Source organism: Schistocerca gregaria, chromosome 6 (assembly GCF_023897955.1).
Source record: "Schistocerca gregaria isolate iqSchGreg1 chromosome 6, iqSchGreg1.2, whole genome shotgun sequence".
Taxonomy (NCBI): domain Eukaryota; kingdom Metazoa; phylum Arthropoda; class Insecta; order Orthoptera; family Acrididae; genus Schistocerca; species Schistocerca gregaria.
Genome location: NC_064925.1, coordinates 263,420,842 through 263,565,020, shown reverse-complemented (window position 1 = coordinate 263,565,020; position 144,179 = coordinate 263,420,842). Strand labels below are relative to the sequence as shown.

At 40.4% G+C, this 144,179-nt stretch overlaps 1 protein-coding gene across 12 annotated transcripts; it reads left to right on the top strand.

The window, feature by feature from the left end:
• Positions 1-52,078: 52,078 nt before the first annotated feature.
• LOC126278038 (histone acetyltransferase KAT6A-like) lies at positions 52,079-117,274 on the top strand. 12 transcript variants are annotated; one of them, XM_049977783.1, is made up of 9 exons: positions 52,079-52,519; positions 53,054-53,091; positions 56,344-56,832; positions 57,458-58,020; positions 66,239-66,802; positions 88,027-88,320; positions 90,161-90,418; positions 99,633-100,288; positions 114,275-117,274. In XM_049977783.1, the coding sequence occupies exons 2-9, from the start codon at positions 53,064-53,066 to the stop codon at positions 114,600-114,602; spliced, it is 3,180 nt and encodes a 1,059-aa protein (XP_049833740.1). In that variant the 5' UTR covers positions 52,079-52,519; positions 53,054-53,063; the 3' UTR covers positions 114,603-117,274. The 12 variants fall into 12 exon arrangements, with proteins under 12 accessions (XP_049833740.1, XP_049833750.1, XP_049833742.1 ...); XM_049977793.1 differs by having other exon boundaries at positions 52,124-52,360; positions 66,257-66,802; positions 88,117-88,320; XM_049977785.1 differs by having other exon boundaries at positions 52,124-52,360; positions 66,257-66,802.
• Positions 117,275-144,179: the final 26,905 nt, after the last annotated feature.

Sequence of the window (144,179 nt, the reverse complement as noted above, 5' to 3'; positions counted from 1 at the left end):
CAGATGGGTATTGTCTTGCAAACGTCCCCATCTGTTGACTCAGGCGTCGAGACGTGGCTGCACGATCCGTTGCAGCCATGTGGATAAGATGCCTGTCATCTCGACTGCTAGTGATACGAGGCCGTTGGGATCCAGCGCGGCGTTCGGTATTACCTCCCTGAACCCACCGATTCCATATTCTGCTAACAGTCATTGGATCTCGACAACCGCGAGCAGCAATGTCGCGATACGATAAACCGCAATCGCGATAGGCTACAATCCGACCTTTATCAAAGTTGGAAACGTGATGGTATGAATTTCTCCTCTTTACACAAGGCATCACAACAACATTTCACCGGGTAACGCCGGTCAACTGCTGTTTGTGTATGAGAAATCGGTTGGAAACTTTCCTCATGTCAGCACGTTGTATGTGTAGCCGCTGGCGCCAACCTCGTGTGAATGCTCTGAAAAGCTAATCATTTGCATATCACAGCATCTTCTTCCAGTTGGTTAAATTTCGTGTCTGTAGCACGGCATCTTCGTGGTGTAGCAATTTTAATGGCCAGTAGTGTACATTTATGCGTAAAATTTGTATTTAAATTCATTGATACATATTTTATTGATTTGTTGATTTTCATATTCGTTTCACTACCATCTGTTAATGGCTGCCTGTGCTGGCTTACAAGTTCTCTTTCTGAAATTACTGATGATTGATTCCATGTATGTACGTACCTTGGGGCACTTTTCAACTGCTGACTGTTTTACGGCGGAAAGTCAGCCCCGGCACTCCAATCGTGAACGACAGGGAATAGAAGGGTGTGGGAAGAAGTCAGCCAATAGCACACAGACCGACCCCTCTTCCTGGATGACAACGTGACAGGAGCGAACCCTATGTCAAGAGGACATAAGCGCCGCGCCCGATTGGTGGCGACCCATTTCGATAATAGTAGCTTCTACGTTATGCACTTCGATAACTGCATCAACGATAGCCACTTCGTTCGGATTCTCTATGTAGTACAGGCTTGTATTTGCCTATTCTGAAGAAGACTGATTATTTTGTATGTCTCCCTCTGCTTACGACACATCTTTCAAAGGTTAATATTGTACCTTGACTTATTGTAATAAATCTCACTAATACGAGTTGTTTGATAGTTTGTCTAGCGACCCGAGTATGCAGGATTCCTAGACACAGCAACATTGATGCCGAGGATGGACGAATAACATTGGCGACGAGGCAAACCATGTCCCACAGATTTTATGTTGTGGACTTTTGTTATGTTTTCCTGGCGCCTTAATTCTATCTTGTCCTTTCTTTGGAGGGGTGTGTTTACATTTTTTAACACTGTCTTTTATAGTGTTTTTTCTATTCAGTGTTTTCAGGTGGGCGTTGCAGAAATTTTCTTTGCTTGTTTGCTTATTTTTATTGATTACATTGTCTGTTTATTGCATTTGCCTATTCTAAAATGGGCAAGCCACCTCTCCCACATTCTGCTCCGGCGCCTCAGCTGCTAGCAATAGATGCAACGCAGCTAACACAAATGTTTCAGTTTCAGATGCAGCATATTGCAACCTTTCTCAGTACGGTACAGCAACTACTTGCAAACCAAGCAACGAACACTGCACAACATGCAGCAACTGTAGCTCCGAGTGTCATAACGCCTTTTCGCCAGTTTAACTAAAAAGAAGAGGAATGACTCTAGTGGTTGCAACCGTATGAAACCCATATCATTGCTCATAAAGTGTCAGGTATTGCGAAACTACATTACGTTTTGTCAATGGTAGGAAGTGCAGTTTCTTTGTCTCATTCAGAAATTGTTCCCTAACGCCACTCTGAGTGAACTTTGCTATAAACAGGTTGTAGATTCTCCAACTAACTATTATAAGTGAATGTGGTAGCAGCTAGGTACCAATTCTTTTGTTCCAAGAGACGGTCAGAACAAACTTACCGCGAGTGGGTAACAGATTTGTAGGGTATGGCGAGGAAATGCAAATCCAAATTGCGTGATGTGATCATATACAATGATGTCAAACTTAGAGAACAGATTTTGTAGCAGTCAGATCCATCATTTCATCACTTAGTGTAAATTGTTGATCAGTATGGTTCAGGCGCCATAGAGGCCGATAAATTTGAACACCCATCAGTTTGTCAGGTTGAGCCGTCTCTTGCTGATGACTGGCCCAATAGTCAGCAACAGCACGCGCGTGCCAAGGCCCGTAAACAGTTCTCTAAACCTTTGCATAAGGGTTAGTTTTCACTAAAGTGAGGTGTCGCAGGATGTGGGTACTGCGATGTTTGCGTACGTCTGTTTAAGGTTTACCATTAGTACGCGCTCATCTGGAGATAGATTGGGTCGAAGTAGAACGAAGGGTAGCGGTTTGAAGGGCAGAGGAAAAAAAGTACCAAGGCAAGAGCCAAGGGTAAAAAATACACTCCTGGAAATTGAAATAAGAACACCGTGAATTCATTGTCCCAGGAAGGGGAAACTTTATTGACACATTCCTGGGGTCAGATACATCACATGATCACACTGACAGAACCACAGGCACATAGACACAGGCAACAGAGCATGCACAATGTCGGCACTAGTACAGTGTATACCCACCTTTCGCAGCAATGCAGGCTGCTATTCTCCCATGGAGACGATCGTAGAGATGCTGGATGTAGTCCTGTGGAACGGCTTGCCATGCCATTTCCACCTGGCGCCTCAGTTGGACCAGCGTTCATGCTGGACGTGCAGACCGCGTGAGATGACGCTTCATCCAGTCCCAAACATGCTCAATGGGGGACAGATCCGGAGATCTTGCTGGCCAGGGTAGTTGACTTACACCTTCTAGAGCACGTTGGGTGGCACGGGATACATGCGGACGTGCATTGTCCTGTTGGAACAGCAAGTTCCCTTGCCGGTCTAGGAATGGTAGAACGATGGGTTCGATGACGGTTTGGATGTACCGTGCACTATTCAGTGTCCCCTCGACGATCACCAGAGGTGTACGGCCAGTGTAGGAGATCGCTCCCCACACCATGATGCCGGGTGTTGGCCCTGTGTGCCTCGGTCGTATGCAGTCCTGATTGTGGCGCTCACCTGCACGGCGCCAAACACGCATACGACCATCATTGGCACCAAGGCAGAAGCGACTCTCATCGCTGAAGACGACACGTCTCCATTCGTCCCTCCATTCACGCCTGTCGCGACACCACTGGAGGCGGGCTGCACGATGTTGGGGCGTGAGCGGAAGACGGCCTAACGGTGTGCGGGACCGTAGCCCAGCTTCATGGAGACGGTTGCGAATGGTCCTCGCCGATACCCCAGGAGCAACAGTGTCCCTAATTTGCTGGGAAGTGGCGGTGCGGTCCCCTACGGCACTGCGTAGGATCCTACGGTCTTCGCGTGCATCCGTGCGTCGCTGCGGTCCGGTCCCAGGGCGACGGGCACGTGCACCTTCCGCCGACCACTGGCGACAACATCGATGTACTGTGGAGACTTCACGCCCCACGTGTTGAGCAATTCGGCGGTACGTCCACCCGGCCTCCCGCATGCCCACTATACACCCTCGCTCAAAGTCCGTCAACTGCACATACGGTTCACGTCCACGCTGTCGCGGCATGCTACCAGTGTTAAAGACTGCGATGGAGCTCCGTATGCCACGGCAAACTGGCTGACACTGACGGCGGCGGTGCACAAATGCTGCGCAGCTAGCGCCATTCGACGGCCAACACCGCGGTTCCTGGTGTGTCCGCTGTGCCGTGCGTGTGATCAGTGCTTGCACAGCCCTCTCGCAGTGTCCGGAGCAAGTATGGTGGGTCTGACACATCGGTGTCAATGTGTTCTTATTTCCATTTCCAGGAGTGTATCTGCGATAGTTATGTCGGGTGGTAAGAGCAGTAGCGGATGTCTTGCTGCCTGCGATAGGTCTTGCAAGGGTAGGCTTCGTTAGTAGTGGGTATCATGCATGTCGACACCTTTGACGTTGTGCGGTGCTGTTGCTCGGCGGCTGCCGCTGGGTGCCGGTGTTGAGCTCTCGATCAGTTTCAGCAACCTGCAAAAGTTAGGTTTATCACCGTTTTTTTGTCTGATAAGTCATATATCGGATTCAAAGTGTAGGGTGATGTTGGCGAATTGTTTGTGCGTCAGTGGGCGAGCTCGTCGGGGTCCCTGCTGTGGCCTGTTGGTCGGCTCTAATAGCAGCTGGTAATTTGCAGGCGCTTGCCCACGTTTGTCGCTTGTTGGTGTATGTTAGTTTACCTTGGGTGGCTATGCCCTAGCCAGGAGTGTCTCTGGTCGCTTGTTCTTCCACCTATGGTTGTGATCGTAGTTTCCAAGAGTGAGGATGATTGGTCGAGTGTCTCGAGATCCTGTCTGAACATTCATGGTGGTGTCTGTTTGTACTATATAGTGTCTCCCTACCACTTTCGCGCAACGACGCTCTGAGCGTGTTTTTTAGGGAATTAACTAGTTTGAACCTGGGACCTGTTGCTGGTAAGGAGATGCCAGACCACACATGACATGTAGAATTTAGAAGAGTTCAGTGAGACTAGCGATGATATAACCAAATACTAAATGATCTCAGCGTCAGCTCCACTGAACTCCCTGTAAAACAATCTTAATACTAACTAAATTTAGTGGAAAGGGTTCAAGGCTTTCCTATTTTTAGTTAGCTGGTAAAATAACGTCGAAAAAGCAGTTAAGTTTACCATTGGATATTTTATTCTACTCCCAAAACATTGTTTATAAATTGCACTATTGATGAAAGGAGATGTTTTAATACAGGATGGTAAAAACCAACTGCGTTCAACAAAAATGTGAACGAATATTCCCTAAATGGGTTTCCAAGTTCTACAATCGATCGAAGGATGACCTATGCCATATCACATCTATAATCTAGGTTCAATTTAAGTTTCACAAAAGAGAAAACTATCAAAATGGTCTACAGTGACCCTCAATTATCTTTAATTACTTATCTAACTTGTCGTAAATTACAGTGGCTGATGTGGCTTCTCAATAACTATATAAAAGAAAAATCATCGCGTTTCAGATCTGTTCTTCAAGTGGCAAATGTGAACACCATGAGTTTTAATTAACAATCGACACTAGTATTACGCAAAAAAAGGGGTGTAACAGATGAGAATTCTGCAGTTCTGAGTGAAGCCTTATGCGCTCAAAAATGCGGCATCGCTTGCGTTCATTACCTTCTCGGTGTTTAGGCAGCGACAGGGCGGCGGCGGGCAGCACAGCTCTGCTCACATCGCCATCTCGGAAGCAACTTTCTTAACTTCTCCTTACTACAATTTACCGAAGTAGATTTAATAAAGCTATCTGGCTGTGTTTTCATCTGATCAATCAGGGTCTCAATGTTAACCTTAAGCTCCGCCTACAAAGATTCTGTCTATCCAATGAGAAACGTTATACTTTTCGTGGTGGGGCAATGTTTTTAAAGTTTGCAACGTAACAGAGACGCTAAAAAGTCTCACGCTGAAACCTGCAGCTAGTGTGGTCCTTTTAGCGTTATCGTAAGATCTATACTTTTCTTCTGGAGGGCTCTAGCTTTTAACATGGGCTGGGGGGTGGTCCTTGACGTAACAGAGAGCGAAAAAGCCTCACCCTAAAACGTGCGGGTGGTAGACTTAGCGGTAGGATGCCGACATGGGTGTCCAATCCGTCTGTTAACGTAGGGCCTTCTAGCTTAACACGGTTCTGCTCTCGGCTTCTGTCCTCGTTTCTCCCCTCGGAACTGCGTCTGCCTCACGGTGGAAAGGTACGACATGCATTTAGGCATTCTTGTGTTATTCTGTGGCATTCCATTTGATCACTCGTTACTTGTATTACTTTGGTTAATTTAATGTCATGATTTATTCGGAGCTATGTGACATACTGGTAGATTTGCTTATTATGTCAGTGTTTTCATGGAAGGTGTTGGATTTACCTGACACCTTACACCTGTATAGTCGTGTGGCGTGTTTTTTGAATACTTCCTGGAGTGTTTCAAGTCGGTATTGTTGGTGAAGGTCCACGGTGCCTGTGTAGCGTGGAGCGGTGCTAATGATTCGTAGCACATTGTTCTGCATGATCAGGTGGCGCAGTCGTGTAGGAGCTGCATATCCCCAGATGGGAGCTGCGCACGTCATCAGAGGTCTAATCACTGTCATGTATACGGACCTCGACATCCTCCTATTCAGTGTGCTTTCCCTGTTGAGCATTGGGTAGAGCTGATTGAGCCTCACGTGCGCTCTGTTGGCAACGTACTCGATGTGGTCCCACCATGTAAGTTTCCGGTCCAGCCAGACTCCTAGGTATCTGACTTTCTTTCGGAAACGTATTGGACGTATTGTGATTGGCAATACGGCATAATGACCATCCAGTCTTCCACAGCGATGTGACCCCTCTACGACATTTCTAATAGATCGAATCGCTACCTCAACCCTTCGCCGAGGTGTGTTAAGCCTCGTTCATATCGGGGCAAATGGAAGTGAAAACAAGGGAATGAGGATTCCCAGATAATTCGCCAGTGTCCACTACCATCTGCTTGTACCCGTGAACGAATTTACCTGTAAAACAACGAGCTTAAGTCTGCCACAGTGAATAAAGGTGGTCTGACTAAAAATAAACTTTACATAGTGGCGTTTTGAAAGTCGCACAGACACTTGCACGAATTTATCTTTTGTAATGAATAGCTTCTCAACAAGAGAAGTAGCATTGCCGGCCGCTGTGTCCGAGCAGTTCTAGGCGCTTCAGTCTGGAACCACGCGACCGCTACGGTCGCAGGTTCGAATCCTGCCTCAGGCATGGATGTGTGTGATGCCCCTAGGTTAGTTAGGTTTAAGTAGTTCTAAGTTCTAGGGGACTGATGACATCAGATGTTAAGTCCCATAGTGCTCAGAGCCATTTGAACCATTTAGAAGTAGTATGTGAAAAATTTATGTTCTGCTTTGTCAGAACAGTTGATACTACTGCATATTCGAGGTACTTATGTTCATGTTGGGGCTGCTGATGAGACACCACAGCCGAACTATGTTTGATATTAATAGCATGGTACGTAAGCACTCAGTACTTCCTTTTCCTTTGCAATTTACTGAGCTTGTAACGTCCCCTTAGCAAATTATGCATTACTGGGCTGGTAAACTTCTACGTTATTTGATACAGAGACAGCTGAGTAAAACTGAACGTACTCAGACATTTCTCTCCTTACTTATTCTGATCATCAGTAAACTGACACCCAATATTTTTCGCGCAACGCAATCTGACTTTCAATAATCCCTACAAAAGAATGGCCTTGACTAATAATAACCTATTCCTTTCATGAATCACTTACCTCACAAAAATCTTCGTTACTCGAACTACTGCAATACAGCGAGCGCCAAACTGCCTGCTAAATAAAAGATTCTAACTACTGAAGGCACTAACTGCTGATAGGCATAGTTAGCAAATGAAAGATTTTGACGGAGAGCAAACAATGTATTTACTTTAATAGTATTCAAATGTCATAATATATCTATCAATCAATTCATGACATCCATCTTTACAAAATTCCTTTTTCTGGCGGACATACGTCCAGGACGTCCGCATATAGCAACCTCTCAAAACTCCGCCATCTCTCTTCCCACATCCACCACTGCTGGCGGCTCACCTCCAACTGCGCAACGCTACACGCTGTTCACATCCAACTGCCCAACACTACAATAGCGACTATTCCAACAATGCCAACCAGCCTGAGACAACGCACAGCACAGTCAGTGATTTTCATACAGCGCGCTACGTGGTGTTACCAATATAAAACCTAAACAGCCCACTTACAAGTTTTAAATACTGAGAAGTCACAATTACGTCCTCTTCAGCAAAGCTCGTGATTGCAACTTAACCACAAACATGATTCGTGTTGTCTTGTTGTTGGTCGTAATGCAGGTCACATCCCATGTCGTACCGCATATTACATCGCCCCAGTGGGAGCGCAAGTGCCACACCGATAAGCTTCGCATTGTGCGACTTTTACGTCACTATTCCATGACAAAAGTCAGGGGATAGCGATATGCACATATACAGATGGCGGTAGAATCGCGGACACAAGGTGTAAAACGGCAGTGCATTGGCGGAGCCGTCATTTGTACTCAGGAGGTTCATGTGAAAAGGTGTTCGACGTGATTATAGCCGCACGACGGGAATTAAAAGACTTTGCACGGGGAATGGTAGTTAGAGCTAGGTGAATGACACATTCCATTTCGGAAATCGTTAGGGAACTCACTATTCGGAGATCCACAATGTCAAGAGCGTGCCGAGAATACTAAATCTGAGTCATTACATCTCACCACGGACAACCCGTCTCGAAAGCAGAGTGGTGATGGCACCGTAGCTCAGCGTGTTCGGTCAGAGGGTTAGCTGCCCTCTGTAATAATAATAATAAAAAAACTGAACGATGAACGACGAACTTAAACGGGTGTCTTACGACGTCCGCCCCGAGCAGATGCAACGAACGAAAGTGAACAAAATGAGTTTTAAAAAGAAGTGGTCAGCGTAACTGATTTCCGTCCTACGGGCCCGGGTTCGATTCCTGGCTGGGTCGGAGATTTTCTCTGCTCAGGGACTGGGTGTTGTGTTGTCTTCATCATCATTTCATCCCCATCCGGCGCGCAGGTCGCCCGATGTGGCGTCGAATGATATGAGACCTGCGCCAAGGCGGCCGGACCTGCCCCGCGAGGGGCCTCCCGGCCAATGACGACAAACGCTCATTTCCATTTTACCACGGACAACGCAGCGGCCGAAGGCCTTCGCTTAACGACCGAGAGCAGCGTCGTTTCCGTCGAGTTGTCAGTGCTGACAGACAGGCAGCACTGCGCAAAATAACCGCAGAAATGAATGGGGGACGTACGACGAACGGATCGGTTAGGACACTGTGGCGTAATGTGGCACTAATGGGCTATGGTGCCAGAAGACTGACGTGTGACCTTTGCTAACAGAACGTGCCTGCAGTACCTCTCCTGGGCCCGTGATCATATCGGTTGGACCCCGGAGAAGTGGAAAACCGAGGCATGGTCAGATGAGTCCCGATTTCAGTTGGTAACAGCTAATGGTAGGGTTCTAGTGTGGCACTTGGAACAGTATTTGTTTATGGTTAATTGAATTTTTCTATAATTTTGTTGCTTTAAAAATTTTCGCAGATTGGTACTAAATTTTCTGTATATGTCAAGTGTGTTAAACTGGAGGTTGAAGATCTTTGTATTGTATGTCAATAACGTAAGTAAAATCCTATGTAAATTGTTTATTATGTTAAATAATTTTCTGATGACCCTTCTTAAGTGAAGTTATTGGTGTGTATAAATTGTTCGTGTTAACGTAAATGTGACAATTTAAGAAATGTTCATACTTAGCAACAATATAAGAAATGGATGTTATGTAAAAGCCAGTCTACTTTTTTTTACGAAAGTGGCTCTGGAGACTGGAAAATGTGGCAAGGACGAATTGGCGCGTTACCTAGAGCAAGCGCGGGAACTGAGATACACAGTCTGTAGGCAGCAGTGATTGAGGCAACACCTCTGTGGAGCAGAAGAAGCTTTGCCTGCAAATTCGCACAAAATACCTCCGATGGAGACTGCAAACGGCTTACGGCAGAGCTGCCAGTTGTTGGGCCACTATATGTAAAATCAAACGGCGCCAAGAAGAGAAATTGTGCCCATACAGCAAGAGACGTGCAGGCCGTACTGTGGGTAGAGTAGCCGCCATAATTTTTCGCCACGCCCAAGCCTACAGCTACCAGATAAGATTTTTATAGTAACTTTACTTCTGTACAGGCGTGAACCATTAATTTAAACTGTGTTTTAATAACCGTTCTTGAACTTTAAAGAAAGTGATTCCCCCTGTTATTTCATCCTAATCATACACCTATATAGGGTTCCTTTCTGGTATTTGATGAATCAGAGTATTCTATTTTACAGGCTTATGAAGTGCCAAGTTAGTACAAAGAAGCACAATTTAAATTGTTTTTGTGTTTTCTTAACAATTGCAGAGTGTTATAGTAAAAGTTTCCTTACATAAAATTCAATTAAAGTGTAGCCAAGTTATTACTAAAATTTGGTAAATGACTATACGGAGTTAGTTCAATGAATAACAGCTTTTGAAAGTAAATTCCAGTAAATAAGAGGTTCTTTGAGTGAAATGATTAGTATAAGAAGTGTGTGCTTTAGTGTCTAAGTATTTTAGTATTTAAGTTTGTATATTATACAAAATGTTTTTGTATATGTCCCCCCTGGTCAAATTTTTTTTAGCTTCCCTGAAGTTATCTACTGAGCTTTTTCTCTTTTCAAAACGGAATGTACAAGAGTGTAGTAGTCAAAAAGAAACTTCAGTGCCTTCACTAACATTGTTTACGTGGAATAATATTAATTCGAAGAACCAAATTAAACATTAGGAAGAAACTAGGCAAAAACTCGTACTTCTGATTTTCCAATAATTCACTGTTTCATTGCCTGGATAGGCTGGCGACCATTAGTACATGTTTTAAACCACTAAATGAACTTGGAACTGAGTTGTCCTAGCTTCATTATAATATTATTCATATTGAGTTTCCAGTTAACCGCTGAGTAAAATCTTAGGAAAAGAATTGAGTAGTCTGGTTTACTTATCCATTAAATACATCACACGGTCAAATCCTGTAAAAAGAGTGACTCTATTGATTATCTTTTCCCATTAACAGGGCTGTCCTCCCACCGTGCACTTTATTTTGAAACTATACTAAAATTTAGTAAAAGGGTTATACGTGGCTTTTCCAGTAACAGGACTATTTGTTCTGTTGGGATATAGTATATGTGACAACATAGAGAAAGGTTTTTCTGTTAGATAGGTTGAAGCATACTGAAATTCAGTAGTAGTGGGAGGGTTATACACTGTCATGTGGTCCAGCTGAATCTCTTGGAGACCGGTCCAGGGCTTCGTGTTCCCAAAAAACGATGGAATTTTTTGGATGACAGTGCGCCATGTCAGCGGGTCACAATTGTTTGATTCGTTTGAAGGACATTAAGGACAGTTCGAGCGAATGATTTGGCCTCTCAGATCGCCCGACAAGATTCCCATGGAATACTTATGGGAAATAATCGAGAGGTCAGTTCATGCACAAAATTCTGCACTGGCAACACTATCGCAGTTATTGACGGTTATAGAGGCAGCATGGCTCAGTATTTCTGCAGGTGTTGAGGGTTCACAGTGAAAGATATGAAGATGTTGCATGCTCACGTGACATAAAGTTGTTGGCACCTGATGCAGTTTGAAAAAGCCATCTTTGTGGTTCTCCATTTGGGCAGCTGGTGGAATCATACAGTATCCAGATCTCTACGGCATTCGGATGTGACTATGGTCCGATGTTTAACTGCCTGAAAATGTGAGGACAGGCAAACCCGTACTCTAGATTCTGGTCGACCCATCAAAAGTGAGGATGTGCACCAAGGAAATTGTAAACCCTTCATATCTGCAGCTGCCATCCGAGAACAAGTAATGGACTCCCTGCAACATTCTGTCATCCTGCACAACTGGACGGAGACTAGCAGTAGCTGGGCTAGTGAATTATTTTATTTCTTTATTTATTTATTTATTTATTTATTTATTTATTTAAACTGATCAGATTAGGGCCATCAGGTCCTCTCTTACATCGGACTAGTGTTCCACACATGCAGCATTTCACACATCAGAGTTACATCATGATCATAGTTTAAATGAGAAAATTAGATTACTCTAGTGACAATATGAATAAAGAGTAGTGACTAAGAGCTAATACAGTAAATGCGGCAGTATTTTTACAGCGGGTGCTGTACATACAGATTATGATAAAAGCAATAATAATAACAGTAAAAAAATGTAATGATAAACATGACTAAGACCTAATAAATTAAATGCTGGCAGTATTTTTACAGCAAGTGCTACACATAGAGATTGTGTTAAAAGCAATAGTAAGCAATAATAATAACAGTAAAAAAGTCTAATAATAATGACAAACATGAGAAGGATTGGCAATAGTAATGAAGGTTTGTGCAGATGTACATAATATCTTGGTTTGTAAAGTAGATGTTTACTAGTTCAGCGTGTTTTGGGAGTGTAGATTTAAGGAGGGGGAAAGAGGGAAGTAATGAGGTGAATTGCATTCATGTACAGAGGAAGGCATTACTGTTGCTTAAGTAGATACGTCATTAACTGTTTTTTGAAGCTGGACATGCTTGTAATTTCTCCAACATAACGAGGGAGGTTATTCCAGGGTCGGATTCCCGCTACTGTAAAGGACTTGGAGAAGGTGACTGAGCAATGCAGTGGAACGGAGAGGATTATGATCTCATGTGTAAGCTAGCATTAACACCACAACACAAATGCTGCATATGGAGTGATGTCATGAGTGGGAAGCATGGACTGCTGATAAATGGCATCACATGGGTTTACCAATGAATCATGGTTCTGTAGTACCACGAATGACGATCGTTGACAAGTAACTGGGTGATCTGGGCAGAGACCCAATTCTTCCAACGTCTGGAGAGGTACAGCTGTCACTGCTGGTAATGACTGAGAGAACTCAGATGAACACAGATACATCACGGATATCCTGCTTGCTCATGTGTTTCCTCTCATGAAACAGCATGTAGTGCCATTTTCCAACAGGACAATGCTAGTCCACACATGGCATATGTCTCTATGAGCTGTCTGTGTGATGTTGAGACAGTCCCATAGCCAGAAAGTTCACACATCTGCCCCCAACAGAACATATGTCAGACATCAACTCCACACCAATATCAATATCCAAGATATCAAGGACCACTTACAACAGTTGTGGGTCAACTTATCACAGAAGAGGATACAACTGCTTTATGACACCTTTCCCAGGTTGTGTTAGGAGGTTGTTTGTAATTGAAATTTATAAAATCAATGTTTTTCATAATTATGAATATTTCAGAAATTATTTCAGGTACAGAACTGTAACATGCACAGTCGTTAGCTTTTCTTATTCCGAAAGAGTACATAAAATTTCAATGCAATTGGTGTATGGGAATAATTTTATCAATTCACAGGTTGGTGTACGATTTTTACAATCTGCAAAGCGTACACGCGCATGACTATACAGGATGTATCAAAAAGAATCATCCATTTCAAAAAAAATTAATATAATTACGTTAGTTGAGATAAGTGCGTGAACAACATACTGTTGGAAAGAGCAAACTCTCGATTTTTATATGGTTCCCGCTAGGTAGCAGCAGTGTGCGGCTATTTCAGTTCTATAGTCCATGCCACGTTGGAAGGTGGCCCAGTTTTCAGCCGTTCTGCGCATCCTCCTCCACTAGCCACTCGCAACCAATAATATTAATTCTCTTTCGGAGCGGCTAGCAGCGAGTTGCAGCTAGACAGCGATAATCTTGCTCCTACATGCTGTACTGTTGCCGTACTTCGCAACAACCGAATTATTCATTCAACTGTCAGTTTTGGATTTTTGTTTTCTTCTTGTAGCGGTATAGTTGTGAATGTGAATCTGTAAATGCTTAAGTACGATTAAAAAAAGCCAGGTGATGGCAATAAATGTAAAGTACTTCTCAGGAAGGCGAGTGGGATTATTTACTGCTTTTAAAGCATTTTCAAATGTGAATTTGAAAGCAGCTCTCCTACTGTTGACATTTGAAGACACAAGAATGGACTCCAGAATCATATGATGTCGGTGAGAGAACTGTAAACGAAAGTGTCAGAGGTGTAGGAATGTCAGAAGTGTAGGAACAGTACAAAAAGTTGGTTTCGTGTCGCCTGGAAAGCATCAAAATCGCAAGGAATCTGTAACACAAATGGATGGTTTTAACAACGATGTTTTAAAGTGTTCCATGTGAATGATGGATGCCCAATATCACAAATACGTGTTACAGTTATGCAGATGAATATTAGCTTCAGTTGTAAGCGTCATTGTAAAGAATTTTAAAAGACGTTGCTTCCTGATATGTTAAGGAGAGAGTTTTAGTTCAAAGAAGTAACATAGGTGCAGTACGAACTACATCCCATGTAAAGATTCACGATACATGAGAAGGAGGTAGTCCAACAGCGTATTGTCTTGATGAAGCATGGGTCAGTTAGAATCATTCCAGGGAGATCTACTGGAAAATGAGTGATGGTACTGGCAGTTTTAAAGTTTTCGTAGAAATAGGTTCTCGCATAATTATTCTGCATGCTGGTCCTTCTTCTGGTTTTGTTTCTGAGAGTAAACGTGTATTTACGTATAAGAAAAACAGCAGTCACTACCATTCGGAAATGAATACTATCAGTTTCGTACTTGATTCACAATTCTTGTTCAAATGGTTCAAGTGGCTCTGAGCACTATGGGACTTAACTTAGAAGGTCATCAGTCCCCTAGAACTTAGAACTACTTAAACCTAACTAACCTAAGGACATCACACACATCCATGCCCGAGGCAGGATTCGAACCTGCGACCATCGCAGTCGCGCGGTACCGACTGAAGCGCCTAGAACCGCTTGGCCACCAAGGCCGCCCACAATTCTTGTCATACCTTGCCTTGAAGTCGGTCATTGCCAGAAAACACCAAGTATGAACACCAGAAAAGCGGATATTGTTCCCTAGCTTAAAAATAAAAATATTAAGCACAGTATAAACCAGACCCAGGCTGATCTCCTGCATTTCGTTAATTTACTCAAGTCATGTGACAGAACTTACAAACTTGACTTTCTTGCTTGTGATGGGAGTGACACAGTTTTGCGTTTACCAACATGTCACTGTCAGTTTAGCCCTATTGAATTAATTTGGGCAAAGGGTAAGGCTATGTGAGAGAAAAAACAACATTCAACAAAACATTCACTGAAGCGCTTGTGCTTGGGGCAACAGGCAACATCGCACCTGTAGCGTGGGCACAGTCTGTGCGGCATGCTGAAAAGCTTCAGAAAGAATAATTTGGCAGGGAAGTGATGATGGATATAATCCTTGAACCTATCACCGTAAATTTACAATCAGCTTGTTTGGAAACATATTCAAATAGAAGTAATGGCGGTATTGCGTTGTAGCTTTTGGAACAAAGCACACGTAATAATACACTCCTGGAAATTGAAATACGAACACCGTGAATTCATTGTCCCAGGAAGGGGAAACTTTATTGACACATTCCTGGGGTCAGATGCATCACATGATCACACTGACAGAACCACAGGCACATAGACACAGGCAACAGAGCATGCACAATGTCGGCACTAGTACAGTGTATATCCACCTTTCGCAGCAATGCAGGCTGCTGTTCTCCCATGGAGACGATTGTAGAGATGCTGGATGTAGTCCTGTGGAACGGCTTACCATGCCATTTCCACCTGGCGCCACAGTTGGACCAGCGTTCGTGCTGGACGTGCAGACCGCGTGAGACGACGCTTCATCCAGTCCCAAACATGCTCAATGGGGGACAGATCCGGAGATCTCGCTGGCCAGGGTAGTTGACTTACACCTTCTAGAGCACGTTGGGTGGCACGGGATACATGCGGACGTGCATTGTCCTGTTGGAACAGCAAGTTCCCTTGCCGGTCTAGGAATGGTAGAACGATGGGTTCGATGACGGTTTGGATGTATCGTGCACTATTCAGTGTCCCCTCGACGATCACCAGAGGTGTACGGCCAGTGTAGGAGATCGCTCCCCACACCATGATGCCGGGTGTTGGCCCTGTGTGCCTCGGTCGTATGCAGTCCTGATTGTGGCGCTCACCTGCACGGCGCCAAACACGCATACGACCATCATTGGCACCAAGGCAGAAGCGACTCTCATCGCTGAAGACGACACGTCTCCATTCGTCCCTCCATTCACGCCTGTCGCGACACCACTGGAGGCGGGCTGCACCATGTTGGGGCGTGAGCGGAAGACGGCCTAACGGTGTGCGGGACCGTAGCCCAGCTTCATGGAGACGGTTGCGAATGGTCGTCGCCGATACCCCAGGAGCAACAGTGTCCCTAATTTGCTGGGAAGTGGCGGTGCGGTCCCCTACGGCACTGCGTAGGATCCTACGGTCTTGGCGTGCATCCGTGCGTCGCTGCGGTCCGGTCCCAGGTCGACGGGCACGTGCATCTTCCGCCGACCACTGGCGACAACATCGATGTGCTGTAGAGACCTCACGCCCCACGTGTTGAGCAATTCGGCGGTACGTCCACCCGGCCTCCCGCATGCCCACTATACGCCCTCGCTCAAAGTTCGTCAACTGCACATACGGTTCACGTCCACGCTGTCGCGGCATGCTACCAGTGTTAAAGACTGCGATGGAGCTCCGTATGCCACGGCAAACTGGCTGACACTGACGGCGGCGGTGCACAAATGCTGCGCAGCTAGCGCCATTCGACGGCCAACACCGCGGTTCCTGGTGTGTCCGCTGTGCCGTGCGTGTGATCATTGCTTGTACAGCCCTCTCGCAGTGTCCGGAGCAAGTATGGTGCGTCTCACACACCGGTGTCAATGTGTTCTTTTTTCCATTTCCAGGAGTGCATTTCTTAGTTTTAAAGACGTAGTTTAAAAAATGTTTTTGTCAAGATATCTGTTGCATACATAATAATGAAAACTTCCTAGCCTTTTCGAATAGGATTTTGTATCCTTTGAATTATGCAGACTATAATGTTCAACACATTGCCCAAGGGGAAGCTAAGCTTCTCCCTCCATGTTGTATGATCTAATAACATGCGAGAATCGAGGTGAATAAATTCGTCAGACGTCCGATATTACCACATGTAAAGTTCCGTGTCAGCTGTTCTCGCCTCCCACCTTCACGCAGAGTAAATCTGTGGTGGCAGTGGATGCATCGTCGTCAAGACGTGCTTTAATATTTCTCTCAAGACGACTGATCGAAATTGGTTTTAATATTTACTATTCTCTTCATAGATTTGAACATATAACATGATGTACCATAGGCAAATGAGCCTGATTGTTTTCCGCAGTAACGGAGCTCGGCAATGTGGACTCTGTTTGCCCGCTCTCTGCTGCGCATGTGCAGTTCTCATCCCTTCACTGCTCCACGTGTGGAAGAGCCGCCTTACGTGACACGAGCTATAGTGAAAATGGTGTCAGAAAAACAGAAAGAATTTTGTGTTTTACGTTTTGCAGGGCGCATCAGTTATAACTGTTCAACATGATTTTCATACTAGGCATGGTGTGGATCAGCCTACAGCACAGAGCATTAGACAATGGCATGAACAACTTCGAGAAACAGGTTGTTTGTGTAAAGCCAAATCGCTGCCATCTCACAGTGTCTGACACAGATGTCGAACACATCTGCCATAGTTTCACAAGGCCTGCTCTGAAATCAGATGTGCCATTAGTGGCAGATTCTTTTTGACCCACCCTGTGTATTGTTCATGAAAGAATAAACCTGATGTAAGCAAACACAAATGCAAAAATTGGTCAGCAGCCTAGCACATCTACACTTGTGTTGTTACGCTCTTGTAAGTAGGTCCTTTTTATGTATCAAGTATCTTGTTACCACACCCGCCAGGTTAGCAGGAGGTGCTAACAAACTGCTCCTTGGACCTGAGTAGGCGCGCTAGTCCCGGATCGAATCCACCCGGCGGATTAACGACGAGGGTCAGTGTGCCAGCCGGCCTGGATGTGGTTTTTAGGCGGTTTTCCACATCCCATAGGTGAATACTGAGCTGGTCCCCTGGTCCCACCTCAGTTACACAACTCTCAGACGTTTGGAATACGTTCGCACTATTTCATGGATGCAGACAGCTGGGGTACTTTAATTCCGTCCCATGGGGTATGGGGTGGCGTCAGGAAGGTCATCCGGCCACCGTCTCACACTAATATTGCCAAATCCATAGTAACAGGACCGACCCTGCATTGATAGTGAGACAAAGGCCCCAGGAAATTATTATGAACTTTCTTGTTACCATGTTACTGTAAATGAAACTAATATATTCTAATGCAGTAACAACCATCCATGCATTTTTTTATCATCCTTTAGCTATGTTGTTTTTATTTCAAAAACCGCCTACAGTTGCTGTCTCTGTAGTGTTTTGCTCTGATTGACGTGCTGTTAATACCTATTGTGGAAATGGTTAACGTTGCTTTCTGCTCCGTACTGAAACACGCGCGTGGAACCTCATTAAAAAGTGGCAAGAAACAAATAGTTCTCCAAGTTTTTCGTAATTTCACAGAAAAAATCGGCTTTAATTTTCTGAGGACTCTAGTTAATAAATCGAAGTACCTTTGTAAACAGGAGGCATAGCTGAATGGGGTAACTTGAGACACACTCAAATCTCGCATTGGTTCTTTTTTCCCCTCAATTTGGAATACCTACAGTTTTAAAAATAAAGTTCATGAAATATATTTGTGATAATTAACAAGTATTTAATCGTCATATTTATAAAAAATGCATGTATTAATGTTTCTAGTTAATATTGCAGAAAAATTCCAGTTGTCATTGCAAACATAAATTCTTGATCATCAAAGATTGCTTAAGGTAATTTTCCAGTGAATGCCTGGAAAAACAGTAAGAATTTTCATAAAGTTTATGAGGGTCTAACTACATAATGTGAACTCTGAATACGAAGAAATTTTAGGACAATGAAAGTGTTTTAAGGATGCAGATTTTGGTGTAAGAATAATCAGAACAGCTTTGATATAAATTTTATTATATAAACATTTATGTCAGTCAGTAATTTAAAATTTTTCCTTCTAGCCAAGTTTAAAGTCTACAGACTTATTAACTACTTTTCTTAGATGCTTAAAAATTTGTGCACACATTTATGACATTATGCACTTTATCTAAAAAGTGGACTACAATCAAATGATTTCAGTCAATAGTTTTTATGCTTTAAATACATAAATTAGACAATCAAAATGAAGGTAATTTTTTATAATTAATAAGGGATTTTTTTTCCCTCCTGGTGATAGTGAGCTAGTGTCTGTAGTCTACTGTTCTCCAAATGGTAGCCTCAAACATCATAAAAAATTTCAGACCTCTAGCTTAAGTAGCTTTTTTTGCATAAAATAAACATGTCAGAAAATTTTATTCGTGATAAACTCAGTTTAAAGGTACATCCCATATGTTAATCACCTCTGTTATTCTTAAAACCCTCCAGTTGAATAATATTCTTGGTTTGTGTGTTCCTCATCGTCTTTCTTCCTTTATTGCTCCTCTTTGCTATTCTGGCCTCTTTAGTTGTCTCAAGAACCCATTTTTCGCCTTTGGCCACTCTCAAGGAATCAATTGCCATCAGTGCTTGTCTCATATTGAAACCAGGAGTTAGTCCCAACAAGTCTAAAACATCACACCTTATAACTGCCCCATCCTTAAAGCAAATAACTGCATCTAATACACCTAATCTCATCTATTGAAACCAAGAAACACAGTTTTAGGTAGATGTTCCCATTTCACATGGTTGAAGCATTCATTAACATTTTGTGTCTTTCCATGTAAGCACCATGACAACAGTTTAGTATCACTTAGGTCCCTGCATATGGGCTTAATTCATCTACATCTACATTTATACTCCGCAAGCCACCCAACGGTGTGTGGCGGAGGGCACTTTACCTCAAATGGCAGGGAATGATGGTGTGCCTAAGTCTCGCCATTTGCTATTGCTTTTTTTGTATCCACACCATGTGTGCTGTCGCAAAGAGCATGCTGTGGATGGTCATCTGTAGAAGCTTTGTGCAAGAAGGTAGCCCATACTGCTTTCTTCATGACCTAAATATTGTCTCGATTCCTTCTTATGGCTAAACCATAATAGAGCAGCAGTTTTTCCACCTCTTCCTAAGTAAGACGACTCAGACCACCAATTGGCTTGCCATCACTGAGCTTTTTCCCCTTCGTATCTTTTATTAACTTACGTAAACGTGTGCCCATCCTCTTTTGGACATGACGAACACATTCTAACTATTCAATTTTTACATTTCTTCCATAAGGTAAATTTTCCAACACATTTCCAAACCCTTTGGAGTCTCCATCTTCAAGATACTTCACATACCGTACACCACAATTCTCTCCTGACCTTTGAAATATTCTGAGAACCCCCTCTGATTCCATTCCACCAAGTGCTGTATCCAGAAAAATTCTGAACACAAACATGATCCTGGTTATTTCCTTTGTGACCAAAGCAGTATTTGTCATGCATTCCGTTTCAATCACTTTTCCATTTTCTAGGGATGTTGCGGTGACAACACCAGTCAGTGATAGGTGACCACGCTTCTGCCATGCTCCATCAAAGGCTGCAGCTATATCAGTGTCACCTTCATTGCATAGCTCAGTTTTATCTACTGCTTTTTTTCATTGACACAGCACTAACTTGACCAAGACTTTAAGGAAGTAACTGTGTGTACTTTTCAGAACTTGTAGGTGGGGGCAAATTCATGATAGCACAAAATGTTTGAGCTGCCTTCCTGCCCTTCCCAATACAACTCATTCCATATGCAAGTCTGATATTTGTGTTATAAACTCTTCCTTTACACAATCCAGAAGAATACCTAGTTTTAGGTACCCTACAGAAATCACAAAACACTTGTAACTTACTAGCCACACCTTTCCTGCCTTCAGAATCTTCGACGATTTTAATACTACCTTTTCCACAAAGTGCACACACAGCAGCATATTTTAGAAGCGAACATAAAGCACTCAATTCAGCAATTATGGAAACACATTCTGTTACAGTGTTTTGATCATATTTTATAGAAATCTCATTCTGGGTACTTAAATATTTTAGCTTATATCTTGAGGCACTTGGCGGAGTCAACATAACACCCAGTTGGTTTGTGGGTGTAATTACACAGTTTCTACTTTCCAACGAAGTAAACCGATTACCATAAAACTTACGTTTTCCCGTTCCAAAATCCTCTTTCGGAGGCATAAATAGTTCCGAGAATGACACAGCACCAACAACACAAAAATGCACGGAAGTTTGAACACAAACAACTCTCGAAAACCGTAAGTATACAAAGGAATACAGAGGAGCATCGGAAAGCGTGTGTGCCAACAGGGCCGCCAACTCAAAAAACATTAAGCAGTGTATCTTTTCGAAGTGGCAAAATAATAATGACGCCGTTTGACACCCGACCGCAGCGGAAACACGGTCGTTGCCGCATACCGACATATATTTAAATTTGTTTTCAAAGATGTCCCCCATGTCTGAATGGATTCATTTAACTACCAGTTTGCCGGCCGCGGTGGTCTCTCGGTTCTAGGCGCGCAGTCCGGAACAGTGCGACTGCTACGGTCGCAGGTTTGAATCCTGCCTCGGGCATGGATGTGTGTGATGTCCTTAGGTTAGTTAGGTTTGAGTAGTTCTAAGTTCTAGGGGACTAATGACCACAGCAGTTGAGTCCCATAGTGCTCAGAGCCATTTGAACCATCTGAACTACCAGTTTGTTCACAAAATTCTAAATATTAATTTAAGACGGAAAAAATTCGAAATTTTAAGCTGATTCACTAGCAAGTGACCTTAAATTAAGAAAACATGACAACCTAAATTCTTAGGACAAAAATAAAAATTCAAGTACTCTTTATTTGGATTATGTCCATTGTTTTGTATCACATATGTGCTCTCGCAAGAGCCGGGAGTGATAAGCGTCGCAGAAACACGGAAAACAATAATTTTCGCGTCACTGAGCACACCATGCAAACGCTGCATTTTTACAGCTGTCACCGTACCACTGCAATATGAACCCAACAGAACTGATCTGCAACCAAGATGAAGGATTTGTCGCGAGAATAACAAGACATTTAAGGTGCCAGATGTACTGGAACTAATGCACGAAGCTTTGTCAAAGGTCACTGCCGAAAGTTGGCGGGATACAGCACAAAGGAGGAGAAAATTGGGTGCTTGAATAGCTTCGGGAATTGTCGATCAGCATGACAGGTGACAGTTCTACTACCGAAATGTTTTTCTCGGGTTTGGATATCGAAGGAGTTCAGAATTCCAGACGACTGACTGTAATACCCCCAGCGGCTTCAATATTTAACAATATGATGAAATTCCTGCAATACGCTTTTTAGCCACACATAGCTCGCGAGGAAAAACTACCCTGTGTTTAAGTTCGGAATTTTATTACTCTTGATCTTCAAAAATTCAAATGGCTCTGAGAACTATGGGACTTAACATCTATGGTCATCAGTCCCCTACAACTTAGAACTACTTAAACCTAACTAACCTAAGGACATCACACAACACCCAGCCATCACGAGGCAGAGAAAATCCCTGACCCTGCCGGGACTCGAACCCGGGAACCCGGGTGTGGGAAGCGAGAACGCTACCGCACGACCACGAGACGTGGGCACTCTTGTTCTTAATTACAGTACTATGTTAACTAAGAACGAGAGCATGTCACACTTTCCGCCCGTTCCCCCAAGAAGCGCGCTGAATTGCTGGAATTTTGCCGAATATTATCTCATTCTGTTTAAAAATTAAATGGCTTTCGAAGCTACATTGTTTCTATACTCGCCTCTTTTTACGCCTTAAATGCAACTGCTCACATCACTGCAGATTAGCTGAACAAGCTGGCTGGCATGTGCTGTCCAAGTAAACGTGCTGGTAAAGCTGCTATCCTGTATTATTTATTATGTCATGTAATGCACAGCATAAAAAGTGCCCCTGTTGTACTTGACAGTACTCGAGACAGCTTGGCTTCCGCGAAACGAAATCCAATGAAATTCTACCAAACGCGGAAGAATACGTGGTGTAATGTTGACATCAGGTTTATTTCTTACGATGTACATTGTACAGGGGCGTAACAGGCGAGCACAGGCACGACAGATGGCATCTTCTCAAGGTGCGACCTTGTTCTATAGGGCAGCCGTCTTCAAAGTGGGGGATGAGTACCACAGCGGCGCGCCGGCGTTCATTGAAGTATTTATATTTCCTATTATGCAAGAAAAAGACTTATGGTGAACAAATATTGCTAGCGTCAGATTCTCATTTCCATGAACCAAGTTAGGAAGCTCCTCCACTGATAGTTTGTTGTTGTTTTTTCACAAGAACTTCTGAGGTTATTCTGCGCAACGGATTAATCTGAGATGTACCCTTTACTCTGTGGCTCCTGCAAGATGCAATTTCCACCCACACTACTACAGAAGTCAGACAGACGCTCCTAACCTTATAAAGAGAAATGCCTGAAAAACTTTCAGCAATAAATATCTTCTGGAGTCGTCCGCAGTAAGGAAATGACACAAAAATTCACAAAATTTCTAATGTAACTAGTGGGATATTTGGGTACTGGAATAGTGCATTATGATAAATCACAATGACACTTTTAGTTATGAATTGAACAAGTTATATCCTGGTTCTTTTCGGAATGTGAAGTTACTTTTCATGGACAGGATTCGCTAATGAAATTTTTACACTAAGTTTAGGATGTTTGTTCAAAAAATGGTTCAAATGGCTCTGAGCACTATGGGACTTAACTTCTGAGGCCATCAGTCCGCTAGAACTTTTTTTTAAAAATAAATAAATTCTTTATTTCATAACATAATAATTATACAAAATGACCCACCACCTTAATGATTAGTGGGTCCTATGTTTCTAGTTTTATATTTGCAGCTTCTACATTCTACTAGACTACAGACAGGCTGTATTTATTACTAGGCAGACTACTTCTGATTTAATTAATGTTAGTATTATTTCTAGCTTCTATGAAAGGTTAGTATTAGCTGCCTGCAGCGTTACAGTTGTGCCAGTGTCAATAATATAAACCTACTTTGGTGCCTTGCTCATAGAGCTAACCCCTATGAGCATGCCCCTGGCACAGTGCAGGCAAAAAGTTATTTATCGCCGCAGGTTCCTAACTTACTATCCTATTCTAGTTGACTAAAATCTACTTCCTCTTCTACGTGATAATCGGCGCGTTGTCTCAGTTCAGGATCACCCCAGTCCCCCTGGTCCTGCATGTGGCGGATTCCAACTGTAAAGTCGACCTACCCACGAACAGGCGGTACGGGATTGGGGCAGTGGTCGCATTCGGTGATTTTGTTTATCTAGTCAAAAAGGTTTTTAATACTTTTTGTGATACCTCGTTGGCTAGCGTGTTCAGTCTCTGAAAAGTCTCCTCTTGTCTTAAAATGTCATAGGTGTTTGTACTTGGTAATTGTAGTTTCAATGTCTCGGCTACATCATCGAAAAGGGGGCACTCGTAAACAACATGGTCAGGAGTACCCTCCGGTGCGCCACAGTCGCACGCAGGCGTCGCCCTTTTCCCAAAACGACATATATAAGTCGGATAGGGGCCGTGACCTGTGAGAAAGTGGAACAATCCCCGAGTTGGCTCAAAGTATTTCATTTTTAGTCTTTCCTTAACATCTGGTAGGAGCTGAAAGGTTCTTCTACCAGTTTCATCTGACTCCCATATCTCGTGCCATAGATCTTCACCCCTTCACCTTATCTCCCCTTTTTCCCTGACTGGTGCCACCATAATTTCCTCTACTTTGGTGTTGTTACCTCTTTTGGCCCAGTACCATGTCTCCTGTTCCCTTATCTTATACCAGGGCACCTCCAGGAGATGTTCTATATGCTCCCACGGACCTTAGTACCATGTTCCTTTGTACTCTTCTCACCGTCACGGCAGGCACCACCCTCGTGAGCCTGTGTGCCCAGACTCCCGAGCTGTAACCCACTATTTATGTCAGTATACTGTTATGATAGAGCTTAATTAGATGAGGCGGAAGGTGGAATCTCTTGTGTCCTAAGGAAATCAGGTTATTTAGTAGTTGTAATGCTTTCTGGGTTACGGTTTCAATGTGCCTTGCAAAGTTTCACCTTTCATCGATGATGATCCCCAAGTAACGCGTTTCTCGTCTCCAAAGAACCGGCGTACCGTCAATTCTCACGGTCGGGTTTCTCATTAACAGTCCTTTGAGTAGTACGTAAGTCGACTTGGTTGGTGAGATAGTCATCTTGGTGTTGCGGCACCATAATTGTAGTTTGTCAATAGGTCTCTCTATTTTCGGTTCTATGTCTTCGCGACTTCGGCCGCCGACCAGCAGGAGGAGGTCATCAACGTAGGCTATCACCTCTAGCACCTCATCGCTCTGTTGCAGGCTGTCCAGAAGAGGCGCCATGTGGATGTCCCAAGAAAGGGGACCCAACACGGAGCCTTGGGGGCATCCCTTGGTGATAGTTTTCCGGACTTTCCCGCTAGGGGATGATAGCCATACCTCCCGATCTTCACAATAGCTCCTCAAACAGCCATATAGTAGCCCTGGGCACTCTTTCTCCCGAAGACAGGAGAAGAGCGAAGGCCACCACAGGTTGTCAAAGGCGCCACTGATATCCACCACAATGCCAACAACATACTTACACGGGGATGAGCCGCAGACCTCAGCCACCAGCGCGATTGCATCAGATGCCGATCGCCCCGGCCTGAAACCGAATTGCCTGCCGCTCACCCCCTGCAGCACGCGGTGAGCAATCTGTCAGCTAATAACTTTTCGAGAAGTTTGCCAAAGCCATCCAGCAGGCACATGGGCCTGTAGGATTTGGCCTCGGCAGGGTCCTTCTCAGGGCCTTTCTTAATGATTACCACGTTTGCAGTTTTCCATATTTTTGGAAATTTGCCCTGCCTGAGGCATTCGTTAAAGAGTTGTGTGACTGGCGCAACTTGCTGTGGAGCTAAGAATTGCACCACCTCCGCCACAATGCCGTCTGGCCCGGGGGCTTTTCCTTTCTTTAGGGACTTGATAAGAGCAGCAACCTCCTCCTCAGAGAAGGGGAGGACCGCTTCGTCATTTACATACCTAGCAAGGTCTTTATTCCTTAATCGACGCTGCTCTTCGGTGTCGCCATTCCTGTCATCGTCAGGCAACAGGGACCGGAGGAGGACCTCGGCAGTTTCCTGCCAAGATTCTATCATCCCATTCCCCTGCCTGAGCGTTGATATCATCGTTGGGGATCGGATCTTTTCCCTCACCAATCTGTATGACACACCCCAATGGTCAAGCACCAGCTGATTGGTTACAAAATTTTCCCAACTTTTTATTCTGGTCTTCTGTAGCTCTTTTCGAAAGTTATCTTTTGCCTCCCGGTATAACTGCAGCCATCTTTGCTTTTCCCACCAGACGACACTGCGCTGGTAGTGCTTTCTCAGTCTCCTGACACACTGACGCAGATCTTGTAGCTCGGCTGACCATGGTGCCGGTGTGGCCACCATGGCCATCCTCCTGGTTGGTACAGCCGCGTTAATCGCCCTTGTTATTGCGCGTACCAGCCCCTCGGCTCTGTCGTCCACGTTAAAGTCCTGTCGTGTGTCCCCTTCTGGTAATGGAGGAATGTCGCACTCTCTGGCTAGGCGTTCCCAGTCTGTCTTCCTAAAATTTCTTTGCACCTCCCACCCCATGGCCCAGCGGCACTCTCTATCTCCCACTATGAACGTAATTAAATTGTGATCACTAGTGGTGTCACTGTCTACCACTCTCCATTCTTGGAGCACATTTACTGCGTTTGGCGTGACCAATGTCACGTCAATGTTGGTGCCCTGTCCCCCTCCAGCCATGTAGGTGGGGGGATTGCCTGGTCTGTTTGCCACCACTAGTTGGAGAGCCATAATCATTTCCTCTTCTTTAGCACCGTTTTCATCTCTTGTGCCACTGTACCATAGGGGGGATTTGGCGTTTATGTCAGCAGTTATAATGATTTTGCATCCCTGTAACGCCGTGGCCACACTCACTAGATGATCTATGTGCTGTTCAATTCTGTCTCCATACTGGAAGTACATGTTAATGATGATTACAATTCCAGCAGGAGATTGTATCTCCACGACATTGCAGTGACTATTGGAGTACTGTGACAGAGGTGTTGTACTCAGTGCAGTGTTCGTCACCAAGATGGCTGCTTTGGGGGTGTCCCCACTGCTAACGGTTTGCCATGTTGCTGCAGTGAACGCAACTTTTCCAGCCAGAGAGTAAAGCTCCTGTAAACAGAGTATGTCCAGTCCCTTTTCCACCACTTCCTTACGGAGCTCCTGCATTACTGGTCGACTGTTATGAGTATTGAGTTGTCCTATTTTTATTTTGGTCGTCATGGAAAGTAAGTATGCATGCGGTCATGTGGCCAGGTTTTGTTCCAGTCATATGCTAGTCGTCCGTTTGCTATCACTGATTGATGGTAGATTTCCACTAGAACTTAGAACTACTTAAACCTAAATAACCTAAGGACATCACACACATCCATGCCCGAGGCAGGATTCGAACCTGCGACCGTAGCGTTCGCGCGGTTCCAGACTGTAGGCCTAGAACCGCTCGGCCACTCTAGCCGGCTAAAATGCTTGTTGCCTTGGCAGAATGGCTGACAGGCGCCCCTACTCAACTTGAATAATTATCCTTAGAGAATGTCACTAGGTACGGTCGAGGCTGTCGCATGTGAAATGCAGTGAAGTGTACTGTTGTGGAGGAAATACGGGTCTCGCAATAGCTGTAGCGCACAATACCGTAAGCTGTGATGACTGCTGTCTGTGCCACTCGCTGCTGCCAAATAAGATAACTCTCGTTCTATCTGGATTGACCTTCGCCAATCAAACTCTCCCTATGCCTTGATGAAGTCAAGGATTCCTATTCGCCCCTAGTCTAACTATTGGCATGGTACACCGGTCCGATAACCAGTCCACCATGGTGCTACTCAGTATTCGCTCGCAAGCGTTTAACTATAATTCTGTCCGTTCACACCGCATAATAAGTGTGTCGACCAACACAGTGCACAACGCTTAATCGCAAGGACTCAATATACAGTCGCCCTTTGATTCGATCTCAACAGAGGTGCTCTCCCAGTGAAGTACTGAGGAGAGACTTGTTCCTCGCTCTTTCGAGTACACGTATGAGCGTGCACGCTCTCTTTACGTGTTGTCGCTCCAAGAGCGACAATGGAAGGCCTCTCTCCACGCCAGACGTGAAGAGGTATATCTTTCGGTCTCTTCCAATATTTTTTCAGCTCAAGGCGTCAGAAATATCGTCTGCCAATCAGTATTGCTCTTCTAAAACGGGAGAATGACGTTTCGTTTAAGGTGACCAATCCGGAAACTTGTAGCTTTGGCATTTGGCGTTTGCTGTCTCCCTGTGAAAATCTCTGAAACTGTGTGCTACGTGTAAAGAATGCGTAGGCTGGCCGCTCCCACACAATGTAGTGGAATTTGCTTTTAAGCCGAACACAGGGTTGTTCCCCCTTTTCACTAGGATCCACGCTGTCCGTTACGGGTGGTCGGTCACCAGCCGACATGCACTGGGTCGACCTCTGAAGGGCCTGGCATCCCGTTGTGCGGCCTCTCTCCCGAACTAAAAGCCTCTGTGACTGTCGTGTCTGGAATGTATGTGTGTACGCCAGCCTCAAGTATTTCAACCATGGTGCGCTCACTTGTCAATCAGTTACATGAATTTATACAACATTGACTTTACCTTATCGAGTTTGGGTTCGAATGAAGCGTCTTGATGTGTTTGTGAGGCCGGAATATGTAAGCAATGAAGGTCAGGAGACCACGATGTCTTATAAACTGACCAGTAGATACTGCCAGCAGGAAAGTTGAGAAATTGTCACAGATCACCCTCAGGGTTAGCTGCTTACAAAGCATTCAACAACCACTAATGACAATAAGCCTCTTGACAACACTTTCCCCTGCCGCTATGGCCGAGCGGTTGCGGGCGCATCTGTCCGAAACCGCGCTGCTGCTACGGTCGCAGGTTCAAATCCTGCCTCGGGCATGGATGTATGTGATGTTCTTAGATTAGTTAGGTTTAAGTACTTCTAAGTCTAGGAGACTGATGATCTTAGATGTTAAGTCCCATAGTGCTTAGAGCCATTTGAACCATTTTGAACAACCCTTTCACAGCTCATTGCAGTAATAGATTGTTAATACTAGCCGTTGTGACTGTCCTCTCGATTTCGGCGTTTTCCGAATTTGTCAGAAGGTAGCAAGTTAGTTAGAAGTTCAATTCTGGTGCGTGTTCAGAGGTAGTAATAACCGAATTTATATAAAATGGTAGAAGTTGCGCTATTCCCATGGATAAGTGGCGAATACGCACTGGTAACAGGAGATCCCATGGTAGTGATCTACCCAGTGTCTATTGTTCTTCCATAGTGTGCAGTTCTAAGCGAAAAGATTCGAATTTAATCGAAGCACTTCTTCCTCGCGCGTCTTCCAGTGTACTTATCAGCAATGTTACTTCCAGACGCAAAAACCGAAGCACGTAAATATCAAGCTGATTATCTGCCATTAGGCTTTACCAGCATGAAGTACGACCACAATGCCAACGATAGTTTAAAGAGCATAAAACTAAAGAGACATCTGCAGGCAAAGCATCCAGACCGTATGAGTAAATCCGTCGACTGTCCGGGGACTGGGTGTTTGTGTTGTTCTCATCATTTCATCATCATTCGTGACAGTGGCTAGATTGGGCTGTGTAAACAATTGGACTGTGAAAAAATTGGGACTTTGTACGGGCGCCGATGACAGCGCAGTTGAGCGCCCCACAAATCGGACATCATCACCATCAAATCCGTCGAATAGTTTTACGCTAGGCGTGCACTGGGAATTTTCTTTCGCGCGATTTGTTAGTCGCAAGAAACACGATGGCTGGAATACGAGCGCGCGCCTGAGAGATCAAACACTAGCGGCGATTTAAAAGATAACCGGCCCTACATCACGTGCAACGGGACAGTCGCATATGTTGAATGAATCACACGCACTGGCATGGGCCCTTGCGCATTAGCTACGCTGTTTGTCAGTCGTTCTCACATTGTGCTGCAGACAGACACGTTCTGTGCGCCAGCAGCATGTCTGACAACGAGAGTTGCTCTATTGATAACATTGGGTAAGTTGTGCTGCCATCACAAAGACTAATTCAGAAGGAGAAAAGAGGCCAGCTCTCTACAATAGGAAATTAAAAGACCATCGCAACGTGGAAGAGAAACTATATGGAGAAATGTACTGCAGTATCATCCGGAACTGAACTGAATTGTCAGGACCAGGAAAGAATAGTGAAGGCATTTCATAGTTCACTAATCTTATTCAGTCATGTAGACATTTCCATCATCACAATTTAGATTTTGTCATATTTCCAAAATACTGATTATTGTGGAGTCCCAAGCTGTTAGCGAAATAACCCCTTGTCTGCGTACCACACGCATCAGTTCTTACTACTACAAGTTCACAGAACTATAGAAGGCGTTTGTGTGGCTCGTACTCGATTCGTACGCAGCCATTTCTTCTTATGGAATTATGTAGAATACAACATGCTTTTATGACTACATCTGAAAAATTGCCATCTACATCGACAGGTCGATGGAACATTCTCCATTTATTAGTCAAAATCGCGAAAGTACATTCCACCATTCTACGATCACGACGGAGTCTACAGCTAAAAACGCGCTGTTTCATATGACTAGATAGTGCAAATGCTTCATCTCCTATAAAATTAAAAGACGGAAGTTATTCTTCCTCGTCGTGAGGTAATTTTTGAGGATTTTGAATGTTTTAACTGATTAGCTTCAATCTTTGATAGATGCTGGATGTATTGAATACATTACAACCCCACTGCCGTTGTATGAGCCCACGCCTCTCACAGTGAAACATTAGTCAGCGTCCACTACATTAAAAAAAAAAAATCTTGTAACAATAGAGCTCTGAGCCACTGCTAGCATGTTTCTTAAGTCTTACGTGTTTTCTGTACACAGCACCAAGGGAAGTTGGAAAGTCATTTCTGTCTAAAGGCTATTCGGCTATAATAATCCACTCATCTTGAGTTTTTTCTGCCATATGAAGAGGCTGTATGCATTCCCACAACTGCTTGCACATATCCGGCATAATTTCTCTGACGGTAGTGGCTCCTGGCAGATGTTCGTAGTGTAATAAGGGACAGCTACACTGAAGAGGCAATGAAACTGCTACACCTGCCTAAAATCGTGTAGGGCCCCAGCAAGCACCCAGAAGTGCAGCAACACGACGTGGTATGGATTTGACTAATGTCTGAAGTAGTGCTGAAGCGAACTGACGCCATGAATCCTGGAGGGCTGTCCATAAATCCAAAAGAAAACGCGTGGTGGAGATCTCTTCTGAACAGCACGTTGCAAGGCATCCCAGATATCCTCAATAATGTTCATGACAGGGGATTTTGGTGCCAAGCGGAAGTATTTAAACTCAGAAGATTGTTCCTAGAGCCACTCTGTAGCAATTCTGGACGTGTGGGGTGTCCCACTGCCCTGCTGGAATTGCCCAAGTCCGTCTCGGAATGCCAATGGACATGAATGGATGCAGGTGAACAGACACAATGCTAACTTACTTGTCACCTGTCAGTCGTATCTAGACCTATCATCAGTCGCATATCACTCCCACTGCTGACGCCCCACACCATTACAGAGTCTCCACCAGCTGGAACAGTCCCCTGCTGACATAGAGGGTCCATGGATTCATCAGGTGGGTCTCCACACCTGTTCATGACCAGCCGCTCGATACAATTTGCAACGAGACTTCTCCGACCAGGCAACATGTTTACAGCCATCAACAGTCCAATATCGGTGTTGTCGGGCCCGGGCGAGGTGTAATGCTTTGTGTCGTGCAGTCATCAAGGGTACACGAGCGGCATTCGGCTCCGAAAGTCCATATCGATGATGTTTCGTTGAATGGTTGACACGCTGACACTTGCTGATGGCCCACCACTGAAATCTGCAGCAATTTGCGTAAGGGTTGCACTTCTATCACTCGTCGTTGGTTCCGTTCTTGCAGGATCTTTTTCCGGCCGCAGCGTTGTCGGAGATCTGATGTTTCACCGGATTCCTGAATTTACGGTACACTCGTGAAATCGTCGTACGGGAAAACGGGAAAATCCTCACTTCATCGCTACCTCGGAGACGCTATGTCCCATCGCTCGTGCGCCGACCATAACACCACGTTCAAACTCACTGAAATCTTGATAACTCGCCCATGTAGCAGCAGTAATCGATCTAACAACTGCGCCAGACGCTTGTCTTTCAGTATATAGTCGTTGCCGACCGCAGCGCCTGTTCTGCCTGTTTAAGTATCTCTGTATTTGAATATGCATGCCTATACCAGTTTCTTCGGCGCTTCGGTGTATTTCGAGTTGCAATTTGCCTAGAAAAAACACTATGTGTTCATAGGAATATTATACTGCCGAGGCTTCAAGAAATCGATGCAATGTTATTTCTGCTCCCTCAGAAGGCAGACAGACTGACCACCAGCAACATCGAAATTCTGGCAAATAGCAGAGGAAACAAGGCAAGATATTCGTCCCCCTTTTTGTATTGACAAAACAACTACGGTACACCTCTGACCACAAAAGTAACACACACTACTAAACACAGAAGCCAGGAATGATACTTCAAATGAGGAGTCTCTGTTAACATATTAAAAGAGAAAAAAAACGAAGAAATTAACAATGACAAAAATTTTGCTTTGATGCTTTTCCCCATGAAGGAGCGCCGCATACTAGCAGCTTCCACCAGTTTTTCCAGTTTCCAGCATCTGGACATGAATTATGCACCACTCAGGCATCTTATTCTCCAGCTACTTCATTCGTTCGGACGTATTCGTCTAATGTCCTAAATGTAACGGATAATCCGCAAACTGTGTTCCTCTGCCCCCATCCTAACATCCTCAACAAGGAGTCACAAACTTCTAGGCGCAACTTGATTTTACAGTTTTCACAGAAAAAAAGTTCGCCAATTTAGACTTGTAGTGGTTTTCTTGATGAGCAATAAAGACTGATAGATTAAATGATGTGGGTTTACCTCAAAGTCACTGATAAGCGCTCCTCACGTGCTACAAACTTCCGCCTTGTCGTGTCTTGTTTCGTTATTTTTGGTCCTATTGTTTGAAGTAGTGTGTCAAAATTATTCTTACTCATTCGATAATATTGAAAGAATTTATTAGGATGATTTTGTAATTCTTCATATAATTTGTTAAGGAGGCCCTTCACCAGTCTTTGACTTACCACTGGATGCACCCGGTAACGATATTTGCGCTGTTTTCTCTTTCTCTCGCTCTTCTCCGTTGTAAAAGCGCCGCCAAACTAGCTGTTTTCGATTAAATCCATGGCGTTACTGAAAGTAGTTGCGATTTTCTGTCGCTATGTTAGTACCATAATATATTGTCACTACAGCTGTTGCGCAGATCCACCGACTGAAAAATCACCTGTGCGCATCTGCCTTTAGCGTCATGAGCGCCATCTAAAGGAAACGTTACATTCCTTAAAAAACAGGTGTCATTTCCTGAGAAAGCCCTATGAGAATTCAAGATATATCCTACTTAATTCCAAAACACAGATCACCACGCATTATTGGCGAGAAATTACTTCTTCCAGCAACCGTCAAAATGCACGGAGAAAGGTTTGGTGGGAGTCTGAAGTCGATACCACTCGTAGATAATAGCGTGGTCGTAGTATTGATGCGAACAGACTCTCAGGCGAAAAATTAATTGCTACCACATCTTCATGACAGCCCAAAATTCGCCCTGCAACTTGATGACTACTGATATTGGAAATCTTTCCTAGCTACTTGTTTTTGTACGCTACTGTTACGAAAATGAAATGCGTGAGGACTTCCTATTTTGGAAGGCTCAGGAAGTGAGGACTACAGGATAAAATATGTTCTCTATTTGTAATTCCTTTTTTGTTGGCAACAATCTGTCACGGAGAAACTGTATTGGTGCATGTACCAATGCAGCAGCAGCATTGGCTTATAAAGTAGTAGAATCGAAATTCAATGAAGTGCTGTAAATTTTGTGGAAGCACGAGCTTTAAACGGTAGGCTATTTTCCGTTCTTTGCGAGATTGGTTCTACTCATGACTCGCACCCGGAGATACCTTGGATGTCTCGTGGTAAAGTCCTTCGTCGCGGTGTGGATCTGAAGGATGTACTTCGTCTTTTCCTATTGAACAGCACTCCTAAACTCGCGACTTTGTTTCTGGATGAAAAATGTCTTCTAATTTATTGCGCTATTTGGCCGACGTTTTTGAGAAAATGAACGATCTTAACGTATCATTTCAAAACCAAAATAGTAATATCATCGTTCTAAGGGGGGAAGTGCTTGCGTGTAAGAGAATGCTTGAACGAAAAAAAAAAAAAAAAAAAAAAAAAAAACAGATCGAGAAAGGTAACTGCGAGATGTTACTTTATCTGAACGATGTCGTGAAGGAACATAAGTTGGATGTGGGCAAAATTAGTAGCTTGAGCGTAGTAGATTTCGAAAACCTTCGTCAACAATTCGAGGATAAATTTTCAGACCCTTCATTTCATTATGACTCCATCTACAAGCCATTCAATACTATCTTAACAGACCACTAATCACACACTTGTCAACAGTAGAACACGAAGAACTAAGAGGACTCTCAAGTGACAGAGCAATTCGAAATTAATTTAAATTGAAGTGTCTTGAAAATTTCCGGGTGCAGATTCGGAATGATTGACCCGATTTAGCAAGACGGGCAGTGGACGTCTTATTACCATTCGCATCAAAATACTAGTGTGAGTCTACGTTTTTGGCAATGGCGTTAATTGAGACAAAATCTCATTCTCGACAGCAGCTCGAAGGGGATCTTTGAGAAGCTGCTTCAGAGATGCAACCACAAATGGATCTACTTTCCTCAGAAATTTATGCGGATACATGAGACTAAATGTGCAACAGAAAATTTCCGAATGTTGAAGCGCAACCAATTTTACTTTTGTTTATTTCTTTTTCAGATAATCAGTTTATATGTGACAGTTTTTATATTGGAATTTAAGTGTTGACTGTTGTTCTATTGTTGTACTACGTGATATTGCAAGTATTAAAACACTTCGTAGAAATTGACGGAAAGTCTTCGAGTAAAAGGGAAGTGATTTCTCGCGTTCCCCAAGGTAGTGTTACAAGCATTCTGTTAATCCTTGTCTGTATAAACGATTTAGAAGACAATCTGAGCAGCCGTCTCAGATTGTTTGCAGATGGTTCTGTCGTTTATCGTGTAGTAAAGTCACCGGAAGATCAAAACCAATTGCAAAATGACTTAGATAAGGTACTGTATGGTGCGAAAATTGGCAGGAGACACTGAAATATGAAAGGTGTGAGGTTATTCGCATGAGTTACACGATACACGATAAATCAGTCGAATCTAAATGCCGTAAATTCAACTAAGTACCTAGGGCTAACACTCAGTACAATTTAAATTGGAAATCACACATAGAAAATGGTGTGGGGAAGGGGACTCAAAGGGTGCGTTTTATTGGCAGAACACTTAGAAAAAGCAACGGATCTACTAAAGAGACTTCCTACACTACGCTTATCCGTCCCTCTTTGGAGCACTGCTGCGTGGTATGGGATCCTTACCAGATAGGATTAACGGAGTACATCGAGAAAGTTCAAAGAAGGGCAGCACCTTTCGTATTATCGAGAAATCCCGTAGGCGGAGAGAGTGTCACGGACTTGATACGGGATTTGGGGAGAACACCATTAAAATAAAGGCGTTTCCTGTTGCGGCGGGATGTTCTCACGAAATTTCAACCACCAACTTTCTCCTCCGAATACGAAAATATCTTGTTCACACTAATTAAGGCCAGATAAGCATGGTCTTTTCCGAATGTGCTTGTAGCTGGAGTCGGAAGTTTTTGTTAAACATGCCTTTTGCGTTCTTGTGATGTTTCCTTAGCAACTTTAATCCCCTAACAAATATTTCTTTATGTCTAACCGAGATGTGAAATACCAATTTTCATACATTTAGCTTAAATTTTATGTAGTGTAACGAAATATTTTATGAAAAGTTTTCAACCCCCATTACACTCCCTTAGGAGGCGAATTTCCAGAAACACTGAAATACGATTTTTTTTATTCTTCACTGGGAAGTCAAATACCAATTGTCATAGATGCACTCTTAAAAATCCTTCAGAAGTTCTTTAATAATTATGTACTTTCAAGAATTCACTTTCTCTCAATAGTTAACCCCCTCACTGGTTGAATTTTCAAACATGCTGAAACACGTACTTTTTATTATCTGACTGAGAGACAAAATACCAGTTTTCGTAGTTCTAGCTTCAAAATTCACTTATTAGCGACATACTTTCAAACAGCATTTCATCGCTATTTCGCCCCTTAATGATGCCTGCAGTATAAGATCCACACCCTCTCCAAACTTCAAGCTTCTATCCTTAGCGGTTTGGGCTGGACGATAATGAGTCAGTGAGTGAATTTTCCAAAAACAGTGAAATACTTATTTTTTTATTTGTAACCGAGAAGTCAAATACCAGTGTTCATAGATGAAACTTTAAAGATACTTCAGTAGTTTTTTAATAATGATATATTTTCAAAAAATGCTTTCAGCCACTATTTCGCCCCCACAAGATTAAATTTCCAAAAATGCTGAATCACGTATTTCATTATTTCTGACCGAGGAACCAAATACCAATTTTCGTAGGTCTAGCTTCAATATTGACTTAAGACATTTTTTCCGAAAACCCCTTCTTTCCCAATTTCACCCACTTGGGTTTGGGTTTTCGAAAAATCTCGTCTTAAACGACGCCTACAGTATAAGAAGATGGTATCTGTTCTTTCGGACATGTTCGAAAGAACAGATACCATTGGTGATCTTGCAGCTCTCGAAGAACGAAATCCACACCTTCTCTAAATTTCAGGTTGCTGTCCTTAGCGGTTTGGAATGGGCTACAATGAGTCAATCAGTCAGGGCATTGTCTTATATATATAGATATTATAATGTTTGAAATATGTAACAAACCTGTTTATCATACTGTTAGCTTACTATGCTATTGGCTAACATGACAACGTATAATTAACTCGTCATTATTGTAATTCATACAACGAAACCGGATTAATAATGTAAATAAATCGTTTATTTGGGCAGCTGTATTATGTATTGAAATCTTGTTCTCACTAAAAATTAATGTACTCATATTTGAAACAGAAAACATGATAGGGATACTTGTAATAATGAAGTTTCAGTATAATTAACAAAAACGTAATCAGTGTTGTTTGTTCTTGCATTTCACTTATTTCTTCATGAATATGTAATCGGCTTTCTATCACATTCCATACATTACAATTGTAACTACTGGATAATCAATTTTTTTGTAATTACCAATAACTTCTGTAATTTAATTAGCGAATTTATTATACGCAATAATACATTAATTGTTATCAAGAGTATATTCGTAATGACCCGCGAGAAATGTGTGGGAGGCCCAGTATGATGTATAATCGTGAGAGGCACTCTGTAACGTAATAAATTGTACAGCTGAAACATTAACTGATTCTCACGTCTTTTGAGAACCATAGTGTTCTCTTGACCGTTTTCACTTGAGAAACTTACAAGAAACATCAACTGCAGCGAAGCAGCGAAATGAAGGTAAGTTCTGGTCAACGTTTATTATTTTGAACAGCCTGAATTACACCCACCAGATTTCAGAAACATGTATTTCAGTTACCATTAACAAAATTAATATTTCGTAAAGACGTTTACTTTGAACTATTTTCTGTTGACAGCTTTTATCTCCAGCTTGGCGGTTAGGGCAGGTGCATATTCGGACACAGCCGATGAAAGATAGGACGAGGCAGCGAAAAAAATCGCAGCACCTAAGAATAAGTAAGAGTAATGAAATTTTTGGAATACTTTTTTCTAGATAACATATTTAAGTGATTAGCACTACAAGTTCACACGTTAATGTAAGCTTGAGATAATTCCATTGCAAATGTGAAATACTGGTACATTAATAACAGATTTAACCGCCAGCATGTTGAACGCAAGCATGCAAACGTGCATGCATTGTGTTGTACAGGTGGTGGGCGCTTATTGCACTTGGTTTGTCGACACCGGGGCGGTTAATACTTGTTGTGGATGACGCTGGAGTGATTGTCCTGTGATGTCCCACGTTATCTTGTTGGGAAACTCCCCCTGGAATGCTGCTCTTGCGTGGCAAAACAACAGGTCGAATCACTAGACTGACGCAAAAATCTGGAGTCAAGGTGCGTGAGATAACCACGAGAGCGCTCCTGCTATCATATGAAAGTTTTCCAACAAGATAACGTGAGACGTCACCAGACAATAACTGCAGCGCCATCCACAACAAGTATTCAGCTTAGTGTGTCTAGCAAGCAGACAGGTTTGGTTGCAGGCCCTCAACTCGTCTCCTGACCAACGCACACCCATCACTGGCACCGAGGCAGAACTACGAGGGGCGTTTGAAAAGCTCGTGCAAAGTCCGAGAGATGGCACCACCGGCGCGTATCGAGGTAATGTTTTGTTAGTAGCATCTTAGGAAGGAACGCACACCAAGGTTCAGCCATATTGGTCCATTTCTTTGTGTTTGGCATGCATGTGAATCAAGGAAGTCGAGTGATTGTCAAAGAATGAACGAAAAAGAATTTATGAAAGGCAAAACGCCTCAGGAGGCTAAAGAGAAGCTTGATAAATATTACCTTCGATTAGAACAGTTTATAAGTGATTTCAAAATTTTTGGAGTGGCCGTATGGGCACAAGTGATGCTTAACGTTCTGGACGCCTTTGGATATTATCACTCCAGAAATCATTGATAAAATCCATGATATGGTGTTGGATGACAGAAGAGTTAAGGTGCGTGAGACTGCTAGTGCCATGGGCATCTCGAATGAACAGGTACATAATATTTTGCATAGACATTTGGACATGAGAAAGCTATCTGCAAGATGGTTCCGCGATTGTTCACGCTTGACCAAAAACGGAATCGTGTGAAATGTTGCGAGGATGGTTTGCAGCTGTTCAGGAAGAATCCGCGGGACTTTAAGCGTCGTTTCGTCATTGTGGATGAAACATGGATATAATACTATGCTCCTGAGACCAAACAACAATCTAAACAATGGGTTACCAAGGGAGAATATGCACCAACAAAGGTGAACACCATTTCTTCGCCCGGAAAGGTTATGGCTATTGTCTTTTGGGATTCACAAGGGATAATCCTCATAGACTGTCTGGAAAAGGGTAAAATTATTACAGGTGCTTATTACTCATCGTTATTAGACCGTTTGAAAACCGAGCTGCAAGAAAAACGCCGTCGATTGGACCGCAAAAAAAAAAAATCCTTTTCCATCACGACAATGCACCAACACAAACCTCAGCAGTTGTCGTCGCAAAATTAATGGCAATAGTATTCCAACTCGTTTCACATCCCCCCTATTCTCCAGACTTGTTTCCCTCAGACTGTTATTTTTTCCCCAATTTGAAGAAATAATTGGCGGGACAAAGATTTTATGCAAACGAGGAGATGATTGCAGCAACTAATAGCTAGTTTGCAGACTTGGACAATTCCTATTATTCGTAAGGGACCAACAAATTAGAACAGCGTCGGACGAAGTGTATAAGTCTAAAAGGAGACTATATCGAAAAATAAAAAAAGGTTTACGCCGAACAGGTAAGTAGTTTTTATTTTGCACGGACTTTTCAAACGCCCCTCGTAGCTTTCATCAGCAAACACAGCTGACCTCCACCCTGCCCTTCAATGAACTCTCGTTTGACACAATGAACTTGCATATACACCTACGTCAAGAGGAAAATGACGCTCACGACCGTTACAGCGTGTATTGAAAGCAAATCCTTAAAGCGGCGCTTCTAGCATTTGAGCAGACATCACGTTTCAGGTATGGAAACAGGCAAACCAATTTAGTTTATGTCCACATCTCTTTTTTGGTGCTACGATTTTTTTCCGTCAGTAAACAACAGTGCAAACTGGGGCGCAGGGCAGGGCAGAGCAAGAGAGCACAGAGCCTGTTTCAGCCTAGACACAGTTTAGTGCCAGAGCGCCACGAAACTCACGGGCGGCATACAGACCAAGTGCTCTGGCAGGCTGAGGGCGACAGTGGAAACTGCCTTCCAGTTTCCGCATACACACCCCGTTTACGTGGGGTCCCAAAACCAAATTTCGTAATATGATTTCCCAATACCACTTCTGGATGGTCGTGTAATCACTTAAAGGTCGATTCTGGAAATCCGCTTCTGGTTCCCTGTTTTCCAATTCGGCAACCGACTTTCGCTGCCATGTTAACGCAACCGGTTTTGAAACGTGCTTGGGCTGTCAGGTTTCGTTTTGATTTAAAAAAATTTCGGCTGATATGGACGGAGTACTTTTTGTACAGTGAAGGACAAGTAGAAATATTAGACTGAAGCAGTTTACATCTCAACTAACTGATCAGAAAGAGTGATTGGCTGTTTTCCAGGCGCCGTATTTAACAGGGCTAGCAAATCCGCTTGAGACCTTAATATGTAAACACGACAGCGAAAACGGTTTCCGAAATTCATTTTTCGTCCTTCGGAAGATATGTTGAATGTAAACATATTATCGTGAAGCATTTCCTTTGCTTGCTGCCCAGCGCCGGCCGCGGTGGCCGAGCGGTTCTAGGCGCTACACTCTGGAACCGCGCGACCGCTACGGTCGCAGGTTCGAATCCTGCCTGGGGCATGGCTGTGTGTGATGTCCTTAGGTTAGTTAGGTTTAAGTAGTTCTAAGTTCTGGGAGACTAATGACCTCAGATGTTAAGTCCCACAGTGCTCAGAGCCATGTGCACCATTTTTTTGCTTGCTGCCCAGTGCCGGCCTGGGTGGCCGAGCGGTTCTAGGCGCTACAGTGTGGAACCGCGCGACCACTACGGTCGCAGGTTCGAATCCTGCCTCGGGCATGGATGTGTGTGATGTCCTTAGGTTAGTTAGGTTTAATTAGTTCTAAGTTCTAGGGAACTGATGACCTTAGAAGTTAAGTCCCATACTGTTCAGAGCAATTTGAACCATTTTTGCTGCCCAGCCCTTCGTCGACTGCGTCCCAATATGCGCCTGGCCATACATTACAAAAGCCATGGATGAGGGCAGTGTCAAGCGAAATTTCTTACTGCATTGAGAATTTTTTGGTAGAGAGATGCAGAAAGTTATCTTCGTTAGAGTGTCATAAGATGCGTTCCAGGGAAGTGTGTTGGAACCTTTGCTATTCATGTTGTGTATTACTGGCATAGTGGGCAATATTCATAGTAGAGTCTGCACAGAATAACATGGCCAGTAGATGCGCAATTGGCAGAGCACCAGTGGGGAGAGTCGGAATGGTGGAGATTGCCAGCAGCTGCTGTAAGGGAAATGCTGGACGGGGAAGCGCTGTTCTAAGCTGATGCCTACACTCACATTTTTTGTAAATTGTGAGTGCAGCCCCTCTTCGCTCACACTTATATGGTGACCATTCAAAAGCATCTACTGTTACCGCTGCTTTGGTCTCACTGAAAATGCACCAAAAGTAGCGACTTATTTTCCCCTGCTTTTTTAACCAGTTTCAACTTTCAGAGAAGTGTCGTGAGTGGCGGATTTTGAACAAAACTTACATTTTTCTTATTGCTGTGGTAAAATTCTGTTCGTTTGCCAAAATACAGTGGAATTTACACAATGTCACCTCACTAACAATGTGTGCAGACACAGTTGCGGGAGAATTCTGAAACTGTGGTTTATTAAGTTTATTAAGTAAGGAACTGAAGAAAAGTAAAGTCAACAGGTTATTGAAAATAAATTTGTAACGTCTTCACTTGTGCTGTTCCAAAACCTACAGCATTTCATATTTCACCAGCTGCCAATGGCCCTTAAAATTACATTCTTTCATCGAAAAAGTCTGTAGTTAGTGGATTAACATGGTATATAACGAAGTTTTACATAATAACCATATGACAAAATACTCTTCTCTTTGCGTGCTACTATTTGTCAAAACCTCATTTCAATACCTCGAACTGTTTGTGAAATTGCGAGAAATGTTGTGGATATTTCATTCTGGCTTTACCACTGACACATGCGATTGTGAATGAGTGTGCGACATGCGGATCATTTTTCTGAGCACTGTGACATATAGAGACCTCCACTCAAGTCTAATGAAAATCTCAGTATCCTAGCTAAATTTCATGTGCAATAACATATTAATGTAATATGCACAAAATATAAAGTTGTAGCGACCCCTATTTTTCATTGCAAACTTTTTTGAATGTTGCACTGTGTCTTACTTAAATGGAAATATCACAATAACTATGACCATTAAAGAAACGATAGGCATGTTATCCCAAAGGATCTGCAGGGTAGGCGAGAGCGCTAATGCGATGCTTCCTGGACTTGGGTAGGCGCGCCGGCCCCGGATCGAATCCGCCCGGTGGATTAACGACGACAGCCGGTGTGCTGGCCAGCCTGGATGTGGTTTTTAGGCGGTTTTCCACATCCCGCTAGGTGAATACTGGGCTGGTCCCCACGTTCCGCCTCAGTTACACACCTCGCAGACATTTGAAACACGTTTGCACTATTTCACGATTTACACTAGATGCAGACAGCTGGGATACACTGGTTACATCCCTGGGAGTATGGGGTGGCGGCAGGAAGGGCATCTGGTCACCTCTAAAAACTAACCTTGCCAAATCCATTCTAACCACGCCAACCCTGTGATCGCTGCAGGACTGTGGCGTAAGCAAAAGAAAGAAAAGAAGAGAAAGGCATATTATCACAAAGCTGACACATAAAGCTATGAGTAATGCAAGAATGAATATTTTCACCAAATAGTTTCTATACTATTGTTTGAGAAAGCTTGCAAGGCGAGCGCCTCGGTTCTGTCAATGCAGCTCATCGCTGACCGGCTGAAAAGGGGAAAAGCACGTTGGTCTCCCCTGCCAAACAAATGAATGAACTCGGCCAGCACTTTGGACAAAAACTGGTCACTGCACATCGGGCACCATTTTCTGTATGTACTCTAACCTCAAACTTTTTGCAGATGAAACAGTCATCTATGACGAAGTCTGAAAGTCTGAAAAAAGCTGCACAAATATTCTGTCAGATGTTGGTAAGATTTCAAAGTGATACAAATAATGGCAACTTGCTTTAAACGTTCAGAAATTTCGAACTGGGCACTACACAAAATGAAGAAACGCAGTATACTATGGCTATAATATCAATGAGTCACAGTCAGAATCAGTCGGTTCATACAAACACCTGGATGTAACTCGTTGTGGGGGTATAAAATGTATATAATCTCAGCCATAGGTAAAGCAGGTGGCAGATGGAAAATGCAACTAGTCTAGATGGGAGACTGCACATAAAACACTCAAACAATGCATTCTGAAATGTTGCTGGAGTTTGTGGGGTCCATACCAAAAAGGACTGACAAGGAATGCTCAACAGGTATTAAAAAAAAAGGCAGCTCGAATGGTCTCAGGTTTGTTTGATCCATGAGAGAGTGTCATGAAGACGCTGAAAGAACTGGACAAACAGGCACATGATGATAGATGCAAACTGTCTCAAGAAAATTTACTTTGAAAGTTTCTATAATCAACTTTAAGTGATGAATCTAGCAGTACATTATAACCCTCTATGTGTCACTCCCACTCACATCACGAAAACTATATTAAGGTAACTGCAGTGCACACAGAGGCATTTAAGCAATCATTCTTTCTGTGCTCCATATGTGAATGGAATGGGAAGAAGCTCTGCTAACTCTTACAGTAGGACATACCTTTTACCACGCACTTCTCAGTGGTTTGCAGAGATGTAGATCGTTAATTCATATTCTTTGCTGAGTATGATATCTACTCCATTCAACAGATCTAATTCTTCAGTACATCCCTCCAGAAGGACTATGTCCTCTGCAAATTTCAGCATTTGCACAAGGTTGTCAGGGCCTGTCCTTTTATTGGATTCACAGCTGATAAGCTGTGGTCTTTCACTCGCCATGGAAAATGGAATTCCATTTGAAAATAGCAGACCTCTCCACTGCTCTTTGTCCAGCTTAAGTGCAGTCTGGCCCATGCAAGACCCTTTTTCCTCATTTCAGCACTAAAAAAAAATTGCTTCTCTTGCCAACTCTGGCCTTCATTCTCATTACACATAATCCTTTCCTAACAACTGATGAGCTGGAATTAACTCGCATTGCCTCTTGCCATGTTCAACTGAAGTAGCACTCTTGTTTTTCTGGCTCAGTCAATGAAGTACTCTGTTCTCTCAGGGCAAAGAGATGCGTGGATGCCAACTTCATGGAAAATTTTCCATATGTCCTTTGACCATCAACTTTTGCAGATTTCGACTAACAGCTGATCTCAAACTATTTAATCTCTTTGCAGTTTTAGTGTTGTTTAAGCTTTCCTTGTGTAGAACCTCAATGCCATTTTTTCTTTCTTGGGGTTAATTCATGAGTTTTCACCATGACAGTAAATGCACATATGCACAGTAGGAAGAAAATTTAAACAATTCAGCAATGCTTTCAGCAGACCATAGTTAGCAAACGCCAAACCTCAGTTAACACAGAACACTTCTGAGGCAATAATTGGCAGTATGAGATCACATTCCTGCTAGGCATTGTAGCAAGGCAACCCCCTACCCCCCACCCCCACCCCCACCCCAAAAAAGTAAATACATGTACATTTCTGCCAGAAGATGTGTAAAAGACAAAAGAACATCATTGCAATCGTGCAATCAAGAGTGAGCGGTACTTTAGAACAGTAGTGTAGCTCATGAAGACAAGATATTTTGAGCAAACACTAGAGTGTATCCATGTTTTCCTCACCACCTGTATTTTCGCCCATCAACCTCCCCTTATTAACACAGGTATGAACACTAGCACTCTCCTTTTAAATACATTTTCAAGATTTTAGCTTCATAATCACATTAAGTTTTATATTTCATTGTTGGTGTTGTGTTAATTAGTTCATTCCATTGTTGTTGTTATTTCCAATGTGAGTGTATGCTTCCTACTAGCAGTTCTGTGGGACACATTAATATTTGCAAAAGTATTAACCATCTCATTACTGACAATTTAAAGAAAGGTAAATATTGAATGAAACACTCATTACAGACTCATTGATAATACATCGAAAGTTTGATTTTGATCCATAGCTGAAGATACTTTGCAAAATTAGTGAATGAAATTTGAAGTGTTTGCTGCCACATACTTCAAGTGAATAACTTTCATTAAGGACATTATCCACAGAGGCCAACATATTAAAGCTATTATCACAAACATTAAAATTTCAGAATTTCCATGATTTCTTTGAATAATCACATGTGCTGGAGTTAGAAGAAATACCCTTACAATATTACTTTGTTTAAGATGGCAAGCCTTGAATTTTAGTGATTTTGGAAATTTAAAATTTGAGTAGCACAGAAATATATCTGCATGTAGTACGAAATACTCTGATTCCAACTTGCTGTTTTTAAGCTGTCTCAATTAGTGCATGTGGAATAAAATATACCTAGGAAAAGACACAATTACCTGAACCAAATCAAAAGGAAATAGCCTCAATAGTGTACATGGTATTACAGCAACACTCTTTTCAATGTAACTTACATGAAGACATCCTAAGAAGAAGTGCTCTGAAAGCTGAAGACACTGATCTGAATTTCTGTGAACCATCTGGACATAGTAGAGAGAGATACGTGGACTACTTTCTCCAACTACTGGGCAAATACCTTCAGTATCTTCAGATCTACAGTCATTTGCTAAAAATATGGTGCTGCAGAAATGCTTTTAGTTTCTTTCTTCTTCTGTGTCATCTCCCTATGTGTAATTATCTACTACAGACTTATTAATAGCAGGAGATACTATATATGGACCTAAAGGAAAGAATCACCATTTGTGTTTCTGGCAGAACCAAATTTTTGCCCAGATGATTCTGTTCTGTACAATTTATGATGAAATATAATTGACTGATTGACAGATTGATTGATTGACTGATTGATTGGTTTTTATTTGGTCCCATTTGATTACGTTATGTAGAGAATCTGTGCTTGTGATATATAAGAGGTCAAGTTGGCCTAAAATCTTAAAATATTTAGTCTATCTATTACAATATAAAACCATAAACTACAGGTTGTTTACACACATCATACTAAAATATTTTCAATTGATTCACAGCACATTCTTACAAGTAATAACAGCTATCCTTACCACCTACAAAGATATTCTTCTGCAATATAAAATTCTTTTCCATCACATAATCCTTTATAAGGTTTGCCATGTCCTTTCCCTCATACTATCCTGTAGACTCTTAAAAAGATGCTTTACCAGTCATACAACTGAATATTGAGGTCCTTTTTGAGCAGTTTGCAGTATATGTGGTATACTTCTCAGTGACTTTTATTTCTTGTAGTCATATGAATGAGCAACTGCATTTTTTCTAGTAATATACTGCCTTTGACTAATGAATTATAGTTCGATATACACTCCTGGAAATGGAAAAAAGAACACATTGACACCGGTGTGTCAGACCCACCATACTTGCTCCGGACACTGCGAGAGGGCTGTACAAGCAATGATCACACGCACGGCACAGCGGACACACCAGGAACCGCGGTGTTGGCCGTCGAATGGCGCTAGCTGCGCAGCATTTGTGCACCGCCGCCGTCAGTGTCAGCCAGTTTGCCGTGGCATACGGAGCTCCATCTCAGTCTTTAACACTGGTAGCATGCCGCGACAGCGTGGACGTGAACCGTATGTGCAGTTGACGGACTTTGAGTGAGGGCGTATAGTGGGCATGCGGGAGGCCGGGTGGACGTACCGCCGAATTGCTCAACACGTGGGGCGTGAGGTCTCCACAGTACATCGATGTTGTCGCCAGTGGTCGGCGGAAGGTGCACGTGCCCGTCGACCTGGGACCGGACCGCAGCGACGCACGGAAGCACGCCAAGACCGTAGGATCCTACGCAGTGCCGTAGGGGACCGCACCGCCACTTCCCAGCAAATTAGGGACACTGTTGCTCCTGGGGTATCGGTGAGGACCATTCGCAACCGTCTCCATGAAGCTGGGCTACGGTCCCGCACACCGTTAGGCCGTCTTCCGCTCACGCCCCAACATCGTGCAGCCCGCCTCCAGTGGTGTCTCGACAGGCGTGAATGGAGGGACGAATGGGGACGTGTCGTCTTCAGCGATGAGAGTCACTTCTGCCTTGGTGCCAATGATGGTCGTATGCGTGTTTGGCGCCGTGCAGGTGAGCGCCACAATCAGGACTGCATACGACCGAGGCACACAGGGCCAACACCCGGCATCATGGTGTGGGGAGCGATCTCCTACACTGGCCGTACACCTCTGGTGATCGTCGAGGGGACACTGAATAGTGCACGGTACATCCAAATTGTCATCGAACCCATCATTCTACCATTCCTAGACCGGCAAGGGAACTTGCTGTTCCAATAGGACAAGGCACGTCCGCATGTATCCCGTGCCACCCAACGTGCTCTAGAAGGTGTAAGTCAACTACCCTGGCCAGCAAGATCTCTGGATCTGTCCCCCATTGAGCATGTTTGGGACTGGATGAAGCGTCGTCTCACGCGGTCTGCACGTCCAGCACGAACGCTGGTCCAACTGAGGCGCCAGGTTGAAATGGCATGACAAGCCGTTCCACAGGACTACATCCAGCATCTCTACGATCGTCTCCATGGGAGAATAGCAGCTTGCATTGCTGCGAAAGGTGGATATACACTGTACTAGTGCCGACATTGTGCATGCTCTGTTGCCTGTGTCTATGTGCCTGTGGTTCTGGCAGTGTGATCATGTGATGTATCTGACCCCAGGAATGTGTCAATAAAGTTTCCCCTTCCTGGGACAATGAATTCACGGTGTTCTTATTTCAATTTCCAGGAGTGTATGTACATGGCTAGAGAAGTCAATATTTTTAGAGTACAGAAGGCAGTTCTGCATAACTCTGTTTTTTTAGCACAAAATGGCCCTAAAGGCCTTTCTTCATAATACATATATATATATATATATATATATATATATATATATATATATATATATATATATATATATATAGGTTTACAGAAGTGGGCTAAGTACAGACTCTCGGAGTACACTGCACTTCATATTTCTGATATCAGATCTGCATCCAGATTCTGTCACATATTGCTTTCTGTTAGCAACATATTACTTTATCCATCGCACAGTAAGTCTACATGTGACATAGTTTTTCAGTCAGTGCTGTATGGATGACTGTACCCAAAGCTTTAGACAAATCAGGAAACATAGCAGATACACAGTTTCCTTTGTCTAATGCATCTACAACAGATTCTGTTAGACTTGAGATAGTGGTGTCTATAGAGTTTCCTGTTTGGAAACAGTGTTCTGCTGGAATCAGAATCTTATTTTTCTCAAGGAATGTGGCCATCCTACTATACATGAGCATCTCTAGTATTTTTGAGAAATCAAAGATTAAAGATAATGGTCTGTGGTATTCATGTTATCTTTGTCACATTTCTGGTACATTGATACTACTTTTCTTATTTTTAATTTTTATGAAAATACTCCTTTCCTAAATGAGCTGTTTGCTCTATGCAAAAGAGATTCAATTATTTCTTCATTCACATGTTTTATTAAATAATTTCATATTTCATTATCTCCAGCAGACATAATGGATTTTAATTTCTGAATTATTTCTTGAGTTCTGTTACTGGTTCCAAGAGCATTGGGTAGGATGGATGCCCAGGTGAGGTGGAATGCTTGTTCTGTCTGTAATGTTTTCAGTTATCACTTAATAAAATTCAGGTACATTCACTCTTTTGGCTACATCTTCAAGTGTCATGTGCCATTGTGTCTCACTGTTGTGGTTTGAATTTGTATGGCTGCATTTATTGAACTGACTTTTGCTTCTGTTATTGATTGCCTGACTTTTGGTACTATTTATATTTCTCCCCTGTTCCCTGTTTGAGTTCCTTCAGTCTAACCCTAAGTTCAATTATTTATTTGGTAATCCATTGCCAGTTGAGACCTTAATCCATTTGATAGGTCATTTTGGGATAGACTGAATTGAAGTGATGTATTAGTGTGTTAATAAATGCATCTTACATCTCATTTATGCTTTGTGCTTGCATTGTTTCAGTCCTATCTTCTTTCCTCAATGTTATTTTTAAAATGTTTGTGTTTTTTAGATTTACGATCTTGACTTCTCTCGTATCTTGCTTTATTTCTGCTTTAGACCTTGTGTTTTTGTAGATATTTAACATTACCCTTGATGGTCATTGATTGCTGCTTACAGAACCTTTGCTTCACGTTCACTATTTTCAGTATCAATGACAATGTTAAATGACAGTCTGACTCTAATCAGTTATTCTTGTAGGTACATTTCTTATTTTTTTATATTACACTGTAATAATATTTCTTTTAATTATTTTTTTGTGTTTTGATTCCTTACCAATATCTTTGTTGTAGTGTCCACTTTTACAACATCCTTTGTTGTAAACTTCAGTAATAATTTCGTTACCTTTTTCAGAAATGTTGCTATGTTACCACCTGGTGACGTGTGTAGTCAGAAAATTGTTAGTTCTTAACTCATTATTCCAGTAATTTCAAAATCTTTTCTGATGCATGATGGGAGATTTATATATTTCCAGTATTCAGTATCCTGTAGATTATCAATCTACTTCTTGCATACAGCAACAGCTGTACCTTTATATTTTAGTCTGCACAACATCTGTACCCTTTTTTTATTCAGCAGATATAAGTAGTCAGATCATAGTCTCTTATTGTTAGATTGCAAAGTTCTGCTTCATTTAGCACATAGTCTGTAAAGCATAATGCATCTGGTTGTATTTCACTAAGGAGCTCTTCAAGTTTTTTGTTGCTAGGTATTTAATGTTTTGGTACAATATTTAAATGTTATTTCCCTTTTGATGACTCCTAAGTTGTTGTAAATCTGTTGTAGCTGTAGACTAACATGTGATTACATTGTATTCAACATTTTTTATCTTGTACCTCTTCTCTTTCATTGGCTGCACAATAAAAAATATTTTGCTATATAATAGGGAGCTGCTTATACTCTCCGTGAAGTCTATGTTGGTTTCTTTTCTGTTTATGCAAAATTTTGAAGTTGCTAATTGTTGCATCTTTCTACTTTAATGTAGTTCATATTCTTTGTATGGTGTTATATATGATGGTTCAGTTATTACATTTAATATTGTGCCAGCTGGTTCTTCTGTTCATGAATTTGCAATGTGATGGTTCCAGTACTACAGTTCTATTGATCAGTCAGTGTTACCTTCCTTGTTTTTGGAGTGTGGTGCTCCAGTCATAGCATCCTATTTTTTTTATTTTGTAGGAGATTTTTCTTCTTCTATCACTATGATTTTTCTGAGTTATTTTACATTTTGACCTCCAGCCCCAGCCAACCATGGAAAATATGAAAAACACAAAAATTATGAGCTTTCCATTGGTATGACACTATAAAACTACTCTTCATTTACAAACAAAATTGCGTACACTATTGTACAGTGCTATCCAAGTTTTTACTAGTGGGGCATGTAGAACATCATACACAAAAAAGGGCAGCAAATGTTTGTTTGACATTCTGGAGATTGTCAAAGGAATGAAGAAAAAAAAATTAACTTGCAGATGCATAAAAAAGTTGTCTGCCATGTCACGAAAAATTATTTTATAGCACTGCATGTACATACAGTTAAAAAAGTAACTCACAGATGCACAAAAAAAGGTGCTTGCCATCTCGTGAAAAAATCATTTATACCACTGCAGGCATAGTCAAAATAATTTTACTTAATGTAATTCCTACACTGTCAAACGGCATTCATCACTGGCAAATGCATAAAAAGCACGAAATATAGCTCCTCCATTCATCCAAATTCTATCCATCAATGGAATGGAACAGAATCTTATTACTTTATGTGGTATAAGGTGTATTTCGCCACATATTTTACAGTGATCCGATTGGTATAGCTTCAGATGTACACAGTCGATGGTCGATAGATCTACAGAACGAAATACGCCATTCTTCTTGTGTCTCCTGCTCATCGTTAGTATTTATTACTTGTTTCTAAAATTAGGGGGTCAGTAGAAAGAAGATACCTGCCATGTCGCACGGCTCCATGTCCAGATTCCGGTTCCCCGTAACGGGTGTCTTTGAACCCTGCCGACCACGTTCCTCCAAGTGCAAAACCAAGCACTGCCGGTATCGGGCTAATTAATCCACTCAATGTTTTCCAATGAAAGAAAGAACCTCTGTCAACGAGACCAAAAACTCATATTTATTGCGCCAGTGCAGTGACAGCTCTCTCTTTATTGGGCGCTGTTTCATTATTTCTTTATGCGTCTGCTACATTGAAGCAACGTTGGGCGGAGGCGCTTGGTACGTTTATGCGCTGAGCGGCAGTAGAATCTCGTTAGTGGTTGCCTAGCAACCGGTATCCCTTCTATTATGAGCGAGGGGTGGTAGTTGATAGGCTGGCGGGAGGGGAGGGAAGCGGACCGGCAACTTGCCAAGTCCACGAGAAACTGAAAGTGATGTTTATAATTGCGGTAGTTATCGTGGGAGCACGCGCGAGGGGGGAGGGTGGCACAGACAGAGGGGTCAATATTTACGCGTAAACGGGAGAATGAGATAGTATATGCAAAAAGGACATCGAAAACAACAGAGGAGGCTTTGACTTGTGTGACTACTGTGGAACGACCTCATGGAAAATCGTAAGGACATTTCATTCCATTTCGGTGACTCTTTTTGCGATGCTAGTAAACCTTGTAATACACAAATAAAGATAAGTTTGGTTCTGAATATTTATCTTGATGTCATTTATTTCTTCCGTAAAACGTGAGAACAATATCGGTCAGGAACAGTCGTCATAGTATGCACGCAGTATTTAGTTACCTAATCAAAACCTTGAATCATTTTATTTACAGTAATTGAATCAGGAGAGTCAGGGAGGATAACCTTTCGACGCCGTCGAAATCATTAGATACGGAATTCCAACTCGGCTTAAGCCAGAGTGGTAGAATAAGTCGGACACACCTCGTTAAGTCTGCCTTTCGACTGTGCAGATTTTGAAAAAATATAGAAAACTTAAATTAAAATGACTGAAATGTAATTTGAGAGCAGTCCTTGTCGTTATAGAAGTCTTAAACAGAACACCAACTCGTTCTTATAAATGGAACACATGCGTGTGCTGCTGTGCTTAATCAGCCGTATTATTTGCCATTTGGCAATGGGATATGAAGTTCGTTCCTCAGCTCACTTTTTCTGTCTTCCGATGTTCTCTTCGTTGTAGCTTATAGGAAAAACAACATGTGTGTTATGTAAACGCTCTTCCGTTTTTGTCGTCTGGAAATTATTCATGGCTAACTAACAGCTGTTTCCCTTGGTCTGTATACCCACGAGTGCATCTGGTGGGGGGAGTAGAGAACTGGCGCTCTGCTGCTGCTGTTGCCAAGTCTTCAACAAATCCTGCTTGGTTCGGGTTCGCTCGGCACATGGCGGCGTTCGGCTTCAGTCGGGTTCTGGCTACCGCTCCTACGGCTGTGTTTGGTGCGCCTGTGACGCCAATCTCGGCCTTACAGGCAGAGACCATTTTCACTTCCCCCTCTCCGTAGCCCATGCTGCAGCCGCATTTCACAGTACACCACGGTTCATGGGAGTACACACTCAGGAACAGGAGCGGATAAGTTCAGTGTATGTGGAAAGTGGTAGTGGGCGGTGACTCATCTGTCAAGGTACTTACTTAAGCACTCGTTAACAAACACTAATCCTGAAGCGGTGACGTAAGACTTACAGTGTTGTCAGTTCTTTAACTACGGTGCGAACGTTTTAGTACATATTACTACAAATTTATTTCTTGCGCTTCGATGTGGAAATGGTTTTGGTGTCACGTGGTAAGTTTTCCATATATTCATATTTCCCGCATTTTTTATTATTTTTTGTCATGTTAAAGCGTTCGTAGTTTGTTCATGAAGTTGTTCGACTGTCGGAAGATATACCATTGGCAACTTCCGATGTTAAGAATAGATAGCTATTCCATAGATTAACGCCATTGGAAGAATGTAACCACCATGTTTGTTACATCTTTATGATTGACGTGCGTAAGTTGAGGAACGATGTTTGGGCTTCTATAAGGAATTTGTTGACGTAAACAATTGGTAACTGATCCAGATGAGTGTTGACGGCCGCAGTGCCGAAGTGAACGTGATAGTTGTATACGTGTGTAACAGTGCTGCTTCAAATGCCGGCACAAGAGAAATGTAGGCAGTACTTCGATTTAGGAATAATGAAGATCATGTTTATACAGTCAAGATGGCAACGGGTGATTGTTTAATTAGCCTTCTTTTGAAATGTTTAGTGTGCTTTATTATACTTATCGAGTTGGTGAGTGTGCAATCATCTCTCTAATATATTTTTTACTGTTATAGGAGGCTTGCCATGAACATACCTGCAGCATCAAAAACTGGTGAGTAGTTTACGCTGAAGGTCGAGTGCAATAGTGATTAACGAGGTATCATCGTAGTTTATTTCTGGTTAAAAGCTTGTTTCGTTTTTTAATTCGAATTTTCCCGAACAGTCCAACGGAGATTCATTCATAGCTATAAACAGAATCAAACATTCAATGAAAATCACGAAGATTGCAGTACGCTACTTGGCATTATCAATAATTAATTTGTGGGGAAACAGAAGGAAAAATGTTTACGTAGAAGAATGACAATGGCTCGCGTCAACAGTGCATGGATGTAGCTTTGTTGGATTGATCATTTATGTTTACAATGTGTAAGGGTATTGTATTCAAATCATTATTTAAAAATAAATACTTAGCTGCTTTTTCAAGGATTAATATGTACACAGTGCGTAGTTTCATTGTGAAGATCAGTGAACATTTTCGTATGTGGCATGTACAGCGTTAACGTTGAGAAAGTCACACTTCGGGGGAAAACAACCTCTTGAAACAAAAAACGTTCACTTCTATAGATAGGTGACAATCTGAAACATTGGAGTATATGTGACAACAGACATATAAATCTGATAGTGTAGTTATATCTGCATGCAGTTAATTAAAACAATATGTTTACCGGTGAAGTAGTATTGCATGTCAGCAGTATTGCCCGCCCTTCGCTTGGTAAAAGAATCGTTGGTGAACTTAAAACAAGCTTGTAGTGTTAGTGCAGGCAAATTTTCAGCATGACTACAAAATTTTTCTTGATTATCATAGTCTTTTGATTGGTGGTCGCATGTTTTCACCTGAATTTTGGTTTCTCGAATCCAGTTTTCATTTTTCCTTTGCGAGTTATATGATGACAGCTATCCTTTTATTTCACATGGCATCTGTAATTGTTAGAAGAAGCGACTATAATTGTATTAATTGCAACCACATAAATGATTGTTGTAAGCTTGTAATAATTTTTTTCTGTCTGGGCATGACAGTGGCCACCCCCATTCCTTCCCCTTTTTCCCTCGGTTTATTTATTTATTTTCGTATTTGTGATTAGAAGTGGTGTAGTATTTATTTGCTGGCCGTGCTTTTACTTCTGTTTCATCAGTCACTAGAAATATAGTTTTCTTGTCTATTGTGTTGGAAATATTTGCTGGCTTCAGTTGTTGTAGGTCTAGTCAGTCATCATCAGTGGTAGTGTACGGTATCACACGTGGATGTGGCCTTGCTCCATTTCTGAGCAACACCATTAATATGAATTTCCTGCATTTTATCTGTATGCACTGTAAATGTTCATTGCATATTTTTTGACATATTTGGAAATGCCATTTTTAATTTTCTTATGATGATTTGAAAGTGAGCCTCAGCTCAACTGTCATCGAATGAATAAAAAGGAAACATTTGGTACTTGACTGGCTTTTCGTTCTACCATTAATATGTTTGAAGGATGCTGTTCTTTCATTTTATGCAAGTGTTTTTAAGCTGAGAGTAGCACTGTCACCATAAAATAATTATTGATGTTAGGTGTTGGTTGTTAGTGGTGAAGTGTTCAGGTGAAAAGCATTTGGCTTGATAATTTCAAAAATATGTTTATGTAGTATAGGCGGTAAGAGGAAACTGTTAACAGATAATGTAAAAAGTGTAAACCTTTGGCCGTGTGTAAAATAGTAAAATGAGAATATCATGTAGTGCTCCTTTTCAAATACTTAAAATGCTGAACCTGTATGGGCGAAATTACTAGGATTTGCTAGACTTAATGTGATGGTCACAAGCTGGTGCATTCAACAAGACTATAGCTAAATTTTTTCGTGACCTTATTTAGGATTGCTTGTATACCATTTGCCATAATTGATGTTCTCAGCACAATCGTAAACAGGAATAAATGTGAGAAATGCTTGGTGGGCATTGTGTAAAGACTGTAGCAGGTCTGGTACACAGTGCGCTAGTACAAAATCAGTATCATTCCCAGATACATTATGTGCAGGGTTCATTTGTTGGTACATTACAACCTGTAATGTTTTTGAAGCTAGCATTTGGTAACAGTGTGCCATAATTATTATTTCTTAAAACAGATGCGAAGAGACGGTTTGTTCTGTAGTGTTTCATAGTTATGGTTTTAGTTGAATTAGGTATTAGGTAACTAATGCAAATGCTTTGCTAATCATGGGTAGTGCTTCTGCACAGTCAAGAGAGTTATGCTAATTTGACAGTCTTCTGGAGAACCTGAAAGCTAAATCAAAAGCAGAGTTATGACAGAATGGCTGGAGATTATGACTGCAAATGAAACAGTTTTAAAAGAGTTAAAGACAATCAAAAATCATAACAGGCAGGGAAGTGCCTCACAAGAATTCACTACTGTTGAGCTTGACATTAGGTTGGGGTTGGGTTGTTTGGGGGAAGGAGACCAGACAGCGAGGTCATCGGTCTCATCAGGCTGGGGAAGGAAGTCGGCCATGCCCTTTCAGAGGAACCATTCCGGCATTTGCCTGGAGTGATTTAGGGAAATCACGGAATACCTAAATCAGGATGGCCGGCCGCGGGGTTGAACCGCCGTCCTCCCGAATGCGAGTTCAGTGTCTTAACCACTGCGCCACCTTGCTCAGTCTTTGACATTAGGCCTACATAAAATGTTATGTGGTATTTTGTGTGTGTGTGTGTGGGGGGGGAGGGGGGTCGTGCGTGTGTTCATGTGCGACACGTCTTTTATTTTGCAAGAAGGACTTTACTCGAAAACTTAATATTTTAGCAGTCTTTTTTTTTTTCGTTGTGCCTCTCTGCAATTCGCTTCTTCTAAGTGGTGAATAGGAACCTATCGTTTCCAAGTTATATAGTAAGATTTTGGTTGTCCTCATGAGTGGAAACATGCAGCTGCCTCAACTATAGGAAAGAATTCTCACAGTAATGGGGATTGAACTTCTTGCATTAATGGAGATTGAACTGAATACAAGCTCCATGTGTTGAACTGTATAGAATGCTGTTCTGGGTTTTATGTAAATAGGTTTTTATCTTTATGTAGTTCATGCTGTTTATGGTGGTGCATCAGTGCTGAAAAAACCAAAATAACTGTCAAAAAGTAATCAAACAGGTGACTGAGGTTGTTTACGTGCGTGCGCGCGCGCCCACACACACACACACACACACACACACACACACACACACACAAAATTTTTCTTTACACTTAAAATAACATAAAATGTAATATTTATTTTAATTATTATTACACATGTTCAGTATCTCATTCTCATTGATTATTAACAACAACAAAATAATTTTTTGCAGATGTTGCTGCTTCAGACCAGTTCACTGACAGTGGAGTAAGTGAGGGAGAAGAAACTGCAGAAGAACAGTGTGTTGGTCGTTTCTACTGCCGTGCATGTAATTATACGGACTTCAAGTCTCGCTACCAGTTTGAGCAGCATCTTTTAAGACATGTCAGTACGCCATCTATAGTGGTAGAGCGTCTGGGTCGCTCAGATTTTAGGAGAAGTGTTTCGAGGAAAGCAGTCACCACGCCACGTAAACCAGCTGCCGTAAAGAGCGTCAGCTCCTACATTGTTCCAAAGATCAAAAGCAAGAACTCTCCACTTAAACTTACTTTAAAGCTTTCTGCTGAATCTGGGAACAAGGAGCGTTCATTTGAAGTTGTCACCCCAAGGACAGTTCTCTTAGGTCCAGGTGAATGCTTTGCTTTAAACGGTGGTCCACTTGAGCGCATAAAGACGGAGCAGGAGCCTTCAAGCCAGGAAGTGGAGAAACATTCAGTGTCAGGTAAATATTGGTACTGGTATATCGTGAAATCTGTTTGTTGTTCATTCTCAGAACATAATTGTGAATTAAGGTTTGGGAAAGTTTCATGCAATTAATTGAAATAGTTTTTTGAAATATTGTATGATTACATTGGGGGAAGGGGCAAATAGCGAGGTCATCAGTCCCGTTGGATTAGGGAAGGGAAATGGCCATTCCCTTTTGAAGGAATCGCCCCGGTATTTGCCTGAAGCAATTCAGGGAGATCACAGAAAACTAAATCAGGATGGCAGGGCGTGGGTTTGAACCGTTATTCTTCCGATTGTGAATCCAGTGTGCTAACCGCTGTGCCACCTTGCTCAGTAATATAGTGTGGTTTTAGATAATGTAAGCCATTATATTTCTTGAAAGTTCTTCTGAGACTATGAGAAAGTGGTACGTGTAATTCTTTGTGTACTGGTTCAATAATTTTGTTTTCTGCTACCGACAAATGCATTGTTGAAAGTTTATCCTCTGCTCACATTGCCATATGAATATCATTATTAATGTAATTACAGTTTATATTATTACTGCTGTAGTATGAACAGAATACTGCTCGTGTACAATATTATTTTCCTTTATTTAGCTTATAATATTTGAACACCCACAGGTGTGGAGGGGCCAGGGGAAGACGTGCCTGCTCCTGAGCAAGGCTCAGGAGCTGAACAGGCACAAGAAGATCCACAACAGCCTCGCAGTGATACTGCGAGTCCTGAGGAGGGAGGGACAGCGCAGGACACATCCACACGGAACACTACCGAAGAGTCCAACGAGGCCGAAACTGACGATTTTGTACCACCAGAAGGATCATTTTCTCCTAATATGGTACAAGTAAATAATGGGGCACTGGCTGACCATTCACAGTCATGTTCTCCAGATTTTCCTAGTACCTCACCAAACTTACCAGATGGAGAGCAGCACCTTTCACAACATTGTGATGGTGACGCAACAAATAGTGGTGACAGCCATCGTGACACTGTTTCCGAAGAAAATTCGAACTGTAGAGAAGGCCCACCAAGCCTTGTTAATGAAGACAGTCACCATACCAATTCTAATTTTTCTTGGGCAGATGTGTCCTCCACTGGTATGGAAAGCCTCTCTTCGAATTCACAGCCACAGGAAGAGAGGGATCCACTTATGCTTCCGGAGCAAGGCCAGCAGGGAATGATGCAGGTAAATTACGAAATATTACATTTAGTTGTGTTTTTCTCTTTGTTATTGTGTGTCAGCATGTAATTTTAATCAAAAGTTTCTTCCAATCTCTTTTTTAAACTTTTGTTTTTGCTTGAATATGGATTTTTAGTTTATTTCTACATATTTATTGGCTGACAGTTGTAGTTTTTGAGCCACTTCTTGCTAAAGTAAAGCTGATAAATTGCACTCCTATACCGTGACCACATGGCTGTTGGTCAGAAAAAAAATCCTCTCTTTCACTTTACATTGTTTATTATGGCTTGCCAACCTTGAAATCTTTAAACTAGCTGAATTAATTTACTGTCATGTTGGCACTTCTGGTACTACAATATACTGTGGGGTAGCCTGTAAGGATTTGGTTTTGCCCCACTTTGCCTTCTTGTGCAGTGGAGCATCATTCTCAACCATGGCCCAATGTGTTGACTGTAATCTGCAATATCCTGCTGAAGTTCATCCCTTTGACTAATGGATTGGCTGTTTTACCATGTGGAAATAGCAGATAACTCGGTAATTTCATTTCTTGAAATCTCGGTATGTAGGAGGTTTGAAAACTCTTAGTTGGCAAGAGATTTTGTTTACAGAAGCTAAAAATTTCATATTGTTTTGTAGAAATGTAGCAAAAACTTGCTAGATTTGGACTACGAAGTATGATTGTAATACGTTACATTTCAACTGTTAATGTTATATAACATGAATACCTGCAAACCACTGTACATTGTATGGCAGAAGGTACTTCACTGGTATATAATTCAGTAAGAGGACAAATACCTGTTATTTGTTGTTGGTCTTTTGGTGAGGTGTGGTGTTGGAGCACTAGAATTACTGCACTCCTTTCCTTGAATACTGGTTCTTCACATCTACATGAAAGATCTCTCGGAGAACATTATCACCTTTCTTCCAAAGATTTTCATATGTTCTGTGAGTATTTGTGTCATGCTTAGTTGATAAGGAGGCAAAATGGTGCACTTGTACTTTATGACCAGCTGTGTTAGTCTTTTTATGTGGCTTTTGCAGATATGAGACAGCCCAGAATCCTTATAGCAAATCGGAATGTCTTTCCTCACTGTTGATTTAAAGCGTTGATCCCATTTTATAGGGCTTCATGTTAGTACTCAAATATATTTAGGTGAAATAACTAGCTCTAGAAACTTACTCTAATCTTCGTATTGGATGCTATTGGTTTCATTTTTTCTTCTTTTATGGGGTTTATCATGCTGCAGTAAAACACAGGTTTTGTGACCGTAGTTTGGTTTGCATGCAGAGCTGTTTATCCCTTTAAACTGGTGAACAAATTAGTTTGGAGGCCAGAGGAATTATTGCCTCCAATTTAAACATGTTGTATAAAGAGATGTGGTGATCAAACCATTACCTGCTGAAATAAGATTATGTACAACACCAAAGGGAAGGAATAAGTTGATGTATTCATCAAATGTAGGAAGTTTTCAAATTTTTGAATATTACATTGTTTCAAATCTAAATTTAATTCTTCTCAGGAAAGAAAAGAAGTTCAAGAAAAGTAACAAGCAGGCAGGTCAGTTACAAATAGTCGAGAAGTGCAATATTTCTACAGCCACTGATTCTGTATCATCTATTTCTAGAACTGTGTCCTCTTACTGGAACATCCCACAGGCACTTATGTACTTAATTTTCCCCCTAGCTACAGTGGTTTCTCTTAACTTGGGCTATGAGCATTCTGCTCCTTTTCCCATTTTTAATACCGTCTCCGTCTTACCCAAAAGAATGAACCTAGCTGTTGAAAGATATACTGGTCTTTTTCTTTTGTTGAATGTTCATCCATTTTGTCCACCCCTCACTCTTTCATCTTTTATCCTTCTCCCCTCCCCCCATTCCCCCTCAGTCACCTGAGTTTTATCATGTTTTTTGAACATTGAGGCAGTACTCTTACACCTGTCATGGTGTTTTTTGTTTTTTAAGAGTGTCATACTTTGTCATAGCGAATACTCATCACTGGTCTTCTAGATGAAAATTCAATGAACGAATGAACAGAATATCAGAGAGGGTACATGCCTGGGGCAGCCGGCAAATGTGGGAAGCTCCTTAAGAGTTCTTTGAATTGTAATTTCGACTGATAAGAGCTGACACTCCTACAAGAATTTTACTTTAGGCACTTACTGCAGAATAATACTACAGCAAATAAAATTTAAAGTGCAAAGAAAATGCGCCATTTACAACAACAAAACACTGTGTGCGCACCAGCGTCTGCTTACAGCAACTATGTCAAAGGCTTTAGGACGAAGACTGTGCAATACTTCATAAAAGGAACTGCTTTCAGTGAGCGTGTCATTACAACTATGTGAATTGGTCGTAGGGAAAATACTGCGAATGGTGGTGTGAGAAGCATTACTTCCTAAGTAAATTTACTTTTGCACAAGATTAATTATGTTGTGTGTAGGAATGTGCGATGAATTTTGTGAATCACAGTGTATTTGACTACAATGCAAAATTTAAGCCTTTGAGGACCACCCATGTAGAATAATTATGTTATGTGTTGGAACATGCAATGCATTTCTTAAATGAGTGTGTGTTTGACCCTCGTGCAAAATTTAGCACTCTGAGGACCAGCCACATAGAAAAATTTCAGGGCCAGAAGACCATACATTTATGTCATTATTTGTAATTCTACTGGCATATTTGTGTTCGATTCATCTTAAAGGCTAACACATGCAAGAAAGACCGATACTGTATGTGAAAACTTAGTTTCTCTTGTAGTTATACTGTACATAAATTAATTTAAACCATCAGCTTTCCCTGTTGTGTGATTGCACTACGTAACACAATGATGTTGCTGTGTCTGACTACATCACATGTCTTATGCTGTGAATAACAGCTGTTGGCTGGTGAGATCATGTGATGTGAGCTATGATTGGCTGACAAAAGCGCATGGCTATCTCAATTTCAGTGCTTTGAAAACTGACAAGCTGTGTTTGGTGGAACTTGTATTTGTACTTTTGTAATATGAAAATATGCAGTGTACATGTTGCTGCGCATCAAAGATCTTCCCAAAATGTGTTGTTTTATTTGTTGGCTTTTGTTCCTAAAGTGTCAGAAAGCTCTACACCGGTGTAGAAAACTATTACCAATTAAAAGATTCATAAGTTTTATAGATCAAGGGGAAAGTATATTGTCACATAACATGCAAAATCATATTTTCATGTGGGAAATTTTTTTTTTTATTCGTAAACTTGTTTTCCTTATCTGTGTATGCATCCTGTCAATTCATTTACGTTATTGACAATGCTTTTTGTTAATTTGTTTTAAAACATTCTGGGACAAATTTGGAGCAGAATCCTTTTATAAAAGATTATGAAGTAGATAACTCTCCACTATACATTACTAATTTTGTGTAACACAGAGTAGACGCGAGTTGTGTCACAGAACTGAAACAGTCACTTTCTAATGACAATAAACATACTACTTAATTTTGGGGATGTAAAAAAGTTCATCTTTACTGCAGTTAAACCACAGGCATTTGACAATTATTAACTGTGAGTCCATTTGATTTTCTTTATGTAAGGTAGGAAAGATTGGTTTTTACAATCTGTAAACAAATATTGACAATACTGCCACTGTCTTTGTAACTAGGAGTGAGGGACTCCGTATTTTTCATTTAACCTTATGTCTCTCTTTGAGGTAGGTCCAGTTTTCATAAGTATATAAATCGATAGCCAGGCATGAGTTAATGACAGGAGAGGGTCATAAAGTACACTGTTTACTTGCAGTAACATTTTCATGATTATGATGTTTATTTGTCTTCAAAGCATGTTTGAGGTCTCTTTCAAGATCATCAACATGATACGTCACTGGGCTTTTGCTCAGGGTTCAAAAATTGTCTTGATTTTGTTATAGTCTGCATTTTGTGCCAAAATTTACATAGTAAACCGTAGTGGTCTTCAAACCCGTCTTCGGGCTGTTGGCACTTTCTCTTAACTCAGTTACGTTTTCGGTGTGTGCAGCTGCTGCTCCTAGTCTACTATATGCTTGTATCAAAATTTGTGGAGCATTTTTGTGAACTGTATATTTGTGTAAGTTATTGTTAATGCACACCAAGAGCGTTTATCAAATAAAAATTAAAGTGCATTGAATACACTGAAGAGAATGGGTGGTGACTTCTATGGGGCACAGATTAGTAGGGACTGGAAAAAATTTGCATTTTGTGGTAAATGCGAAATAGATGTGAATTTTGCCTCAAAATACGAAAACATGAAATTACTTAATAAACACTACTTCATTGTGCATTGTATCTAGATGAACTATTTTATTATAGATAGTTTGAAATAGTCTTATTTTCTGCATATAAATATGGAAAATGTGAACAGTTATCTGTTACTGGTGTTGTAAACCATCTGGCAAAGACCAGTTTGAAAAAGTAATGTGAATAAAAACCTCTGTGCAAAATAAAAAGTATATGAACGTGGCGACATACCAATACGCTCAATGATCTGATGCCATGCCACTTCCGAGCAAGTGCTTGAATGGTCTCTTTAAGATGCCGCATAGTGCGTAATAATCAGGTGTGGGATGTAGAATTTTATAACAAAGAAATGTGCATGTTTGTTAAATAAAGCTCAAAAGCTGGTATAATGTGGACACTTTTAACATGGAAGATTGGGTGACTGAGGTTTTTAACTGTAGTTTTGTCAAATACTGCTAGAGGTCTGTCCTGTACCTGTTCCCAGTTGCTTAGTGTCATGCATTGCTCATTGTTCTATTTTCTTATTTTGAAATACGTGAAGCTACTAAACCGGGTCCATCACGGATTTAATTATGACCCTTACAACACCGTAAGAGATTGGTGATCAGTGTAACAGCATCTCAGTTCTGCTGTAGGCTGCCATCCCCTGAGGTGGCGCTTGTTTCCACTCACCACTCCTCTCACCTCTGGCGGTCAGAATTCTACTTTGTTCACACTCGGGGCCACCTGCTGCTATATCGATTGGAAAGCAAAATCTGTAACATTTTTGACTACACTGAAATTCTTCCCCTATCGTTAAAATAGTTACCGTATGTTCAGTTCTACTTCTACGCTGAATGACCATGAGAGGTTGAAATTAATAGTCCGCAGATTTTGAAATCATCAAATTGGGCAAGAAAAGACAAACAATGTCCATAAACACCCTAAATCGGAGACGCATCTAGCTAAATGGTGGGAAAATGTTGCATTTCAACAGAACAGTTATTTTTAAAGCTTCAGAGCAACCAGTTGAAGAAACCTAAGGCCGTTCCGGAAAAGAAAAAGGTTAGTTTTTTTTCTTTAAAAGCAAACATTTGAATCAATAAGTTCCCAGCAATCTCAACAAACTTAGGCTTTGTTTGCCTCCGTGTATGCAGCATAATAACCTGTTAAATATACGTGTCTAATCATTTACAGACAAAAAAATGTGAATTATATAATAGGTGTGAAATTAGCAACAAAAAAAGGTGAATTTTGCCAAAAATAGATGCTACATTTTTTAGTCCCATGAGTGAGGATGTCAGTAGTGAGAATAGTGGGTAGTTTGTCTTCATGGATCAAAACACTCATATTGCTCATTCACACGTACATTTAACACGGTATCATGCTGCATACATGTAGGCAAACAAAGCTTAAGTTTGTTGAAATTGCTGGGAACTTTTGGATTCAAATGTTTGCATAACTCACTATCAAATTTCTCGTTTGTGTAAACATGAAGTTGTTGAAAATTTGAGGAGACTGAATATTTAAATCCGTGGCATTGTGTGTTTGCCTAGAATAGCAAGTTCTTGAAAGCCTGAAAACATTGAAAATCCACTACCAGTGGACAAGCATTGCTGATAAGCACATTTACAGTCTCAGTGAAGGCAGACAATTTTTAACTTTTTGTAAAATTTGTTTGTTTTTTTTGCCAGAATAAGTTATGGGCACTGTGTCCATTTCATTATTCACTGAAGAACTGGAATGAAGGCCTTCAATTTAAGGAACTGCACTCAGCAATGTTCACCAGTAAAGGGGAAAAATCCTTGAATCATACCACCACCTGTTATGTATGTCAGTCAGTTAACATAAAATTTTTTGCCTGTAGAGCAGTGTCTTACAAATCACTGTCACTGGATGAATAAAACTGACTTTACCGCCACAGTTGAGTTTTCCAAAACATCAAGTTTTATTCCCACCGTTGTACATGGCCTATCTGGAATAAAGGTTGTTGGTTGCAATTTTAAGACAGTGGCCTGTGCTGTCAACAGAAGCTCCAGCACAGTTTCTAGCATCTTCCATGGCACTGTTGTAGATACACAGAAATGTTTCAACACAGAGTGTAGTTAGACACAGAGAGAATAAATTGTTGCCACACCTATACATAAAGATAACAAAATCTTGGAAAAATTCAGATCTATTCAAAAACAGTTCTTTCTCAGGGCTGCACAGATTATTTTCATACATAAATTGGAGTTACTTTCACTTCAATTGACTGGCGGTCTGTTTGTAAGCATAATTACAGCTTTCTTGGTTTGGTCAACATTGTTCAGCAAATGTGTATCAATATAAGTTTATAGCACATACAGTTTGGCTTAATTCGTGCACTAAATTGTCGTCTGTACTTGAGCCCACGAATGCATGAATCCCCAAATTATTTTCTAGCTCCATGTTCCACTCCATACTCCAATGAGCAGTCCTGCTTCCAACATTCTATACGCACTACCTTTTTGAGGCAACTGTGACTGCTTGCCGCTAAAGAAACAAATGCAACCCTATCGATGGACTGCCGATACATACAATATGCAATGTATGTAGTGACAGTTATTTTAGCGTGTGATGCTGTTCTGCATCTGGAAAATTTTATGTTAAATGGGTTCGACTCCACTTGACCGCCATCCTTAGAGACCAGACCTGTTTGTACTGTGATGTTAACCTTTTTTTATCACTTCTGGAATTAAACAGAGCTTTATGGAAAACTTGCGTGCAACGGTCAGTGACACACATTATAGCTTTCTACAGTATGATGTGCAGCTGTAAAAGAAAAAGTTGTCACAACCAGGATACCTATAGTCAGTTTCATTTTGACACACTTCCCCTTTGGCACACGCCTAGCAAACACAAGTATTTGATCTGGTTTTTGACTTCATTGCTATAGTCGGGGATGCAGCAAGTATTGATTGGGCAAGCAGTGTTCCAAATGTTTGGACACTATACATTAATATCAAAGTTTTCTGTGGGTGGCTAAAGCTAAATGACTATCTGTACGGAATCCAGAATTAGTCCCAGCTTGTTTGAATTTGTGGCGGTTCAAATGTTCTGAAACTAGTTTTCACCCAACCTTCTTGATTTGAGTAGTGTGTGAAGCTTCTAGCTGCAGTCCTGATTGTTTACCAGTTGTGTTTATGCCAGTCTTGTCTTTTGCTTGCAGTTGTAATTGTCATTTGGATGATTAGATTTACTGGTAGCTATTCAACAGGATATTGTCATAACTAAAGCTGTCATTAACCTGAAGGTTGGCTTGAGCACCACACTGCTTGTTAGGCGTGGTCCTTTTGGAGGTGGTGTGCCATTACCTTACTCCAACCTTTGACCTAACTTAAGTAGCCAGTAGGAGAACTTACAGTTAAATGTAGGTTCCAAACCACGACAAAACATATAATTTTTCAAGTCAGTTAACATTTCCAGGGGTGAAAGACATTAAAGATGTACAAATCGTAGGACCGATTGAAATTGAACGTAATGCTTTTAGATCCTTGGTCCTTTCCCTACCACCGATCCATATACTTGTAGTGTCATGCAAACAACATGCCATGGCCTCGGATTTTTTTTGGGATGTGACCTCATTAAATTTATATGAAAATGAGCTCACCTTAAATCAGTAGCTGTGTTATGGGAAATTGAAAAGTGTTAATGTTATAAAACTGGGGTTATACTGTACTTTTAATTATGTTCTGTTTTTGAAAACACATAGTGATGTTTTGTGATCATATCACTCTTGTGTATTTTTGTTTATTTGTTTTGTGTTTGACATTTATTAGCTTCATTGCAACAACAGATTCAATTTTTTAAATCAGTACTGAGGTTTTGCTAGTTTTATGTTTATGGTTACAACTTTACTTTGCAATTTGCTTCATTATTTTCTTCTGCATGGCACTCAGTGACATACGTGACTGTGGTTATGCCTATTTCAATTCAGTTTACTTTATTATTTTACTAATAGCACCTGCACAAAACGTTTCACAGCTGCAACCATACCTGCAGGGTGACGAGAATGCTGGATCCATCCTGGGCCTGGGTGGTCCCCCTCCCGATGCGGTGGGAGTCCCACCTGGAGGTGACAGCTCCGATCCCTTGCTGCGAGGCTTCTTGTGTGAGCAGCCACCGGCAGAAAAAACTGCAGTTCCCGTGGCTGTTTCGGAAGCAGGGAGTATGGAAAGTCTCGGTCTGGGGTCAGAATACATCTCGCTGGAACGCCTCGGGGACGGAAGTAGTCAGGTGTCTTCTGGCTCATTTTACTGTGATGTCTGTGGAGAGCGTGCACCCGATCACTCTGCCTTGGAAGATCACCGAACCCGAGCATGTCACTACAAGTGCACGCACTCTGATTGTGGGGGTATGGTGCTAGCAACGGCAGATGAACTCCTGGCACATCAGAATGCCTGCCACGGGGGTCCTCCGCCTCCACCTCCGCCACCACAGTACATTCATGCTGTGCCAGTGGAGCAGCTCTCCCAGCCAGTTCAGCGTCTTCCTGCACCTGTCTCCATGTCTCAGCCACCGCAGCTTCTGCCTGCTTCACAACAACAGGTATCAGGCTCTGTACATTTATGATACAATGGTATATGTGTAACAACATTATGGGCTGTGATAACTTTATTCTGATGTTAATGATAACTGTTCATCAGTTATGTCCTCTCAAATTGCAAATCTGCAGAAATGCATTGCAATGTTAAAGAATTTCAAGAAATTTTTACCTTCATTTAATTAGTGGGAAGCACCTGCAAAGTGCGAAAAGACTTGTGGAATTTATAGTACTGATTGTCCTGACAAGATCTCGCCAGTTCAGTGTTGGTAGAATCGTCTGCTTACAGTGTCTGTAGAGTAGCACATTGTAGTCTTAGGTTTCGCTCAACAGATGAAGTATAAATATGCAGTTGGATTAATCAGTAACACACAGCAAAAAATTTTAATAGTTTTGTCAAAGTAAGTTACACAAATCTTTCTGAGAATTCAACAGGTGAACAAAGTAATGCATCTGTCCCTTAGAATAAAGTAGCACATCTTTCCTGTAATGCTGCAGCTTTCATATAATTTGTTCAAAGATAATGTTTCAGTTCAGAGTGGACATCAGAACTGAAATATTGATCGATCAGAATTGGTCAGTTTGAGCAAACAGATGAATGTCCCATAATAATGGGTCTTGAATGAATGAATAATGAAGATTAAAAACTGTAATCATCATACTTTACTTTTGACAGCCATTGTTGGACGTAGGCTGCTTCCAGACTTCATGCATTATGTTCTTCTGCCACACCAGCACGATAGTGGTGTGCACATAAGAATGTGGGAGATGGGATGGTGTGCAGTGGTAGGGGGGGAGTGTACCAGATAACCCTCCAGCCAGTAGCATAATTTTGAAGCATGTGATTCATGGTGTATGGTGAAGGTAATTATTCACAGTAGTGTTCACTTTGGGTGGTATAAAACAAACACACAAGAAATATTAGTGGCAACAATAGTTTTCCAAACGTATATATTGTTCTCGGGAAAGTCATTAGCAGAAACAATGGCCCAATGTGGCGCTTATCCAGTAGCAGAAACAATGACCCAATGTAGCGCTTATCCCAGTGTTGTCAGTTAAGAGATTATTGTTGTTGTTGTCGTCGTTGTTATCATCAGTCCAGAGACTGGTTTGATGCAGCTCTCTATGCTATTTTATCCTATCTAATCTTCAGCATTCCTGTACCACCACATTTTGAAAGCTTCTATTCTCTTCTTATTTATTTATCGTCCATGTTTCACTTCCATACATGGCTACACTCCATAAAAATACGAGGGTAATTCCAAAAGTAAGGCCTCCAATTTTTTTATAAGTACATAGACCTGTTTTTTTTTTTTTTCTACAATGGTTTACATCAGTTTACAGCTTGACCATTAAGCTATTTTGCAACATAGTCACCATTTCTGTCGTTACATTTTTGTAGATGCTGTGGCAGTTTTTGTATGCCCATGTCGTACCAGCTCGCTGCCATGTTATTCAGAAAGTTATAAACCTCTTCTTTCTTTCACCTCGTCATCGGAGCTGAATTGCTTTCTAGTCAGATGTTCTTTTAACTTAGGGAACAGGTGATAGTCACTGGGCACCAAGTCAGGACTATCGGGTGGGTGGGTAGTGGGTGATTATGTTCCACTGAAACTGTTGCAGAAGAGCAGCAGTTTGCCAAGCGATTTGTGGGCAAGCGTTGTCATGAAGAATGTCTACGCCCTTGCTCAACGTTCCTCTTCTCCCGTTCTGAATTGCCCATTTGAGCTTTTTCAGAGTCTCACAGTACCTGTCATTTTAATTGTGGTCCCAGTGGGCATAAAGTTGACCAACAATACCCCTTTCCAATCCCAAAAAGTGGTTGTCATGACTTTACCGGCAGACTGTGTTTGTTTGATTTTCCGCAGCTTTGGTGAAGAAGGATGCCGCCACTGTTGTGATTGTTGCTTGGTTTCAGATGTAAAGTAGTACGCCCAGGTTTCGTCATCCGTGACAATTGAGTCCAGAAAATTGTCCTGTTCTGCTGCAAGGCAGTGAAGAAATGCACAGGAAACATCAACTCGTTGCCGCTTGTGGTCTTCAGTCAGCATCCGTGGCACCCATCTTGCGCACACGTTCTGCTAGTTCAATGTTTCCGTAAAAATTCCGTGAGCGGTGCTTCGGGAAACCTAAGGAACCAACGTGCAGAGATCATCCAGGGTGGTCCGCCGATCTTCACGCATGCTTTGCTCAGCCTTCAACACTGTCTCCTAGAAATTGACATTCTTCCGCTCCTTTGTACGCCGTGATTTTCGGTCCGACCAGCTGCAAACTCTCTACACCACTTAGGAACAGTTTTGACATCTATGCATGAATCACCATACATTTCCGTCAATTGGCGATGGATTTCAGTCGGCGCAGTTCCCTTTGTGCTCAAGCTACCAAGCCAAGACAACGTGTCACACAGCGCGTGAAGCACTTTTCATAACAGTGTGACCAAATGCCACAGAGTTCTGGACTTAACCGAAAAATAGGAGACCTCGTACTTTTAGAAAAGACTACCTGACACTTAATGTATACTCAGTGTTAACAAACTGTCTTCTTCAGAATGCTTTCCTTGCCATTGTCAGTTTACATTTTATATCCTCTACTTCAACCATCATCAGTTGTTTTGCTCCCCTAACAGCAAAACTCATAAACTCATTTACTACTTTCAGTGTCTCATTTCCTAATCTAATTCCCTCAACATCACCTGATTTAATTTGACTTCATTCCACGATCCTCGGTTTGCTTTTGTTGATGTTCATCCTATAGCTTCCTTTCAAGACACTGTCCATTCTTTTCAAATGCTCTTCCAGGTCCTTTTCTGACTCCGACAGAATTACAATTTCATCAGCAAACCTCAAAATTATTTCTTCTCCATATATTTTAATTCCTACACCAGATTTTTCTTTTGTTTCCTTTACTGCTTGCTCAGTATACAAATTGAATAACATTGCGGATAGGCTTCAAACCTGTCACATTCCCTTCCCAACCACTGTGTCCCTTTCATGCCCCTCAACTTTTATAACTGCCCTCTGGTTTCCGTACAAATTGTAAATAACCTTTCACTCTCTGTATTTTACCCCTGCCACCTTCAGAATTTGAAGGAGAATATTCCATTCAACATTGTCAAAAGCTTTCTCTAAGTCTGCAAATGCTAAAAAGGTAGGTTTGCCTCTTTGTAAACTACTTTTTGTCTTTCTTTAATTTATCTTATAAGATAATTTATTTGTTGGGTCAGTATTGGCTCACATGTTCCAACATTTCTACATAATCAAAACTGATCTTCCACAAGGTCGCCTTCTACAAGTTTTTCCATTTCAGTTAGTATTTCACAGCTGCGACTTATTAAACTGATAATTTGGTAATTTTCACCCCGTCAACACCTTCTTTCTTTGGGATTGGAATTATATTCTTCTTGAAGTCTGAGGGTATTTCACCTGTCTCATACGTCTTGCTCACCAGATGGCAGAATTTTGTCATGACTGGCTCTCCCAAGGCTATCAATAGTTCTAATGGAATGTTGTCTACTCCTGGGGTTTTGTTTGCTACTTTCAGTGCTCTGTCAAATTTTATGTGCAGTATCATATTTCCTGTTATGTCTTCAGTCACATCCAACAGAACACAGCATGTTGTTATCAATGGAGAGACGTCTACAGACGTTAAAGTAACCTCTGGCATGCCACAGGGGAGTGTTATGGGACCATTGCTTTTCACAATAGATATATAAATGACCTAGTAGATAGTGTTGGAAGTTCCGTGCGGCTTTTCGCGGATGATGCTGTAGTATACAGAGAAGTTGCAGCATTAGAAAATTGTAGCGAATTGCAGGAAGATCTGCAGCAGATAGGCACTTGGTGCAGGGAGTGGCAACTGACCCTTAACATAAACAAATGTAATGTATTGCGAATACATAGAAAAAAGGATCCTTTATTGTATGATTATATGATAGCGGAACAAACACTGGTAGCAGTTACTTCTGTAAAATATCTGGGAGTATGCGTACAGAACGATTTGAAGTGGAATGATCATATAAAATTAATTGTTGGTAAGGCGGGTACAAGGTTGAGATTCATTGGACAGTCCTTAGAAAATGTAGTCCATCAACAAAGGAGGTGGCTTACAAAACACTCGTTCGACCTATACTTGAGTATTGCTCATCAGTGTGGGATTCGTACCAGGTCGGGTTGACAGAGGAGATAGAGAAGATCCAAAGAAGAGGGGCGCATTTCGTCACAGGGTTATTTGGTAACCGTGATAGCATTACAGAGATGTTTAGCAAACTCAAGTGGCAGGCTCTACAAGAGAGGAGCTCTGCGTCGCGGTGTAGCTTGCTGTCCAGATTTCGAGAGGGTGCGTTTCTGGATGAGGTATTGAATATATTGCTTCCTCCTACTTATACCTCCCGAGGAGAACACGAATGTAAAATTAGAGAGATTGGAGTGTCCACGGAGGCTGTCCGACAGTCATTCTTCCCGCGAACCATACTTGACTGGAATAGGAAAGGGAGGTAATGACAGTGGCACGTAAAGTGCCCTCCGCTACACACCGTTGGGTGGCTTGCGGAGTATAAATGTAGATGTAGATCCTCTTGCATTTCCATGATATTGCCCTCAAGTATGTCACCCTTGTATAGACCCTGTGTATACTCCTTCACCTTTCTGCTTTCTCTTCTTTGCTTAGAACTGGGTTTCCATCTGAGCTCTTCTTATTCATACATGTGGTTATCTTTTCTCGAAAGGTCTCTTTAATTTTCCTGCAGGCAGTATCTATCTTACCACTAGTGATATATGCCTCTACATCCTTAAATTTGTCCTCTAGCCATCCCTGCTGAGCCATTTTGCACTGCCTGTTGATCTCAGTTTTGAGACGTTTGTATTCCTTCTTGCTTGCATCATTTACTGCATTTTTATATTTTCTCCTTTCATCTATTAAAGTCAATCTCTTCTGTTACCCAAAGATTTTTACTAGCGCTCATCTTTTTACCTACTTGGTCCTCTGCTGCCTTCGCTATTTCATCTCTCAAAGCTACACGTTCTTCTTCTACTGTATTTCTTTCCCTTGTTCTTGTCAATCGTTCCATAATGCTCGTCCTGAAACCTTCTACAACCTCTGATTCTTTCAGTTTATCCAGTTCCCATCTCCTTAAATTTCCACCTTTTTGCCGTTTCTTCAGTCTTAGTCTACAGTTCATAACCAATAAATTGTGGTCAGAGTCCACATCTGCTCCTGGAAATGTCTCACAGTTAAAAACCTGATTCCTAAATTTCTGTCTTACCACTATATAATGTGTCTGGAACCTTCCAGTGTCCCCAGCCCACTTCCATGTATACAGCCTTCTTTCATGATTCTTAAACCAAGTGTTAGTTATGATTGATTTTATTCTTTATGCGAATCAAGTACAAAGTAAGTGGAAGTTCTGAAAAATGTTGGTAGGTGCCGCCACAACTAACTTCTGCCGTCGAATATATGTAGTGCTACACAGGCATGCTTTGAAGGCACAAAGTTAAATACTGGCGCCAAAACCTCTACGTCAGTAAACAAAATTAAACACAAAAAAAAGGTGGAAGTCGAGCTTTTTTCTCCGCCTCGAGTTTCGACCACTGGATTTCCATACATTATCCAACGAAGTAAATACAAATACCGTATTGTTCATATTCGAATGTCGCAGCATTTCAATGTACTATGAAAATCCGACTAGCAAGACTGTTCGGGATGTTTATCAATATGGCCATCTCGACGTTCTGAATTTTTTCCTACCTGTGAGAAGAGATGGTTGCTAATACGAATTTTATGAATTGTGATTCACATGCAGTATTATCTTCACCATAAGAATAATACGAATATAAACATTTTGCCATGTATTCTTTCGTGTTTGCTGCTATCTCATTTAAATCCTGTCTGCCTAATAAACTACGAAACTAGAGTGAGACAACAGCAAACGCGGAAGAATATACATATCATGTCATGTTTATATTCATATTATTCTTATGCCTAATAGTGATACAGTCAGAAATGAAGCATGGCAATTGACTAGATTTTTAAATCCAAGATTACTCTAATTTCTGCGCATAATGTAACATACTACAGAGGCGTCTACAAAGATTTTCAAACAGAAAATTTTTCGCTAAACTCTCTCTCAGAACATCTTCTATCATATGCAAACGCGATTTCTCGATCGCCGCATTTAATGTCTTAAAGTGCGGAAAGTTGTATGCCTGTGTTTAAAACCTTCACCATTCAAAGGATTGAGAAGTTTTACAGCTCCGATGGAAAGTATGTTGCCAGTTAACTTGGAAAAAAGTAGTTTCACCAGGGTTATAATGTACTTCCACTCGAGAAAAAGTGTGTTTATAACCAGGATAGGTGGGAAAAGTCCGGATTCCCCCTCCCTTGTTACTGTATACAACCAGTAAGAATGAATGGGTGCAGACACAGAGTGTATGGTGACAGAACACAATATTCTGTTGCAGGGCACACTCTACAATATGATAGTCATGAACTCTGTTCCTGTTTCACCAAACATCCCATCTACAGTCTCTGTACTGCTACCGTCATAACTGGTGGGAACTGGCTTTGCAATATGTACTCGGTTCCCACCACATTCCTGTCCTGAACTTGCATTAATTTCTCTTGTCTCAGCATTCCTTTTCACAATTATTCCTTTTTCTCACTCCTTTATATATATTTATTGATGTTTTTAGTGTTTATTATCTGAACTTTGTCTCTACCCCCCCCCCCCCCCCCCCCTTCGCCCAGCCCCTTGTTGTCTATATATATAAATTGCACTTTGCTTTGTGCTGTTATTGACTGCTCACAATGTTTTTTTCCGTAATTTCCGTCTTGCTTATTATGCTACCTTCCATCTTTCAGTTCTTAAGTTTTCAAATTTTGTGTGGTATTTGTACCAATAGCAAGTCTTTCCATCTTATACTGTCCAGTAAGTCTCCACGACTCCCAGGATTCTATGAGACTTTCCCCATATCTCTTCCTATTTTGTAAAGTTCGTGAACTCTTCACCTTCATCCTTCTTCCTCTTCATTTGAACCTTCTGCCAGAGGGTGGAACCACTGGCTCGAAAAGCTCACACTTTTCCACAAAGTTTGTGTATCATACAGTATGCTGAAGTACTCTGCCATAGCTCAGAGATGGAATTGTTGGTCATCAGAACTGCCTGCCCATTCAGAATGTGAAAAATTATCATTATTGTTGCAGTCATCTTCAGAGTATTTCCATTGCCTGTAGAAACTGTTAGTCTGTACAATCTCTTACGTACATGCCAAACACTTTCCTATCACTTGTCCTCAAAAACTTCTCCTTGACAGGTAACACACACTCCAGTGTTATTTAACAGTAAGAGATATACTTAATAGAACAAGTGTCATGTTTGTCATGGACTCAAAATGTATGACAGTTAATTTCAGTGTGGCAGAAACAGTACCATCATTGGAACCAATTGCTGAGTGTTATTAATTGGTCCATCATTGTGCATCTACTTAGATTGAAGCATTTTGTGGTATAATGTTTGCCTGCAAATGTTTTGTGCTGTCTCTCTGGATTGTGTACTAGATTATTAAACACTTTTATCATTTTTTTGGCTACAACCATCATTTCAGAGAGCCGACGAATACGTATCAGCATTGTTTCTGACTTTCTCAGTACTATCACTTGTTTCCATACCTGATCAAGCTACTTTATTACAGCACATTGAAGATTTTTCACTTTGATGACTAAGTGCTTTGTATCTTCGCACTTCACTTTGCCAGGATACTTTCAGAAAAGGTATGACAGACAGTGCTGCTCATTTCTGAAAACAGCAAGTAGATCGTACAATAATAGCTGAACTGACAGATCATTTATTGGCTTTAATTAGTTTTAGAAGTATTGCATTTTAGAAAGTTCGTGGATTTTTCATTATTAACACCATAGCATGACAATGACATATTTGTCTTGTTTATTGTCTCTTATAATTCAGATGTGCATGCGTGGCTGACATTTACTTAGTCATTTTTCTTTCTTCAGTTCTTTCAAGTACTTTTCAGTATGGTCATAATTTTGTGTACATTTGTTATACTATTGTGTGCCGACAAATCATTCAACAGTGTTTTAAGTAAAAACATCAAAGAGCCATTTTCAGTTGCAGCTTCCTGTAAGTAGTAGCACATTTCTCTGCTGTGAGGTTCATAACATTGTCGCATTTTATTTGGAGCTTTTGGTAGTGTAATTGTAAAGTGCATATCATGTCAGTGTGAGGAGTGACATTGTCATTTGGTTTCAGTTTGGTTAAGTCCCATAGTGCTTAGAGACTTTTGAACCATTTTTGTTTCAATTTGTTTCTTTCTCATATTTGCTTCCTCCACCATTCTTGTTTATCCTTGGTATATCATTCCTAGAATGCTTATAGGAATGAATTCCCATTATGTAAATAATAAATCGGTATTGATTGTTTTGTTGTCACACTTGCCATTCTCTCATACATGCTATTCTAATTGCAGCTCATTAGCTTAATAATAATCATGTTTGTTATGGAACACATCTTGTTGCATCCTGTATTTACTCAAATTGTGCAGTTTTAGGTAGCTAGTAATAACTGTTAATAAATGCTTATTCTGATAATGAAAAATAAACATTTGAAAAAATGTGTACAGTATTTTTAACTGCTTGTCATGATCATATTAGACACACATATAAGTTTTCTTTTTGAAGTATTCTTACTGTGTTAAAAACTTGAAAATATGGAGTATACAATTTTCCTTGGGGTTCCTACACACTTAATCATATGTTTCATAGAGAAAGTTTTAGCAATTATTACATGATATAATAAACGTAATAATTTACAATTTTTGTCAGCTGTTATTGTACATTATGTCCTCCCACCATACAGTGTACCTTTTTTTCATTTGGCTGCTTTCTGGGATTTTCCGCCCGCAGTTTCATGTTTGTCAGTTTCACTTCATTGTCCATTTCTGGAGTAGATGTTCAAAAGCTTGTGGGTATAGATGAATTTATTTCACAATAAAACAACTAGTAGTCACTAGTTTCCTGCAGTGAGTAGTTTTGAAATTGCATGTATCTATCTCTGTGTGAAAATATTCTGGAAGTTTATGTTTGTAGGAAAGTATTTCTGATTGTGCAGTTCTGGAAACTTTCCAGTTATCATTTGAAATGAAAAGTTAATGTGTGCACAAGCTTAAAAATAAGCCTGTGCCTGAAATCTAGCTGAGGCGCTGAAGTTTTCGAAAAATGCTAAGAATTGTGCATATTGCACCTACTTAACTGCTAGAACACATGGAAAATGACTTCGTGGATGCTATGTACAATATTTTGAAGCTAAATTATTGAGAAATATGGGTAAATACAAAATTTAAAACTACATCCATGCTGCTAATGCATTGAAAGTAAGCTATTACATTTCATTTTGAGTACTGTAGTCATTGGAAGTGCATAGTTAAAAGAAGTTTCTGTGCAGAAATTATTTTTAAACATAACTTCCAGAAAATTTCCACCTCAAGGGAAATATAACACCTGTGTTCACTTTGTTGCTCACATAACCTTGGGACAACGTATATTACGTCACTCTTTTGGTTACATTAGGTTTTACAAAAAAAAAAAATCAAGAAGGAATTAAGTTGGTCATAGTAACACAGCACCTTCAAGACTGGCTGTCTCAAGTAAGACATTTACATCTACAATGAGTATACTGTCTGTCATACCTGAACCTGTGCCTAGGGAAGCCCCTCTTGAGATTACAAACAACATTTAAAGTGCTGTCATCAAGATGCAATTACCTTTTGCTTCATTTACATAAACTGAAAGTCTTGTGTGTAAGAGAGAATTAAATTAAAATAGGTATTTGAGAGTTACTTCGAAAATATTTTTTTTTGATCGTCCCTATCTAGTGATTGGTAAACAGGTAATCCTTTTCTTTCCTTAAATTACATCTGCTTTCATAACAATTACGGATTTTATTTCGCTGAAAGATGTCACGGTTATTTGCTTTCGTATAGAATTATTTAGATGTTATAGACTTACAGCTACACACATTAATGATTAGTTGCAAAATGACAATCTTGAAAGTGTATTCACATCTCCAAGAGTGAAAATGTGACATCTACAATGATTTCGGCAAAAGTGTAAATATTACAGTACCCAACCATGTGTGTAAAGTGTACAGTCTCTGTGGAATTCTTAGAGGAGCATGAAGATTGTGGTACTTGGCTGCATTCAATTGTATTTTGATTAATATCTTTAAATCCCGTTGTTTATAATGCTTGCTTCTAAGCTCAAAATAATGGCAGCAGGATTGCTTCAAAAGTCATTGCAAACTGAAAACCATACTCTCTGCAGTTCACTTCTGGGCACCCAGTGACAATTCTTAAACTTTTATCTTGCGAGGTACATGGAGAATGTTTCTTGGTGGACAGGTAGTCTCTTAAATAATGCCATGTGAGTAGAAAGCACCCAAACTACATCTGCACCATACTTCCTTTCCTAGACATCTAATGGTGTAGGGTGCTTCTGGTATCACTGGTTCTCCATTCCCTTTTCCACTGGTGAATGGTGGATGGGAAGAATGATTGTCAGTAAGCTTATGTATTAACTTTAATTTCTCTCGTCATTTCGCGAGATGCACAAGGGACGAAGTAGGACTTGTCCATCTCTTCTGGGAAAGAGCTATCTCAGAATTTTGATAGCAAATTCCTCGTGATGTACATTACCTCTCGTGTAGCATTGCCACTGGAATTTATTGAGCATCTCTGAAACACTCTCGTGTGGTCTAAAAGATCTTGTGAAGAGACATGTCATTCTTCGTTGGGTCTTCTCTCTCTCTTCTATCTGTCAGGGCTAACTAGTAATGATCCCAAATTGATGAACAGTACTAGAGAATCAGTTGAACAAGTGCCTTTAAGCCACTTCCTTCAAGGATGAGTTAAATTTCCTTTTTCCTTTGAATCAATTTGACATCTGCTTTTCGTACTATTTGTTTTATATGGTTATTCTGTTTAAGGTTGCTCAGTATAGTTACTCCCAGATATTTTACAATAGTTGGTGTTTCCAGCAATTTGTCATCAATAATGTGGTTGTACAGTAGTAGGTTTCTTTTCATATGGAGCCACAATGGATTTCTTTTCTATATATGCACAGTATGTTACATTTTTTTATGTTCAGGGTCAGCTGCCAGAGCCTGCACCGATCATCAACCCTCTACAGGTAATTGCAAATTATTCTCTTGGCTACTTTCTTACAGACAACCATATCATCTGTGAATAGCCAGATGAAAGAGCTTCCAACACTTTCTACTAGATCATTTATATCCATTGTAAGCAGTAATGGCCCTATCACACTTCCTTGGGATACCCTGGAAATTACGTTTAAATGTGTTGATTTTGTTCCTCTAAGAGCGACAAGTTGAATTTTTTTTGCAAGGAAGTCTTCAATCCAGTTGCAAATCTGGTCCGATACTTATTAAGCTTGGTTCCCCCCCCCCCCCCCCCCCCCCCTCCGCTAAACAGCAGTGAGGGACAGTGTCAAATGCCTTCCTGAAGTCAGTGAACGTGGCTTCTACCTGAGCACTGTTGTCTGCAGTGCTACAGATCTCAGGAAGAAACAGAGTGAGCTGTGTTTCACAATCCATGTTAATTTTTATGGAGAAGGTATTTGTTCTTCAAACACGTAATAATATGTGAGCACAAAACATGTTCAATAATTCAACAACAAATTGACATCAGTGATGTAGGCCTGTAATTATATGCATCTGCCCTACGGCTCTTGCTAAAAATGGGAATGACCTGCTCTTCTTTTCAGTTGCTAGCTACCCTTCATTTCTCCAATAATCTGTGATAAACTCCTACTTAAAGGGAAGCAAGTTCTTTTGAATAATCCTTGTAGAATATTGAAACACAGACAATATTGCAGTCTTCTTCAGTGAAATAATTTTGGAAACCTTAATTCGGTATTTCAGCCTTCTCTCTGGTATCTTCCATTATGGTGCCAGTACGGTCACTTAGTGGATGAAAAGAGGATTTTGAACTGTTTACTGATTTTAAGACTGAAACCTCTTAGATTTCACTCAAATCGGTTGACAAAATTTTACTTCAAAGTCATTGACCATTTCTGCCACTGCTCTCCTTATGCTCGTATTTGCTTCATTCAGCTTTCGTTTTCAGCTCGGGTTTGACCTCTCTTGAGTCTCTGAGTCTCTTTGTCTGTGTAGCAGTTCTCTAAACATGACTATTAAACCATGGTAACATACTTGTCGGAGGCATATTGAATAATGTTTCTGAATTTTCTCATTTATGCTCCACATCTTTGTCCTCAGCATTGAATATTTTATGCTGAATATTCAGATTCTCTGTAATTTGTATCCTGTCACTCTTATTAAGCAAAATTATTTTCGGCTCCTTTCTTAACATTCTGTGTGAAATTCATAGTCATATTTGCTATCGCAGCATATAAAATTTTATTCTCAACGCACACCAGTTATGAAGTTTTTTGTACTGATCCTGTACAAATGAGCCTAACTGACAGTTTTTGTTGTACACCATAGGTATATTGTGATTGTTTTATTAACCTCACCTGCAGATATCAAAGTGCCCACCGACTGTCGGTGTCCCACACTCCACACTCCCATTTGTGGTGCTAATTGATTTTCTTAGTAGTAACCTGACCTACAACTGATTGAACAAGGAGATCCATATGCACACTTATGAAGACTCATGTGATATGCAAGCTAACAGAATCAAACAACTAACTTGATAAATATTTAACTTTATTACTTCAGGTATTTTGGTGCAGAAAACACTTGTCCCGTAGTGGCAGCCCAACTAGTCATGATCACATTGGCTGAAGTAAACAACAGACTGAGAGCAAAGCTGGTGGGACCCGACTGTAAGCTGTCAACCGGCCGATGTAGAGAGGCTGCATGCAAATCCGAGAGCGGCGGCCTTTGCCAATACTGACATCTTGCGACCTGTGGCATGCCGTACCGCTACGCGCCCAGATTTTGGGTGTAGAATCTTAATGTGGGTGACTACATCCTTCCCTCTGTGGGGCTCAAGCACCTGTGTTTCCCGAGGCCAGAAGTGCACAGCTGCAATGTGGAGGGGGGGGGGGGGGGGGGGCTGTTCATGGAGGCCTCAAAGGTGATAGGGGAGAGGAACTTCCAGTCAGTGGAGACTTTGGAATATGAGCGAAATGCCCATTGGAAAGACCACCCCAGCTGTGGAAGCATGAGATGACAGAACTGGCGATGGACAATCAGAGCTGGAATATGTGGTGACGTCTGATGGCTGCGGGGAAGGTGGAGGTGAACCAGCAAGGGGTGTGTCCTCCAGCAGGAGGGGCAGTGAAGCAGTTGCCAGATGCCGCGATGTCAAAGACTCATCGGGCAGCACTGACACAGGTAGAAATTGGGGCTGGAATTCTGGCATATAGGAGTCACCTATTATTGGGGCACCAGCGAAGGCAGCGTGCAGCTGAGGGGGAGGAGGAGGAGGAGGGTGTGTGTGAATGGGTGCGTATGTTTTTTTTGTTTTTTTGTTTTTTTTTGTTTTTTGTTTTTGTGGTGCTGGACCTCTAGGTCTCCCATCCAAAGAGTATATACACAGTAGCCATTCTGATGCATGATGGTTGCTGATAACCGGCATGCGCCCAGACCGCCGTACCTGGCAGAAAGCGCTGTATAATAGAACTTGACGGTCGGCAAGAACCTGATGGAGGTGGTGGAGCAGTGTCAGCGACTGGTGCCTGTGGAGCAACTTGACAGGGTTACAGGGATGAATAGGAGCCACCTGGTATGCTGTCAGAAAAAATAGTAACGCCTCCTCGTGGGGAAAGTCTTGCAGATACTTTTTCATCTGGCACTTATAGGTTTGTACCATATGTTTGGTCTCCCCGTTAGATTAGGGGGGGAAAGAAGCGAAACGAACATGGCAAATGCCTGTCCACACACAGAAGTCCCAAAATGTCCAGGACAGGAACTGAGGTCTGTTGTCAGAAATGAGAGTAACTGGGAGATCTTCCACAGATTTTTGAAAGAGCCTGAATCGTAACCTCAGTAGTGGCCAAGGAGCACTGTACAACACATGGAAAACACATCATTGACAGTCAGATAAAACACATTCAGAAATGGGCCCACAAAATCCATATGGATGCATTCCTAGGGCTGGATTGTTGGAGACCATGGGACAAACCTCAAGCCTCAGAGCCACATGTTGACTAGCATCCTGGGGACTTAAGCCACCAAATGCTCCAGTCTCGGTCAATGCCAGGCCGGTACACATGTCTGCGAGCAAAGGTATTGTTCTGGAAAATCCCCAGTGACCCCCGTGGAATAGCTGTAAGGCCTCCCACCACAGTCTTGGCTATGACCACCCTGCATTGTCCATGGAGAGGAGGAAAATGAGGACGACCCCATTAAGACCAAGAGACGATGACCCAAGACAAAATAGTTACAAAGCAGATTGGAAGCGCAGCCTGGAGGAATAAATGGACAACCCTGCCATACGAGGTGGATGACCTGCTTGAGGACAAGGTGAGACCCTGTGTCCCTGGTGACCCATGTACTAGATATCGGAAAGCCCTCTACTGTATATACAGAGCCCCTGTCTATCAAACTTGGGGGTTCTGGTTCGAAGGGGTATTTGTATAAGGTGTCAGTGTAGCCGTGTTGCACAGTGGGGTGAAAATGGATGTCATTGTCGTATTTGGAGATGAACAACGCCCACCAGTGCAACCTGTAGGCCACCTTATCAGGGACCCAGATGGACAGACTACTAGCGATTTGTAGTCTGTAATGAGTTGGAATGTTGTACTATTCAACCATTCAAGAATATGTGGACTTTGGTGACTGCATACACAATGGCCAAAGTTTCCCTCTCGACACGAGAGTAATTGACCTGTGTTGGACTGAGAGTTTTGGGTGGGAATGCCAGTGGCTGGTCCGAGCCATCTGTATTCAGATTAGCTGGCCGCTGTGGTCGAGCGGTTCTAGGCACTGCAGTGGCTGCTATGGTCGCAGGTTTGAATCCTGCCTCACGCATGGATGTGTGTGTGTGATGTCCTTAGGTTACTACTGTGAGGCATCTGTAGCCAAAACCAATGTGGTAATGTAATAATTATAAGAACACGCAGATAGTAATGAACACACCGCTTTATTACTTAAAGTAAATTGGTACAGAAGAAACCTTTGCCGTGGAGTGGCTGCCCAACTAGTCCTAGTCACATTGGCTGAAAAGTAGATTTCAGACTGAGGGTGAGGCTGGCTGATCCTGACTCCATAAGCTGTTGGCTGGGCGGTAGAGTGCAGTATGGAGAGGCTGCATGCGCATCTGAGAGTGTGAGCCTCTGCTGGTCCTGGCATCGTGTGATTTCTGTAGCACACTGTACAGCTGTATGCCCAGATTGTGGGTGTACACTCTCTTGTGGATCACTAAAAGCAATAAAGTTTCACTACACTGCCTCAAAAGTAGTACAAAAATGAGTGTTAAAAGTGGACTAAAATTAATGACATTCTGTCACCAAAGAAAATAATACAGCATATGAGTAGAGATGAGAAAACTTCCCTTTTGCCCATTTTGTTTGTTCTTCAGAGAATGAAAATTTGATGCAGAGAGGTGAAGTTCACACAATACTTTTTACGTTTCGTGTGTGTGTGTGTGTGTGTGTGTGTGTGTGTGTGTGTGTGTGTGTGTGTGTGTAAGAAGGCCTTGAGGCTGCAAGATCACTTTTTAGCAGTCTTTTTGTTGTGCCTGTCTGCGACTCAGCATCTCCTCTGTATGGTGAGCAGCAATCTGTCCTTTCCATTATTACATCCTGAGTATTCCATTGTCAGATAAATTTCAAAATGGGCTTTACAGTTTTAAAAATTCATATAAATTTATTGACACAAAGTTAGAAAGCTGGCTTTTGTGTTATTTTGTAGGGAAACACAGCAAGTTGTTTCCTTATTTTTATCTTGCACTAAAGATGTTGTACAAGGCTTGTGTTGGTTATCCTGCACACACCCCATCGGATGTAAATTACTTCCCAAACTCTGTAGCATTGCAGTGGCTGTGTAAATTCTTGCTCTAAGTTCAGGTAGAGAAGCCGGCATAGGAGGTACAAACACAATGTCTGTGATGACTTCCCATAAGAAAAGTGAGTGGTGTCAGGACTGGGGAAGATGGGGCCTATGCAATTGGCACATCACGGCCAATCCTTTCACCTGGAAAGCAGTCGCTGAGAAAATCCTGGATGTCAGCCAGGTACTTCGGTGGTGCACCATCTTGCATGAAGTAATCATTTTGTTCTTGGTCATCCTCATCAATCTTTGGTGTCAAAAATTGTAACTTACCCAGGTACACTACCCCGTTGATAGTTCTCTAATGGGACAAAAGGGGCCATACACTTTGCTATTGCTCAGTGCATTAAAGACTTTCAGGTAAGGGCTATAGGGCTATCATGAACATGTTGCAATGTTTCTACATCTACATCTACTTCCATACTCTGCAAGCCACCCAATGGTGTGTGGCGGAGGGTACCCTGAGTGCCTCTATTGGTTCTCCCTTCTATTCCAGTCTCGTATTGTTCGCGAAAAGAAGGATTGTCGGTATGCTTCTGTGTGGGCTCTATAGTCTCTCTGATTTTATCCTCATGGTCTCTTCGCGAGATATACGTAGGAGGGAGCAATATACTGCTTGACTCTTCAGTGAAGGTATGTTCTCGAAACTTTAACAAAAGTCCGTACCGAGCTACTGAGCGTCTCTCCTGCAGACTCTTCCACTGGAGTTTATCTATCATCTTCGTAACACTTTCGCGGTCACTAAATGATCCTGTAACGAAGTGCGCTGCTCTCCGTTGGATCTTCTCTATCTCTTCTATCAACCCTATCTGGTACGGATCCCACACTGGTGAGCAGTATTCAAGCAGTGGGCGAACAAGCGTACTGTAACCTAATTCCTTTGTTTTCGGATTGCATTTCCTTAGGTTTCTTCCAATGAATCTCAGTCTGGCATCTGCTTTACCGACGATCAGCTTTATATGACCATTCCATTTTAAATCACTCCTAATGCGTACTCCCAGATAATTTATGGAATTAACTGCTTCCAGTTGCTGACCTGTTATTTTGTAGCTAAATGATAAGGGGTCTATCTTTCTATGTATTCACAGCACATTACACTTGTCTACATTGAGATTCAATTGCCATTCCCTGCACCATGCGTCAATTTGCTGCAGATCCTCCTGCATTTCAGTACAATTTTCCATTGTTGCAACCTCTCGATACACCACAGCATCATCTGCAAAAAGCCTCAGTGAACTTCCGATGTCATCCACCAGGTCATTTATGTATATTGTGAATAGCAGCGGTCCTATGACACTCCCGTGCGGCACACCTGAAATCACTCTTACTTCGGAAGACTTCTCTCCATTGAGAATGACATGCTGCGTTCTGTTATCTAGGAACTCTTCAATCCAATCACACTATTGGTCACATAGTCCATATGCTCTTACTTTGTTCATAAAACAGCTGCGGGGAACTGTATCGAACGCCTTGTGGAAGTCAGAAACACGGCATCTATTTGTGAATCCATGTCTATGGCCCTCTGAGTCTCGTGGATGAATAGCGCGAGCTGGGTTTCACACGACCGTCTTTTTCGAAACCCATGCTGATTCCTACAGAAAAGTCATTATACTCGAACACAATACATGTTCCAAAATTCTACAACTGATCGACGTTAGAGATATAGTTCTATAGTTCTGCACATCTGTTCGACGTCCCTTCTTGAAAACGGGGATGACCTATGCCCTTTTCCAATCCTTTGGAACGCTATGCTCTTCTGGAAACCTACGGTACACCGCTGCAAGAAGGGGGGCCAAGTTCCTTCGCTTGCTCTGTGTGAAGTAGAACTGGTATCCCATCAGGTCCAGCGGCCTTTCCTCTTTTGAGCGATTTTAATTGTTTCTCTGTCGTCTATTTCGATATCTACCATTTTGTCATCTGTACGGCAATCTAGAGAAGGAACTACAGTGCAGTCTTCCTCTGTGAAACAGCTTTGGAAAAAGACATTTAGTATTTCGGTCTTTAGTCTGTCATCCTCTGTTTCAGTACCATATTGGTCACAGAGTGTCTGGACATTTTGTTTCGATCCACCTACTGCTTTGACATAAGAACAAAATATCTTGGGATTTTCTGCCAAGTGAGTACATAGAACTTCACTTTCGAATTCATTGAACGCCTCTCGCATAGCCCTCCTCACACTATATTTCGTTTCGTGTAATTTTTGTTTGTCTGCAAGGCTTTGGCTATGTTTATGCTTGCTGTGAAGTTCCCTTTGTTTCCGTAGCAGTTTTCTAACTCGGTTGTTGTACCATGGTGGCTCTTTTCCATCTCTTACGATCTTGCTTGACACATACTCATCTAACGCATATTGTACGATGGTTTTGAACTTTGTCCACTGATCCTCAACACTATCTGTACTTCAGACAGAAGTTTTGTGTTGATCCGTCAGGTACACTGAAATCTCCTTTTTGTCACTTTTGCTAAACAGAAAAATCTTTCTACCTTATTTAATATTTCTATTTACGGCTGAAATCATTGATGCCGTAACCGCTATATGATTGCTGATTCCCTGTTCTGTGTTAACTGTTTTAAATAGTTCGGGTCTGTTTGTCACCGGAAGGTCTAATATGTTATCGCCACGAGTTGGTTCTCTGTTCAACTGCTCACGGTAATTTTCAGATAAAGCACTTAAAAAAATTTCATGGATTCTTTGTCCCTGCCACCCGTTCTGAACGTTTGAGTCTCCCAGTCTATATCCGGCAAATTAAAATCTCCACCCAGAACTATAACATGGTGGGGAAATCTACTCGAAATATTTTCCAAATTATCCTTCAGGTGCTCAGCCACAACAGGTGCTGAGCCAGGGGGCCTATAGAGACATCAAATTATCATGTCTGAGCCTGCTTTAACCGTGACCTTCACCCAAATCATTTCACATTTCGGATCTCCGTCAATTTCCTTCGATACTATTGCACTTCTTATCGTTATAAACACGCCTCCCCCTTCACTGTCGAGCCTTTCTCTGCGGTATACATTCTGATCTGAGTTTAGGATTTCATTACTGTTTACATCTGGTTTCAGCCAGCTTTCTGTCCCCAGTACTATATAGGCGTTGTGACCGTTTATTAATGAGAGCAGTTCTGGGACCTTTCTATAGACGCTCCTGCAGTTTACTATTAGGACATTAATATTGTTATTTCCTGTTGTGTTTTGCCTACTCCTACCTTGCCGCGTCACAGGAGGCGTCTTGTCAGGCCTAGGGAGGGAATTCTGTAACCTAAAAAAACCCCATGTGCACTCCACACGTACTCTGCTACCCTTGTAGCCACTTCCGGCGTGTAGTGCACACCTGACCTATTCAGGGGGACTCTACATTTGTTTGATATGGATTAAACTGATCTGTTGTCACTACTTTCATTCATCAAACCAAAACACACAGCTAACAAGCTCGGGTCCAGTGAAGGAAGCCACGTTCAACGCAACTGCCGCTAGCACTCCTTATGGTGTGGTTTGGCACTAGCGAGCCATGGGAGACAAAACTTTATGTATTTCCCTACAAATTCACACTACAATAATCTCTTTAGGTACTATGAATTAATTTATATGAGTTTTCAAAGTTGTTAAGTCCTTTTTGAAACACCCTGTATGTGTGTTACATACTGTCACATAATGGAGATATAACTATTTTATTTGATGAAAAGCAAAGAAATAAGTGTCTCAGTATTGTTGGTTATTTGTAGTTTCTTGCATGTTGTCAGAATAATTAATACAGTTATAATTAATTGAGTTGTATGAATAAAATCATAAGCATTAGACATGTAGAGTTGTCTGCTAAATTTGCATGTTGCATCCTAGGTACCTTACTAGTGCACCTTTAAAAAGGTAATTTAGCGTCTTGATTTAGTGACTTTCTTATCAGGCCATAGTTTTCTGTTTCTTTTGTAATCAAAAATGTGTATTTTTGTGGGCAAATTAGTAGACTAGTCAGTTTAGCTGCCTCACTGTTTAATTTTTGTTAGCATTTGGTAAGCTATCATTTTAATATATTTTTATAAAAGTACAATAATTTGTAAATTTATTTCATCCAACTGATTGTTGCACATTGGAATTTACCCGTTTGATGTAGGGAATAGGTCTCATATTTACACTTATTGATGAAGATTTGGATTCAAATCTGCAAGAGGCCAAGCTGATTGAGATTCTTATGATAAATTGGTTCAGGCAAATATTGAAAAGATTTGCTCAATAAATTCATCCTCCTTCGTCCGAAAGGGTAGGTGCCCAGAAATACAAAAAACTGAGGATTATACATACAAGGATATGTTGAAAAATAATGCCTCTACATGTTTTATGTGAAAACCCCTGAAGGTTTTTTTTTTTAAATAAAACAAATTTTATTCACAGTCTACATCCTTATTATTCATATCTGTTTCTCAACATAGCCCCTTTGGGGACAAACACATTTCAAGAGACCAGTTCATTAGTACTATCACTATAGAATGTTTGACTTTGTGACAGAGCCATAACTTCATCTCTGCTTGCACTGCTTGATCACGCAGAAAATGTTGACCTTAAGCCTTCCGTCAGAAGAAAACAGTTTTGCCATTATTGATGCAGGGTCACCAGCTTATTCCATCCACTGTATCTATCACTGTTTTGTTCCTGTCACAAACTGGTGGACCGCACCCCTTCTACAACAACCAGTTGCTACACAAAATTACCTTGGTTCTTTTTTAAATGGTCAAAACAATACTCTTTTCTTCTGATATGCATAGTCAGTTTTTTCATGTACATTTAACTGCTGATCATCCAATACAGTGTTGTGCACTGTCTTGACGGTGCGAATAGCGGGCTGCTCTAGATGTGAAACAGCTTCAATCAAGTTTTAATTAAGCTGTCCATTGTGTAACTATTCAGATTATGGAGCATACTCTTTGTAAGCTCACACTAACATTTGACACGTTTGTGAATTTTTTTCTGAAATTAAAGCTTGTATGATAGCGTGCTGTCCATTTGCATGAAGCACACACATAGTTAGTTTTAGAAATATTGGTAAGAGGTCACTAAAATCTGCAGCTGAGTCTGATAATATGCCCACAAATATGTCAGATGCCCATGGTCATTGATTAGAGGTAAGACTCATACAAGACTTTTCATTTGTTGTGTATTTGTGTCTTTACAATTTTAAAGTTTATCTTCCACACACAGTATGTACCACAAGGTTCACCTGAGGCCGTTCGTCGTCCTACACCTCCCCAATTGTATAGGGGACATTCACCCAACCAGCTGTCTCCACAGCCGCCGCCACCACCGTATGGCCAGCAAATGGTATATGGACAACAGCCGCAGCAGCAGCAACAGCAGCAACCACAGCCAGCACCGCAGCAGCAGTACCACCCGCAACCACAGTTTCAACCCATCCCAACCCAGCAGCTGCAACAGCAACCACAACAGCAGCAGCAGCCGCAACAGCAACCACAAACTCGAGGTTATAGTGTGATGGTATGTTCTGTGATTCTATTCCCTTATTTTTAAACATTATTTCCTTCTTTGCTCTTGGTTCAACACCCTCCACCTTTTTTTTATTTTTGTGACCGTTTCTCCCTGTTTGTCCCAAGGGAATTGGCTTGCAGATGCTAACAAAGAATTTGTAAGATGTTAAATAAACAGCACCCAATGTCTTTATGCGTTCAGAGATTTCTGTAAACATACATCGGACTCAATAAAATATGAAAAAATCATAAGAGCTGTTACTTGGAATACCATGCGTACCTAGATAATACTCGGCCTTTAAAATAAAGGCCCTTCATTATCCTTACACACATGCATTTAGTGACCAAGTTCATGGACTGTACAGTGGAAGTCATTGCTGTGAGGGAAGGTAATAGAAATAACCAACTTCATCCGTTCATGTAGTTGAGTACTTTGCAAAGAATCTGTAGTGAAGATGGTGTTTTTACTTATCTTGCCATCTTATCATTGCTTGGCACAGTGGGGAGTCTAGTCAACAGAGATCTTTCAGCAGTCAACAATTCGATGAATAGAGTGACTAGCTCCGTCTCCTGGCATTAGTTATGTTGAGGGTGCTCTGGTAGCCATTTTGTTACCTAATCATTGTAAAGATCCCTGCTGTACTGTGAGCAGCATTTGCAAGTAGATTGGCATTTTGCTACTTGTGAAGTTTGTCATCGTATTCCTCATCAGTGGCATCTCAGCTATGACTCCTGGTCTCTTTTCATTTCAATAAGTTTTTTTTATTTCAAGCTTGTATAAGCAACATACAGAAAAGACTAAACGCGAGGCACATCTCCAACCCGCAAAGCAGGGAGTCATATAGTGGCGAATAGCTGCCATCCTCATTGCGGACAACCTCTAATTGTTTCAAGTACTTCCTTGAGAGAGGAAAGAAGTATCATGCTCCTTCCACTGTAAAAGAACTATTTGTATATATGAGCTATATTCCGTATGCAGCAATCTAACCTAAAACCCACAAAACGAAAACTGGCCGTCAATTACTTGCCAAAATATTTCTGGTGGTTTACTTATTTGCGAAGTACCACAGTAACTAAGGGCAATAATGAAAAGAAAACAAGTTCATTTTCAGGCTATGATGTCAGACCATAAGAAGAAGAAAAACAATTGTTTGTTTATTTGAATTTTTCTTTTTGCCAAATAGTTTTCTCTAAATCTAATGAGAGAGCCTGTGAAGTAGAGAACACACATGAATCCTAAAACAGTGGTTTTTTATTCTCTCTCTCTCTTTAGATTACGTGGAACTCACTATGAGAGCATAGATGTCCCTGTCAGTGTGGGGGGCTCAAACATTTTGGTATGATGCAGGATGCCTCATTTACAGCCACATCAGTGTGTTTCACGTGGGCCGAATTGTTCCACACAGATGTGGCATATTCAGCTGCCAACAATCTGAGAGGAGTGGTTTTTGTTAGAAGCCAGGAATTGATTCTCTCATAGCTTCATTTCTCCCCTCCATAGTGCACCGAGGATCTGACAAGTGAAGCTATGAGATGTGAGAGAATCCATATTTTCTAACGAATAGTTCCATTAAAATCTTTTGTCAAAGACTGCCTGCAGAACAGCTGGTATGTGCACACCTCCCTTCCTGCAGTGCGCCTGTAAGCTAAAATTGCAAGATTATGTATAGCTATTGCTGCTACTTGAGGAAGAAGACCAAGCAAACATTTTTTAAATACATAATCTCAATGCCTTAATCTACTGAAAAAGTAAACTTTAAATTAATATGATTGGTGATCGTGAAACACCTTTTCAATGTCAAATAAGTTTTATTGTATAAAATGACTTACAATGTGACAAAATCTTACAGCAACAGCAACAGTCGCCTCATCGTGTACAACAGGCTGGAAGTCGCATGGCAGCAACAACTGTTGTTCGTGGCGGAGCACAAATGACAATGGCCCAAAAACGAACAGTTGGACAAGTACCTGGAGGTGGACAAGGTACCTCACCCAACAAGCAGCGCAGATTAGATGTGTTGCTGCCAGACAGGCATGAAGACCCTGACTGTCATGTGATCGCCATTCAAAAACCCACAGAAACAGGACCTCTCATCACCAGTGTACAGGTAATGTTCTGTTCTGTTTGGTCATCGTGGTATACAGCTGCATACCTACAAATAAAATTGTAAGACTTACCAAGTGGGAAAAGCGCCGGTAGACAGGCACAATAAAATAACACACAAACACACACACAAAATTTCTAGCTTTCGCAACCAACGGTTGCTTCTTCAGGAAAGAGTGAAGGAGAGGGAAAGACGAAAGGATGTGTGTTTTAAGGGAGAGAGTAAGGAGTCATTCCAATCCCGGGAGCGGAAAGACTTACCTTAGGGGGAAAAAAGGATAGGTATATATTCGCGCGCAGACATCAGCTTGTGTCTGTATATGTATGGATGGATATGTGCTTGTGCGTGCGTGCGTGCGTGCGAGAGTATATACCTATCCTTTTTTCCTCCTAAGGTAAGTCTTTCTGCTCCCAGGATTGGAATGACTCTTTACCCTCTCCCTTAAAACCCACATCCTTTCGTCTTTCCCTCTCCTTCCCTCTTTCCTGAAGAAGCAACTGTTGGTTGCGAAAACTAGAAATTTTGTGTGTGTGTGTTTGTGTGTTATTTTATTGTGCTTGTCTACCGGCGCTTTCCCGCTTGGTAAGTCTTGGATTCTTTGTTTTTAATATAATTTTCCCATGTGGAAGTTTCTTTCTATTTTATTTACAAATAAAATTGCTTAGAAATGAAAAACGGAAGTACAAAACATAAATTTTATTGAACTGTCATAAACAGATACGTACTGTGTTTATTTATTACTCGGATGATTCCGAGTCACGTCACTCGGATCCTTGTCTCTACTCTCTTTATAGAGAGCATCGTCCTCTGTCCCATCAAGCACATTGGAACAACAGTTTTCTTTTAGAAGCGTGATGGACAGTTTTATTCAGAGACAATTCCAAGAGTGATCACCTGCAAAATCAAGACAAGTTAGCACTTTAACACCTTTGGTAGGTGTTAATTGCTTAGCTTCTTTTAGTAGTTGTTGCGTGTACATATTCTTAAATGTGTCCTTAAATGGTTTGTTTGGACAAATATTTAATGCCTGTAGAGTTGACATTGTCCCTCCTGGAATTAAAGCCAGGTCCATTCTACCTCTACTAATTTTCTCTTTACGGGCAGAGTAGTATGACGTGCGTATGAATCTAGTACAAGCACACTTGTAAACCTAGGGAGGCACCAGGACAACATTGCCATATGAGTTTAATCCATTGTGTTACCCTGTCCTCTATGAACCAACCATTTCCGTTAGCACATACAATAACTCTTCTTGGGAGTACCTCAGGTTAGGTAACGTCTTGTGTTTAAAAACAATGAATGGTGACAGTTTATGGCTATCAGTTGAACAAGTAAGCATGACAGACATGCACTGCTTTCAACCATTTGTTGACAGTGTCTTGACACCTTTGCTCCCATTTGCTTCTGCTGTGTAATATGTTGGCATATCGAAATACACCAGAGTTTGGTCCGCACTACTTATCCGATTAAAATTATGCCTGGGTTAGAAACTTAAGAGCGATCACACAAATTGGCATCAATTTATAACACATCAGTGCAGGGTACCTAACTATAGTTAGAATTTAAAGATCTGCAGTGTGACAGCTAGTTCAATGATGCGTTTTGTATACAAATACATCTTGTAGACTCACATAAAAATTTTGTTCAAGATAAATTTCCACAACTTTAAAACTTTACAACTACAATTGTGTAAATGTTTGGACCTAAATTTTTGTGTGAGCAACTTCTTATCGCATTGAGCAGAACGAAATCTCCCTACAGAAGTTTACCGACAGGCATCAGTTTAAAAGCTTATCTTATAATTAGCGATGTTCAGAAGGTGATACCAGACATAGATGCTTTAGTGAAAAGCAAATTAGATAGTATCCAGCGAGATAGAATGTTTCTATGTTTAATGTCTGAATAAAATAGTTCTGAAATTATGTTGATGTCAATTTAAACTTTCTCCGAAAATTACATTCGTTGTAAGGCTACATCAGTAAAGAAATATGTTTCATACGTAGCTGCACAGTGTTCTTTGCCTCATCAATTAAAAGGCAAGTAATTGACATTTCATTGCTATTTCTCATCATTGCAATAGTTTTAGGAAACAAATTTGCCTCAAAAAGTGTTTACTAGATGCTGTGAAAAATACATCTCTGCAGAACTATTAGCAGTCATAGAATAGACTCTTTGACAGCAGTTTCTCTTTCTGGGTTGCCATGTTCTGATTTCTCCTCCCATCCCCTGCTCTTGCATTACTTGCTGTGAGCTGGCCTTTTGCTCACTGCTGAGGCATGTGTGGAAGCCAGCTTGCATGAAAAGATTGATGAACAGGCATGCATCTTGTTGATCCCGTATCAAAGATGAGCAGCACAATTTGATATTTTCTTGCCGAGAGAAATCACTTTTCTTTTCAACTTTGCAGTAGTGAACATGCTTCATTGTAATAGACTAAAATGTGAAACTTCACAAAAGTGCTACAGTAGACTGAAATAAAAGGTGAAATCCAAATGTATCACCTGCAAACGCAGCGAGCTCTGCTCTCATTGTCCTAGAGTGTCAGTGGAAGAAACACAAAGTTAGGGAATGGGGGAAGGGGGCGCTCAGTGCAACGGTAAAGTTTCGCCAGTTGCTTACAGCATGGATACCATATGATTTGTATTGATCATCTGCTATAGTAGAAATGTCTCACGGAAGTAACAAGCGATTAACGTCTTATGGTCTGGGTTCACAATCGTGTAGAATTTTTAAAGGGCATATTTGACGTTGACTGTAGAAATCATTTATTTCGCGGTTGCAATTTCAGCCTTTGCGCCATTTTCATACTGCAAAAGATTTTAGTTCAGCACATGTCAGATTTTAAAATCCTATGACATGTTTACTAGTCATCCTCAAAATTAAGCCTTTTCACAGTATAAATAGAGTAACATCTAACAGGTGCTAAGCTCTGCAAATGTTGAAATTATGAAAAGTATGTGAACTGTTACCAATGTTAACATCCTTAACGTAAGTCAGTGTTCTAAAACACTGTTTGTGTGTGGACTCACAAATACCATGGCGTTTTGCTATTTTTTACTTTTAAGTATGAAAATTGAATTGTACCTTTCACTAAATAAAGCAGCCGCCAACCAGGCCTTTGGTTGATTCTTGTAAAATATGGGACCTTTTTTTAAACATTTTTGAAAGCCTGATTTTCCTATCAGCAAAAGAGGATTGTGGTTTCCCATAGACTTAGCAACGTTTAGCGCAGTAACATGGTCTTTACGAACCTTACAGCCAGGAGCACTAGTTTCGCTTTTACAATCTAAACAATCGAAAGTTGTTTCAGGCAAAGCCTTCCAAATAAGGACTGTCTCATCTGAATTGTATAAAAGTTCAAGATGATAAGATTCTGCTTCAATTTTAAAGTTTTCAATAAATTTTTCTGCTGCTTTTGGGTCTGTTAGTTTTTCGGCACTTAAATACAACATAGCCAGCCATTGCTCCCTTTAAATGAAGATAGACTTGATTTTTTCAGCTAAAAGATTTTACAAACAATTGACCCAGATAGGAGGTTTCCTAATGCTCATTGCTGCAAAAAACCACTTGAAAAAGGCCTCTTCAAGCTCTTCGTTTTCTACTGTTTTCATAACTTTTTTTCGACAAACTCCCATCTTAATTTTCAAGAACAGAGACAGATTTTAAATTTGTGGCCTTCTTTATGTCTGAAATTGGTGATGTTCTCTCTCTCTCTCTCTCTCTCTCTCTCTCTCTCTCTCTCTCTCTCTCTCTCTCTCACACACACACACACACACACACACAAAGGAAAAGACACGGTAGACAGAACACAATGACAAATCAGTGTGTATCTTAAGGTCATGATACAAACTGATGTAAGCCACACTGTATGGTACGCACCACAAACACTGCAATTTGTGCATTATACATACAGTAGTAGGCATACTGTATTTGTTGTTCGGCGGAAGATTTTGTCTTTTATCGCTTTCACTGTGGATAGACTTTAAAGCAATAAAGAAATACCAATTGTATGGTATACTGTTGTAACTGTTGAACAGAACCCACAGTTTTAGTCGTATGGAACAAATTTCTTTTTTCTAAAAGCCATCCAGGTAATTGAAGCTCTACTGTACTTCATGATTTAAAGGCCTTGACATAACATTGCAATAATAAACAGGCAAATGTAAGCACAAGTGGAAAGCTTGTAGGTGATACCCTGAATCATAACAAACATTCCAAGTGTGACGTACAACTGCATTATCAGCTGCAGAAAACACCCTGAGAATACCACAGCAAAAATGTTGTTGTTGTTGTTGTTCTGGTCTTCAGTCCTGAGACTGGTTTGATGCAGCTCTCCATGCTACTCTATCCTGTGCAAGCCTCTTCATGCCCCAGTACCCACTGCAACCTACATCCTTCTGAATCTGCGTAGTGTAGTCATCTCTTGGTCTCCCTCTAAGATTTTTACCCTCCACGCTGCCCTCCAATACTAAATTGGTGATCCCTTGTTGCCTCAGAACATGTCCTACCAACCGATCCCTTCTTCTGGTCAAGTTGTGCCACAAACTTCTCTTCTCCCCAATCCTATTCAATACTTCGTCATTAGTTATGTGATCTACCCATCTGATCTTCAGCATTCTTCTGTAGCACCACATTTCGAAAGCTTCTATTTTCTTCTTGTCCAAACTATTTATCGTCCATGTTTCACTTCCAACATGGCTACACTCCATACAAATACTTTCAGAAATGTCTTCCTGACACTTAAATCTATACTCGATGTTAGCAAATTTCTCTTCTTCAGAAACGCTTTCCTTGCCATTGCCAGTCTACATTTTATATCCTCTCTACTTCGACCATCATCAGTTATTTTGCTCCCCAAATAGCAAAACTCCTTTACTACTTTAAGTGCCTCATTTCCTAATCTAATACCCTCAACATCACCCAACTTAATTCGACTACATTCCATTATCCTCGTTTTGCTTTTGTTGATGTTCATCTTATATCCTGCTTTCAAGACACTGTCCATTCCGTTCAACTGCTCTTCCAAGTCCTTTTCTGTCTCTGACAGAATTACAATGTCATCGGCGAACCTCAAAGTTTTTATTTCTTCTCCATGGATTTTAATACCTACTCTGAATTTTTCTTTTGTTTCCTTCACTGCTTGCTCAATATACAGATTGAATAACATCGGGGAGAGGCTACATCTACATGACTACTCTGCAATTCACATTTAAGTGCTTGGCAGAGGGTTCATCGAACCACAATCATACTATCTCTCTACTATTCCAGTCCCGAACAGCGAGCGGGAAAAACGAACACCTAAACCTTTCTGTTCGAGCTCTGATTTCTCTTATTTTATTTTGATGATCATTCCTACCTATGTAGGTTGGGCTCAACAAAATATTTTCGCCTTCGGAAGAGAAAGTTGGTGACTGAAATTTCGTAAAAAGGTCTCGCCGCGGCGAAAAACGTCTTTGCTTTAATGACTTCCATCCCAACTCGTGTATCATATCTGCCACACTCTCTCACCTATAACGTGATAATACAAAACGAGCTGCCCTTTCTTGCACCCTTTTGATGTCCTCCGTCAATCCCACCTGGTAAGGATCCCACACCGCGCAGCAATATTCTAACAGAGGACGAACGAGTGTAGTGTAAGCTGTCTCTTTAGTGGACTTGTTGCATCTTCTAAGTGTCCTGCCAATGAAACGCAACCTTTGGCTCGCCTTCCCGACAATATTATCTATGTGGTCCTTCCAACTGAAGTTGTTCGTAATTTTAACACCCAGGTACTTAGTTGAATTGACAGCCTTGAGAATTGTACTATTTATCGAGTAATCGAATTCCATCATCTGCGAACAATCTAAGAGAACTGCTCAGATTGTCACCCAGGTCATTTATATAGATCAGGAACAGCAGAGGTCCCAGGACGTTTCCCTGGGGAACACCTGATATCACTTCAGTTTTACTCGATGATTTGCCGTCTATTACTACGAACTGCGACCTTCCTGACAGGAAATCACGAATCCAGTCGCACAACTGAGACAATACCCCATAGGCCCGCAGCTTGATTAGAAGTCGCTTGTGAGGAACGGTGTCAAAAGCTTTCCGGAAATGTAGAAATACGGAATCAACTTGAGATCCCCTGTCGATAGCGGCCATTACTTCGAGCGAATAAAGAGCTAGCTGCATTGCACAAGAGTGATGTTTTCTGAAACCATTCTGATTACGTGTCAATAGATCGTTCCCTTCGAGGTGATTCATAATGTTTGAATACAGTATATGCTCTAAAACCCTACTGCAAACGGACGTCAATGATATAGATCTGTAGTTAAAAGGATTACTCCTACTACCCTTCTTGAACACGGGTGCGACCTGCGCAATTTTCCAATCTGTAGGTACAGATCTATCGGTGAGCGAGCGGTTGTGTATGAGTGCTAAGTAGGGAGCTATAGTATCAGCGTAATCTGAAAGGAACCTAATCGGTATACAACCCTGTCTCACTTTCTTCCCAACCAATGCTTCCCTTTCATGCCCCTCGACTCATATAACTGCCATCTGGTTTCTGTACAAATTGTAAATAGGCTTTCGCTCCCTGTATTTTACCCCTGCCACCTTCAGAATTTGAAAGAGAGTATTCCAGTCAACATTGTCAAAAGCTTTCTCTAAGTCTACAAATGCTAGAAACGTATGTTTGCCCTTCCTTAATCTAGCTTCTAAGATAAGTCATAGGGTCAGTATTGCCTCACGTGTTCCAACATTCCTACGGAATCCAAACTGATATTCCCCGAGGTCGGATTCTACTAGTTTTTCCATTCGTCTGTAAAGAATTCGCGTTAGTATTTTGCAGCTGTGACTTATTAAACTGATAGTTGGGTAATTTTCACAACTGTCAACACCTGCTTTCTTTGGGACTGGAATTATTATATTCTTCTTGAAGTCTGAGGGTATTCCGCCAGTCTCGTACATCTTGCTCACCAGATGGAAGAGTTTTGTCAGGACTGGCTCTCCCAAGGCCGTCAGTAGTTCCAATGGAATGTTGTCCACTCCGGGGGCCTTGTTTCGACTCAGGTATTTCAGTGCTCTGTCAAACTCTTCACACAGTATCGTATCTCCCATTTCATCTTCATCTACATCCTCTTCCATTTCCATAATATTGTCCTCAAGTACATCGCCCTTGTATAGACGCTCTATATACTCCTTCCACCTTTCTGCCTTCCCTTCTTTGCTTAGAACTGGGTTTCCATCTGAGCTCTTGATGTTCATACGAGTGGTTCTCTTATCTCCAAAGGTCACTTTAATATTCCTGTAGGCGGTATCTATCTTACCCCTTGTGAGATAAGTCTCTACATCCTTACATTTGTCCTCTAGCCATCCCTGCTTAGCCATTTTGCACTTCCTGTCGATCTCATTTTTGAGACGTTTGTATTCCTTTTTGCCTGCTTCATTTACTGCATTTTTATATTTTCTCCTTTCATCAATTAAATTCAATATTTCTTCTGTTACCCAAGGGTTTCTACTAGCCCTCGTCTTTTTACCTACTTGATCCTCTACTGTATTTCTTTCCCCCATTCCTGTCAATTGCTCCCTTATGCTCTCCCTGAAACTCTGTACAACCTCTGGTTCTTTCAGTTTATCCAGTTCCCATCTCCTTAAATTTCCACAAAATAACATAATTTGGAAACTATGTGGAACTACTTGGGAAGCAACTGCTGGCGTAGTTGAGAAGTTGTTGTTCCAAGCTTGTTGATAGACCAGTTGAACACCACTGTGAGTTTGATCTGTGGGACCATCGGATCCACATCTTCATTTTGGCTTCAGGTATTGTGTAACTTGGTACCTCCAGAGGTGCATAGAAAAGTAGCAGTCACATGCAAATTTAGAAAAATCGTTGGAAATCAAGGTCTACCAGCCCATGAAGGTCTCCCACAACTAAACTGCCGACATTTTAAAGTACCGACAATGTTGCTGTTTGTGTGTAAAACAACTTCAAACTATAGAACAGAAGACCATTGGATGCATGAGTGGAATGGAAAAACAAATGAACTGCTACAATAATGACTCCAGAACTAGAACCTAAGCATTTCAGTTACTGAATGAAACCAAATACAGTAGATGGCATTAAATGGGATGTGCTGTTGGCATGGCAAGTGCACAGAATCAATACATTACTGAGGAAAACTGATATATTCTGACTTCAACTGTGGTGCATAGAGACAGTCCGTGAAACATCTTCATAGTGAATGCTCTTTGCACTCTTATAAGGGAAAATGGACTGACTTGCTGGAGGCATCTGCATTGGTGCTAGAGTGGAATGAGTATCTAGACTTCGACATAAAATTTCTTTTATGTTTGTATTTTGTTTGAAAATTGCCAATTCTTTTCAGTTTTGTGTATTTCCTGTCTATTATGTCTGTACTCCTATTGTGTGAAATACCATAAGCTAAATAAATAAAGCATTTGTCTATTGTGAGGATGAGAGGAGGCACAACAGGATTCTTTTCTTCCTCTGATTGACCTGCCCGTCCTTTTTAACATTCCTCAATCTGTTCTAACATCTGTGATTAAGGAACTACTAGTTTAGTGTTGTGTTTTTATATGAGCCTGTCGGGAGTACTACTATTTCACCGTCTGGAGTATGGATGTGCATACTGGTCTGCAATTCTGTTTAATAATAGTGTAGTTTGCTTGGGTGATTTTTTTCTTTTGATAAAATTAATTCCCTTTTTGCTAAGATTCTGTTATGTAAGTGTTAGCTCTGTGCTTGCCTGTCATGTTTTTTCATCATTTTGTGGTCATTTTACATCCTCTGTAATCTTTCTCTTGTGGTCAGGACCATTTTTTCATGTTAAGTGATCCTTATCTGTGTGTACTGATAGTTCTTTTCCTATTTATCAATCCTCTTTTTTTCTTTGGTTGGTGACCTCTTGACTGTGTCTAAAGAATAGCTATTATGGCACTAGTGGTCTACTACTAAGTTACATATAATTTATTGGCACTTTTTTCCAACATAAAAACAACCTAGAGTTGCTATTGTACAGCCAAGTACCAATTGGAAAGAGGGCAGTATTCTCCAGTTGTTCACATACACAAACCTTTTTGTTGACCCTACTGTATTTTAGTTTATTGTTACAAATATGTTCATTACATTCTCCGAAATAAGAAACGATAACATTGTAGTAATGTTTGTCAAAACAGTAATTTTGCTTGCAGTGTAATATCAATTTTCATCTTACAGGGGAGTCTGAATAACACAAATCGATCTGAAATGATCCAGTTAACTGATTCAATTACATTGTCAGTTAGACAACAGAAACAAGTGGGTGGTGTTAATGGAGGACAAGTTGTTGGGGGACGCGGAAGAAACAAAGCAAATGAAGTGGCGAACGTGCTGGCATCAAGAGGAATTACAGTGACACCAGCAGCTGACACATCTAGAGGTGCAAACGTTCAGGCACAGACGAGTCCATTGCGTGGCAATCGCGGATCGGTTGCACAGACTGTACAACAGCAAGTTCCTACCCTCAATCTCAATGCAGCCATCTCAATCATTCGTACAGATAATGGAGGGGGCTCTCCTGTTCGGCAACGACAAAGGCCTGCACAGCCAGCAGGAACAGCATCTTTCGCTGTTCCTCAAGGTCGAAGTCCTGGACGCCCGCAGCAAATATCACAGGTGGAACGACCACCGAGACCTCCCACTGTTGATCTGACTGGTGACAATCCACCTTCTGCTCTCCACCATCTCCCAATGAGAAGAGGTCGTGGACGAGGTGCCAATATTGGTGGACGTTTTACATGTCAAATATGTGATAAACAGTTTGCTTCTCAGGAAACTTTAAACCAGCACATGAACATCACACATCGCAGTCCGCCTAACAAATTGCCTTACAGGTGAGTTCTAAATGCAATTTCACTAAAAGAATCATGACAGTACCATTTAAATAGCACTGCATTTCAGTTGCTACATTGTACATTGATTGTGTAATATTTAGTTATTCATGTAGTTCATATATTTTGTATGTATTTCTTTCTTTGCGGAATAGCATTTTTTTTAAATTCAATTTTTCGCTTCTCTTTGGAGTCCTATTTCAACTTCTACACATTTCCGTTCAGTCTCATTTATATATTTTTTGTAGTTTTTCTTGTTATTAACATTAATTTTTCACCTTAAAACAAATTATGTATGTTTCTCATTCTCATACAGCAGTTTCCAAGTGGAAAACTCAAATGTGCTATACAAAGATTAATATTCTGGCTGGTAGTTACTGAGGGAACTCTGACAGCATAACAGTACATCTTGGACATCATTCATCTCATATGTTATCTCTCGTGCACTGCATCTCATAGTTATCTCTCATGCACTGGTATTATGATGCCATTTTTCAAAAGGACAGTGCTTGTCTACACAACGTGTGTGTGAGCTGCCTGCATAATGTTGACATACTGTATTTACTCGAATCTAAGCCACACTTTTTTTTCCATTTTTTTCGTAATCCAAAAAACTGCCTGCGGCTTAGAATCAAGTACAAAGTAAGCGGAAGTTATGAAAAATGTTGGTAGGTGCCGCCACAACTAACTTCTGCTGTTGAATATATGTAGTGCTACAGAGGCATGCTTTGCAGGCACAAAGATAAATACTGGCACCAAAACCTCTGTGTCAGTAAATACTTAAAAAAGGGTTACCCGTATAAATATGGACGGAGCGCCTGACGCATAGCAGTGGCTACCTGGTAAAGCTTAACTGCTAAGCTTAAGACTTGAACCAAACTACTGTAGCTGTACCGTCATTCATTCAACCTAAATTATGTATCATATTACAGTGGACCGACTTTGTTTCAATTTGGAGGTGCGGCCTAAAACTTTTCTCCCCCCTTGAATTTTGAGTCTCAAATTTCAGGTGCAGCTTAGATTTGGCAAACATTTTTTTCCTTGATTTAGAGTCTCATTTTTCAGGTACGACTTAGATTCAAGTAAATACGGTGCGTGCATGGCTAGCAGCATCCCCAGATCTCTCTTCAATAAAGTATGTATGAGACTAGTTCAGACACACCAACTCTGCCCAGTGCCAGTTTCCAGAAGATACGAAACCAATTACAATGATTGCCTCCAGCTTGCTACAGGAGAGAATACAATATATTTATGACACCCTTTCCAAACAAGTCAGGGCATCCATCTAGGCATGATGGGATGCAATGTTAAGTGGGCTCAAACTTCAAAGTTCTTTGTATTTTTGACTTGATTTTGTAATCAGTGAAATAATGTCACATTCTTTCTCATCTGGAGAAGTTTAGTATTGCTTCCTCCTTCCCTTCTGGGTATTTCACTCTTTTTGTCAGGAAATGTAATTTTCATTAAACTTGCGTTCAATGATGACTTTACACAAAATTAAGTGTGAATGTTAGTAAATTTTGTCAGTATTTGTTAAATTTTAACGATGTCTTTGAAAATGACCCCATTGCCAATCACACACGCGCAGTACAAATGTTTGATGTTAATGATATTATTATCCTGCATTAATAGTGAATACTCAATGAGTATGATGCATATTTGGCAATGAAAAGGACATAAAGCACACATTCCAGCTGTGTCATGCTCTCTCTCTCTCTCTCTCTCTCTCTCTCTCTCTCTCTCTCTCTCTCTCTCTCTCTCTCTCTCTCTCTGGAAAATAGCAGTGAATAAGGAGGAGTAATATAAATCTCTCACATGGGCAGTTAGTAGAATTTCAGATGCAGATGTTGCTTCCAAACATTCCTTTGGGTCTGTTAGGCGTATGAAAATAATGTTATGATGATTTGAGAGTTAACATGTCTGCCGGGAGAATTGGCATGACCATCAAGACACAAGGTGGGTGCTTGTAAGCTGGCATGAGCCACGAGTTGAAAATATTAATATTTGTACAAACTCTTATAGTTCATCATCTGTATTTACATAATAATCAGAAGCATTTTTTCAAACCATTTTGATAACTCCTCTGATTTATTACCTCTGGTATCAATTAAAATATATCTTTGACAAAGACCAAAAGCCTCAAAAAAATATTAAAGATACATTCAGAAAGAAATTCAAACATACATGCATGAAAAGCAACATGCAGCCTATCCCCTAATAAATTTAAAATGATAGTTTCAAAATGTCTGCATTGTTGTTAGTTTCAATTGAGCATTTATTGATGAAAAAAACCACACAATGCAGCACCACAAAGCAGTGTGGAAGTAAGCTGCAATCAACAGTGCCAAAGAAAGGTGCAGCTAAAAAACTGTGCGTGCAGATGGTGTTCCGATGTGTGTAAAACACAGACATGAAATACCATAAGTAAAACCAACATATTTTGTGACTAACTGTTTTTAGATCCAGAAAGCAAGTCAAATTGTAAGTATCTTTCATAACAGACTGTATTTACAAAGACAGATTTGAAATACAATCAGTGTATATAAAGCAACTATGGATAGTGTGGCTCCACAAATGACGTTAATTTCTCAAACTAATTTATAAACAGTGTAGCATGGCATTGCCTTCAAAAGTTTTGGTTAGACAGCTAGTTGGCATATAAATTTGTATCTGTCTTGGCTACAATAATGTGTCCACCATACTTTTCACAACGGTTTACCTGCATTCTTATTTTCTTATTGATTATTGAACCTACTCCTGCGTTACTCCTATTTGTTTTTGTATTTATAACCCAGTATTCACCTGAGCAGAAGTCATGTTTATTACAAGGCAAACACCCCATCATACCTCCCTCAGGTTTAGTGGTCGATGGCCCAGTGGGTAGCCTGTCAAAAACTGAACACAGATCAAGCATGAAAACAGGAAGAAGGTGTACTGAACTGTGAAAAGCAAAAATAGAAACAGTGATCAGTCTAAGAACAAGAAGTGCGATGAAGAGCAGCCTGAAACAGCTACGGCGTCGTGGGTAAGTGGTCGTGATATTGGACTGACAAGTGGGTGAGACGTGTTAAAAAAATCCCTCGTGCCAAACCCCCCACCCCTCACAATATTATGAACTAACAATCTGGTTACTGAAATGTTAATTCTCTTTTTGCAGCCCTGGTAGTTATAATATTATAAATTGGTTATAGAATATGAGTCATGTGGTAAGAATAGGTTATAATCGCAGATAAATGTCATGAATAGTGAGAGCAGGCGAAATACCACATCGATGTCTCATAGAAATGAAAGCAACAAATAAGCAGGAGTGAACTATGTTACAAAAAAGGAATTAAAGAGTCAAGACTTCCAGACCAAAATGCAACTTCAAAAACACTAAAAACATTTGTTTTGACAGAGCACAGTGAAACTGTTTGATTGTGAAACTGTTGTGTTCATGTTGTTGCAGCTTATGTGACCAATTATTGTGTTTTCATCATTTCCTTGATAGTGACAAACTATTATGTTTTCATCATTTCCTTGGGACTGATCATATTCACATTCATATGAACACCTATCTCAGGCAAGAAGGCATATCTCACTACTCACTCACAAGTGTCACAGATTACGGGTGTTGATAAGAGATTCCTATCATAAAACACATGTACAGCCACTGATGCCTTGTATGACACACCAGATGTGTTTTCCAGTGGAGGGTTTGGTTGACTTGTTGCTTTGTCATCAAATGTTTGCAGTTCCCTTTCAAAAGTCACTTTCTTTTGATAGTAGTTGTGCAGAATCAACTGTCATTATAGGTCCCAACCTTACACCTCGCTGTTGCAAAAGGACATTACTATTTAACACACACAAATTTGAATAAAGCAAACAGTGAAGAAGAAAAAAAAAATTGGCACGAGGGAGGTTTGAATACGACAGTTCTGTCCACTGGGCCCTCTTACCACTAAATCTGAGGGGGGTCTGTGATGGTAAGCGTTCCTTGTCAGTACCACAAAGGTACTAAGCCAAAAAAAGGAAGTGAAAATAAAAATTAAGGTACACCATTTCTTTTTGTTTATTTTATTTCTTCTTTTATTGTTAAAATGTTGAGAAACAATAAGTGGCATGTTTAGAGTACATATAATGTTAACCTTTTAAAGCAGATACTTATAGTAAAACAGTTTGTTATTTTGATTAGACATATAATGTTAAAAATAAAATTAGCCCAAGAAGCTTCTTAAAAAAAATGTTATTGTCTTATATTCAGGGTCATCTTTTACTTCGCTAAATACAGTAAAACGGCATCTCCAAGACAGGTTATGTCAACTTTCGTCGATTGTTGCCAGGGAGTTCTGACAACAAGAATTATTTGCACTTTATGGCCCACAGTTTCCAAGTTCTTCACTGTGTCTCTTCAGACAACATTATGAAAGAGGTATCTAGTAGGACTTATCATTCTTTTCTGGAATTTTTTTATTTATGGCATTATCTGATAAACTGCAAACTGGTCATTGGTCCCTTTCTTTGAGTCTCTTTTTAATGGAGTGCGAGTTCTTCAGTGACATGCCACATACTGTCCCCAAATAGTTTGCAAAGTGGCCATTTCTGAAAAGGAAGCGGCACCAGTGGAAAAAAATGCAATTTAGATATTTCAAGGATGTTTTTAGGGACATTCTGCCCGGTGCACCTGCAACAATTGTGTATAAACACCAGTCTTATGCCAAGTACCATATTTTACTGACATTTTTACCATTCTTATTATTAGATTGCAGAGTCAGACTAAAAAATACCTAGTTTATTAAACTAAACTGACCTTTAACTCATGAAAAATTGACATCTGATCTTTCTGACACACTTGTTTGATTGTAGATTATTTTAAAATTCCCTTCAGTGTGAATTCATGTTGGTTTCATCCATTATCTGTTTGTTCCATTTTCTAATATAAACTTTAAATGGTTTATTTATTGAGACGTTGCAATTGTAAAGTAAGTCGTCCTGTAATAACAGCAAGCTCCGTATTTCTTTGTCTGTTTCTCTTTCACAGAATTTTTCAAATGAACACTAAACCAATCTAGCACAAGAAGAAAACTCTTCTTCAATAAAGCACTGTTCCTTCTCTCCCACACTTTTAAGCCATATTTTCGTACCAGCCACGTCCATCCAACTCTTTTCCTGTATGTGAGCACCAGCTTTTGCTGGTATTTCAGGATTTGGCACTGTTTTTCACTTGAAAAGGATCATTGGGTTTAGTACCATCAGCACAACCTGAAAGGACAACGGTGTAGAGCATTTTTCATGTCCCCTTGTTTTTTAGTTACAGTTTTAGCACCTTTCACGGCAATAGTTCTGTCACTCGGCACATCAATTGTCTGTGGAGTTTCGTCCATATTTGCTATTTTGCTTTGTTCCACTGTTTTTCTTTGCATGTCGAATAATAAAACAATGGAGAGATAATGTTTTCTCTTCATACTCTTGTGACATTGTAAGATACTTTGGTTTTGGTGGACTTGCTAGTAAATGACACTTGATAAACCTGTAGCACCAACCAACTCCACTAGTAACATCTGTTAAGTTGCACTGTAGCAGTAGCTTATGAGCATGCATTTGAATTACTTGTGTATTAATTCCAGTGCCATTTTGATGGTGTCCTTGAGCCTATTTCAATACATCATCTTCTAGGTTTGGCCATTTTGCATTCAGTCCTCTTTTTTGCACATTTAGACTTCCTCATTTTTCTCAGTTCTTCTTTACTAGCTTGCCAATTGTGAACATTTTTTTTTCTTCTGTTGGTGGAGGGCCAAAATACTGCTCAGCCACTCTGTTTCGATGTTGTTCTGCATTGCTATTACTTCCAATTTATAGCCCGCATCACACAAATACCTTTTATTTTTTCCATTATGAAATATTGCACTGTCACCAATAACACAAACCACTTCCAATTCAAGTTCATTGTCACTGTACAATGCAATGATGAATCATAGGCAAGACAGTGTTCTGGGATTGTGATGGTGGGAAGCGAAAGAGACAGTGTCTGCAAGCTTGTGAATCCTTGCAACTCGTGTTCGGCGCATCAATACACTGCTGCTGCCAGTTGAATCCGATGTTGCCTGATAGGGAGAGGTTTCCCGTGGCATTTAATATATGGCCATTTTTTAAGAGTGGTGGGAATTTTAAATCAAACACTAGACATTTTTATATTGATTTCAAAGTGCATGTTATAGTTTGTAAAATAAGGTAGGAAAGAACAAGCTTTTATATTAAATCAAAGCTACAGGTAATTCTACAGTAGTTGTCATTTAGCTTGAAAATTATACAAGTTAATTCATGAAAATAGTGTCCTTAAATCAGTTATTAGAAACATTGTCATACTACAGAATTGCTTGTAGAATGGATTAAAATGACATCATATGGAAGGGAATGCTTAAAAGCAACCAACAGTGAAATAAAAAAGAAACTGCAAAACAAGAAAAATCAGGCGAAAGGATAGTTATGGACCAGAAAACAGTCAAGATGAGTGTTCTAAGAGACATTGAAGAGAAAGTTTTGTAGCCAAAGAAAGTGGTAAAAGTGCAGGAAATTGGTTATAGAGTACACTTTCTGTATTTCCTATTGCATTAAAGTGAGAAAGCAGGCAGATCATAGAGGGTCTCCACACTAGAGGTATACAAAAGCAGTTCTTTATATTTCAGTACCTACTAAGGTTCATAACTTTATTCATCCAACATTGTACACAGGAGACCAAACATTTTTATGCCTGTTGATGCAGTTCAGCGTGGGCACTATTTATAGCTAGGTGAATATCGAAATGGTACTCCACCTGTTGCCATATGTTCATAAGCATGACAGTGCTGCGGCCTCTAATGTCGCGTTGAGCTATTGTCTCAGATCTACTGCATCTTGCACTCCTGTTCTGTAAGCAGTGTCCTTGATGAACACTCGCCGAAGTCCAGTAGGCTCGGATTGGGAGACCAAAGGGGCTAGGCAGTGGGACCCTGACCCCCACCCCCTCTTCCGATCCAACACTCAGGAAATGTCTCGTGGAAAAATGTGGTAGCATCCTCATTATAGTAAGGTGGGGCACTATCTTGCTCAAAAATGAATTGGGAGTCACCTGTTGAACTACATAGTTCGCCAACATGTCGAGTGGGTGTGCACTGTCAGTGATGTGCATGTGCCGTGCGGCTCAGTGCTGTTCATTAGGACCACATCCTGGAGAATGGACCTCTTATGAACTGTGTGTTTACTCAAAAACTTTAAATGTTGAATTCTTTTGTTATAAGGATTTGGTTGTGTATACCTCTAGCCCAACACCCTGTACCATCTGTACTGCGGTATGCAATATTCTATGTGGAGGTGGCAACTGACCAAGTTGATTTCAGTCAATACTTGCATAAATTGCTTAATCAGTAACCACTATACCAGTTTTAACTGACTATTTATTATCAATACAAATATTTCTCCATCAAGTGGTCTCCCCCCCCCTCCGTCCCCGCCTCCTCCCCCCCCCCTGGAATTGACACTATGCATAAACAATTTCCCACTGTTTACCTCATGTGACAGTTCCTTGACCAAGTGAATGGCTTCAAGTTTTTCCACTCATAGCATTTTAGTAACTTGCTTCTAAGTTCAGTATCATCAAATGAAAGTAACAACATATAAAATGCTAACTCCCATAGGTGTAAGAAATGAAAATGAGCAAAGTCACAAACCATTACACTACAGTCTGAAACTGAATTGTAGATAGTTTGGTGTGCTGTAGTGGTGGGGTGGAGATTTATCAACTGCAGGTGGTTGCAGTGACTGCAGCTCTTGTGAGATTTGCTGAGAGTATGTTGTCTCTCCCCTGTGAGCCTCACCTCACTACTTGCATCATAGCTGTAATTGCTAATGTAATTTTGGACTGAGTATTTGGATAGCATGTGTGGAAGTGACTCGTGGGTTGTGGGAAAAACAGAAAAATAAGACAGAGTGTTTGAGTTGTGATGTTACAGAAGGATGTAAAAAATTAAGTGAATTGACAAGATAAAAGAATTGGTGGGGCAAGGAGTATAGGTAGAGGTCTGTCGAAATAGACAGTAATTGTTACCTTGTAGATACGAGTATGTGCTGTTACAGATATCCACTGCCTGTTTGCAGAGACCTGCAATAATAATTGCTTTGCATAATGGGCAATAAAAGAATTTCTGTTTAAAGTATGCCAATCAGACAACATTTCTGTGAGCATTCTGATAATCATCCTACTGATGCACCAAGTTAAAGTTAGCAATTTGATAAAACACTGTGTCCTGCTGCATGAAGTAGTCAGTAACTGCCTACTGCTTGCCCTCACCTGATGGGAATCATTGACCATTGAAGGCTCTTTTTATGGGCTCGAATGCATGATAATTGCTTGGGAAGAGATCAGGACTTAAGTGTGGGTGTTAAAGTGTCTCCCACTTTAGTTTGTGTAACTTCTGCAGTACAACATTTGCAATGTGGGGATGTGCGGTATCGTGAAGCGTCAGCCCCCTTGTCACAGTTTTTCCACAGTGAACAGACATGCTGCCCTATATACATTCTTCTTTCTCTGATGGCTGTCTACCAGTGTTCGTTTTTGCATTTGACAGCCAAGAAAAGAATAACAGCATGTTGGTCCTGTTTGGATGCATTTGGTAATTACGTTGCCATAGTTCATGTTTCTGAATTTACCTCGCACCATCGGAAGGATACAAATGCCACACTAATCCCTTACCTACTTGTTGGTGCTTATATAACCGTATTGGAGTCATGCTATGTTGCTTATACGCTGCAGCTGTGCACTCAAACAAACTTTTTGATCACCCCATGTAATTAAAAATTAAAGAATAATATCAATGCTTTTCATAAAATTATGTTATCTGCAAGTGGTGAATGGGATTGCACTGTTGTATTGTTACCTGAAAGCTTGGAAGTCTGTGGGCCCAGGTTAAGCAAGACTGGCTGTTTCCGTCCTTACCTTCTGGCAAAGAGTGTTTGAGCTACATCCAAGGGAGCAGCAGCTAGTTACTATGTGTGTACTACTACGATCTATCGTGCTGTCTGTAAGGCTTGTTCTGGATGACAGCCCTGGCCACTGGCTACCAGAGAAGTATGAGTTGCCAAATTCCTGCTGCCTTCAGTTAACACCTTCTAGTAATAGAATAACCATTAAATGAATGTGAAGAGAGACGTAGTGGTTCTGGAAATCCCACAAAATTTAAATGCAACTGCGACAAAAAATTCATCCATCTTGGCAGTAAAGACATGGAAATAGATTTTTCAAAACAGCACAGTACCTTATTAATGCGGTTCCCACGTTGGCAGCAGTGAGTGCCAAGGTATTGCTGCCTCATCCAACCACCATTTCAAGAAAGTGAAAGGAAACCGCTGATTGTCTGCGTGTTTCTGGAGAGATAATGGATGCTTTCAGTTATCTAGAAGGAGAACTAAAGTCGTATCATAAGATGAACTACATGGGAGTGAAAGCACATCACATTAACATTGAAGAAGGAAAACTTGAGGGAAGAGAGTTGTGCACCAGAGATTTCAAGAGTGAGAGTAAAAAAGTGAAGAAAATATTAAACATGAACTGGAAAAGATATCGCGTCATTCTGTTTATTCGTCACTGCACAGAACATTGTGTTTGTTGCCAACAGAGGTCCAAACAGTGTAGTAGCATTTCGTCAATACTGTATTTACTCGAATCTAAGCCGCACCTGAAATTTGAGACTCGAAATTCAAGGGGAGAGAAAAGTTTTAGGCCGCACCTCCAAATCGAAACAAAGTTGGTCCATTGTAATATGAGACACAATTTAGGTCGAATGAATGACGATACAGCTACAGTAATTTGGTTTGAGTTGTAAGCTTAGAAGTTAAGCTTTACCAGGTAGCCATTGCTATGCGTCAGGCACTCCGTCCATATTTATACGGGTACCCTTCCTTTTTCACGTGCTTCACCTGGTTTGACTTGATTGCTTATCTTTCTTTGATCTGATAAATGTCGTTTTCTTTGTTGTAGATGTTTACATCACACTTAGCTTAAAATGAATTACTGTACTGTGTCATGCATTGTTTGTCACATTCTGATAATGTGTGTCTACGACCTGTCGCCGCTCGTGGCACGTCTTGCTTTTGTGCGCACTACCGCCGCTTACGATTTAGAGAGAGAGAGAGAGAGAGAGAGAGAGAGAGAGAGAGAGAGGAATCTTCTTATTAGTGCAACAATGGCAAGAGACTGCTATTTGTTGTTACTTACACTGCTGCTTTCCTTGATAATGATCAACAAGAACCAAATAATAGACTGCGTATGATAGATGATGTTCTGAACGAGAGTTTAGTGAAAATTTTTCTCCGTTTCAAAATCTTTACAAGCACCTCTTTAGTACATTACATTCTGCACAGAAATTAGTCATCTTAGATTTAAAAATCTAGTCACTGTGTCACTATTAAACATAAGAATAATACGAATATAAACATGACATGATATGTGTGTTCTTCCGCGTTTGCTGTTGTCTCACTCTAGTTTCGTAGTTTATTAGGCAGACAGGATTTAAATGAGATAGCTGCAAATATGAAAGAATACATGGCAAAATACTTATATTCATATTATTCTTATGGTGAAGAGAATACTGCATGTGATGCACAATTCATGAAAGTTCCTATTAGCAACCATCTCTTCTCACAGGTAAGAAAAAAATCAGAATGTAGAGTTGTCCATATTGACAAACATCCCAAACAGTCTTACCAGTCGGATTTTCGTAGTACATTGAAATGCTGCAACATTCGAAGATGAACAATACGGAATTTGTATTTACTTCGTTGGATAATGTATAAAAATGCAGTGGTTGAAACTCAGGGCGGAGAAAAAAGCTCGTCTTCAGCCTTTTCTTAAATTTATTTATTTAAATTTATTTATTTAAATTTATTTATTTATTTTTTGATTACAAAAACCGGAAAAAAGTGCGGCTTAGATTCGAGTAAATATGGTATAAGTGACTACTGTTCAACCCACATCTTCAGTACTGCGCTAGAACACACGACTCCGTGAGACGTCAGCAGTGGTGTGAGTGACTCACAGCAGTTAATAAATTCTTGTTGGACTGTCACAATTTTATATATATATATATATATATATATATATATATATATATATATATATATATATATATATGTGTGTGTGTGTGTGTGTGTGTGTGTGTGTGTGTGACCTTCACACCCACCAGCAGAAGTCACAGAAAGGAGATGTGGACACACAGTGAGGCAGCAAATAAGACACATTTGCGTCAATCGGTATATAGTAACTAGAGTTGAATCAAGATAATTTGACTCTCTGGACAAAATTTTGAAAGATTTAGTAAGCTTTCTGACACCATTTTAAAAATGCCTCCTTCGAGATATTTTTAGCGTCTTTGCTATTCCTGACCAAGACATTTAACTACAAAATCAGATTATGAAATACTAGGACATGATGATCCATTAAGTGCCTATCTAAACTTTTTACATGCATGACAGTAGTAATATTATGGAAAAGTCTGTTCCAGCTTGTGGAGCATCGTACACTCTATGAACAATCAAAAGTGGGAGCATTGTGGCATGCTGCAAACAATAAAATGGGCTGCCACAGCGGAACTTTGTGATCTGTCAGAGATGCCTTACGTGGTGACTGATCTCATACTTGGAGGGAGCCATTGCAGTGAGCACTCCGGAAGCCCCTGGTCTGACATTCACTTTCACCACATCAATAAGGAACTGCGCCATCTCGAGAAATTGTTTCCACAAGCTGACCTCGAAATAAGTGTCCAAGGAATAGAAAAGCAACTGGAATCACTCAACAGATGAAAGACCACTGGACCTGACGGGATACCAATTAGATTCTACACAGAGTATACGAAAGAACTTGCCCCCTTCTAACAGCTGTGTACCACAAGTCTCTAGAGGAACGGAAGGTTCCAAATGATTGGAAAAGAGCACAGGTAGTCCCAGTCTTCAAGAAGGGTCATCGAGCAGATGCGCAAAACTATAGACCTATATCTCTGACGTCAATCTGTTGTAGAATTTTAGAACATGTTTTTTGCTCGCGTATCATGTCGTTTCTGGAATCCCAGAATCTACTCTGTAGGAATCAACATGGATTCCGGAAACAGCGATTGTGTGAGACCCAAGTCACTTTATTTGTTCATGAGACCCAGAAAATATTACATACAGGCTCCCAGGTAGATGCTTTTTTCCTTGACTTCTGGAAGGCGTTCGATACAGTTCCGCACTGTCTCCTGATAAACAAAGTAACAGCCTACAGAATATCAGACCAGCCGTGTGGCTGGATTGAAGAGTTTTTAGCAAACAGAACACAGCATGTTGTTCTCAATGGAGAGACGTCTACAGACATTAAAGTAACCTCTGGCGTGCCACAGGAGAGTGTCATGGGACCATTGCTTTTCACAGTATAAATAAATAACCTAGTAGATAGTGTCAGAAGTTCCATGCTGCTTTTCGCGGATGATGCTGTAGTATACAGAGAAGTTACAGCATTAGAAAATTGTAGCGAAATGCAGGGAGATCTTTAGTGGATAGGCACTTGATGCATGGAGTGGCAACTGACCCTTAACATAGACAAATGTAATGTATTGCGAATACATAGAAAGTAGTATCCTCTATTGTATGATTATATGATAGTGGAACAAACACTGGTAGCAGTTACTTCTGTAAAATATCTGGGGGTATGCGCGCAGAATGATTTGAAGTGGAATGATCATATAAAATTAATTGTTGGCAAGGCGGGTACCAGGTTGAGATTCATTGGGAGAGTCCTTAGAAAATGAAGTCCATCAACAAAGGAGGTGGCGTACAAAACACTCGTTCGACCTGTACTTGAGTATTGTTAATCAGTGTGGGATCCGTACCAGATCGGGTTGACGGAGGAGATAGAGAAGATCCAAAGAAGAGCGGCGCATTTCGTCACAGGGTTATTTGGTAAGCGTGATAGCATTACAGAGATGTTTAGCAAACTCAAGTGGCAGACTCTGCAAGAGAGGCGCTCTCCATAGTGGTGTAGCTTGCTGTCCAGGTTTCGAGAAGGTTTGTTTCTGGATGAGGTATCTTATACCTCCCAAGGAGATCATGATTGTAAAATTAGAGAGATTCCAGCGTGCACGGAGGCTTTCCACCAGTCATTCTTCCTGCGAACAATATGCAACGGGAACAGGAAAGGGAGGTAACGACATTGGCACGCAAAGTGCCCTCTGCCACACACCGTTGGGTGGCTTGCGGAGTATAAATGTAGATGTAGAACTATCAAAGGTAAAATGACTTGGTTGACAAAATGGTTGAGGTTCTTTGGGTGTGTCATGGCTACTGTCAACTATCTGTGGATGTGTAAATGGAACTTGTGGATGCGGAAAACATTTTTCGTAACTGTGCAGTCCTCTAAAGAGGAAAACATCAATTTGAAGAAGGTGCAGGATGGTAGGACAAGTGTTAAGACATAAAATAATAATTCCCATTGTTCTCCTACTAGGAGAACCTTAGAAGGCAAAAACTTGTGGGAAAGACAAGGATTGGAATCTGTATCCAACAAATATTTAGAATGTTGAGTATAAATGCCTCTGTGGAATGAAAAGACTAGCACAAGAGAGAGAGAGTTGTAGGTAGCAGCATCAAACTAGTCGTAAGACTGATGACAAATGTACTCAAAATCCTGCTACAGTCATTGGGAAAACTTGTTTGTTGGTTCAGTCTTCGTTTGACAAAAGGTATCAGGTGATGGATTGCAGCAGGATAGATGCCTTAACTTATTTTGTAGTGTGTGTGATTTTATTCCTTTTAATGAAAAGAAGTGTAATGTCGTGAATATTCTCATAAATGGAAATAAGCTTAGGAAACTTTGGTGAAGTTAGTAGTATAAACATGGAAGCTTGACATCAAACATCATTATTGCTTATGTTGCAGTCCATAACTTTCATGTATTGTTATTTTTTAACTAATTTTGAATTTCATTCATTTCATTTTTTTCTTTTTTAGGTGTAATCTATGTTCTGCACAATATCCTACGCAACAAGGCCTAACACAGCATCGACAGACTTTCCATAAGGAATCATTAGGAAATACAGAACTGGTCATACCAGTTGTTGACTTGAAGCAAGCTGGTGCACTTTCAAGACTTGCAAACCTTGGGGTGCACCATTATGTTCCCTTGAGCCAGCTAAATAGCCCACAAGGTGGCTATTTTGGACTTCCTTTAATGTCCGTAGATGCCAGTGGGCGTGTTCTTGGTTCTGTGCCAGGCATGACGGGTCTTAGCACTGGTACTGTGTTCAACCTTGGTCCATTGAGGCAGCTGCCACGGTAGTTCCTTTTTTGTTCCAAAGGACTGAAAATGTGTCTTTGTGTACATGACTTTTGTGATATTATTCCACTTCTGCTTTTTGCTATCAAGGTATTTTTTTATTTACCTGCGAATGATGGCACATTACGGAGACTGTACAAAAAATTGTTGATTTTTTTATTGTTTGTAGTTTTTATAGTTATTTTGTTTATAAGTATTTTACAGTGTATTTCACAAGAAAGAGACTGATCCAATTTTGTACAAATTGTATGTTTGTTATAATACTGAAAAATGTATAAGTGTGTAGATCTGAATTATTATTGCATAATAATTATATAAAATGTATCTCTGCTGCACAAGTATTTTTAGAACTGCATGTGAGCCACAAGTAAACCAGTAGAGAACAGAATATAAAGTATTATTAATCTAGGTGTGTCTGCAATGCATTTTGTAAATTCTTGTCTGAATGGATGAACTGTGATGTGAACAGTTGTAAATGACAATGCCATTTGGTAGGTAACATGTTTTCACTAGATATATTTCCATGTGAACTACTTGTGTTTCTGTCTTTTACTGGCGTCATTTTTGTATTTATAGATTGCCATGCATTTCTTAGTGTGAAAAGTGTAAATCTGTTTTGGAATGTGATAACTGCACTGTATTAACATGTGCTAAGTGAAGAGTGGTATTTGATGGATAGTTGGAAAAGATAACACCTCTTGTCATGTACAGAAAGTGTACTCACTGAAGATAAAATTTCTTCACATGGTGCCTTATTGTGCCTTTATTGATGCTGCTAATTTGTTAATCATAAAAACTGATTCCGTAATGTATTATTTTCATTCAGAAGTGTTCTCATGTATAATTATTCCCCAAGGTGAATAAAGCTTCATTGACGTGCAAGTTTCCAAAACACAGATTTCCAGCAGTTAGGAAAATAGGATCTTATAATACTTTCTGGTTACAGGAGTGTGTGTTTTGTAGAATGGATGGATGTCAGCTTAAATGCGGAAACACCATCATTTTGTTTCATGAACAGTGTTCTGGACAACACACATTCTGTTGTAGAACTTTGTGTGGAGAGCGTAATTACACTGACACTTGATGGAAAGATTATCTTTATAGACTGGTCAGTGTGTGTTGTGTTCTTCAGTGATCAAAAATTCAAGAACAGCTTTTAGGAAAAATCAAAATTTTCTTGTTAGCCTGAAAATTAAAATGTGCAGCCTTCAGTTATGAATAACAAGTTCATTATATTCGTCCCCTTAAAAAATACAAAAGTTACCTACAATGTTAATAGTCCATATATCAAGTGAATAGTTGTTAAGTGATTAATCATAAAGGTAGTTGTAAAATCAGATGGTGAGGACAAATCAGTCTTTAATTCTAAGTTTACTATCAAAGTGAGAATGGGCAATCACTTATGCTAATTTTATATAAACTGAATTACACAGTTTTATTTCAAAAATAACTTTCCTTTCTTGCAATTGATGAGAGCCTTTGATGAAAGAGTTCATCAAAAATGTGATAATGTTGGATTGTTCAGTGTAATTTTTGAGAGGAGAAAGTACTGAAGGTTGCATGTATTCATTACAACATTTTTCTGTGTATCAAACTTGATTTGTAATTTGCACTCTTAGTTATTCAGATTTGTTTTTTTGTAAATGTTTTCTTTCCATTGAGTCATCTGTGTAAACATCCTGTGTGTTCCAATTTGCCTTGTACTGAAATGGACAGTGAAAGGCCAAAATCTGATACATCTGGTGCTTCTGGGAGAAAAGGGATGCAAGGAAAAGTTCCTACCAAAGTGATTTACAGTATGTTGCTTTAATCTCTTTAATTGTAATATGAGTAACATGTTTAAGTACAGGGAAAGGAATGGAAAGGTGTATATTGGCTACCATTAAAGCTGTGTGCCATGTTATGATTTGCAGATCAAGCACTTCTGTGTACTGGCAAGGAATTTGAAAAGCTGTGTAATTTGCAAGCAGGTTCTTGTGGTAACTACATGGTGACTTATTTATTTGTACCATATTCTTATCTTTCTTGCTTCTCCAGCTGACTTCAAAATTATAGTTTTATACAATTTGTGTTTTGAAAATTGTAATTACAATTTGTGTATTGTATAGAAACTAATATTTACTTTAAAATCTTAAAGTAAAATACAAATTTTATGTTGTAATATTGATGAATCCCAGGGAGGATGTGTTAATGAATGTCATTCATCATTTATATTGAAGTACCAGATTTTTTTCAATTGATGGATATGTTGAGATGTGTGTTTTAATGCATGTTATAAAGAGAAAACCATAGAGCTGTATCAGATGTACAGATTATTTGCTGTTAATCTCTGGCAGCTAAAAAATTTATATTAACAGTTCATTATTGCATATGCATGTATATGAGAGTTTTATTTCTGTTCATTGACATTTGCTTTATGTGCATTTATTTAAAAAAGTTATTGTTTTCCTAGCAGATATGAACATTCTTTGTGTTCACACATGCAGTTGTGCAGAGTTATTCCAGTGTGATTTGAGACAGATTGTTGTCTTGAATTACTTCCCAATATTTTTTATCTTCAATTTTTTTTTCTTTTTCTTTCCCTCCCCCAAACATTTGTACAAACATAATCTCATGTAACTCTCATACTGTCATATCAGTAATAAAAATATTGTAGCAAATTGCATGGACCAGAATGAGCTTAAAATTTATTTTAGTATAATTGTTGATTTAGGAAATGAATAAGTAACAGATACATTACTTTTCATTTTTGATGACTAGGAAGAATGAATAAGCTTTTATTATGAAAGTGGTTCAATAAGAAAGATAACAGATATGTAAATAACCTGTGCGCATTAAACTAGGTGTCTGGATAGAAGAGATGATCAAAGCTTTCACTGTCACCTGTAGAGGAAGGTAACTTTGCTGTTGCACTTCAAAATATTGTCACTGGTTTTGACAGGTGGATACATAGTAGGTTATTGTAATGTGATGTGTATTAAGGTTCTTTGATGTAAAGGAAATGTCCCAACTGCAATTTATTGCCAAGTACTCAAAGTTTACATAGTGAGAGTGATTTACAGAGTGAGAGTGTAATGTCACGAACACAGATGTGGTATCGGTGCCTGGAATATGATAAAGCATAACACATCTACGTGGCAAGGAAAGGTCAGGCCATGAAAATATGTACTCCTTAATATGACAATGTGTGCTATATCAGATGGTTCATTCAAGGCAATCTCATGACATTCACTTAAGTAAGGTTACATATGAATCAGTGTCTCCATCGACAGTTTAGTTGATACCATCAACATAATGGGCTAACGGAAGGCATGTTCTCACTGGGTACCATGGTAACTCTCATAGTGTGATCTTAACAAACTAAAGTTATTTACACACCGTAATTGCTGATAGTGAGTATGTAGTGTGAAAGTCTGGTAATGGTAAAGTTATTCGCTTGAATCTCAGTAATAGCAGTTTTCTACTTTACTTTAAATTCCAAATAAATTAACAAATGCAAATGTTCAATAACAAATATTGAATCATATTTTTTTTATTAAAAATACCTAACGGTTTCTAATTATTACGCACATGAAAATTCGAGCATTCATTAAAAAAAAACTCGGCACAAAAGTGTGAAATCAAGTAGAAATAATGTACTTCCATATTCTGGTGATTAAACGGTATTATTAACAATATAAGGAAAAGAGAGTATGCTACTCACCGTAAAGTAGACAGGTTGATTTGCAGACGAGCACAATGAGGAGACATTTATACATTAGCTTTTGATCAGAACCCACATCAGAAAGGAAGATGCAATTACACATTCATTCACACAAGCAAGCACACCTCACTCATGCATCACCACCATCTCTGGCAGCTAGAACCAAACCTTTATTCCAGCAGAACAGGCAACATGGTGAGCACATAGTGTTTGAGAAACAGTTAGGGTTGGTTGATGCCCAGCTGTCAGTCACAAAGTTAATTTAAGTGTCTCCTAAACGTGGAACGCGATGTCTTTTATGCCCATTTTCACAGATTAATTTAACAATGGAATAAATGTTAAACAATTGTAGTGATTGGAAAAGTAATAAGTACTAGTGCTCTTGTAACTTATTGCATCTCTTGCTATCATGAATAAACTTCCTCTTACATATGACTTGTAATCTTACTTTCTGAACCATCCTGAGATGACTCAGTTAAGAGACATAAGATATTCTTTAAAGTCTTGATGCTTTGAAGTAATAGTACACTCTTTAATTCTTTGTTCTTTTTTGGAAAATGTAATTTTCATTTAACCCTCCTTTTCTCAAATGAAGTAGTGTTGGTTATAACCAAAAACTGGGGACACCAAAACTTATTGCAAAATTCACACTGATTTGCATTGCTCTTTGATCAATCAAATGCAAGTGATTTCCAGTTTTGGATCCAGTGGTGATAAGAGAGAGAAACTAAAATACCAAGAAATTATCAAGTTTAAACAGGTACCTGGAAAAATGAAAAACACACTCATTTGGGTTCTGTTGGTGCCTTGTGCTTATCTTGAAATAAAGTTTTTTTAATACTCATGGTCTAAAATTTTTATTGTGATAAGTGAGCAATACTGTAACATTTACTGTTTGTTCACAGCAATGCAAAATATCCACAGCTGGAAATTTTTTAGCAGTCAAAAACATTAAATTAGACTGCGGAAGCTAAAAGCTGAAATTTAGTGTAGGACATTCATTTATATCAGTAATTTGTGATGGTTTCAGATGCACTTTTATTTGGAGTGCTTTTCGACTCTGAGGAACAATAAAACAGTTATTATTGCTTGAGTTATCCAGAAAGTAAGTTCCTAACACTATATAAAGATAGCATATCAAAGATGTGAAAGCCATGTACTCGTGAGAAAGTAGCTATTATCAGGAGTAACAGAAATGAATCACTTGTAGTATTGCTGTTTTAGCAAGTGAGAATGCTGGCTGCTACAAAGAATGAAATTTGTGATATTTTCAGCATGTGGGCCAGACATGCACAAGCAGATCCTCATTCTTGATGAAAATAATTTTTTTTCAGCAGTAAAATGAAGGTGATAGGTGTGGTGGGTAGCCACTATACTGTTCGTGTCACTGCATAATCCTTCTTGAGTGTTTGTTTGTATTGTGATGTACTGTAAAATTTTGAATATTTGTGAGTGCTTTTATAAACTGGTTCTGTTACTGTCAACTGTAGGCTTAGCTGTTACTGTCAACTGCAGGCTTAAAAGTTGGTGCTGTTTTAAAATTTTTGAGAATAGTAGGTCTATACTCATTCATAACAATCATTCTCTAATTTCATTTAATAATTAAGTGAGATACAGACTATTTTTGAGAACTTTTGGACGCCTTCAAAACTATTATTTTTGTGAGTTACCGGTAGGAGTGTTTCGGATATGTAACTCATTTCATAGCAAATCAGCTTTTGTGGTTCACAGTTACTGACAAAGAATAGATCACCCGTGAATTTCATTGTATATCAACACAAATCAACATGCATTTTTGAGAATTTTCGGGACGTACCACTGTCCTGTGCATTATCTAATTTGTAGTGAATTGATGTTTGTGATTTAGTGTAGCGGATTTTCTAACATATTGAGTTACACCTAGTTTTCCCTGAAAGAGAAGTAGCTACATAGATTATCAACATTTATCATAAATTAACTCTGCTTTCAAGTTTACTAACAACTATAATTAACATAAAAAAGTTTTAGGAAACTAGTAATTTTTACCACATATTTTTGTGTTGCCTTAAGAGAAATCTTGTTTTGTGTATTTGCTTCAATTCTTACAGGGAATCGGCAACTTTTTAGCTCAACAGATTAAAAGCTAACCAGTGGTCTTAATTAAAAATTATTTGTTCACAGCCCTGTAATACATCACACCAGCTAAAATGCAGGTCCACTGTGAATGCTGCTCATGAATATGGAATGAGTTTGTTGACATCATAAACAGCTGGAAATCACACAGACTATTGTCATCTGATTGGCAGCTGCTGCTAGTAATTGTGTACCACAGGTTACTCAAGTACCGTCTGCTGTTGTGGTACCTTCTACTGAAAATACAGGATCTATCATTATGCATCCACTTGACTGCAAGTGGTGTTTCAGTGGCAGAGCTTGGCATCCTGTACAGTGTTAACAGGACCAGAGAGGACTCAGGGTGTTGTACCAGTCCCCCTAACCAACAAGTTTGAGCTCCTTTCTTTCACTGAAACTGAAACTCAACCAGTGGGACTCAGTACAGCTGTTCAGGGAAAAGCTGTTTTGTCCAATGTCAAGAGGAGGCAAATGCAGAAGGGTAGGTGTCTACCAATTGCCAGTAGTTCAAACGTATGGCGAATTATGGTAACTCTCAGGGAAATGGCAGCAAGCGGCAGGTAAGGACAGCAGGAGTACTCAGTGTATTATTGTTGTTGTTGTTGTCTTCAGTCCTGAGACTGGTTTGATGCAGCTCTCCATGCTAATCTATCCTGTGCAAGCCTTTTCATCTCCTAGTACCTACCGCAACCTACATACTTCTGAATCTGCTTAGTGCATTCATCTCTTGGTCTCCCTCTACGATTTTGACCCTCTGTGCTGCCCTCCAATACTAAATTGGTGATCCCTTGACGCCTCAGAACATGTCCTACCAACCGATACCTTCTTCTAGTCAAGTTGTGCCACAAACTCCTCTTCACCCCAATTCTATTCAATACCTCATTCGTTAAGTGATCTACCCATCTAACCTTCAGCATTCTTCTGTAGCACCACATTTCAAAAGCTTCTATTCTCTTCTTTTCCAAACTATTTATCGTCCATGTTTCACTTCCATACATGGCTACACTCCATAGAAATACTTTCAGAAGTGACTTCCTGACACTTAAATTTATACTCAATGTTAACAAATTTCTCTTCTTCAGAAACGCTTTCCTTGCCATTGCCAGTCTACATTTTATATCCTCTCTACTTCGACCATCATCAGTTATTTTGCTCCCCAAATAGCAAAACTCCTGTACTACTTTAAGTGTCTCATTTCCTAATCTAATTCCCTCAACATCACCCGACTTAATTCGACTACATTCCATTATCCTCATTTTGCTTTAGTTGATGTTCATCTTATATCCTCCTTTCAAGACACTGTCCATTCCATTCAACTGCTCTTCCAAGTTCTTTGCTGTCTCTGACAGAATTACAATGTCATCGGAAAACCTCAAGTTTTTATTTCTTCTCCATGGATTTTAATACCTACACCAAATTTTTCTTTTGTTTCCTTCACTGCTTGCTCAATATACAGATTGAATAACATCGGGAATAGGCTACAACCCTCTCTCACTCCCTTCCCAACCACTGCTTCCCCTTCATACCCCTCGATTCTTATAACTGCCATCTGGTTTCTGTACAAATTGTAAATAGCCGTTTATTTTCCCCCTGCCACCTTTAGAATTTGAAAGAGAGTATTCCAGTCAACATTGTCAAAAGCTTTCTCTAAGTCTACAAATGGTAGAAATGTAGCTTTGCCCTTCCTTAATCTAGCTTCTAAGTGAGTCGTAGGGTCAGTATTGCCTCATGTGTTCCAACATTTCTATGGAATCCAAACTGATCTTCCCCGAGGTCGGCTTCAACTAGTTTTTCCATTCTTCTGTAAAGAATTCGTGTTAGTATTTTGCAGCTGTGACTTATTAAACTGATAGTTTGGTAATTTTCACATCTGTTAACACCTGCTTTCTTTGGGATTGGAATTATTATATTCTTCTTGAAGTCTGAGGGTATTTCCCCCGTTTCATACATCTTGCTCACCAGATGGTAGGGTTTTGTCAGGACTGAGTCTCCCAAGGCCGTCAATAGTTCCAATGGAATGTTGTCTACTCCGGGGGCCTTGTTTCGACTGAGGTCTTTCAGTGCTCTGTCAAACTCTTCACGCAGTATCGTATCTCCCATTTCATATTCATCTACATCCTCTTCCATTTCCATAATATTGTCCTCAAGTACATCGCCCTTGTATAGACCTATGTACTCCTTCCACCTTTCTGCTGTCCCTTCTTTGCTTAGAACTGGGTTTTCTTCTGAGCTCTTGATGTTCATGTAAGTGGTTCTCTTTTCTCCAAAGGTCTCTTTAATTTTCCTGTAGGCTGTATCTATCTTACCCCTAGTGAGATAAGCCTCAGTGTATAACCTTGATCTACTAGCAACAAGTATACATGACCTCTTTGAAAATGTCCATATCAAAACTGGTACCAGTGACAATGATGCAATTGTAGATCCAGTTATTACCAAAATATGAAGGACAACTGAAAGAAGCAGAAAGATATATGTCTTCAGCAAATAAAATAAAAAAAATTAATAGTGTCATATCTCAATGGGAAACTTGAAACTTTCAGCATAGGGCAGGAGTATGTAGAGGAACTGTGGCTCAAGTTTAAAAGAATAATCGAGCATGCACTGGATAGATATATGCCCAGTAGAATAGTTTATAATGGGAGGGACCTCCATAGTATTCAGTCACTGCAAAGAAACTTCTAAAGAAACAGATGTTACTGCATAATACGTGTAAAACAAAGCATAGGGATTACTGCATAATACGTGTAAAACAAAGCATAGGGCTATAGATGGAGAGACGCTGAATGAAATGCATCTGGCTGCCAATACGTGCATAATACGTGTAAAACAAAGCATAGGGCTATAGATGGAGAGACGCTGAATGAAATGCATCTGGCTGCCAAGAGGGCAATGCATGAAACCTGCAATGACTCCTGTAGCAGAATATTGTCAAATGGTCTTTCTCGAAACCCAAAGAAATTCTGGTCATATGTACAGGCCATTAGTGGCCCCTAATTTTACGTCCAGCCCAAAGAGAATGAGACAGGAACTGAAACTGAGGGTAGCAAAGCAAAAGCTGAAATGCTCAACTCTGTTTTTAAATGTTCCTCTAGAAAGGGAAACAGGATAATTGCCCAGATTTAATTCTTGTACCACTGAAAAGATGAATGAAACGAGTATTAGTGTCAAAGGTTTTCAGAAACAGCTAAAATCGTTAAAATTGAACAAAGCTCCAAGGCACCAGAGAATCCCAACCAAATTCTAAACTGAATTTGCAGCTGAGTTAGCCCCCTCTTCTCATTATAATCTATCATAGATCCCTCTACCAAAAAACAATCCCAGTTCTTGAATTAAAGCACGGGTCACCCATCTATGAGAAGGGTAGTAGAAGTGATTCACAAAACTACCATCCTGTATCCCTGACATTGATTTGTTGTAGAATCTCATAACATATTTTGAACTCAAACATAATGAGGTTATCTAAAACAATGACCCTCTCCATGCCAACCAGCATGGCTTCCGAAAACATTGATAATGTGAAACCCAACTTGCACTTTTCTCACTTGACTTACTGAACCTTTGGATCAAGGCAGGTGGGTAGATACAGTATTTCTTGATTTCCAAAAAGCATTTGACTCAATACTACACTGATGCTTATTGTCAAAATATGATCATATGGGGCATCAACTGAAATTTGTGGCTGAACTGAGGAATTTGTGGTAGGGAGGATACAGCATGTTATCTTAGGGAGAGAGTCATTGTTAGATGTAGAAATAACTTTGAGTGTGCCCCAGGGAACTGTCTTGGGACTGTTGCCGTTTATGTAGTATATTAATGACCTTTCAGGTAATATTGACAGTAACCTCGGACTTTTGCAGATGATGCAGTTATCTATAATGAAATACTACCTGAAAGAAGCTGCAGAGGTATTCAGATGGATCTTAAGATTTCTAAGTGGTGCAAAGTTTGGCAACATGTTTTAAGTATTCATAAATGTAAAATTGTCCACTTCACAAAATACAAAAGCATTGTCTTCTATGACTATAATATCGAAAAGTCACTGTTGGAATTGGCCAATTCATACAAATACCTGGTGCAACACTTTGTTTGGATACAAAATGGAATGATCACATAGGCTCAGTTGTGGGGAAAGCAGGTGATAGACTTTGTATTATTGGTAGAGTACCGGGTGTCTGCGATCAGTCTACAAAGGAGAATCCTTACAAATCACTCATGCAACCAGTTCTAGAATATTGCTTAACTGTGTGAAAACCCAAACCAAACAAGACTAACGGGGGATATTGAACACATAAAGCAAAGGGCAAGACAAATGGTCACAAGTTAGTGTTATCCATGGGAGAGTGTCACTGAGATAATAATGAAACTTAACTGGCAGACTCTTGAAGAGAGACATAAACTATCCTGAGAAAGTCTACTAACAAATTTTTAGATTTAAATGACAACTCTAGGAATATACTACAACCCCACGTGTACTGCTCACGTAGGGATTGTGAGAATAAGATTAGAATAAGTACAGGACACACATTGGCATCCAGAGAATCATTCTTTCCATGCTCGATTTGTGTATGGAATGGGAGGAAACCATAATAACTGGTATAATGAGGTGTACACTCTGCCATACACTTCACAGTGGTTTGCAGAGTATAGATGTAGATACATCTTTTGCTACAGAGACACGGACAAAAGCTGGTACTCAGAAGTAGGTCTTATCATTGACAAGAAAATTAATTATTGAATTGTTAATACTGAAGTAATCTCAGAGGGATTGGCAAGATTAGTATTAAAAATAAATAAATGATACTCATTGGAAGTAGTATAAGTTTATGCCCCACTAAACTCACATCCTCACAAATCCCCAAGAGAAACCACATTTACTGGTTAAAATATATAACACACACACACACACAAAACTTCATATGTGCAGCTTCCATCATGAACACATCACATCTCCTCCCCCTTCTCTGTCAATTTGCTCCTTCCGCCTCTCTTTGTAAGTCTCCTTCTCTCCTCTGTCTGCCCATCTCTACTTCCCCTGTCAGTCTCCACTTCCCCCACCTGTCTCTCCATCTCTCCTAATCTTACCTCTCCATCAACCTTCTCCTCCTCACCTCCCTCTGTCCATTCTCCCCCTCTATCTGCCCATCACCTCCTCCCCCTTTTTCTGCCCATCTGCTCTTCCTCTGTCTCTGATCAAGTCATACCCATCTGCTTGTGTAGTAGCCCCTGGAACAAATTCCAATACTGCATGCACAACATGGCTGTTGTGCAGTGTAGCCTAGGTGTCAGTGGTTACCAACCCTTGATTTCCTCAACCACACCTCTATGGAAGCTAGGTGATTCTTATCCCAACAATACTTATTCCTACATAGCATACGTCCCATATTTGGTGAAATTGGATCCAGTGGTTTAAACATAAATGTGGAAAATACATACATAAATTTATGTATGCATAAGATAGGTTTGCAGTTGCATATTTACTAGAATACTACATTTGTAGCATCTGTTTATGATACCCAACTAATTGTTAAGTAATTCTCTTACTTGTCATGCTGCTAACAGATATTTTCGGTCGTTAACTCTACATAGTTTGTATAATGCTAATGAAGTATCTCTTATTTTTCCTTTGAATTGGCAGGCAATCCCAGTTTCTTGCTTTCACTTAAATTCAAAGTGGCGGGAAATTGGCAAGTTCATTACCCAGGATACCAATGTAGATGGGAGCCCAAAGGAAACCAATTGAATAAGCACAAGCAAGACTGGCAAGAAGCCCATGGATAGCACAGACTAAGGGTTGGCAGGAAAATCAGTAGGGAATAGCCTGAAGACCACTCACTGAGTCTGTACATAATAAAATTCAGGTGAGAGGGGATAATTTAATAAAGCAGAGGGCCTGACAGATAGGCATCAGTTCTGTGGTAAACATTCTGCATGTGGCAGATAAGAGAGCTCCGGATGATGGAAGAGGTAAGGAACTAACCAAAGAGGGGAGGAGGAGTGTTTGTGTGGGAACATTTAGAACAGGACAAAGAGGGAAGAAGGAAATCAAGGTGGAGCTCAACCAGCAAACTTAAACAGACAGGAACCAGGCAAGTGACAAAAAAAAAAAAAAAAAAAAAAAAAAAAAAAAAAAAAAAAAAAAAAAAAAAAAAAAACTAGCATAAGAAGAGGATGGGAGGGTTCAGAGGGATGAGTAAGGAAAGAGCAGATGGCGATGGCATGAGAAACCAGGAGCTGGGACCACTGAACCAAAAGATGCAGGGGGAGGGGGAGGAGGGTTTCAAATGTCAGCCAGAATGCTGTCGACATGGCTCGTGTCATAGGCATACGATGATGGTGGACAAGATTCAAGAGGAGCAGCTGAGCCATAAACTTGACAACCCTAGTCCAGACAGGACAGAACTATGATCAAATAAAGGCAGAGAAGAGTCAAACACTCCTGCACCTCAAAAGATGTGGGCAAAGAAGCGAAAGACAATGAGCTTACGAAAACAGCCAATCTTCAGAAGGCGGATATGGGGCAAAACCCACAAAATGGAAGTGAGTGACCAGTTGTGGAGCGATAAGGTAGACCTCCAGATCAAGATGAAATGTAGTACAGGTACGGTGACAGAAATGCATCACCAATGATTTAGGGGGGGGGGGGGGGGGGAGAACTGAAAACTGTGGAACTAGTCCCGATACAGAGATCATCCACAAACAGAGTGGCGGTGACTAATGGTCCAACGGAGGCCATGAGTTCATTAATAGTAATAGAAAAACGACACTTTATACGGGACACTGTGGAGCACCATTCTCTTGGGTCTGCAGAGAGCTGACAAATTACCAACCTGAACTTCAAATGACTGGTGGGACAGAAACTGTCAGACAACCAGAGGGATGCCCTGGAGACGCCACTTAAGAGAGATGTAATGGCACTAAATCACATTGCAGGCCTTACACTTACAGCATTCAAACAAAACTGTCACAAGATGGTGGCACTGAGAATAGGCCTGCCAAACTGCGATTTCCACTCAAAGTAGATGATCAGTTGGAGACCGTCCATCCTGAAAGCCACACTGGTAAGGGGATTCTGAAACTCAGCTGAGCTGACAAACAACCATCTGTTCAAAGAACTCGCAGGGGATGTTGGTCAGACTGATCAGCTGTTAACTATGGAGGGATGACAGATCGTAACGGGCTCAAGGACAGGAGAAAGAATGGGCCCCAACAGCTCGGAGCGTCATGTGTACCATGTACTAACTTACAAAAGACCTGTGAGCCCCCTGGGGGAAGTTTTTTTTTGTCTTCATTACTTTTAAATTCACAGGCTCAGATCTAATTTTTAAATTGTTATTTTGAACAGTAAATATAATTCAGTTTAAATTTAGTTTTACTGTTTCAAACAATTTCTCAAATATTATTGCATTTCAAATGAGGAAATGACAAATATAACACACCAGAAATTAATAATTTATATTTTCTACAATGTGTAAGATAGTGCATCACAACTGCCTTTCCTGTGCCAACCTCTTCATTTCCAACCAAAATTTGCATCTCATTTTCTTGATTGTTTGTTGGATATTTTCCAGCCTCATTTTAAGAGAACCATCAGACATGTTTATCAGGCATTTTTATGAGTCTCAGATGTTGTAGAGGAACCTGTCCTGAACACCTGGCTTTCAGATTTTCATGCAATAGCTCCCAGTTCCCCCCCCCCCCCCCCCCCCCCCAAAAAAAAAAAAAAAAAAAAAAAAAAAAAAAATCTGCACTTAAATTTTGTGTGTACCCCCTATGCCTGTAATGTCAGTCATGTTTTCACCAAGGGAGCATAGCACAGCAGCTAAGGTTCTCAGCTATCAAGCTGATTATATAGGTCTAAATCTAATCCAGGTACATTTTTCTTTTTTTTTTCAGTTTCAGCATACAGCATATCATTGAATAGTATATGCAAAATTATTCAAAAATAATCATTTTCACTGTAGTAATTGCATTAATATATCAATCATTATAGCAAAATTTCTTCAAACGTAAATTCCATTTGTGGTTCATAGCCAAAATGCCAGCAATTTGGATAACATTGGCTTGATTCATGGGGAAGACAGACTTTTCATATCATATCTCTGAATGCTGGCCATTCCTCGCATGACACACTGTACACACATAGCACAACTTGTAAAAGGGAAACTTTTGTTGGTTGTCACCATAGTTGACAAGTCAGTCTGTATGTTTTCTGTATACAGGGTCAGAAATGCAATTCAGTTGCAACAGTTTTTTTTTTATTTTAATTGTTGCCTTCAAAGGCATGTGTTATGTAGAAAATATCCCTCTGTTTTGATGATGTGCAGCTAATTTTTCACAGAAGACATGGCAGCTTTTAGGCTGTAAATCAAGAGTCACATGTGGTGGCATATATGATGAAGGGGGTGTCAAACATTTTCTCTTAGATCACCCATATATGATGGCTCTAACTTGTGCAGTATAGTAATAATAAATTAACAGCAGATTATTCAGGCAACAGAACAGCAGCAGCACAGACACTCAGGTGTACTTTTGAGTGAGCCTACACCTGACAACCTATCAATTTCCATTGTGCTCCACTTAAAAGTAATTCTTTTAAAAGTATTCAGGTCACTTTGCCCTAGTTTTGGGAAAAAAACATAATCTTAACACATACTGTTTCACATTATCATTCAGGCAGTCTCATCCTGAATTCTATCACTAACAGTGACTTTCAAACTTGTTGGGTCCACGGCTTCCTTGGCCTGAATGCCCACAGCTGCTTCTGTATATGATATCCAACTCAAAGTATGGAGTAAATAAATTAATTTTTTTTAAGTAGAAAGAAAAGCTGAGTACCGGTAAGAGAAGTTATTTCTTTGTTAACTGCCAACATAACACATTTTACTCAATTTTTAGTTGTGTTATGTTATATTCTTACAATGAAATCAGTGAGTAGTATGAGCTTGCATCATCATCATCAGTTCTACAAATCTTGGGACAAAATTGGAAGTTGCAACTCACATCTCTGTCTCTCTGCATATTCATTCAGGACCTATATTTTGTGTTTACTGACAATGCTGAAAAACCTACCTTACATAAGTAGAATGTTGCAAATGGTACCAAAACATGTAGGAGCTTGTTACCTGCTTAATCAAACTCCAAAAATCAAGCAGTGATTAGGAATGAACTCCTGTTTCAGTGTGGAGTCTGAAAAAGAATCAATAAAGTGCTCTTGTTCTTCAGTGGTAACTGGTGATGGAAGTTCTGTACAGAAATGATCTTTGATTCAGTTGTGTTGATCAACTTCTTCTAGAAAGTACTTCAGAAAATAATCACTGAGTTCAGTTAAATTCACAAACACAGATTTCAGTTCTTTACTCAGCTGAAAGTCTTTATCCTCTTGAACTGTGTGAAGGGCAGGGAATATGTAATGTATATCTTTATCATCCTACTTTTCCCCCACAATTGTAGTTTCTTTGTAAAGGCTGAATTTTTGTCTGATGGTTGTAGAATGTTGGTCTTATAACTTTGAAGAGATGCATCCAGTGAACTGAGTTTTTCAAAGGTGTCACAAAGATATACCAGCCTCAAAACAAAGTCACTGTCTATGAGCTTTTCATAGCTCAAAGGTTTCTCTAGAACATGATAAGAGTAAAGTTCATTCCTGAGCTAATACACCCATTTCAAAACATTCCCACTCGAGAGCCAGTGGGTGTTAGTGTAATATATTATTTACCTATGCTTAGTTACTATATTAATGCACATTTTTTGAAAACATCTCAACGTAAGTAGCCAATTTTTAATGAAGTTTACCACTCCAATCACTAACTGAAGGACAGGGCTCATACTTTTTAATGTCAGTGCTTCTCAGTGAATAGAACAGTGTGTCCAAATAGCATAATGAGCCTTTGTAAGGATCAGAGATTGCTATCCAGCCTAACAGCTAGCCATATCTGACCATCATCTAAACACAAGCCTAGAAAATTTTCCCAATTAATATTGTTTCCTTCCATAAAAGAGTGTAGAGTTTCAAAGAGGTCTGTTGCTTTTGTTCCAAGAGTTATTTTCCAACAGAAAAGAATATTTTCATGAAATTTGTCATAATGTGTAAACTACACATAACAAATTGGATTAGCATCATTGTGGTTGTCTGCAGTTTCATCCAACAGAATAGTGAAATCACCATTAAAATTGAGTGTTTTCAAATAATTAATTATTAATGTCATCAACCATAACAAGTATTCAACAACTAATTGGGTTGTCTGACAAAGGCATACTTGGCACTTGACTCACCTCTCATACTGATACCATGTCCACAGCAGAAGGTAAAATGGCTTCCTCTATGGTCGGGGTTGGCAAAAGCTCTATTGCAGGCACCCCAGAGTGCCCACACTGCTTGCCTGTGGGTTCTGTTAGACAGCAGTTCCCCTTCCACTTGTCTGCTACTATCGCCCATTTATTGTCGTGCATGCAAAGTGGACCTGTTTACTTTGTGTCGTTAGTTTTGTTGATGTTAAGAGTCTCTCTGGCATTCATAGTAGGACAAAATCAGTGAGAGGTCTACCTCGGTAGCTGCAGGGCCAGTGCATCAGATTCCTAACCTAAGGGGCCTGGGTTCAATTGCTGTCTGGGTTGGAGATTTCTCTGTTCTGGGGCTGGGTGTTCTGTTGTCTTTAAATTTGTATCATTATGAGTGTGACAAAAGTCAGCTCAAACACACTGTTGTATTGTCTTTCCACTGTTGAGACAACTGCAAGGGCATGAACCAATGAATTTAAAAAAATTGTGAGAGGGAAATGACTAAGGAGGAGTCTCAGAATGAAACTTGTTCATATTCCTAAGCTTTAATTCACAGTGAGAAGAAGATTACTTTTGTATTGAAACACCGGCTGACCCTCAGTGTCTGTTTTGTGATGCTATTTTATAGATGTGGAAGAAGGACACTGCAAAGTGAAATTTTCAACTTCTTTGTGAGAAATTCATGATCACATTGGATAGTGATGACTGGAAGGCTGAACTTCTTGATCTAAAACAGGAAAGGGAGAAAGAATAAAGTTCATGTAAATGTATGTCATTTCTTGAAAATTTTACTATTAATAATAAAAGATTTAGTACTTTTCCCCTTGATTTCACCTCTTCCTTGTGACTTACAAAAGAGAACTGTGTCATCCACATTGATGGTGCATTGAGAATGAACTGTTACATAGCTGTTTAAATAGCCAAAGCAACATGTCTCTTCAGTGATGGAGAATTTGTTAATGAGTGTTTTGTTGCTGCCACAACAATCTCTTGTCAAGCAACTCTTGCAGCTTTTGACACAGCTCCTCTTTCATGGAGAATTGTTTGCAGGCCTATCAAGGAAATTGCAAATGATGTGGAAATGCAACTAAAAAATATGACTAAAGATTTTTTTTCTCCTTGGCTTTGGATCAAAGTGTGGATGTAAGAGATGTTGCTCATCTTCAGTATCTGTGAGAGGTGTTGACGCTGAGTTCAACATGATTCAGTTTCAGTGCACAATACAACTATGGCCAATGACACATGTTCTTGCTAAGGAAGCATTATTGACAAATGTGATCTTTGTTTGGAAAAACTTCCATTGATTGCAACAGATGGAGCTCGTGCAATGATTGGTCAAAAGTCTGGTGTTCGTGCTTTGATAAGGGACAAGGTGAAAGAAGTTCCTATTCAGCAGGAAATATAAGTGATACAGTGTGTCTTACCTTGTGTTAATCTGCTGGCTAAGTGTACCTAAATAAGTGGCATCATGGATGTTGTAGAAACAGTTAATAAACTGAGATTGCACCATTTGGGACATCAGCAGTGAAATATGTTTAAGAACATTTTTTCAAATTGTGTAAAGACATAGCATTATTCATGGGCATGAAAGGAATTCCAGTAAAACAGTCTAATGACCTCCAGTGGATATTAGATTTTGCATAGCTAACTGACCTCTCAAATGTCTTGAGTAAACCTTTGTAGGGTAGACATTCACTGATTACCACTGTTTTTGATACTGGCTTTTGGGTTTCAAAACAAAATTGCCATTGTGGATAAAGCAACTTTTAGAAAGGTCATTTGTGCACTTTTTAAATGTTGCACTAATTATAAGTGAAATAAATATTGATTAGAAGACACTGAATTAACACTTTGATGAATTCATTATGGTGCTACAGGTTTAATTACAAAACTTTGACAGTTGATTGAATGACTTAAATCAATTTGAACTTGATTTTAGAATTTTTGCAATTCCTTTTGCTGTCGACACTGAAAGTGTACCTCCTGAAATTCAGATGGAGCTCATTGACTATCAGTGCAGTTATGTCCTCATGTAAGGCAAAAAATGTTGAAATGTTTTACAAGAACTTCCCCCAAGCATAATTTCCACACTTGTTAATAGCTGCTCAAGTATGTAGTATACTCAGGACCAAATATTTGCGTGAAAGTGTTGTTTCAACAGTGAAATTAACAAAATTGAATCTTAGGAGCAGCCTTGCTGAGGTTCCTCTTAACAGATGACCAGTATCCTCACTCCGAACATTGAGATGCTAGCAAAAAAAATATTTAAAGACAATTGTAGAGTGACAAAAAGAAAGTTTCTTTCTTTTTCATAAGTGGCAGGCCATATCCAAACATCACACTTATCAATAAGCTAATGTTTATTAAGTTAACAGCTATTTAATAAAAAAAGGTTCTTTGCTTATTAACTTATGTCTGTGCTGTACCTGTGGACAGGAAATTAAATGGATGAGAATGGTACATCATTTCATTCTTTTTTTGTGAGCCATTTACTAACCTCCCCCATTACCCTACCGCCTTCACAGTTTTCTGCTGAACTGAACCACAAAATTTGATACATCTCATATGGCTTGCAATTGCTGTCATATTATGTGTTGTATTACATTGCAGTACTCATTACAGTATTATGCAGTGAAATGGTTATTCCTTATTTCTTTCTTTGTCACTGTGTTGTACCTCTATTGAACTGCAGAGGGTCAACCAATTTTCTGTCAGCTGCTAGTGTAATCTGAACATCTGTATCTGCCTTCAGTTTTCTGAACAAAGCTGGAACAATACATTTGCACTCAAAAGGAAGTGGAACATGAAGTACAAGCTTCTTGCACAGAGAAAAACTATGCACATTGTATACTGTGTTATAAATATTTATTACACTGTCATACTACAATAATTACAACAATGCAAGTGATTCTAATGTGGCCACAAACTTGAACTCCAGCTGTCATTATCTTCAGTCATTGGAACTTTCACTAAACAAGCTATGATTCCTGTAATGGCTCTTCTTTCATCTGACAAAAATTTGTCTACCTTGTAGCAAAGAGCAAGATACCTTATGACTTGTGCCATAGGGCAGGGCTAGGTGCAGTGTTTCATTTTAATAGGAAGCATGCTTTCAGTAACTAGCATTCTGAAACAAATGTCTCACTCTGGTCATTAATTTTCAACAATGGTACATGAAAAACAAAATTTAAGTAACTGTTTCATACTTCCTGCCTTTTCATCTGTTCATGTTTTTAGAACTGCATGACACATTTGAAATTTCACGTTTTGTACTTACATTCATGTGTATGCTAGTAAATGACATCACAGAAGTCAAACAACAGTCAAAAATAGTCTGCACTCAACAAAAGTGACATTCAGAGTGACTGTTACTGAATGAAATCAAATATGTCACATACCATCATCTGTCACTTTGCCGTAGTAACAACACTTAATTGGCAGCTCATTAGATGTCACTAATAGCACACAAAATCTTTCTTCACATAGAATCATTGCATTACTAACCACAATACTGTGCCTATGTTCTGAAAGCACTCTGTATCTTTGATGATTCTGGGCCAACCTTCAAAGTCCACATCTTCACTGAATCCCCATCCACAACTGATCACCTTCTCCACCTTGGGGCCTTGATGTACAAATGGCGACTCACAATTGAACCACCCAAATCCCATTCTCATGTCTACTGCTGCAAAAGATGCCTAATGATAAATGACCACCTAACTATTGTCTGCAAAAACCCTTCCATATGCACCCACTGTAAATCCCGCCATTCCTTCAAGCAATGTCCTAAATCACTTCCCCACCCTCTTGCAAAACCTAAATCCTAACCCATCCAACCTATTCTTCCAAGTGCAAGACTCAACCTCCACCCTCCAAACCTGAGCTGACAGTTCCTATCGACAACCACCTCCACCCTAACAACTCCCTCTGCCCACCTACCACAGCTGAGGACATCAATCGTTTTATGACCACAGTTCTTCAAAACACCAACCCTTTCCAGAGACCACATACCCTTCACCAAATTTCCCTTGCTGCCCACTCTGTCTTTCACCTCAACACACAAGCCATCTCTATTCCTGCAACTGGGTCCACTTTCTTTTCACCTGTCTGGACATTCTAGTTTAAACCCACCCTAGCCACCCATTCCCACCACCCTTTCTTTCTCTCCCTAAATCATGATGGTACAGCAGTATAATATCCTCTTCCACAATATCTGCTCCTTTTCAGTGAACAAACATCTCTTCATGCACACCCTCTCCCAACACCACATTGATGCTTTCATCCTGAATGAAACCTTCCTCCAAACTCATCATACTATCCACAGCTTACCGTATATCCTCAAGTGAACAGATAAACCACTCCCCATGACCTCAGACGGAGCTGCTGTTGGTCACCACAAAAACATCCCTGTTCAGCCACAACCCCTCTACAACAATCCTTCCAAACACCTTATTCTCAATCTCTTCCTCAAAACCGTAACTAACAATCTAACAACGTAAGAAAAAGATAGATTGCTACTTACCATTAAGATGATATATTAAGTTGCAGACAGGCACAATTGAAATACAGTTACATGTTAGCTTTTGGCCACAGCCTTCATCAGAAAAAGGAAGACCAATCTGAGCTCCTGAGCTACACTAGTTGGTGGTCATGTGGGCATGAGGTGAGCTTGCCTGTGTGAATGAATGGCGTGTGTTTCTCTTTCTTTTTCTGATGAAGGCTGTATCAAAAAGCTAATGTGTAAGTGTCTTTTAGTTCTTCCTGTCTGCAACTGAATGTGTTATCTTTGTGGTAAGTAACAATTTATCTTTTTCTTACATTGTTGGTATTCCAAGCTGGAGTTTCCGTTGTTCAAAACCATAACTGTTAACTGCGCCACCCTTTTTTTATCTGACCACAGCATCCTATTCCATGTGACTTCCTCACTCACATAGACATTGCCTTCTCAACCTTTAACATACATAGCTAGTCCCATGCTGAACTCCAGCAGTGACATCAGTTTACTGAAACCCTCCATGGTGATATTGTTCTTCTCCCACTGCAGACCCACCTAAAAGCACTTCCACTGCTGATGTTAACCTCACCTCTCCTAATCTCCTTGAGCATATTACTACAGCAGTTCCGAACCCAACTGGAAGTGATCATCCCACTGTCCTACTCACCACCCCCATCAGCACATGCCCTACCTGTGCACCCACTCCTCCTGCTTCTCCCAAACACATTCAGGACTACTCCCATACCAAACTGGATGCCTGCAGGGAATTAATTGCTACCCAACTCAGAAGCCATCCTGTAATCTTCCAACACCTCAATGATATTCACCATGATGTCACCTTTAAGCATCAGATCTCGTCAAATGCCATAATGCACCACATTCCACTCGAAAAACATAGTGCAGATACTAAAAATACAGAAAAAAATCATTCAAAATATGTGCACTGCAAATCACAGAAAACCATGTCAACCATTATTTAAAGAACTTAAAATATAACTCTGCCATCCTTATACATATATGAGATTATTATATTTTTGTACAACAGACATGAATTATTTGAGGGAGACCATTTTGTCCAGTCACATGGTACTAGAAACAAAGAAAATTTTATGTTCCCCACCCACTGCCTCAGACTGTATGCCCAGGAACCTCAATACATGCGAATGAAAATTTGTAGTAAAGTTAAAGGGAACAAGTTGATGCAGATGAATTTAGGTTCATGTAAAAGAAAGGTATGTGAGCTACTGACACTGAAGTGTTATTACTCAGTGGATGAATTCATGCAGGACAAACTGGAAATTTGAGCTGGATACAATGTGTTACATATTCCAAGAAATATCCTTATAGTGTTACTATTTATTGTAGTGCAATTATTTATTAATGTAAAAATCATTGTGACTGTATTATAAATTTTGGACATATCTCCTGTATGCAAACCAAATGGATTGCAAATGTACATCATGTGATGAACAAAACATAATTCACACAATTCACAATACTGTAAGAAATTTCACTGTTTTACTGGCAACAACCCTGTTCCCTCCTGCCAGCTCCTGCATGACAATTACCCTCTCCTTGATAACTTAAGCAAAGCTAACCATTTTGCATCTCACCTCTCTGAAACCTTCACCATTCCATATGTCCCTCAACTTTGATTGCTCCTTGTTTTTGGCACTCCATGAACATAAAAATACCTCTCCTCCCCCCACCCCCTTCCCCTTGCTCCTAGTTTCCAATACCTTACAACATTCCACAGGCAGGACTCAATACTCCAATAACAACATGAAACATTCTACAGAAACTCCTTCACAAACACAACACAGCTCCCAGTCACAACTGCATAATCCACAGACACCTGAAAGTATGCCCCCTCTCCTTTCGGGAAATCCTAGTTATCCTTTATGATATAATCCTACACAAGGGTTTGTATCCTGATCTGTGGAAAAGCTCTTGAATCCTCCTCTTCCTCAAACATAATAAACCTGCCAATGACAGCTCTTCCTACCATCCCATCAACCTCACCCCTATGTTTAGCAAGGTTTTGGCATTCACCTTATCCTGATGTATCCATAAACACCTACAACAATGGCTACCCAGTCCTGTCCATCAATGTGGCTTTCATCCCAAGTTCTCCTTCAGTGAGCAACTCAGGTACTTTACTCGTCTTGCCAAATCAACATTGCAAATCCACCATTATTTCTCTCTAGATCTTGAGATAGCTTATGACTATGTACAGCATTCCAGGCTCCTCTTTAAGATCCAGACCAATGCACTTACCATAAATTATGTGCACCTCATCACATCATTTCTCTCTAATTGCCACTCTTATGGCAACATCAGCAACACCAACTCCCGTATCTTCCATCCCACCACAGGTGTTCCCCAAGGTTCTGTCGTCTCACTTCACTGTACATCCTCTACACTGCTGATATACCAAAGCCCTTCCTTCATGCATCTCCTCTGGTATACTGATTACATTGCCTTCCTTGCCCTCTACCCCAACATCCAGAAATACCAACAATGCCTTCAGCTCTATCTAAATCAGTTCACCTCCTAGTGCCAGCAGTGGCAAAATCAACACTAACAAAATCCAGGCAATAATTATAGGCCAAACCACCTGCAGCTTCCACCCCCCACAATTTTTACCTTACTGTTTACAACCATCGTATCCAGTTCACTAACACGCTAAAATACCTCATACACTTGATTGTCAACTAACAAGGACATCCAATCTACTAACCATTCAAAAGAAAGCCCAAAGTAAACTTTTTTTCAGTCATCAGTCTTCCGACTGGTTTGGTGTGACCTGCCATGAATTCCTCTCCTGTGCCAACATCTTCATCTCAGAGTAGCTCTTGCAACTTACGTCCTTGACTATTTTCTAGGTGTATTGCAATCTCTGCTTTCCTCTACAATTTTTACCCTCTAAGCTCCCTCTAGTTCCATGGAAGTTATCCTGTGATGTCTTAACAAATGTCCTACCATCTTGTCCCTTATTGTTATCAGTGTTTTCCATAGATTTCTTTCCTCACCAATTCGACAGAGAACCTTCTCATTTCTTACTTTATCAATCCACCTAATTTTCATTATTCTTCTGTAGTGCCACATCTCAAATGCTTCTAATCTCTTCTGCTCCAGATTTTACACAGTGTCTCACTGCCTGTCAATTGGTCTTTAGTATGTAGCCTCGTTAATGTTGATACTCGATTTAACTGTTTTATAAATGAATTCTGTGCTCGTTTTGAAGAAATATTTCCGAAGAAATGGGTCACAAACAGTGCTTTCAATTCTAAAAGGGAAATTCATGCTGCAATAAGATTATCTAAAGATGTAGAAAAATGGAACACTATAGATTATACTGTAAAATTTAAAAGAAACTAATACATAAATCAACAGCCCTTTATTATGAGAAGAAAATAGGTGACTCTAATTATAAAATAAAATCAATTTGGAGCATTGTAAAAAAAAGAAACAGGAAGAGATACAACAATCAAGTAAGATGTACATAAAATCAGATATGAAGATACCCTAGTAGATAATCCGAAAAGTGTGGTTGAGATTCTTAATAAACACTTCCTATCAGTAACTCAACAGATTGGTTGCAAGCCCAATGTTGATGAAGCCATAACTCTTTGTCAATCTGTATACTGAAACACAATTCCAGAAGTGTACCTTAATCCTTTCACTGTAGATGAAATTCAAAAAATCATCATGTAAGAACTCTTCAAGGGTTGATACTATTTGTATCAATTTATTGAAATATTCTTGTTTGTGGTTAAGGGACATTCTCTGTCATATTTTCAATGCTTCCCTTCAGAAAGGCGTTTTTCCCAGTGGGCTTAAGTATGCCATTGTGAAGCCCCTGTACAAAAAGGATGATAAAAATGAACCAACTAATTATTGACCTATCTCTTTGCTGACAGCTTTCTCTAAAATTCTAGAAAAGCTAATACATGTAATAATTACTGATCATCTCATGAAGAATGGAGATCTCAGTGAGTAGAACAGATAGTAATCTTGAGGAACCCATTAATCACATACTACGGCTATTTTCACTCACTCATTGAATATGGCATTATTTTTTGGGGCAACCAGCCATTAGCAAGGAAAGTGTTCATTGCTCAGAAGTGAGCTTTAAGAGTTATATGCAGATTACGCCCAAGAGACACATGTAGAAATAGCTTTCAAAAACTTAAAATATACACAACTGCATGCCAATGTATTTTTTCTCACATGCATTTTGTCTGTAAAAATATAGAGATATTTCAACCAAACAGTAATTATCATGAGCATAACACAAGGAGGAATAATGACATACACAGCGAGCATAGAAATTTGAGCTTTGCGCAAAAGGGTGTCCACTACACTGGAACAAAATTCTTCAATGCTCTTCCTCCTGAAATACAGACAGAGAATCATAACAAGAGTAAGTTTAAGAAAGAACTAAAACTAATTCTCTTGGCACAGTGTTACACCGTCCAGGTTATCTGGATACTTCCCACTAACACCAACCTGTCAGAACTCCAGGGATGGGAACTTGTCCTTCAGTATATCCTCTCTTCTCATTATCCACCAAACTGCCGTCGCCGCTCATGCCTCACCTGTCTTTCAATAACATCTTTGCCTCTGTACTTCCACCTCGACTGATATCTCCGCCCAAACTCTTTGCCTTTACAAATGTCTGCTTGTGTCTGTGTATGTGCAGATGGATATGGGTGTGTGTGCGAGTGTATACCTGTCCTTTTTTCCCCCTAAGGTAAGTCTTTCCGCTCCTGGGATTGGAATGACTCCTTACCCTCTCCCTTAAATCCCACATCCTTTTGTCTTTCCCTCTCCTTCCCTCTTCCCTGATGAAGCAACCGTTGGTTGCAAAAGCTTGAATTTTGTGTGTATGTTCGTGTTTGTTTGTGTGTCTATCGACCTGCCAGCACTTTCGTTTGGTAAGTCACATCATCTTTGTTTTTAGATGTATTTTTCCCATGTGGAATGTTTCCCTCTATTATATTTTTATATAATTTTGTACTCAATTGTCTGTATATGCTATAAGATTATCACATTGTATTTGTAAAAAATTGACTTGTTACACATCCTTGTGAACCCAACACAGTTGGACCTATGGAACATGAAATATAATCAATCAATGCCGTGATCCAGATGTACATTCTCAGAAATGTCTTCCTCAAATTAAGGCCTGTGTCTGATACTAGTAGACTTCCTTGGCCAAAAATGCCCTTTTTGCCAGTGCTAGTCTCTTTTTGTGTCCTACCTGCTTCATCTGTTATGGATCATTTTACTGCCTAGGTAGCAGAATTTCTTAACTTTATCTACTTCATGATTATCAATCCTGATGCCAAGTTTCTTGCTGTTCTCATTACTTTCCTCTTACTTCAATTTACTCTCAGCCCTTATTCTGTACTCATTAGACTGTTCAGTCCATTCAGCAGATACTGTAATTCTTCTTCATTTTCACTGAGGGCAGCAGTGTCATTAGTGAATCTTATCACTGATATCCTTACAACTTGAATTTTGATTCCACTCCTGAACCTTTCTTTTATTTCCAGTGTTGCTTCTTTGATGTATAGACCTAACAGTAGGGATGAAAGACTACACCCATGTCTTACACCCTTTTTAATCAAAGCACATCATTCTTGGTCTTCCAGTCTTATTAATGCCTCTTGGCTCTGGTACATATTGTATATTAACTGTCTTTCCTTATAGTTTACCACTATTTTTCTCAGAATTTTGAACAGCTTACCCCATTCAACATTGTCAAACACTTTTTCCAAGTTGACAAATCCTCTGAAAATATCTCCATTTTTCTTTAATCTGGCTTCCATTATCAACTGCAGTGTCAGAATTGTCTCTGTGGTGCCTTTATTTTTCGTGAAGTCATGATGGTCATGTAACGTGCCTTCAGTTTTATTTTCCATTCTTCAGTATATTATTCTTATCAGCAACTTGGATGCAAGAGTTATTAAGTTAATTGTATGATAATTCCCACACTTGTCAGCTCTTGCAATGTTTGGAATTGCATGAATGTTGCTTGTCTGAAAGTCAGACTGTATATCGCCAGCCTCACACATTCTACACACCAATGTGAACAGTCATTTTGTTGCCACTTCCCCCAATGATTTTAGAAATTCTGACCGAATGTTATCCATCCTTTGTGCCTTATTTGATCTTAAGTCTTTCAAAGCTCTTTTAAATTCTGATTCTGATACTAGATCCCATAGCTCTTCTATATTGACTCCTGTTTCTTCTTCTATCACGTGATCAGACAAGTTTTGCCCTCATAGAGGCCTTTAGTATACTCTTTCCAACATGTTGGCTCTCTTCCACATTTAACAATGGAATTCCATTCTACTCTTAATGTTACCTCCCTTGCTTTTAATTTCACTGAAGGTTATTTTGACTTTTCCATATGCTGAATCAGTCTTCCCAACAATCATTTCATTTTTGATTTCTTCACATTTTTCGTGCAGCCATTTCACCTTAGCTTCCCTGCTCTTCCTATTTACTTCATTCCTAAGTGGCTTGTATTTCTTTATTCCTGAATTTCCCTGAACATTTTTATATTTCATTCTTTCATTCATCACCTGAACTATTTTTGTTACCCAGGATTTCTTTGCTATTACCTTATTTGTACCTATGTTTCTCTTTACAACTTCTATGATTGTGCTTTTTAGAGATGTTCACTCCTCTTCAACTGAAGTGGCTACAGAGCTATTCTTTATCACATTATCTATAGCCTCAGAGAACTTCAAATGTATTTCTTCATTCCTTAGTATTTCTGTATCCTACTTCCTTGTGAGTTGATTCTTCCTGATTTGTCTCTTAAACTTCAGCCTACTCTTCATCACTACTAAATTGTGATCTGAGTTTGTGGGTATGCCTTACAATCCAATATCTAGTTTTGGAGTCTCTGCATGGTCATGATGCAATCTAACATTTGTTCACATATCTTCAAGCCTTTTCCAAGTGTACCACCTCCTCTTGTTATTTCTTGAACAGAGTGTTCACTATTACTAGGTGAAATTTATTGCTGAACTTAATTAGTATTTCTTTTATCTCATTCCTAGCACCAAGCCCATATTCTCCCACAATCCTTCCTTCTACTTCTTCCCCTACAACCGGATTCCAATCCCCCATGACTATTAGATTTTTGTCTCCCTTTACACACTGAATTATCCATTAAATATCCTCATATACTTTCTCTGTCTCTTCATCTTCAGCTTGCAATGTCAGCGTGAATACCATTCAGTATCCTCATATACTTCTTCTGTCTCTTCATCTTCAGTTTCGGATGTCAGCATGTATACTCTTTCAATATCCTCATATACTTTCTCAATCTCTTCAGCTTCATCTTGCAATGTCAGCATGTATACCTGAACCATTGCTGTCAGTACTGGTTTGCTGTTGATTCTAATGCGAACAACCCTGTGACTGAACTGTACACAGTAACACACTTTCTGGATTACCTTTCTATTCATAATGAATCCTACTCTCATTATACCATTTTCTGCTGCTGTTGATACTACCCTATAGACATCAGACCAGAAATCCTTGTCTTCTTTCTATTTCACCTCATTGACTCACACTATATCTAAATTCAGCCTTAGCATTTCCTTTTTCAAATTTTGTAGCTTTCCTACCATGTTCAAACTTCTAACATTCCATGCCTCGACTTATGGGATGCTATCCTTTTGTTGGTTACTCAATGTTTTTGTCATGGTCACCTCCCCATTGGCAGTCTCCTTCCAGAAATCTGAATGGGGAACTAGATCGGAATCTGTTGTCAACGGAGAGATCATCATGACACTTTTTTCAATTACAGGCCACTCGCACTGTGGATATGCAATCTGTGTTTTTAATGTGGTGGTTTCCATTATCTACATCTACATCTACATGACTACTATGCAATTCACATTTAAGTGCTTGGCAGAGGGTTCATCGAACCACAATCATACTGTCTCTCTACCATTCCACTCCCGAACAGCGCGCGGGAAAAACGAACACGTAAACATTTCTGTTCAAGCTCTGATTTCTCTTATTTTATTTTGATGATAATTCCTACCTATGTAGGTTGGGCTCAACAAAATATTTTTGCATTCGGAAGAGAAAGTTGGTGACTGAAATTTCGTAAATAGATCTCGCCGCGACGAAAAAGTCTTTGCTTTAATGACTTCCATCCCAACTTGTGTATCATATCTGCCACACTCTCTCCCCTATTACATGATAATACAAAACGAGCTGCCCTTTTTTGCACCCTTTTGATGTCCTCCGTCAGTCCCACCTGGTAAGGATCCCACACCGCACAGCAATATTCTAACAGAGGAAGAACGAGTGTAGTGTAAGCTGTCTCTTTAGTGGACTTGTTGCATCTTCTAAGTGTCCTGCCAATGAAACGCAACCTTTGGCTCGCCTTCCTCACAATATTATCCATATGGTCTTTCCAACTGAAGTTGTTCGTAATTTTAATACCCAGATACTTAGTTGAATTGACAGCCTTGAGAATTGTACTATTTATCAAGTAATCGAATTCCAAGGGATTTCTTTTGGAACTCATGTGGATCACCTCACACTTTTCATTATTTAGTGTCAACTGCCACCTGCCACACCATACAGCAATCTTTTCTAAATTGCTTTGCAACTGATACTGGTCTTTGGATGACTTTACTAGACAGTAAATTACAGCATCATATGTGAACAACCTAAGAGAACTGCTCAGATTGTCACCCAGGTCATTTATATAGATCAGGAACAGCAGAGGTCCCAGGACGTTTCCCTGGGGAACACCTGATATCACTTCAGTTTTACTCGATGATTTGCCGTCTATTACTACGAACTGCGACCTTCCTGACAGGAAATCACGAATGCAGTCACACAACTGAGACGATACCCCATAGGCCCGCAGCTTGATTAGAAGTCGCTTGTGAGGAACGGTGTCAAAAGCTTTCCGGAAATCTAGAAATACGGAATCAACTTGAGATCC

Excerpts from the sequence above, each read along its gene's own strand:
- LOC126278038 (XM_049977783.1), top strand. The coding sequence starts at position 53,064 with ATGAACATACCTGCAGCATCAAAAACTG. Across the intron at positions 53,092-56,343 it reads ACCTGCAGCATCAAAAACTG|ATGTTGCTGCTTCAGACCAG; the intron begins GTGAGTAGTTTA and ends AATTTTTTGCAG. Across the intron at positions 100,289-114,274 it reads CCTAACAAATTGCCTTACAG|GTGTAATCTATGTTCTGCAC; the intron begins GTGAGTTCTAAA and ends TTTCTTTTTTAG.